The 101,496-nt window shown below is 38.9% G+C and overlaps 3 protein-coding genes across 17 annotated transcripts; 2 read left to right on the top strand and 1 right to left on the bottom strand.

The window, feature by feature from the left end:
* Positions 1-5,593: 5,593 nt before the first annotated feature.
* Positions 5,594-65,498, bottom strand: LOC134203570 (G-box-binding factor-like). Of its 15 annotated transcripts, none has more exons than XM_062678423.1 (8): positions 65,276-65,498; positions 64,916-65,147; positions 19,957-20,450; positions 19,558-19,809; positions 18,938-19,493; positions 12,700-12,833; positions 12,367-12,506; positions 5,594-11,970 (listed from the first exon to the last, which is right to left on the bottom strand). In XM_062678423.1, the coding sequence occupies exons 3-8, from the start codon at positions 20,240-20,242 to the stop codon at positions 11,821-11,823; spliced, it is 1,518 nt and encodes a 505-aa protein (XP_062534407.1). In that variant the 5' UTR covers positions 20,243-20,450; positions 64,916-65,147; positions 65,276-65,498; the 3' UTR covers positions 5,594-11,820. The 15 variants fall into 15 exon arrangements, with proteins under 15 accessions (XP_062534407.1, XP_062534408.1, XP_062534417.1 ...); XM_062678424.1 differs by having other exon boundaries at positions 19,957-20,426; positions 64,943-65,147; XM_062678433.1 differs by having other exon boundaries at positions 19,957-20,362; positions 64,943-65,147.
* On the top strand, positions 30,131-30,969 carry LOC134203572 (glutathione S-transferase D2-like). Its single transcript, XM_062678437.1, has 2 exons — positions 30,131-30,309; positions 30,371-30,969. The coding sequence occupies exons 1-2, from the start codon at positions 30,175-30,177 to the stop codon at positions 30,878-30,880; spliced, it is 645 nt and encodes a 214-aa protein (XP_062534421.1). The 5' UTR covers positions 30,131-30,174; the 3' UTR covers positions 30,881-30,969.
* On the top strand, positions 43,196-43,923 carry LOC134203566 (glutathione S-transferase 2-like). The gene is made up of 2 exons (XM_062678418.1): positions 43,196-43,343; positions 43,405-43,923. The coding sequence occupies exons 1-2, from the start codon at positions 43,209-43,211 to the stop codon at positions 43,921-43,923; spliced, it is 654 nt and encodes a 217-aa protein (XP_062534402.1). The 5' UTR covers positions 43,196-43,208.
* Positions 65,499-101,496: the final 35,998 nt, after the last annotated feature.

The raw sequence follows: 101,496 nt of genomic DNA, 5'->3' as shown, positions 1-101,496 counted from the left end.
CATCAAAATGTCAAATTTTAACTAAAAGTTAAACGAATCGGTGGAATGGTTCGCAGCCTTAGTTTGGATCTCTTCACGCAAAATCGATCAAGTGCTTTTTTAAGTTTACTTTGCCAAATAAACGGCACCGAAGTTTCGCAAGGTGAATTCCTGGCGACCAGGAGGAAGCGGGCTGTAATTGGTAAATTACCAACCGGTAAATTGCTTAATGAACACTAAGCTGCGAGGCGGCTCTGTCCCAGTGTGGGGATGTAATGCCAATAAGAAGAAGAAGAAGACCAACCGGTAATCACTACAGCGCCGTGAATATCAGCATTCGGACAGAGCATCATCCATCCCCGTACGACGACGTACCAAATTTTTGACACCAAATTTTCGATTCATGATTTAGCGATTCGATTTGCTGGTTGAAATCAGCTGGTTGAAACATATTGTTCTGCTGGAATTCAGCATTTCTGCCATTTCTGCTCGATGTGTACTGAAATTCAGCATACACATCTACTGAAAACCAGTAAGCAAAATAATATCAACTGTTAAGCCCCAAACGCAATACAACGGAACGGCGACGGAAACGGAAAATTTAACAGTTGCCCATATATTTTCTGTCAAATTTGCCGTTTCCGTCGCCGTTCCGTTGTATTTCGTTTGAGGCTTTAATCAGTATTTTGTGCCACATTTTACTGAATACCAGCAAACAATTCCAAAAAACCCCTGAAACAGTAAATTTTAATTGCTGAACGCATAACAGCATTTTTTTCTTTTGCTGAGAACCAGCAAATCATAACTAACAAATAGATATTTAGGCAAGTATTTGTTTCACTTGGACTGCCATTTTTCTTCTTTCCGAATGGAAGTCAGCGACAAAGTGCTTTTCCTGTTGTGCAAAAATCTCTGTAAGTAAAATCAAATTTGTTGCTTTAAGCTATTCGATTTCAATTTCAAACAAATATATTTTGTTTCAGTCGAACAATGCCGCTGACAACCAAAAATTCGATGTAGTCCATGGCTACATGAGCTGGATATTTATCTCCAACAAATAGAGATTAAAAACATTCGTCGATGAATAAATGTTTGAAAAATAAAGAAAAGAAACATAACATGTGCAAAAAAAAATGTAAAAATAATGTGTACGTTTTGATATTGAATCTCAGTCCCTTTACTTAATCTATACTTTAATAACATAAAATCGCAATATTTATGAATTTAAAATATACTGGAAATACAGCAAAACGCATCCATTAGCCAATAGACTAACGCAAAATGAACTCCCCCAAGAAATTATGACGTTTGAGCGGGTCGCATAATGAACGCAAAATGAACTTTTGTTCAAGAAGACGACCCGCTCAAATGTCAATCAAAATCCATCGGGTGAGTGAATTTGATGAACTCCTGCACAGGTCTATTGCTGATAACCAGCAAACAATATTTTGATTTTGCTGAAGGTTCAGTAAATTAACTGTCACTTTGCCCAGATCGGATTTTGCTGGATTATACTAAAGACACACTGATGGTACAAGTACCACGGTTATATACCCTAGTACATATTGTACCATGGTTTTCCACGTTGTACCAGCATGGTACAAGGTGACACACTAGTGGTACAACTTGTACCATGGTACGAATACCACCAGTGTGTCATTAGTATTATCAGTATCTATTTTTGCTGAAAAGCACAAAAAAAAATCAGCAAAATTTTGCTGGTTTTCAGCGAAAGAAATTTGGTGTGTACATGAGGCACAACAACTATATACAACTATAGATAGTAGAATCTATAGATGAGCGAAAGCATGGCTGAGTCGATTTTTTTGCCCGTGCACACGCGCATATGACGTCACAGCCCTTAACGTTTCCATTGAAATCGTGACGTCATGCTCATTTGGAGACACGTTTGACAGTTCGTTTGGAGACAGAGGATTTATCTTCGCTCATCTATATATTCCACTATCTATAATTTGAACAACATTTTCGATAAAGCTATTTTAATTGTTTTTAGATTCTTTACACAGAAAGAAAAAACATTAATAAAATTTAAAAAAAAACCATTGGTAATTTTAAAAAGTTGCGTTGGTTCTTTTTCGTAGAGAGTTGCATAAGTTCAAAATAAAAGTACGCCAACTTTTGCAACGATCATTGTTCAAAAGTGGTATGTCGCTCTAAAATTAAAAGTTTGAACATTCAAATCTAAATTGTAAAACTGTCAAATGAAAATGTTCACACCTTGAAAAATATAGTGAATTATTTTCATTCAGAAGCCTCATTTTTTAATTGAAGGAACCTCCCCGCTCCCCTCGTACCCTTTATCTTCCCATTTTAATTAATTGCATATTATTCGGCAACTCGGCCGTACGAAAACCATTTTTTTGTTAAATATCTTGGCTGTGCATATGCACAGCATATGTTTCGAAATGGACAAATTGATATGAAATTTGCGAAAAAGAATCCACGTGTCTTGGAGGGACTCGAACCCTCAACCTCCTACTCTCTAGATAGGCGTGATAACCCCTACACAAAAGACCACTTAAAGGTCACGTTTGCGGAAAAGCCATCAGAATCCGAGTACCAACCTCCACCGCGGTTAGCTCTCTTTTTTGCAAATTGAATATCTTTCGGATGCTTGATTTGCCCAATCTCCACATGTGCTTTACTGTTGTATATCCACAGTCAAGCGAGTGCACATTGTTTATTAAACGAGAGGATCGCACTCCATGCTCCCCAGTAACGGACTGGGCGGGACGGTATAGAATGCGAATTCAATCGCACTCTGCTGTGCCAAAAGCTTGCTTGGCTAAAGCATTTGATGAGTTTGATTGCCTTTACGTAAGCGGTCGCGTGTACTCAGACGACTAATGACGGTGATGAATTTTGCGCCGTGTTCGACTCCCATGCAAAAAATATTGTCCCACCAAAATATGTTCCAACCAGTTTCTCCATATATGAATGACGTCTCCACTGCAAGAAAGAGCTGTTTGGGGTGTGAGATAAGGTGCAAGAATGATGTTTTGGATTGTGCTTTCGCTAATTTCTATATAGAATTGGACGTGTGAGCATTTGTTTTGGTACTTTGAAAAATTTGCACGGTAGTCTATTCTTCGGTGAGAAAAGCAATATGAACAGTATATCTACATTCCTCCAGTTGCGCAAAGAGGATCTTCTTACACTTATTCTGAATAATCTTCTTGTTATTGTGTTTGCAACTTTCATTTTCGTTCAACCCTTAAAGTGACTTCATGGGAGTGTTCACTGCAAAAGCTTTTTAATTCGATAACCAAGTCACCCACAGAGTGCAAACACGTGAGTTTCTTGTTGCTACTTTATTGGGGGGGTGTATTGAAGTTTTTGAAGCTGTTCCTAGAACAAATCTAATACATTTCAATTCGTGCGTTTTAATTCGCCATAAAAATCATTAGGCGATAACAACACTTCCGCCTTACCAACAAGCATTTGTTTACTTTGCTCGATAGGTAGACGGTTTGACAGTTCAATAGGTAGATTTGGCTTCACTCTTTGCGTAACTCTATATATAATAGACTCTCGGGGAAACGACCCCGATGCACGATGGTCAGTCAGCTGAAACGTTTTTATGTAGAGTAACGGAGCTATCGGGGCCCTCTTTAGCCGTGCGGTAATACGCGCGGCTACAAAGCAAGACCATGCTGAGAGTGGCTGGGTTCGATCCCAGGTGCCAGTGTAGGCAATTTTTGGATTCGGATTGGGCATAAAAGTATCATCGTGTTAGTCTCATGATATACGAATGCAAAAATGGTAACTTAAGTTAAGACAATTGTCTTAGAAACCTCGCAGTTAATAACTGTAGACGTGCTTAATGCACACTAAGCTGCGGGGCGGCTCTGTCCCAGTGTGGAGATGTAATGCCAATAAGAAGAAGAAGAACGGAGCTATCAGTTGGAACTCGAAGCGGCAATCTACCGTGGCGCTTTCAACAACTGAGACAGAGTACATGGCTCTGTCAACCGCAAGTCAGGAGGCCATGTGGTGGAGAGGATTATACATGAGCTTCACGGGACAAACGATGCTCTGGTGATCCACTGTGACAACAAAAGCGCTATCAACTTGGCGGAGCGTGAAGTTGGCTACTCGACACGTAGCAAACATATTGACATCAGGCACCACTATGTCCGTGAACAAGTTGAAGCTAAAACCATCAAGCTGAAATACGCGTAGCATCCAATCTTCAAGCGGCGGACATCTTGACGAAATCCTTACTTGGTCCGAAGTATAATGAAGATAGGAACAAACTTGGGGTTCATAACAAATGTGCGCTTAAGGAAAGATGTTAGCATAGTAAGTGTTTGCAAATATACTCTATTACCAATATAGTCCACTCTGGCTGATTTGAAGAGACAACGCAGTAGCGCCGCGGTGCCACAAAAGGCAAGCAATGTAGTGAAGAGACATTCCGAAGGGGTGCTTAAACGTATTATTCAATACGCAACCTAACATTTCGAAATAATGTGCTAGAAATCATCCCATGACCCCATTTTGATATCCGAGTTTAAAAATAAAATTTAAAAAAATGTAACTCAAATTTCCAAAAATTGTGAGATTAGTGTAATTTTTACAGTTAACGCACCCCTTGGCTATCGTTTTCAGGCATTTAATGTAACTAATTTAGTTACCTTTTGTGACGCAAGATGGTGTGAATGTGTTGTCTCTTGCCTGATATATGGGGATTTACGAAGTGGACTATATTGTTAATATACTATATTTGGTGTTTGTTAGTATAGTAGGCATTGAATATTTTAAGTTAATAAAATCACTTTCTGTTTGCTCCACTAACAATAGAGGTAATAAACTACGATTGTCGCTGCGGTTCCCTTTGTTATCGTTCGCAAACATGTCGGATATCTATCTGTCAAAACGTAGAGGAGGATCGTCGCTGACGACAGCGACAATCTTCCTCTATAGTTTATTACCTCTATTCCACTAACTGACCAGTGACCAGTCGAGTTTTCATTTGCTCTGCTTATCAATTCTGCGACTTCCGAGGCGATTTCAATATGCAGATTATATAAATATTACAAAAGATAGAAAAGTTTTTGCTTCGGGCAAAAAGTAAAAATATATTTACACTAGCCGGTTGATCTGCAACGCATTTTGGACGTCAAATGATACTTTATTTTCAGTTATGCGCAGGTAAAAAAAAATTCAATGGCATCATTCGTTTAAATTTTTCTTGCCGGCGCACAGTAGGACCAATCTTCCAAAAGACGGTCAAAAGCCACTTTTTCAAAGTGATCCAAATTATGAACTAGATTCCCGGATTATTAGTAGAATACTTGACGATGATGAAAACACAGATTTGTGTCGGATGGATCTCATGTTTACAGTCAATACAAGTTGAGCATGTTGTTGATTTTCAGTTCTGTTGAATCTTGTATAAAACATGAAAACATGAAACACTTTGAACACATGACCATATGACCTGTCTTCTCTCTCTTTTTTTATAATTTTATAATTTGATGGTGGATTGTTTAACCATGTTTTGCAGAAAAAAAGGCACAACCACCGCTAGGTTTATTGATCTGGGTGATGGATTTTCGGAACGTTGAAGTGGAAAACTGTAGTGAACAATATTTTACTTGATATTTATTCCATCTGTCTTCAGTATTTTTCTGCTTTCACAAGCTCAGAACAAGCCTTGCTCTGGTTTCCTGTATACTATCGTGACTGCATATGCAATGATCCCAACATTAGTCCCTTCAAAGCTTTTTTAAAACTTCTATGTCAAACATTCCATGTTACTATTGCCAGCAAATTAAAACCACTCAAAACCTGCTTCTCTTTAATAGTTTCCGATTAGTTTTTTTTCTCCAATTAGTATCTTTCGCTTACCTCTCATCATTTTTAATGATATCTGCTTTTAACCTAAACTAGATTGCACGCTTATTTATCTAAAGGTAGGTATATCACCCTTCGCAATGAACTAATATGATTGAAACGGGAGAATAAGTTACTTAATTTTATTTCCCGCATTATTTATATGCAATTTTTGCCAATTCTACTACACGAACAATGTAAATATCTCACTAGTGAAAGTATCGCTAGAATTTTGCCGAGTTATGGACTAAGGATTTGTACAATGCGATGAAGTGCGCCATAGCTTACTTCATGAAATAAAACTGTGATTTTCATCAGCATCGCACATTGTTCTACCACCGAAGAAAAGAAAAACACCACATGTGAGCATTCACGGCTAATTAAAACTTTCGAGAATTATAATTAAGAGTTTTGAAACGTGTCTTCGGATGATTTTGATCTACACTGCGCTATAGTCGTTTACTATTTATGTTTTAATATATTCGAATTCGATATAACACCAACCCAAGTCGTGTCACACATTTTCAAAATACTGCATGGGATTTAAATAATACGACGTTTATATTACGGATTCAATAACATAAGATAACTACTAAGATAACCGAATGTTAATAATAAGAGACAGAATATTTGTTTTGACGATGAATGTAGCTCACGACGTTTGCGTGGAGAAAGCATGAGTCCAGAGATGCCAGTGAAAGATGCGACTAATTAGTTAATTACCGAGCCAACTGATTAGCTGAAACGATGGTTCGAGCACTTCGAGCAACTTTTCAAGTTTCGATTCCCGACTAAACACCAACATCTCGGCAAGAGCCGCCAATGATGCGACGTAGTTCCGAAACCCCATAACCAGGGTTCTTATATCAGGGTTCACTCACTTCGACAGTAGATGGGAGAGACTAGCGCGGGGGTGAAAAATTCATTTTCGGTGCAAAACATAAACAAACTCGGTGGCTGCCCCATATATAAATCCAAGATGGCTGAATCATGAAATTGGCATACTGCTACACCTGTTTGTATTCACCTTGCCCATAACTGGAGGAGATTGAAGCAGCCATTCGAAGCATGGAATCCAAAAAGGTCTTTGCAAGGTTGCTGTCCGGAATTCTTGCTACATGCCCTGCCCATTGTACCCTTCCGGCTTTAGCTACCTTCTGGATGCTGTGTTCGCCATTGAGCTGGGCGAGTTCGTGGGTTATCCTTGGGCCGCCACACACCGCCAAATATGGTCCTAAGCACCCGTCTTCCGAATACTCCGAGAGATTGCAATTCCTCCTCGAGTATGTCCGTAGAGGACTACCGGTCGTATGTCCGTCACATTTGGTGCGAGTGTGAATATTTTTCGACCGCAGTATCTTCTAGAGCCCGTAGTACCACCTCTAAAGTCGATTCCACCTACAAGCATGTACCGATGCCTATATGTTTTATAATTCGAGCCTGATGGCTTCACTACTGGATTTAACATGCTGAGTTCTATTAACGATGCCATTAAAAACCGATATCAATAGAAATTCAAAGGCATAAATGGAGGTGAATCGGCCACACATTACGAAAGACAGAAGGCGAAGTCTGTAAGCATGTGTTGGACTGGAATCCGGCGGAACATGACACCGCCTCTGCTGCCGAAGCTACGAAGTCTCTACAAATGAATAAAGGAAGTCGGTAGGAACGTGACCTGGGCCCAGATGAATGCTAAAGCAGCCTATAAATAATGTGCTCGGGGCACATGAGTGAGTGTCGCCGCACTCTAGGACGAACCCGGTATTAACACGCCGAATACCGAGTTCGGTCAGATTTGGAAGAAACTTGAAATTTAAATAGCTATTTATGTCTCAGCAGCCCGTTGACCGATTTTCAAAATTCTTTCATGTAGTTTCATAGTACTGACGTTTTGTGTTTCTAGGGGTGCTCAATCCCTACATGCCTTTGGAAGGGTTTACTACAGTCGCCTCTCCACATCTTGATATTGAAGGGACCATCGAGATAGGGAGAGATCGAGGCATGGAAGGAAAATTTAAATGGGTACTAGATCCAAAAAAGCTAGTTGCTATGAAAAACGACAACAAAACAAATGTCGTTTCCTGTTGTTGATGTGTTTGTTATTGTTCAAAGATGGTCTAGTAGCCTGAAAATCTGACTATATTCGACATAAGGAGAGTATATCCTGAACAAAATATGATCAGAACCCATCGAGATAGAGGGATATCGAGATAGGGAGGTTATCGAGATGTAGAAAGCCCAATGTATGTAAATTGAAGGGACTGAGAAAACCATCGACATATGGAGAGATATCGAGATATAGAACATCGAGATGTAGAGAGTCGACTGTATGTTGGAAAACAATCTTGAATCGGATTTTTCATAAATGTGTCCAAAAAATAATCCTGAGGACATAGATAACGTAATATGAACAATATTCCTACAGAAATTCCAGGTTCTCCAAATCGTTCTGGAGCTCAGATCAGTTGACCTACCAGGTCAACTACGTTCTGTATCACAACGACGTTAATCCGTCAAGCCCACACATGTCCATAGAGCCTTTGTGTACCAGGTGTTTCAAGTTCTCCAAACTATTCCGGAGTTCAGATCAATTGGTCACCAGGTCAACTACGTTCTGTATCACAACGACGTCAACCCATCAAGCCCACACATGTCCATAGGGCCTTTGTGTATAACTTGCAATTCAATCATGCCTCTACCAGGTGTTCTAAGTCCTTCAAAATGTTTCGGAGCTCAGATCAATTAGTCTACCAGGTCAACTAAGTTCTGTAACACACCGACGTTCGTTTCGGAGTTGAGATCAATTGGTCTACCAGATCAACTACGATCTGTACAAAAACGACGTCGATGTATCAAGTCCACACATGTCCATAGAGCTTTTGGGTATAGCTCACAATTCAATCAAGCCTGTACCAGGTTTTTAAGTTCTCCAAACTCTTCCGGAGTTCAGATAATTGGTTTACCAGGTCAACTACGTTCTGTATCACCACGACGTAAACCCATCGAGCCCACAAATGTTTTTAGAGCCTATACCTGTACCAGGTGTTCTAAGTCTTTCAAACTGTTCCGCAGTTCAGATCAATTGGTCTACCAGGTCAACTACGTTCTGTATCACACCGACGTCAACCCATCAAGCCCAGACATGTCCATAGAGCCTATGGGTATAACTTGCAATTCAGTCATGCCTAAACCAGGTGTTCTAAGTTCTTCAAACTGTTTCGGAGTTCATATCCATTAGTCTACCAGGTCAACTACGTTCGAGATCATACCGATGTCCGTTTCGGAGTTCAGATCAATTGGTCTACCAGATCAACTGCGCTCTGTACAAAATGACGTCAACCTATCAAGTCCACACATGTCCAAATAACCTATAGGTATAACTTGCAATTCATTCATGCTTGTAGCAAGTATTTCAAGTTCTCCCAAGTCTTCCGGAGTTCAGATCAATTGATCTATCAGGTCAACTACCTTCCGATATAGCGATTTAAATTTTAAGTTTCCTCCAATCTGAGTGATCAGCTGCATCAATCAATCCACCACATTATCCAGCAAATATGGGAGGATGAAGAACTGCCTGCCGTCTGGTTGGATGGCCTCATATGCCCAATCTATAAGAAAGGGTCCAGACTAGAGTGTGCCAATTACAGAGGGATCACCCTTCTGAACTCAGAGTACAAAATCCTGTTTAACATACTGAGATCGCTTGAGGAGTCCTTCGTCGGCGAATACCAGGCAAGTTTTCGTGAGGGCCAATCAACAATGGATCAGATGTTTAGCCAACCGATGATCCCTAATAAATTCCGGGAGTACAACTTGCAGACTCACCATCTGTTAATTGATATCAAAGCAGCGTACGATTCGGTGAAAAGAAATGAGCTGTGGCAGATACTGTCCGAACATGGTTTTCCGGCAAAACTGATAAGACTGATACGTGCAACGCTGGAATGCTCGAAATTAAGTATCCGGATTGCAGACGAAGTGTCAACCTCGTTTGCGACTTTAGACTAGTTGAAGCAGGTTGATGCACTTTCGAATTTATTGTTCAACATTGAACTCGAGAACGCTATTAGAATATCTGGCGTGCAGAGGAACGGCACTATCATCACACGGTCGCATATGCTCCCGGGCTTTGCGGAAGACATCGACCTTATTGGAAACGATCGCAGAGCAGTAGTGGAGGCTTCTGTCCCACTGAAGAGGGAGACGGCGATGATAGGCTTAACCATTAACTTTGCCATGTCACGCTTGTGACATGTGACAATGACGTTTCCCGTGAAGTGAAAAATTGCTGCTGCAAATAGGGCCTTTTACGTATTACGTAACCAGATTAGGTCCCGCAACATGCAGACGGAATCGAAATTTGCTCTATACAAAACTCTAATTATACCAGTGGCCCTTTAGCGAATAGCGGAAACAATATTCAACAGATAATCAGATAGGGGCCGGCGACTTCGTGGAACTGCACGCTGGCTGTACGCGGTGGAATCGGGCCTGAGCGTTCGGAGAAACTGGAGGAACATCGCTCAAGACCTACGATTATGGAGCTCTACAATACGCCAGGCATAGGTGTATCGACGCTGTAGCCAACCAGGTATCCAGGTATCCAAATATTATCTCGGTATTTGTAGTGTTAAGAAAGTGGAAAAAGCTAGAAGTGTTCGATATAGCTCCGGATGATACAAAAAGGCATGTAGCGCAGCGAGCTAAACATAAAACCGTTTTTCAATAAAAATAAAGGTTAGAAATATCATTGCAGTTGTCATGACTTCAATCACAATTAATTCACATGCAGAATTTAAAGAATATCTGGCACTAACTTGATGAATGTAGTTAGTAATATTTTACAAAAATCTTTTTTTTTTCTCAATGGGAATTCTATCAGTCTTTGTAAACGTTATTAGGTTCAATAGTCGAAATATGACAATTTCTTGTATAAATAACAACATTTACACTCTCTCTGTTTTCTGTTTTATATGATATCGTTTAGGTATTCTTACGAAAAGGTTATTTCTTTGGTTACAAATATAGGAAGTTTCTGTTTAAAAGTTCAATATCTTGAATTCAATGAGAAGAGCTCGAATTCTGTCTCGGGGAACAAACGCCAACAATGATTAATTTTCCTAAATGATTTACATATTTATTGACAATTTGTCTGATGATAAATATGTCCACTTAACGCTTACCCTTATTTATTATATCGATAGCAACACAAACTATCAAAATGTGCCTTCATGATTAGTCGTGGCTACAGATAGTGGAAAAAAGAGCGGACGTATGGCTAACTAGGAAAAATGACGGTTTCAGCAGGTTTTGTTCTAGTCTACCAATGTTACGTGAATATAAAACTGAAATATGTATTCTGAAGCGTAGCTGCAGCATTCTTTGATATACAGAGAATCTCCTGACAAAATTTGAAAACAGTAAGTTTTAGAAACCGCTGCTAACAATATGTAATAGAATAAAACCTGAAAAGCCCTTATTATTCTGAATAAGAGTGAATGTGTGGTTGATCGGTGATGAGTTTCATAAAAAGCAGTTGTCTTCGGTAATCTATGAATTCCACCCTCTATAGCCGTATCCACTTATTTTTTATACGTATAAAAAGGAACACAAACTGTTGCGATGAATATTCATGACGTTAACGCTAAAGGGTTTAACAGTCCCTTAATTTTTTAAATCGATTAACCGTTTCTTCTCTTGCTAAAAAGCTGTAGATGATGCATATTCATAAGAAAGGAAAAATCTTCTCGCATATTCAAAATGTGAATTTCATATTCCGTCAGTTAAGTTTTTTTTTCAAAAGCCATATGACTAGAATCGATTGATTACCTAGAAATCGTATTTGTTTATTTCATCACGTTTGGAGTCCTAACGGGACCCCTGCTTGATTGGAACGCGATTCTTTATGAAACAGACAGATGATCTCCGTTCTAATTTTAAGATTCGTCGTCACTGTCCTTCCGGGCATCGTAATCACGTTTATAGAGCCGTCCGTTCATCGTACACTACGACCGCATCCTGATCGGACAGAGGAAGTGCCGAAAGGTTTTGCGATCGCGATCGGCACAAGGCAATGATAGCCGCTTCATCGTTGCGCATTCGATTGCGGCGCTTTTTGCTGAAATTCACCTGCAAAAAAGACAATGTGAAATAGAAATTCTATAATAAAAAAAAACCCTCCAGGTTTAGAAATGAGCTTGGTTTTATTTTTTCCGAAAGACTTCTAACAATCTCTCTTTTTAAACGCTTTTCCGTTTATAGGGTACAAATGAAATTATTGCGAATATGTAGGTAACTGCATTTTAATCTGCAATATCCTTTTCTACTTTTCAAAAATATTGGGCCTTTTTATACGAGTAGAGTAACGTTCGGTCAGTCGATTTCGGTTATTCTCAGATGCATTAACCATGTCACTACTCGTAGAATATGCCAATTTGTATCAAAATCATAAGTTTATACAAAAAAGTTACGGAAAAGGTTTTTTTAAATTGCTTGTCTATCCTTCGACAAAGGAGGTCCCCTTACCTTAGCATACAGTTCGTCCAGGTCATCCGCGTTGGATAACGGCCTCTGCTTGTTTTTGCCCCACGACGGTAGGGATCGTGTTCTGTAGGATGTGCTGCCACAGTCCTCGTCGGTTCCATCACCGCTAGCATCATTTATTCCTAGATCAAAAGTGGCATGCGAAAAAAAGAAGCAGACAGAATTAGGTACAAACTCGAAAAATTAACTTGCTTTCAATTAAATATTAGTTTTCAAACATTAATAAACCTGGTGCAGCCGTAGATTGATGAGCACCGTGTTTGAGATTCTGATGAAATAACAGGACGAGTCAGTAAATAGTTTATCATTACTTACCCCCACTGGAGGCATACAGTGGATTAATGGCCCACATGGATTTGTGATGCACCAATTGTCCCTGCTGGTGTTGTTGTTGCTGTTGGTGATGGTGCGGCTGATGATGATAGTGGTGTTGTTGGGTTTGATGCTCTCTGCAAAAATAACGAACGAACAATGCACTTCATTAAAATGCGGATGGACAATTAATATTTAATGGGAACACATATGACACAATGTAAAATAAATCTTGCATGGATCTCTCTTTACTAGCCACGCAAAAATGCTGCTTAAATTGCCTATGCAACCATTATTTAATATACCACAGGAACAGACCGTGAGATGAGGAGGAAAACCATCGACGAAAAATCTCTGACACCATGCTGTCGTTGCATAAAACTTGAATGAATCATCTATGAATTGACATGTGAAGCATTGAAAAATTTTTGTTCGCCTAAAAGACAAATTTTGAAACGGAGGCATTCCACGGGGGCATGTCAGTCGATCCTGAGCGACCATTTCGAAAATATTTGAAACTCTGCACAGTTTTTCAATTTCATCTAAATCGTCATTTTTCGATATCAAATCTTCATATTGAGTCACGACTAACTTTTCAAAAGGGTGTATGTGAAAATGGTTCAAAAATATTTAAAAAGCTGCACAGCAAAAACGGAATGTTCGATTGTTATGATTTTTTCAGCAAAGTTAGACAACTAAATGGTGATTCTTAAGAAAATGTGCACAGTAAAAAAAATTTTTTTGCCTTTAAAAATATCATTTTTGTCACAAAAACTCAAATATCTCAAAACCCTATCTTTTTCGAACTTAATTTTTTAGGGAAAACGGTCCATTATATTAGCTATCTACCATAAAAATTTGGTGATGGTAAACTAATAAACAAAAAGTTATGACATTTCAAACATTTCACAATTTTCACATTTAGTAAAAAAAATTTTTCTGTGTAAGTTATTTCGAGAATTGCAGTTTGATGCAGATTTTATTGTTAAGGGACGTGATTTAAACAAGTTGTTTTCATGATATTTTGATTTAATTATTCATAGCATCTATAAGAAACTTAGACACGATCCAGTGTTGTGATCAAAAGTATTGATAGTGTCATAATTTTCATTGCACGTGACTGGCGAAAAATTCTTTTAATAGTGTTGAAACCTGTTGATAATAACGTTGATAGAAACATATCAGAAATGTTATTTTTAAGACAAAAGCTGCAAAATCAAAGATTTATATACACGTGTACGTCTATAGTTTACCTGCAAAAAATATACCTCTTAGAGAATAGACTTTATGATCGGGAGGAAACGGGTATCTTCAACAACAACAAATGCATGATAGGTACATACCATGACAATGCTCACGAAAAGCAAAAACATTACTACTACTAAGGTTGTTAAAGATCTTATAGTAATTTTTTCTTCAGTCAAGCAAATGACACCAAACTAGTCAGTAAAAACTTAAAAGTGATTTTGTTTATTGAAATATTACGAACAACATGAGTAGCCGCTTTCTCAACTGTTGTAGGCCGTTTGATGGAAAAAAGTGTTCAAAAGAGTTACGAAATCTCACCGAAAGCACCATAGATAAACTGAAAGCGACTGGTTATGCTCCAATGTCCACATTGAATACAAATTTACGCATTTGCACGTCCTGCCGTCTAAACGTTGACAAAAGAGCAATCTGTATATCATCGGTTGAGCAGAGCGCAGGAAGTTCGAAAACGACAGCAACTGAGGAATTGCCAGATGTATCGACAACAACTGAGGAATTACCAGAAGTATTAAGTGCTGAGAGCCTTGCCACCGTACCATCAGCGAAATCTGTTTCAACAAATCAATCGGAAGATGAGTGTATCCAAAAGGTCAACATCGAACGCTTTAACAAGGGCATAGCTGGGATAAAAGTGACTCCGATTAAATGGAGTAAGATGGACTACGTTTATTACCCGGAGAAAAATACCGTGAAATAAACGAAGCTGTACGAAGAAACCTCTTCAAATTAGGACCTGATGATGTGGAAAATACAGACTACGATGAGGTAATTATAAATATGAAGGAAAGGTTCTCGAATGCAGCCACGACAAGGAAAGAAAAATTATTGATTTTGTCGATGCTGCCAAGTTCGTGGTCTATTCAGGATGCCATTGATGAGTTCAAAACCAATAGAAATACAGTAAAAGAGGCAAAACAATTGAAGAATAACTGTCTTTCAACCAAAAATACTAGGTCTAGTACTGCATTAACAGATGAGACAAAAGAAATAGTAGTTCAATATTTTGAAGATGATGAAGTAAGTCGAGCTATGCCTGGTCAAAAAGATTATGTATCAGTAAAAAAAGATGGAAAGCGTCAAGCAATCCAAAAACGATTAATGATGACGACTTTGAAAGAAGCGTACACACGCTTCAAGGAAATTCACGATAATATTAAAATAGGTTTTTCCTCATTTGCAAGCCTTCAGCCAAGGCAATGTAAGCTTCTTTCCAATTCAGGAACACATAATGTGTGTGTGTGCACAACCCATGAGAATATTAATCTTATTTTACATAGTTTGAAAAGAATCAATTTAACAAAGGATATTAAAATGTTAACTGGTAGTCTTTTGTGTGAAAATACAACATCAAATTGCTATCTACGATCTTGTTCGGATTGTCCAGATTCTTCATCATTGGAAAATACTTTATTCGCTGAGTTTGAAGAAATATATTGATCAGTTATCATTTGAGCAATGGGTGACCACGGATAGGTGTGACATAGAAACTATTGTAAAACCTGTAGATGAGTTTGTGTCATATTTTTGCTTGAAATTAGAAAGTTTAATCCCTCACGATTTCATTAAAACAGAACAATCCAGCTTTTTAAAAAATACGAAAAATACATTACAAAATGGTGAACTAAATTAATGATTTCGTGTGTGTTACTTCTACGTGAAGTTAAACGATTTACAATGATATGGAAATGCTAATATCATCTTCCAAACTTGGACGTACATGTTCATTAGACCTGTTCACCATTTTCAAAAGTATTCCAGATTCAAAGTGCCACCCCTCTATTTCAATTAGTATCTTAAATGGAGTCCCCTGACCAATTTTCAGCCAAATCCATGAAGATTTGGAGGTGCATCAAACGAGATTTGTGATTTTTTAGACTTTTTCGTAGAAATGTCGTCTCAATGCATCAATTTAACTCCACATAATAAAAGGATTAATCGTTGATAGCTTCTTTAGACTATTATCTACCACTTTGTCATTGATACTAGGATGTTTAAATGGCTTATTCTATGACTTTTTATTAGATTTAGCTGAAAAAAATGCCTGAAAACCAGAAAAATAATTTTAGGTGCTTCTGGGGGTAGTATAAATTTTTAATATGTGCCCAATTCAATTTTTCCTTTCATTTCCTTCGAGTGTTGCGGAAGTTTCGTCCATACATCACTTTATTCTGAAAAATAAACTTCGCCATGTAATAATGCAGTTTTCATGAAATACTCAACATTTGAATAGGGTAGTCAAGCAAGACCATTCCCCCCATGCTAAAACAAAGTTGACCATGATTTATGAGCAATGTCATCCAGTATTTTCGACCCATTGGTATGGATCTAGAGTGGGCTATGTGGTAGTGTCAGGGCCTGCAGATCAACAGGTCCACGGTTCGAGGCGCCGAGTAGATAAAGATTTTTTCTTGTCAAGTCTTATGGAAATGCCATGTTTTCAATGACCTTTTGGGGTCGTTAACTACATTTGAATGTTATTGATCCTATACCCTCCTCCTAGTTATTGCATCACTCATGCCACTGACTAATTTCAAACAACTTTCACTGATTGAGATTATAATAAGTATATGTCCATCATTGCAGTCATCAATTGTGAAGTAATGGTTTGTTAATGGGAGGGATCGATCAGGTTTTGTTCGATGTTCGTTGTGCCATGAGTGTGGTACAATAACTAAGGAGAGGATAACTAGTAAATCAAGATGTTTTTTAAACTTGATAAGATTTTTTTATCACGTTCAATTTAAAGTATGTTTCCGACCGCGACAACAGATTATCGACAAAATGGAATTGAATACATGGCTTGATAAATAAAATATTTTCAACTGCTAGGCGCCTCGAACCGTGGACCTCTTGATCTGCAGGCCCTGACACTACCACATAGCCCACTCTAGATCCATATCAGTGGGTCGAAAATACTGGATGACATTGCTCATAAATCATGGTCAACTTTGTTTTAGCATGGGGGAATGGTCTTGCTTGACTACCCTATTCAAATGTTGAGTATTTCATGAAAACTGCATTATTACATGGCGAAGTTTATTTTTCAGAATAAAGTGATGTATGGACGAAACTTCCGCAACACTCGAAGGAAATGAAAGGAAAAATTGAATTGGGCACATATTGAAAATTTATACTACCCCCAGAAGCACCTAAAATTATTTTTCTGGTTTTCAGGCATTTTTTCAGCTAAATCTAATAAAAAGTCATAGAATAAGCCATTTAAACATCCTAGTATCAATGACAAAGTGGTAGATAATAGTCTAAAGAAGCTATCAACGACTAATCCTTTTATTATGTGGAGTTAAATTGATGCATTAAGACGACATTTCTACGAAAAAGTCTAAAAAATCACAAATCTCGTTTGATGCACCTCCAAATTTACATGGATTTGGCTGAAAATTGGTCAGGAGACTCCATTTAAGATACTCATTGAAATAGAGGGGTGGCACTTTGAATCTGGAATACTTTTGAAAATGGTGAACAGGTCTAATGTTCATGATAGCATTAGAGGCGAAAGTATAGAATTGATAGTTCCGTTAGGATACGGCAGGCATGAAGAATGTTTTTATAGAAGTCGATTTGAAAGCGAGCGGAGGGCAATATTTGTGATGGCATATATCACACGACCTTCCTTCTGCCAAGCTCCCGTATGAAGGGGAGGAGGAAGAATATCAGTGTGGAAGCTGATATATCTCCACTGGCAAAAGGAAGGTGGTTTGACTTGCTCATATGCCATCGCGTGCGGAAGGATTTGCTATCGACGAGTACTGTCTCCAAATTTCTAATATGACATCAGCATTTAGTCGAATAGGATTTTTATTGCACAGTTCTGTTTTCTCATTGCGTCCGTCTCGTCGCAACCAACTTGGCTGCCTCGGAGAGAACAAAGCAGAGAAAGGCACTGCTGCTGTACCGTCGACCAATAACAGCTGAATTGATAAATTGTGCATGGTTTTACTAAAAGAAAAAGTTCCGAATGAATTTCTGGATGAATTAACGAAACCTTTCCAGAAGGTTTTCCGAAGGAGTTCCTGGAGGAAACTTAAAAAGTAATAAATGAAGAAATTTTCTAAATCATTCCTGGAGTGGAAAACAATTCTGAAGAATATTTAGAAGAACGAGACGAGCAAGCCTTGGGCTGAAAGTCTCCCTAATAAATATATAAAAAAAAAATATTTAGAAGAAATTTTCTAATAAATTGCTGGTGAAATTTTAGAAATTCTCGAAGAAAAATCTACATGGAAAAACCTGAAAATTTTTCAGATAGATTAGACAAACGAATTTATACAGGAATTTACGACGGAATTCTCAATAGAATTCCCGGAGAAATACCAATAGGATTTTGTAAAGAAATTCCTAGAATTTCTTCTAAAATGCTCTCGAAAATAACTTCAAAAATTCCTTCGGAAATTTCTACAGGATTAATAAAAATTCTAAGAAAATTAGTTATTTTTCTCAAGATCAAAATTATCAAAATTAAGCGCATAGAATTAAATTTCAGAGAAAAAATTTCGATTTGATGGGTCACGTGGTCCATTGTGCCCCAGCTCAACTCCGCCAGTGGTGATGGTATTTGAGAGACGCGGGACGCTAAATCGGGCAAAATCAAAGTATGAATAAAATCCGTAACCAGTATCAGAAATGAAAATGAGTTGTTGGAGAAGCCAATCCGGAGCGGAGATGGCGAGGTTCGACTCGATCTGGTCTATTAGGTTTTTGGGTGGGAAAACCTGTGTAGCTTTCAATTAATAATTAAGGAAATAAAATAATACTTAATTGAAGAGCATGCCAAAGTTGGATGTATATCAATTGAAGAAGAAGCAGAATGAGTTGCTGGCAAATTAGACAAACTATTCATGACTAAATGGTGTAATCTGAATAGGCCATCTGATTTTGATTTCATTGAGAATAGGCAAGTGTGGTTTCAAACTTATCACCTGCAGGCTTACATCGTGAAATTTACATGATTTACCTCTGTTGCTGTTGTTGAAGGGCTTGCTGTTGTGATGGATGAATGTATTGCGTTATTTGCTGATGCTGTTGTTGTTGTTGCTGCTGATGTTGTTGCTGCTGTTGATTGTAATACTGCTGTAAAGTCTGCTGTTGATGAGGGTACTGACCACTTTGTTGATGCTGCTGATGTTGCAGTTGAGCATAATGAGAATGATACTGTTGTTGTTGCTGCTGCTGCTGTTGTTGTTGATGATGAATGCATTGATGGTGATGTTGAAACTGTGGTTGCTGTTGAGGATGATATGCATGCGAATACTGCTGCGGTGAACTGCCGTATTTGCCGTGGTGTCCGGCGCTGTTACCGACACTGCCTCCAGCAGGATGACATGGTATCCCGGTTGATGTTACTGCCGCGCAGTTTTGCTGGTGAAGATTGCTGCTGTTGCTACCGCTGTTGTTGCTTGTCGGGGGAGGTGGTGCGCTATACTGTGGTGGGCATATCCCGATGGACAATGGCATCACTAGCTGGTTCGAATCACTGGTGTGCGACTTGGGCACGACCGAGTTGTGAGATACTGCAGAACAAAGACAAGACGATAAAGATTAGGAACTGCTTCACCTATTGTTTCATTTGCTTACCGTTGCTTCCCGTGTAATAGCTGGAGCTGAGCAATTTTCGAGATCGTGGTTGTAGCCAGCAACAGAAGAAAAGTGTCGCGAGGATAACGATCAGTATGACAATGGTCCCGATCAGGATACCCCAGATCAGCGTCGGTAGGCCCCAGATTGACTTTGCCGCGGTGGCCTCAATCGGATACATCCGGGCGGTTAGCGTCACCGACTGCTGGTACAGACCATTGGAACTGTTGAACAACAGGACGTCCTCTGGCCCTGTTTAAGTTATAATAAGCGAAAATCAAAGTCAATTAGAATCAAACTGGCTCGGAAGGAAATGAAATATTATTTTAAAGCAATTGCATATTTCGAAGTTGTTGGAAGATCAATGACTTTCCTTTGCCAATGCGGCAATCGATTTACCTGGAAGCACAACGAAATCTTCGGTACTAACAGAGGGCCCGACGGTGCTAGTGGTAACCAATGTGGGTGTCTGGCTTGGTGACGCAATGGAAACGAAGGACGAAGTCACATTGAGTACGTCAAAGGGCGGATAAAACATAGACGAAACTGATGGTGGTTGTGCCGGCACAGGAAGGGACAATTCTGCAGTCACTGTAAACGGAGACGTGTGCATCTTGTCGAACATGTTCAATGCATTTACGCTGGCTACGTGGCCAGACGCTGGCATCACGGAGGGATTCTCCATTTGATTTGTGAATGGAGGGTGGTTCACATCAGTGGGTGGTGCGTCGTCACGCCGAGCCGAGAGCTATTGGCGGAAATGGATTCGATTGCGATAGGCGACACTTGTTGCTGCGCTTAACAGCTATGTGTAACATTCGTTGAATCACCGAGAATTTACGTAATTAGTAAAACAAAGTAGGGGATACCTGGTAAATACAGTAGTTGCGTGACTAAAGTATGGATTTGCAAACTATTATTAAATCATTACACTTGTGGGGTAGTCGATGTTAATTTAAAACTGTGTGTCGTGGTGTGGTAATAAAGCAGATTCAAGTGCTATTTATATTTTATTCGTGATTCAAACTTGATACAATTCACACGCATGTTATTTTGTATGCATTGCCGACTAATGCCTAATGTATGTGGTATAAAGAATGTGAAAATACTAGCATTCACAGAAGATGGACTTACTGGACGCTGTTTTAGATGATATTGAAATAAAAACAGATTAATCCACCTAACGGTTATGTTGCGTTTATTGTGCGTTTTAAAAATAAGTTTTGCGTTTTAAAGTATATAACATCTGGACATATACAGATTCTGCCAGATTTTAATTAAAAAACTGTAAGCTATTTATACATATACTGTAAGATTTTAATATAATGATTGTATGGACATTTTAATTATTTTTTTATTCTTTACTATAGTGATTTTTTGAGTGTGAGAAGTTCATAACCTACTTTTTAAAATTTTGCCGAAGTTACAAGGTTTACATGCAGAACTGTATTGAAATGTACCCTTCCTTCGCTGGTTGGGTGTAGTTTGATCAGGTCAATTTTCAATAGGAAACTATGGGACAGGATTCCTCGTCGAATACAATCTGTTGCAAGCAAATCGGTCAAGGATAAGTGCCTAAAAACTAAATGAGATTTGTTTGCGCACACACACGCACACGAGCCTTCTATAAAAAGTGTATTTTTAGAGCGAACATTTAGCCTTTCGGTACTTGCAGTGTACGAGAAAGGCAAACATCTAATTATTTAGGGATAATAGAGTTAATCACCCTACATAAAGACGTGCATCATCTACAGGGCTAGACAGAAAGGTTGAGATAGGTAAAATTTTGTCGAATTTCATATGAGCATAACTTTGCATAGACTAATACGATTTTGTTAAAAACGGATCTAATGGACGCAGAAACTCATCTAGTTTCTTTTTGTTCTCATTCTAAATCTCAGATCGGTTCACGACCACCGGAGATATTTAGGGTTTTCCGAAGGTATTTTTCATATAAATCATATAAATTTCAGCCATCTTTGGATCTCTTCATAGATACTGACTTTACCTCTAACCAATGTGATTCTTTCGATGCTTCTGTTTATAATTTTAATAAAGTCAATTAGGAAGTTTTTGCGCAACGTTTTTCCGAAATAAATTGGAGTAACACTATTGAATCAAATAATATTACTGAATCAGTAGCCATGTTTGAGGATAAGTTGAAGGCCATAATTCGTGAATTAGTTCCTGAATGCAAACCCCAGAGGTCTCCTCTCTGGTCAACCCCTAAATTGAATTCTTTTAATAATTGTGCCACTCGCAAACGCTTCTTCGCTGCAAGTGATAAATAATATAGACAAGAAAACAATCGTCTTTTTAAAGCCTATGTACTGCGTTCTGAAGAAAATCTACGACGAAACCCCAAAGGCTTTTGGAACTATGTGAACAGTAAACGTAAGGAGCGTGGTCTTCCGTCCCAAATGTTTCTTGAAGAACAATCATCTAGCAATTCACTTAAGGCTTGTAATCTCTTCGCTATTCGATTTGCAAGTGTCTTCAACTGTGATCAGCTCACCCCATTGGAAATCAATGAAGCAACTCGTGATGTTCCCATTGATATTACCTGCTTAAATTCACTATCAATACTGATGACATCGAAAAAAAAATGAAAACTAGCACTTCTCCTGGCCCTGGCGGCATTCCAACATGTATTCACAAAAGATGCATTAACCAATTGATTGTTCCCTTGCAACACATTTTCAATCTGTCATTGTCTTCCGGTAAATTCCCAGACCAATGGAAAGGATCCCTCATGTTTCTCGTTCATAAAAAAGGCGACAAACGTGACGTTTCCAATTATCGAGGAATAACGTCGCTGTGTTCTACTTCAAAATTGCTTGAACTGATTGTAAGTAAATTAATCCTGCAAAACTTCAAATCCTACATTAGCACTGATCAGCATGGTTTTTTTCCCTGGTAGATCCGTCTCCACTAACCTCGTAGATTTTACCTCATATGTCCTACGGAATATGGAAAAAGGTATTCAAATCGATACTATGTACATTGATCTAAAAGCCGCTTTTTATAGCCTAAAAAATGACATAATTATGGCAAAACTAGAAAAGCTTGGAATTCACGGTCATCTCTTAAGCTGGTTTAATTCTTATTTACGTGAAGAACACTAAAAGTCAAGATCGGATCTACTACATCCTCCTCTTTTGGTAGTACCTCCAGTGTTCCTCAAGGCAGTAATCGTGGGCCTCTGCTTTTTTAATATTCTTCAATGATGCAGTCAAGGAATTACCTCATCGATGTAGGCTTTTGTACGCAGACGATTTGAAGATATTTTTCCCAATAAATAAACCTCAAGATGCTGCAAAATTCCAATGTTTAATTGATTGTTTTCATAACTGGTGTGAGAGAAACAGGATGCGTTTAAGCTTAAATAAATGCATAGTGATTTCATTTTCTCGTAAAAAATTAACCGTCTTACATGATTACTCGTTATCTGATCTCGGAGTTATATTAGATTATAAATTGAACTTTAATGAACATATGACTTCTATTATCAGCAAGGCAAATCGACAATTCGGATTCATTTCCAGAGTTTGTCAATCTTTTTGGAACCCTTACTGTCTGCGTTCTTTGTACTGTTATTTAGTCCATTCTATTCTTGAATTTTCGTCTGTTGTTTGATCCCCGTTCTTGGGCAAGGGCTTGACGATCCCTCCCCAGACCATCCGCGAGTTGCGGCGCCTGCCTAGGTTGTGGTGGGGTTCGACAGTGGGCTCTGCTGAACTTCTATGTATACGCAAGCAGGCTCCGCCAAAGCGAGCGTGTGCCGCTCAAAGCGCTCAAGCCCAAGTCCTGGTGTTAGGTGGGATGCTAAACAGACCTGACACGACGGCCCTCCGACGAGACAGGAGGTTTACGCAGGCCCAATAAGCCGCCTTTAAAAACAATCATTACGAACGACATAGAAGGCGACGAATAAAGGATCACGATTGGAAGCTTGGAACATGGAACTGCAAGTCGCTAGGTTTCGCAGGTTGCGACAGGATAATCTACGATGAATTACTTCCCCGCAACTTCAACGTCGTAGCGCTACAGGAAATCTGCTGGACAGGACAGAATGTGTGGAAAAGCGGGCATCAAGCGGCAACCTTCTACCAAAGCTATTGCACCACCAACGAGCTGGGAACCAGCTTCATAGTGCTGGGATAGATGCGCCAACGCGTGATTGGGTGGCAGACAATCAACGCAAGGATGGGCAAGCTGAGGATAAAAGGCCGTTTCATCAACTATAGCATCATCAACGCGCATTGCCCACACGAAGGGAGATCCGACGACGAGAAAGAAGCGTTCTATGCACAGCTGGAGCAGACATACGATGAATGCCCACTGCGGGACGTCAAAATCGTCATCGGTGACATGAACGCTCAGGTAGGAAGGGAGGGAATGTATAGACCGGTCATCTAACCGGATAGTCTGCACACCGTATCGAATGACAACGGCCAACGATGCATAAACTTTGCAGCCTCCCGCGGAATGGTAGTCCGAAGAACTTTCTTCCCCCGCAAGAATATCCACAAGGCCACATGGAAATCACTTAATCAAGTAAAGGAAAATCAAATCGACCACGTTCTAATCGACGGTAAATTCTTCTCCGACATCACGAACGTACGCACTTACCGCAGTGCGAATATTGAATCCGACCACTACCTCGTTGCAGTATGTCTGCGCTCAAAACTCTCGACGGTGATCAACACGCGTCGGAGTCGTCCACCGCGGCTAAACATTGGGCGGCTGCAAGACGGTAGACTAGCCCAAGACTACGCGCAGCAGCTGGAAGTGGCACTCCCAACGGAAGAGCAGCTAGGCGCAGCATCTCTTGAAGATGGCTGGAGAGATATTCGATCCGCCATTGGAAGCACCGCAACCGCTGCACTAGGCACGGTGGCTCCGGATCAGAGAAACGACTGGTATGACGGCGAATGTGAGCAGTTAGTTGAGGAGAAGAATGCAGCATGGGCGAGATTGCTGCGAACGAGGCACGATACAAACGGGCGCGGAACAGACAAAATTCGATTTTCCGGAGGAAAAAGCGCCAGCAAGAAGATCGAGACCGTGAAGAGACGGAGGAACTGTACCGCGCTAATAACGCACGAAAGTTCTATGAGAAGTTGAACCGTTCACGTAAGGGCCACGTGCCACAGCCCGATATGTGTAAGGACATAAACGGGAACTTTCTTACTAACGAGCGTGAGGTGATCCAAAGGTGGCGGCAGTACTACGAAGAGCACTTGAATGGCAGGCAACGGTGGCGGTATGGCAATGAACCTAGGAGCACGCACGCAGGACATGCGACTTCCGGCTCCGAATCTCCAGGAAATCCAGAAGGAGATCGGCCAGCTGAAAAACAACAAAGCCCCTGGAGTTGACCAACTACCAGGAGAGCTGTTTAAACACGGTGGTGAGGCACTGGCTAGAGCGCTGCACTGGGTAATCACCACTGGGAGGATGAGGTTGTGCCATAGGAGTGGATGGAAGGTGTCGTGTGTCCTATCTACAAAAAGGACGATAAGCTGGATTGTAGCAACTACCGCGCAATCACATTGCTGAACGCCGCCTGCAAGGTACTCTCCCAAATTTTATTCCGCCGACTAACGCCAATTGCAAGAGAGTTCGTGGGGCAATACCAGGCGGGATTTATGGGTGAACGCTCTACCACAGATCAGGTGTTCGCCGTACGCCAGGTATTGCAGATATGCCGCGAATACAACGTGTCCACAATCGATCGGGACCAGCTATGGCAGCTAATGCACGAAAAAGTATTTCCTGATAAACTGATTCGGTTGATCAAGGCGACGATGGATCGGGTGATATGCGTAGTTAGAGTTTCAGGGGAATTTTCGAGTCCCTTCGGAACGCGCAGAGGGTTACGGCAAGGTAATGGTCTTTCGTGTCTGCTATTCAACATCGCTTTGGAAGGGGTAATACGAAAGGCAGGGATCGACACGAGTGGTACGTCCGTCCAGTTATTTGGTTTCACGATTTGGTCCATTAGGTCCAGTTATTTGGTTTGGGCACGTAACCTTGAGAAGATGGAGGAAGCCTACATCAGACTGAAAAGCGAAGCTGAACGGATTGGACTAGTCATCAACACGTTGAAGACGAAGTACATGATAGGAAGAGGCCGAAGAGAGGTCAATGTAAGCCACTCATCACGAGTTTCTATCGGTGGTGACAAAATCCAGGTGGTAGAAGAATTTGTGTACTTACGGTGACTGTCGAAAATTATACCAGCAGAGAGAAATTTGGAGACGCATGGTGGCTGGAAATCGTACGTACTTTGGACTCCGCAAGACGCTCCGATCGAATAGAGTTCGCCGCCGTACCAAACTGGCAATCTACCAAACGCTCATTAGACTGGTAGTCCTCTACGGACACGAGACCTGGACGATGCTCGTGGAGGACCAACGCGCACTTAGAGTTTTCGAAAGGAAAGTGCTGCGTACCATCTATGGTGGGGTGCAGATGGCGGACGGTACGTGGAGGAGGCGAATGAACCACGAGCAGCATGAGCTGCTGGGAGAACCATCCATCGTTCACACCGCGAAAATCAGACGACTGCGGTGGGCCGGGCACGTAGTCAGAATGTCGGACAGTAAACCGGTGAAAATGGTTCTTGACGTCGATCCGATAGGCACAAGAAGGCGCGGTGCGCAGCGGGCAAGATGAATCGATCAGGTGGAAGATGACTAGCGGACCCTCCGTAGACTGCGTGATTGGCGACGTGTTGTTGTTGTCGGCCTCAGGGTGAATTGCTACGATACGAGCCAAGAGCCATCGAGTTACCGACGATGATTACCATTAGATCTGGTAGCAAGTCTGAATTCTTCAAGAAGCCTTTAGTGTCTTGCTGTAGTTCTTGGAGATACTCCTTCTGCCAATGCTTCCAAAATTGGTCGATGTGGGCTTGAAGTTTCCAGTAGTGGTCTAGTTGGCTGGTCGGAATTGTTCGTAGGTCTGGGTCGGGCAAGGCTAGTAGAGAGGTACCGATGAGAAAGTATACCGTGAAGCTAGGTCATTTGGATCCTCGTTTGATGGAAGCAGCGGCCGTGAATTCATATTGGCCTCGATTTGCGCCAGGATGGTACTCATGTCCTCGTAAGATAGGCGCGACGCTACAATCTGGCGGTTAGCGACGTCAATCGTCTAGACGCATGTGCTGTGGAGTGTGGGTTCGATTCCCAAGCCAAGAAAGCCAAGTAGCCAAGAAAGCAGAGGTAGACGATTCACTGAGCAATTCCAAGTGGCGAAACGCACGAAGACACACAAATATGCTTTTGTGGGTGCCGCACGCTTATGGATCGCTTTTACTTTTAGGTAGAATGGAGCAGCGTAGTCAACTCCCACAATGCTGAACGGTCGACTGGGAATCACTCTGGCTGTGGGAAATTGATCTATTTGTTGCTGAACAGGTAGAGGGTTAATTCGACAGCATCGGAGCATGTTCGCACGACACTTCGAACTAATCTACGTCCATCGATCGGCCAAAAATCTTCACGTATCGCTCGTCCGCCGCCATGCAGTAGTTTACGGTGATAGTACTCGGCAACGAGTCGCGTGAAGGGATGCGATTTAGGTAGCAGAGCAGGATGTTTGCTTTGATAAGGTAGCAGAGATAGACTGAGCCGACCTCCCACTCTCAACACTCCTTCTGGGTCAATAAACGGACATAATTTACGAAGGGGAGAACGCTTTACGACTCCTTGACCATTCTGCAAAGCTATTTTACGTCGTTTGCGAATGAATCGTTTTGCGTCAGGTGGGTGAGTGTTTCTTTGGCCTTCTCTATATGTCTGGGACATAGACTGGTTGGAGTAGATTTGGCGGAGTACGACTTTTGGTGTGACAGTTTGCAACAAAATGTTGACAATATGCAACTACATTAAGAAGACAAGTATAGGACGACCAGCGCAGGAACGACGGATTGAATGATGATGCTGTTGATGTCACTGCTGCGGTAACGGATTGCAATTTTAGCTCCTCTTCGGGTACAGTTGATTGTACTGATACTGGCCAGTCTTGCGCTCGATGAGATAACCAATCGGGTCCGCTGCGCCAAAGCTTGCTCTCTATAAATTCCTTTACACTTGTACCACGTGATACCAAATCAGCGGGATTTTCGCAGCCAGCGACATGATTCCAATTACATCCAATTGAATCTCGGAGACGCGGTTTGCGATGTATGTTTTCCAGGTGTTTGGAGGAGAACGTATCCACTGCAGCGTTATATCCGAATCCGACCAAAATAACTCAGCGGAAACATTGATGTTTATTACCTTATTGATTCGTTCGTATAGATGTGCACCCAAAACAGCAGCCCAGAGTTCGAGCCGTGGAAGGCTGACTCGTTTCAAAGGTGCTACGCGCGACCCATACCTTCAGCGTATCGTCGTGCAGCATTGTACAGAGTAGATGCTCAAGAATGGTGCTCCACGAATCAGTTGGTTCTCCAAGCTGCCTCAAGAATTTCACGTGTATTTCAATCTGGTCAACCAAACCATGCAGGGTAGACGCAGACTCCTTCTTCATTCGCTGAACGTCGAATAGTGCCTTATGCTTCTTCATAAGATACTCATTGGAATACCGACCTTTGAGTGCATCCCACGCCAAGTTGTAGTTTGCCGAGCTTATCGCTATAGCTTCGATGGACTGAGCAGCTTCCCCCTTGACAGCCGCCCTCAAGTAGTGAAACTTTTGAATATCCGGTACATCAGCATTCGAATGGATCAAAGCGACGAAAGTATCGTGAAAGGTGAGCCATTGCTGGTAATCGCCGTCGAATTCCGGAAGCGAGGTAGTCGGAAGCTTGATCCCAGAGAGAGTGGAGTTGGTTGGAGCAGAACCGGAATTGCGCGCGTTAAGAGAAGTGGGAGGTATTTTTGATAGCAAATCTGCTTTTATTGCAAAAAGTCGAGTTTCATAATCGGCACGAACCGCGGCATGTGCTACTCTTGTACCGGTTCTATGCTGGCCCAGATGTTGACCACATGACTCAATCGAAGCGATACTTGCCCTTGGCCTCTTGCAGCGTCTTAGCTCTCGATGAATGCCTCTGCTCGACCTAGCGAAGTGAGCAGCGTGGTCTTTGTGGCGACGAGAATATCAGTTCAGCAATCATAGTCACAACAAACGGCTTTCGTAGATGGTAAATCTGTCCAAAAAATAGATCACGGTAGACCGGACCACTGGAAGTTTAGCAACTTGGAAAGGTACTCACCTTATCCAAGGCAAATCGTGCCTTGAATTATTTAAACAGCCAACAGGAACAGCCTCAAGCGTTGCAAATCTCGATTTTTGGCCGGAGAAACAGAACACGAATTTCATCGATGGTGGATCTTATCCAAGGCAAATTGTACCTTGAAATATTGAAACACCCAACAGGAACAGCATCAAATGATGATGATTGGGTTTTATTGCCGCAGGAATGCTTCACCACTATGAAGTGTTCCACTTAAGCCACACCCGATAGCAAAACTGCTTGACCGAATCCACCTAGGTGCTGCAGGAGTAGTAGCTGGCTACGAAAGGTTGCAAAAAAGCCAGTAAACTCTTCGTCTTTTGGCGAATCAAAACAGAACTGACCTAGGCAATAACTTTCGTTTTCTACTGGACTGCAGCTGATCTCCTAGAGGTCAGAGGTCTCCTAGAGATCATCGATCAGGTGCAGCGCCACCGAAGGATACATGTTTTTGTGAGCAGTAGCGCTATTTGAATCGGTAATATCCAGACCTGCAGTGAATTTCTAGCAATACATTTGCAATCATGATATGACTGATCATTGTGATAATCTTCTATTGCAACGATTAGCTCCTTGTACCCTTAGTATAAATTAGGTCAAGTTAGGTTAGTTAAGGTTTAGTTAATATCAAGATATGCTATGGATAAGAACAAACATGGCACATAACATTGATCACTTCTTACAAATAGCATAACTTGATCTCCATATTATATTTAGTGCAAAATATTGATATTGTCGTCTGATCGGTTTTGAGTAATACTATAACCTTTACAAACTTTGTAATTTGTATACTAGAAAGTCAAAATCAAAAATACAGTTGCTCGTGAACTGACACGTACGAAACCGATGCTCTCTACATATTATGAAATAGGCAGATCAAGAACAGCCCATTTTGATTGTCATCGTGATACGGTATTATCACTTCAAAAATGGAAAAAATGAAAATTTGTCATTTCTAAGGTATAGCCACAGACAAACAGACATAACAGCTACAAAATGTGGCTGAATAATTTACTACTCAGTTAATACTACTATCATCTGATATGCATGTATGCAATGAAAATCTGGGCGAACTTGTCACCAAAAGAACCTACTGTAAATATCAAACATGTAGGAATACGATGCGCGCTGCTCTAATTAAATTAATTAGCTATAAATTTTATTGAAAACAAACATTGAATTGGTGGTCGATAGGAAATATCTATGGAGTTACGTCTGTTTGGCTGTGGTATAGTGCGTATCTTATCAGCAAAAATAGTCACCCCACTGCCAGGGTATATAAACAAAACGAAGATTATATTATCCGAAACATACACCCAGCGTTGCAACTTCAGTTCAGTTGTTCTGTTCAACGGTCATCACTCACAATGGATCTGTACTATGCTGCACATTCACCTCCTTGTTGGTCGGTCATACTACTAGCCCGACAGTTGGACTTCAATCTCAACTTGAAACCAATCGATACTACTGCCGGGGAGCACAAAACAGAGCATTTTCTTAAGGTAATTAAGATCAAATCTAATAATACGAACCATAATCACGATTATTTGTCGCGCTTCTCAGATCAATCCGACCCATACGATTCCTACGCTGGCAGTAGACGATGAGTATGCCTTAAGCGAATCCCGAGCCATTTTAGTCTATCTGATTGAATCGCAAACCGATGGTAACCACCCGCTGTATCCGAAGGACGCCAAGACGCGTGGTCTCATCCACAACCGTTTAGATTTCGATTTGGGAACCTTCTACAAACGAGCCTTCGACTACTTCATGCCCCTGTTCAGGACTGGTTCGTTGGGTCCCGAAGAAAACAGCGCCAAGTTGGATGAAGCCTTTGGTTTCTTGGAAGCTTTCCTAGGTAAAACCCGGTATGTGGCCGCCGATCACCTTACGATTGCGGACATTTCGCTGGTAGCTACTGTGAGTACGTTGGACATATGCTATTTCGACCGTTCAAAGTTTGATAAGGTGGCCGCTTGGCATGACGCTTGCAAGAAAGAGCTCGTTGGATACGAAGATGTCGTCGGAAAAAGTTTCGCGGGGTGGAGGAAGATTTTGAAGAAACCAGAATAAAATGCGAAAAAAGATTAGGTACCTATTGTAGCAGATAAGTTTAAAGATTTTAAATATCGAAATTCAAGTCAATAAATTTCTAAATTTTAAACAAATATGTTTTATTGTACTTCCCTCATTGATGAGTCAAACCGTACCCAGTGATGCATTCGCCAAATAATTCCACAGCAGCTGAGCTATTATTATGTATTCCCAGGTATTTTCTATTTGAGACTTGATTTGAATCGATTCTGGCTTCTGCGATCACTGAGCTTGCGATTGATAATGAACATTTGAAATGGAGGATGAAATTAAAAAAAAAAGCACGGGAAAGCATACGGATTTTATTTTAAACTCTTCTCAAAAAAAATGTAGAAGTAATTTAAATAAAAACGGTTAGCAGTAAGGGGTTGGACTTTTCGGCTCTGCTGCGAGGGCATGAAAGTGATGCCTGCAAACAAGGACCATCATCAATCCGTCGTGGAGTTCCTCGAGGTCCACAAGTATGAGTACTACACTCATGACCACCCCGGCACAAAGCCGCTCAAGGCTTTTCTGCGAGGGCTCTACGACATGAAGGAAGTAGATTTAATTGCGGAACTCGAGAGCTGCGGCCGTGCACTAGATCGTTCGTCACGACAAGACGAGGAGATATCGTGACCAGCTTTACCTGGTCCACCTGGAGCATGGCTCCACCACGTGGAAGGACCTGAAGCTGGTCGGCGTTATAAATTACACCGTCGTTGATTCGGAGCGATATCGGCCAGTGCACCGCGACGTCATGCAGTGTACCAACAGCTTCAACTTCGGGCACGGCACCATAAGCTGCCGTATGAAGCTGCGCTACAACAAATATGGCGAACCTCATCCGACCGAAGAGTGCGACAAGATGGAGGTGGCTGATCCCAAAATCGCCAACTGTGGCGGCAAATATCGGACTACAACCAAGGACTGTCCAAAGTGGACGGCGTTTTTGGAAATTCGGAAGAAGGCCTCCACCAGGACCCTGCCGCAAAAGAACCGCGTTCCTGCTCTCAACGAGGCGAACTATCTGGCCATCCTGGCTCCCCGACGAGCGATACCAATAATTCCACCTTTGCAACCTCACAAACGGCTGGCGGCCGCTGCAGCATCGATTCAAGCTCCAACACCACACGCTCCATCTGCCAGCGAATGGGCCCCACTTCATCCCCCTGGATTCCGTCGTCAGGACAATCAGCCCCTCCCGGCCGAGGGCGACCCACCGCTCTACACATCGGAGCAGCTAGTTCCGATTTTTACCCAACTGGCAACGCGACTACGCGGGTGCAAAACACGCTTCGACCAGATCTTCACCCTGGGCATAGTCGTCATTGAAAATGGCTAGTAGGGTGGAACACTTACTCACTTAAGAGCAAAATCATTGTGCTGGCTGGTTTCCTCGGCGAGAGAGATATCGACGTGACCTTCATCACGGAAACGCACCTGAAGCCCGAGGTGAGTGTACATATTCCGGACTTCCGTATGGTGAGACTCGATCGGTCCAACTTCCGTCGGAGTAATAACCCTCGTCGTGGCCTACTGCCTAACTCAAGCCAACGAGATCGATGGTACTTCGGCTGCCCTTCGGAGGGACATTGTCAAACTTACGCGGCGGAAAGATCAGTACATCATTGCCGGTGACCTGAACGCGAAGTATCAAGCCTGGGGCAACAGTTGCGGCATTCGAAACGGTGCCATCTGGAGCAACGACATGGAGGAAGGTCACTTTACGATCCTGAGTCCGGATTCCCCCACTCGGTTGAGTTGGTCCGGGGTCCACGCAACGTTAGACTTGTACATAACCAACATAGACGATCACATCTTACAACCGATCGTGTACCAGAAGCTCAGCTCAGATCACTTTCCGGTAGTGGTCGAAATCGATGCGTCGATCAACCGTCATCAACTCTCTAGACTCTCACTACCATCGAGTGAACTGTTAGTGGTTCCAGCAATGCGTTGACATCGACCGCCACTGCGCCATCGAAGAGGCAATCTCCAACGGCTCGTCAGGTAAGCAACCAGTACTGGTAGTTTTCATGATCGTCATGTGAAAGTGAAAACAGTTGCATTTTCATTTTCAAAAGACCAAATGAAAATGTAGCGGGTTCCCGGTCACCTGTCACATTACAAGCAGTCATAATGGGAATGTTGCTTTGATTTGAAATCCAAATTTCTAAATAGTTTTGATAGATCTGTGCAAATGACGATGACTAGTCGATAAAATGATTTCGAGTTATAACTAACATTATTGAAGGAAAAACAGCTAGTTTACAATAGTTTGATGCGCTTTCATGAAATAAAAAGCCGTGAAAATTTAGCGAAATTCCGTTCATTGTTTTTATTTTCTTTGAAAGCAAGAGAGAATAGAATGTAAATATCGTGTGACCTCTCCCAATGAAAATGTAAATCTCAGTACTGTAAGCAACACCCTAACCATTGACCAAAGATCTCATCCGTCTTCGCAGACAGTACCAACGTACTGATGGGCTGCCTGTACTCAAAACCCGTTACAATTGCTTGACAAAAGAAATCCAGGCAAGTATGGTGGACCTCAGAAATAGTGTTTTTTTTTGTCAATAAGATCCGCGCTCTCTCAGACTGTGCTAATCCGTTCTGGAAGTTGACCAATATTCTAAAATCCAAGCCTCGACCCATTCCAGCTTTGATCCCATTAGACAGCAATGGCTCTAAGGATCGCTTGATAACTCTTGCAGAGAAGGTCGCCGAAATAGGTCGTCAATTTGTCAGCTCGCACAATCTTGGACTGAACATCACCAGTCCACACGAAGCAGCCGTTAACGAGTACCTATGCTAACAACATCCATCTTATTTCCAACGACTTCTCGGAGGAGTTGGAGATCTCAGCTGGCGAATTGGCGGCCTATATCAAATCACCGAAAAACATGAAGGCCCCAGGCTTCGACAGCATCCTGAATCTCGAGCTCAAACATATGAGTGCTCCCTTCTTCGAGCATCTTTCGCTGATCTTTAATCAGTGTCTCCGACTCAGCTACTTTCCATAGTCCTGGAAGTCAGTGAAAGTCATCCCCATCCATAAGCCTGGGAAGGATCCTTCCTCCCCCAAAAGTTATCGTCCCATCAGTCTTCTCTCAGGGTTATCCAAGCTATTCGAAAAAGCTATTCTTCACAGGTGACTTGAGTCTGCCGAAAATCGCAACATCTTCCTCGAGGAGTAGTTTGGTGCGGTCGAACAACCGTACACTAACTGAACCGAGTTAAAAACGTCCTCAGACGGAACAAGTTTGCCTCAAAAACATTGGCAAGGACATTCCGGGTCTCTATCAGCGGAGAGAGCTCCAATGCGCCCAACATCGTTGCAGGCGTCCCCCAGGGCAGTATCATCGGGCACCTGCTCTTCAATCTGTTCACCTCCGACATGCCAGAACCTCCAGAAGGTGGCATTCTGTCTCTGTTCGCAGATGACACCTCCACCGTCTACAATGGTAGAGTGATCAGAGCGCTAGTGGCAAAACTCCAACGAGGCCGCGATGCCCTGACCAGCTGAAAGGTCTGTATCAACGTGGCGAAGACCCAGGTCATCATTTTCCCCCACTCTAAATCATCTAAACTTGTTCCGCCTGGGGACTGTAAAATCATCCTCAATGGCACGACTGTGGAATGGGCTATTGTGGCCGATTATCTTGGCTTGACCCTAGATAGCAAGCTTATTTTCCGGCAACAGGTTGACAAGACAGCGACAAAGTGTAAATCTTAATATCTACAAGCGAATCATCCTCCCTGTGATCAATTACAGCATGCCGGTCTGGGAGAGAGAGTTCAAAATAAGTTCCTGAGGATGATCCTCAACACTCCTCCCAGGGCACGAACTTCTGAGGTCCACCGTCTGGCTGGCATCGAAACACTACACGAGCGCTTTGGTGAGGGTAAAGATCGGTTTGGGATCCGTTGCTTGCACTCGAATCAGGCAGCCATTAGGGCGTTTATACCCAATTAGAATATCAAATTGTAATGTAAATATGTAGATAGGCTATCATATTATTAGTTTTTAAGTTAAGTTAGAAGTCAAACCAATGCCTTTTCGGCTGATTTGTAGTATATTGCAATGCAATTGTTTAAACTAGAATATGAAATTTAATTTAAGAATTTAAGAATTTAAGAATATTAAAATTTTAAGAGCTACTAAGCTGAAGGACCCTAGGGTCAAACTGACTTGTCAAGTAACTTGTAAAATAATATGTTATAGGGTAAAACGACCTATTATGGAGGGTTTAAAAGCACCGTGTCAAAACAAAATTGATTTAATTTTTTTTCATAAATTACCTGTTGATCGTTTTCCACATTGTAGTAGTTGAATAGGATGCTCGTTAACTATAGTTTCGTAAATATAACGCCAATTGTGTTGAACTTATGTTTTTTGTTTTTATCACAATAAAAACAAACTACCGCTATCATAGGACGCAGTTGCCTAGCGTTGCGATATTTGTTGAAGGTCAGTCCTATTGTTGCGGTATTGCATGTAATTCTTATAAGGAGCGATACCGCAACAATAGGACCTTAGCACTACCGCAATAATAGGCCCAAAGGATTCAATTTTTCAACGAAAAAGTTGATTTTTCATCATTTTGAACGGAATATTGTCAACCAAAAGCTGTTCTAGTCGTTAATTCGAAGAGTTTTAGCGTACCCACAATTCCCAAGTAGCATTTCAAGTTTTATTCCGCTCTAGGAATGGTTTTCAAGATCGAATAACAAGAACTTACAATAAAACTCAATACTACAGGTCAACCTTTTGATGACCACTATAAGAGTAAGATATGACCAAATGGCCCTCTTTAGCCCAAGTAACATTTTGAATTCTATTTAGATTTATTCAAGTTTTATTGCAGTTTTATTAAGGCTTCACATAAACTGTAGAGTTTTATCATAGTTGTCGTCTAGTCCAAGTAACCTCAACGCTAAATTCTCTTATAATAGTTTTATGATATGTTATAGGTCCATCTTAAGCTGTTTATTTTAATAAATTATCCAGCAAGAGCATCCCAATTGAAACGAAATAGTTTGGGAAAGTTGTATGATACTCTCCATTAAGAAAGAACGATCTTGAGAATTGCATTATAAAACTTCCTTAAAACTATGTGGTTTTGATTGGGAGAAAGTGCTCTTGTTGAAGAATACATCAAAATAAACAAACATAATGTCAAATTTGGGCCCTCCTCAGCCGTGCGGTAAGACGCTCGGCTACAAAGCAAGACCATGCTGAGGGTGGCTGGGTTCGATTCCTGGTGCCGGTCTAGACAATTTTCGGCTTGGAAATTGTTTCGACTTCCCTGGGCATAAAAGTATCATCGTGTCCCAAGTAACATTTTGAGTTTTATCATACTCTATTAGCAGTTTTGGAGAGCAAATTTTCAAGACTAATAATAAAACTAAAATCTACATGACAACCTCTTGATGACCACTACAAGATTATGTTATGACTAAGTGGACCACTCCTGAGATCGTCTTCAAAACAAGTTCAAGGTTTCTCATAAGAGTTCCATAAAACCACTGTCAAAAAAGTGAATTTCTTTTCCGTGTAGCTTTTTGTTATTGTTTTGAAGAAAAGGATAATCGTAGAAATGGAAGAATGAAATAAAAAAACAACATCACGGACATGGATGAAAAATAATGTTCAATTATTGGAAATTGGGTGCCCAGAATTCGTTCGGGTGCTTGCAAATTTTTCTGCGCGTTTGAATTTCTGGTGAAAACAGGTAAGAAAATCAGTTTGATCAAGTGCGCCGTCGTAATAGTGTGATTTACGGCCAATTAATTAGTGTAAATAATAAATCGATATGCTGCCATTTTTTCTGGTGGCATTCCGATTTGCAAGGAAACATATCTCTTGCTTCAAATTTTGAAAATCATCTTGAAATGCAGCGATTATTACTAATGACAATGCATTTTGTAAAAGATTTACGCCGATACAAAATTATTTTTTTCTACCAGCATGGCTGCTACTACACTGTGGGCAATTTTGACGGCCAAAATAACATTTTGCATAACTTTCAAATACAATAAGTATTTTGCTGGAAGTTGCTGCAATCTGTTCCTTACGATCAGTTCTTCTTCACGATGCTTCTATATTCAATTGGAACTTGGCTGGTTTTTCAACTTTGTGGTCAATTATCATATCCACAGTAATGCATATTTCATACTATTGAAAGCTTTTGTATATCGAATCTTGGTCATTACACCATTCGCATTTATACCATTTTAATTTACCAGTATTAAAAGGATATAGTTTGCTTGATTTTTATTGTCTGTTTCATTTTCAGAAGTGGAATTTGACCAATAAACAACAAAATTTGAAATATGTGAATGCCCAGTTCGGAAAATTTAGGTGTTTATTGTTTTCTTTGTTCAAATATTTGGGGAACATGGAAAGAAACATCTGTTTTTAGCCATTTGGTTGACCATAGTTCACGAAGTTCAATATAAACATTGTGTTCTTGTACAATACCATTATAAACCTATTTAAAACTTATAAACCTATTTAAAACTACTACTACAAACCTAAAACTTTAGGTTTTGCGTAAGACATGGCTTAGACCAATATATTCGGCTTTATGACAGTTTCAAAATTGGTTTTATTGGAGTCCTCAAGATAATCATTAGGGATCTAATAAGCTCATAAAGCCTTTGACATTTGTGGTTTTATTAAATGTTTTATTACGATTTTGAAGATAGCTACATGTCTACCAATAGGACTAATCTCGCGGCATTGAGCAAACCAGTGATAAAGCCGTTAAAAAACTTAAATAAATCTATGAAGTCTTGAAATTGTTACTCATGCCTCATGATATACGAATGCAAAAGTGATAACTTGGCTTAGAAACCTCGCAGTTAATAACTGTGGAAGTGCTTAATGAACACCAAGCTGCGAGGCGGCTCTGTCCCAATGTGGGGATGTAATGCCAATAAGAAGAAGAAGAAGAAGAAGAAGAATGTCAAATTGGACGCAAATAAGTGTATAAATTAAAAACGAGTGGATCAAAGGCAATCATAATGTAAATTTATTCCTTATATGGAAACTCCATTTGCGCAAGCTACTGTTTTTTCTTTCTATCGGATCAAATTTATCACTAGCTGCATCAGCTGTCTTGATCTTCCAATACCAGGCAGAGTTCATATCCTCCCATTTATCATATGATCGATCAATTTTCCTCAAAATACATTTACTCGATTTTTTGGGCATTCATAACCATAACCAACTGGGTACAACACACAGGCAAATTTCTCCAGTTTTCAACGGACGGTTGAGCTACGGAACAAATACTGGCAAGTTAAGTATTTATTAGATAGATTTTTGAAATCTTTAACATATTGTTCCAAAATCGCGACCAAAAATTTTTCTTTTTTGCAATCATGCGTGCCCACTACTGAAAAACATCACAAACATGGAAAACAAAACATTTTGCGCTCGAGTTATTTGTTTTCGATAGTTATTGATATAGATAGATATTAGGAACCAACCCGAGGAGCAGTAACCCTATTGAGTTTTAATTTAATTCAGCATTTTGTGCAGATAATCAGTTCAGTAAATATTTATCGGCGAACTCTTTTCAAATGAACGACTTGTTTCCAATGGATAAGTAAACAACATGTTATAATTTTAGCACCAGTACTAGTTAGTTTTATTCAAGACAAACTAAGCTTCGTCAAGATTGCGATAAATTTAGCTCAATTTATCATGTTCCTGCATAAAGCTAACAGGTTTTGTATAAGATAAAGTGGTTTTAATCCAATCCTATGATGGTTTTCGATAAAACAATTGCAATCATGGCGGATTATTGTTTGCGTCAAATTTCTTGATGGAAGCCATTTCTATATGAACGCTAAAAACTATTTGTTTTCATTTTCAATGCATGAAGATGTAGAAAAAAAGTAGAGCAAACATTATTTTTTTTAGATGCGTAGAATTTTTTAAATAAAAATGGTTTTTTAAAATAATACTATGATACTATATCTTGCAATATAAATAAGGCGCATACATTATTTGTTACATTTATTCAGAAAAACATCGACAAAGTGGTTGTGGCATGTGGAATTACACGATCACAATGCAATTAAGTTTCAATTTTTCAACGTATTCATCATCATTTTCATCATTATGAGATGCTGTTCGATTTGGTTCAGATAAAGTTCAATATAAACAAGTATACACATCAGCGGATCTAGATAACGAAAACACATGCTGTCAAATTCCTTAGTATTCCTAATAGGGTTTTATGCTGATATTTCATGCCATTATAAGCTCACTTTGATAAAACTAACAAGTTTTAAGCGAACCTTGGAGAATGTTCTTGAAACCCTTCTCAAGAGTGGGCCTCTTTCGTATTATAGTGGTTTTATGGATGTCTTGGAGCAAGCTTGTAGAATAATTGGTTTTAAATGTGGTTTTAGGGTACAAGTCTACTAGAAGTGTGCTTCTAGTGCATCATAAAATTAATTAAGTAGATTACCACTATAAACCTATTATAAGAGTATATAAAAATCCGTTGCAAGCCGCCCGCAAAAAAGGGAATTTGGCTGCGGCAGCCGTCAAAAATGTTGCTTTGAAAAAGAGAAACAAAACTTTGCAAACAAATAATAACAAACTAAATTGTTGATGAAAATCATGATGAGGATGACTACAAAATAATACTTTTTTTCAGGTTTGTTTTCCAATGAACTTTCACGAAAATGAGGTGCGCGTTCGATTTCATGATGAAAGCTAGTTCAAAAATGAGATTGGACACTACGCGCCCGCAAAATAATATAATTCTGGGCAATAAATACAAAATTTTTATAACATCAATTTCGTGAATCTTCACTAAATATATTGATATTATACCCAAATATATTTTTAGCTAAAACAATTACCAAAAAAGTGTCTTTCGCGGTGATAACACCGTCTAATAATGAATTTCAGTAATAAATTTCACTGACCTGAAGATGGTTATCCATTTCCAATATGGCCATCATAGATTGCGGTCAGAAAAATGTTGCTCTTATCAAACACTGTTATAAACCCTTTGCAATGTAAATATTCTTATTGGGGTTATTCATTTGACCATATTACGCTTTGATCGAGCTTTGAAAATAGGACTTTATTACCTTCTACGTATAATCGTATAATTCTAATACCAATCGGCATTTGACGTTTGAAGCTTTTTCAGCAGATTTATTAGAGGTTTATTGATAGCAATAAGATCACCAATAAATCTGAGCAACTAGCCATGGTGCCTGCTGTCATAAATCTGCTATAAGAATTGAATAAATCCAACAAGCTTGGAAATTGTTACTTGGGTTGTTTCTTATGCTATTATATCCAGAATGGACTACTATAACACTACCGCAACATTAGGACATACCACAACGATAGGACGTTTTACCCTAACACAAAAATTTGGAAAATAAAAATAGGTTTTACTACTATTTTACTATAGGATTTAATGAATAAATAACTTAAGGTAACTTTTTGGAATAAGGCCTTTCCTAGCCTTGCGGTAAGATGCGCGGCTACAAAATGAAATCATGCTAAATCAAATGTCTATTCCTGGGCCCTGTAGCATAATCAGACTAATAATATTAGCTACAAGTTACAAGTTACAAGTCAACAAATTACAAGTACTTGTAATTTGCGTCGCATAATAATGTTTCGCCAACTAATAATATTAGTACTTGTATTATTAGTATGGTTGAAATTACAAGTCCGTCAGGTTCATTTACCTGTCAAAATTCATCCGACAGTTCACTGTCAATGCGGAGGTAAACGATTTGTTTACGTTTGTTTGCAAATTTGTGGATAGAATATATATTTTGACTGCGATAGATATGCACGTAACACTCTCTGTAAATTTATTGATTCCGTGGTTTAAGCCGGCTTCGTGGTATTGGCATTTTTAACGAGCCAATGTAATGCACACTGGAGTCATTTTTACGTGGTCTTTGGGATTGACTTAAGTTTTAATTAAGGCGATTTGTAAGTTACGCGAACGTATGCTCCATGACAAATCGAATCCCGCTAGACTTGTTTGTTGTGGGTTTTTGAAGAGGGTTTAATTTACGTGTATTGTGAGACTTACGCGGGTTTAGGGTTTGCTTCTAATTCGATTATGAAATTTGGACGATTTCTTTTTTAGTTCAAACTACAAACTGATGAAAATATCGTAATAAATTCTACTCAGAATTTAGGTAGTTTTTCCGTTTTTTTTTGTTTCCCATGATTGTTGTTAAACATAAAGCAATATGCATGGTCTTAAATGAGATTGTTTAGTATTATAATACAATAATACTACAATAAAACAATAATATAAAGCCTGTCCACGATAAATTTCGGACAGTTAGATAATATCCAATTGGTTTGTCATCATTTCATCAACTTTAATAAGAGCTAAGGCATGCTGAAAGCAGCTGTAAAGCGAAAAGATTGAGCTGTCATGTAAATAGATCGTCTCAATGGTTGGTAAAACTGTTTGAAAATCGCGATTAAAGATGGGTGTCCGAAATCTAACGTGGACAGGCTTTAAATTTCAGTAAATTAATATATTCTCAATTTTGAGATGAATAAAGTCAACTTTGGCTAAACTAAACTCAGCTTTGGTTAATATCTTTGAGTGGATTAAGTTAAACTACTGTGTTAGGAAACTCATTTCATTCAAAATTGGGTTTTTGGTCCAAAGTACGGATTTGAGCTAAAACAACCCACTTTTGAGTAGTTTTGTTTTATAATTCTCAGTGTTATATCGGAACGAGAAATTTATTCTTATTGCACAGTATTTCATTATATGATAATTTGAAGCAACTAGAATAATAGTTTCTTTCTCTGTTAAGTCGTTAAAAACAATAAAACGATACATAATTACTTTGCACGGCTAAAATAATAAAATAAAAGCTACTTGTAAATTAAATTACAGCACCATTCATACTTGTAAAAGAAACTACAAGCCAACGCTAATAATTTGTACTTGTATTTTCTTTATGCAACAGTTACTTGTAAATTCCACTAATATTATTAGTGCGGTTTACTTGTAATATTAGTCTTGTAAATTCATACTTGTAGATTCATTATGCAACAGAAAAATACAAGTTACAAGCTACTCTACTAATATTATTAGTAAAATTTCGATTATGCTACAGGCCCCTGGTCTGATCCAAGAAATTTTCGGGTTGGTAATTTTCTCGACTTAACATCGCATGAATGTGTCATCATGTTAGCCTCATTATATATGATTATTTATAAATGTTTTTTTTTTAATCAGAATTTCGCGTGGAATTTCTTCGGAATAGCTACGCAAAATTCCTCGGATTTTATACGGAGAATACTTCGCAACATTTTTGGAAATTCTACGAAATTTCTAAGTAAAATTCCTAGCCATTTCCACTGGAAAATCTACGAATTTAGACGGGAAATTTTTAGGAATAATGAATGATGATGGCGATTGTGAGAGGATCTTTATTCGCAATTTCCACGAAAATCCAGCGTTGTGCTTTAGTTCAAAGTAGACTCCTATAAAATTCAACTGAAAAATAAAAGTTAATGTCGCGGACGGCGCACGTCGATGGTAGTAAATTGACGCTGGCCGTTGAAAAAAATGAACTTGTAGGATAATTTGCGTAACCGTGAGGTAAAATGACGATAAAAGGTTACAAACTACATAAAAAAGCTTAAAAACAAATTCAATTTTTATAAAAAACCAAAATATAGAAACCTTTTATTGGTGTCAGCTGTTTCGATGTTGCAATAAAGTTAAAACTTTTAACTAAAATGCAATGACTCCCTTTACACAACTGGCACATTTGTAACCGATTCCCTCTATATATTATGAAATAGTCAGAAACCTGGCAGATCAACAAGAACAGCTCATTTTGATTGTCATCCTGGTTCGAAGTAATATCACTCCTAAAATGGAAAATTTCAATTTTATCATTCACAGACAAACAGACGCGACAGCTACAACATTTTTACTGAACACTTTACTACTCAGTTAGCCTACTCTTATCTAGCGTACATGTATGCAATGGAAGAGTTAGTGGATAACCTTTGTAATAAAGAATAATGAAAAAAATTGAACACGACGAAATACATGCACGCTTCTTTTTGTGAAATTAGATATCATTATAATTTAAAACGACCATTGAACTCGATAGGATAAACTATAGGGTTGCGTCTGTCTGGCTGTGGAATATTCCTTATCTTATCGGCAATTAAGGTTACCTCACTGCCAAGGTATATAAACAAAACGAAAATGGTATCCGAAACATACACACTGAGTTGCAAGTGCTATTCTGTTCTTGGTCCAAAAGGTCATCATACGCAATGGATCTTTACTATACTGCACTTTCACCTCCTTGTTGGTCGGTCATATTACTAAGCCGACAGTTAAATTTTCCCCTCAACTTAAAATCAATCGATACTACTGCCGGGGAGCACAAAACAGAGCATTTTCTTAAGGTAATCATAATCGAATCTAGCAATATTAACCATAATCACGTTTATTTGTAACGTTTCCTAGATCAATCCGACTCATACGCTTCCTGCGTTGGCAGTAGATGAATATGCCATAAGCGAATCCCGTGCTATTATGATCTACCTGATAGAATCACAAACCGATGGCAACCATCCGCTGTATCCGAAGGACGTCAAGACGCGTGGTCTCATCCACAACCGTTTGGATTTTGATTTGGGAACGTTTTACAAACGAGCCATCGACTACTGCATGCCCCTGTTCAGGATTGGTTCGTTGGGTCCCGAAGAAAACGCCGCCAAATTGGACGAAGCCCTAGGATTCTTGGAAGCTTTCCTAAGTAAAACCCAGTATGTGGCCGCCAATCACCTTACGATTGCGGACATTTCACTGGTAGCTACCGTAACTACGTTGGACATATGCTATTTCGACCGGTCAAAGTATAATAAGGTGGCTGCTTGGTACGACACTTGCAAGAAGGAGTTGATTGGATACGAAGATGTCATCGCTGACAGTGCTGCGGGGTGGAGGAAGCTTTTTAAGAAGCCAGAATCAGAAGCAAAGTAGCTAACTTATTATTCAAGTCAATAAATTTGATGTGGACGCTTTTATCCAGCTTTTAACCTTCTGTCTGTGCTCAAAAAAACTTACGTTGTCTGTGCTCTGGGGTCAAATTGACCCCAAATTGAAATTGCTATAACTTTTTTAATGTTTGGCCAATTTTGGATTTTTTGGGCTGTTTCGAAAGATAATTTAATCATCTTTCAGGTCGTTGCCAAATATTGACTATAGGCGGGTACATCGCGGGGAGGGGTTTTAGTGAACAAGGGTACAAAAACAGTGATTTTTCATGTTTATTTTACTTATATCCGAAAATCCTAGCCATTTTGAACTGCAACTATTTTAAAAAGGCTATGCAGGAAGGCATGTGCTTTGGCATGAGGCGTTGATAAGTTTAGAACTCGGCCGCCAGGTTTTGGTATATTTGAATTCATTATTTTAGACTACTCAAGATATTCCGATATATAGAATTCTCCTCAGTGTAAATATTCTTATCGCACAAATTAAAAAATGGGAAGAAGTGCTCATTATATTAAGCACCGCTTTGTAGTACTAGACATCCTGAACAATGTTGCCGAATGCAACTTGGGTGTAGGTATGAGGGATCTCAAGCTAAAGCAATATTGCATATATGCAAGAATATTGCAAGTACACTAGCGCCGCCTATTTGTAAATTTCCTTATTATTTATTTCGTCACATGACAGTCTATTCCCACCAGACGAACTTTGTTACAGACGTCATCTTTACAAATTTCAAAATTGTGCGATAAGAATATTTACAATGAAGAAAATTCCATATATCGGAGTTACTTGAGTAGTCTAAAATAATGAATTCAAATATACCGCCACCTAGCGACCAAGCGCTAAACTAATCAATGCCTCATGCCAAAGCAGACGCCTTCCTGCATAACCTTTTTGAAAAGGTGCAGTTCAAAATGGGTAGGATTTTCAAATATAAGTGAAATAAGCATGAAAAATCACTGTTTTGTACCCTTTTTTACGAAAACCCCTCCCCGCGATGAACCCGCCCACCTATAGTCAATCTTTGGTAACGACCTGAAAGATGATTAAATTATCTTTCGAAACAGCCCAAGAAATCCAAAATTGGCCAAACATTAAAAAAGTTATAGCAATTTCAATTTGGGGTCAATTTGACCCCAGAGCACAGACAACGTAAGTTTTTTGAAAAAAGGACACTGTAGCGCATATTTTCAAGATTTTTCAAACGAATTTGCACCTAGGAGACAGATCTCGGCGAGTTTTACCAAACTACCAAAAATTAGGAGAATCGGTTGGAAACTAAAAAAATGGCAGCCACTCAAAGTGGCCTGGGGTCATATTGACCCCAGAGCACAGACAAAAGGTTAACAAGGCAATACTGCAATTTTTCCATTGATGAGTCAAACCGTACTCAGCGATGCATTCGCTAAAGCAATTAAGCGTTCGTTACTATTTGAAGCGATTCTGATTCCTGTGTTCACTGATCAACAGTTTGTGATTGACCGTGAAAAAAATAGATGAATCACCCTTACCACACGCCAAATAAATTTTTGTGAGGAGCGTATTAATTGTGGCTTTGAATTTTCAAATAACCATTCCATGCTACAATCATATTTTATAATTGATTTAAACAAATGTACTTGTAGTTCACATAAGCTGAAATGGTTAGAGCACGGTGAGGATCTGTCAATATCGGTATAGTAAAGGAATCGTCGATTTTAAATTCGACTTCACACTTTTGAAAAAAGTTTCTAGATTTCAATTTCATTTCAGGCACGATATAATTAAGTTTAGTGTCTCGATACTTTGTGGAAACATGGGGCGGTTGGTTGTGACCAACGAGACACGCACAGGCAATTGAAACGTGACTGATTTTTTTCATCGTTTATCGCCATCGACAGACGCCAACGTCACGTCGTTTTCTCACTTTGGAACGGGATGCCAGTTTTAGCAACCGACCGGCCGGGTGCCGGGTGCGCCCGTTTGCTGCTATAGACGAGAAGAGAAACTAATATTTTGTGCTCTAATAAGGTGCCCCCATGGTCAATGCGAAGACCTCTTGTTAATTCCTCAAGGAGTGAATTCTTTCAAAGGTTCGGTAAATTTTTCGTGAAATTCATTCTGGAATAAACTCCTGGAATTCCTCCTAGGATTGCTTCTGTAAATGTGTTTAAAACTTCTACAGAAAATTGCATGATTTAATTGCAATCTGGCCAAAGACGAGTGTTGAACCTAGGTCCTCCATCAAGCTTCGTGCTTCTTGACTGACACTAGACATCTGGACTATTTATCAGATGAGAGAAGTCCTCAAAAACTTTCATAATTCTCGTTAAAAAGCAATGCGCGAAGTTAGGGGAATTGGGACCATGCTCCTTTGTGTCCTTCTCATCAAACTGAATGAAATCGGAAAGATTGTTCCTGGAGGAATCAATGAGAGTCGTTCTCAAGCTTTTTCTTGAGAGGTAACCCTTTCGAACTTTTACGTTCATTGAGGTACCCCCTTATTATTTCGCTGGTTATGAAATGGAAACGGACCTAAAGACTAACGAAATATATGGCTCTTCTAAATGTTTTCTGAAATCTTCGTTATTCTATGCAATTTTGCAATTCAAATTAAGGTTCTAGTTCCTGGGCATTACAAAATATTGTGTTGCACTTTTCGCTAGATCTGTGGTAGTAAAGCAACGGATTTAGAAAAATGGCTTTTTTGTGATATCCTCATATTTCATTACCGAAAATGATATCTATCTATCTAATGATGATGGAAATATTGACATACTATATGAAAGACATCGAATCGAACTGGGAATGGGAATCGAACCTAGGAAGAGGAATCGAACCCATGACCCATGAACCCATGGTGATCTATCGAATAATCCACGACTTCCGTAATTCTCCCAGCAACGATACCAACGCAACTGTACTATGTACAAGTATTTGTAACTTGTTATTTATGCGCGTCAATGACCTGTTGCGTTAATTTCAGCTTCTACAGCAAAGGTATCAACTCAATTAGTTAGACTTGCAGAATTGATTCCTAATAAATTTGAATGGACAATTTTGGAAGAACTTTATCGGAGATCACCGAAAAGAATTTTATAGAATCTCAGAATTTTCTATGAAATTTTCAAAAACGTTCTCCGTGGATCTTCTAAAGGAAGAATTTCCTTGTAATTTTCAAAAAAATAGTTTTTCTTCTAAGCTTCTTCTTGGTGTTATCTGAACGTCAGCTCGGCATCGAGAACAACTTCAAGATTTTGATCAGAATATGCATTGTTCAGCGGTTCATCACCGATTACGTAGTTGTGATCACATAACTTTTAACGTGTTCAAGTGTTCCGTAGTAAGTTTTGATCGAAATAAATGCCCGCTTAGGGGAACTTAGGGGAGGTAGGGGTAAAATGGACAGTAGAGATGTCCTACACAGTTGGCAACAAATTTGCTCTTTTATTTTTCACAATTTATAACAATCAAATAAAATTCATTTAGTAGGGTTTTGGTCACCGTGAATTTTTATATCTTTGGGTTGTTGATTTTTTTCGGTGAAAAACGACACACACTTCCGTTTTTAACGTTTGGCTTTATTCAGCCATCATCAGATATTGAAAAAAACGTTTACATCCCACCAGTGTGAGTTATTAGACCACACTGGTGGGATGTAAACGTTTTTTTTTCAATATCTGATGATGGCTGAATGGAGTAAGCCGAAACGTTATTAAAAAACGGGAATTGTGTGTGTCGTTTTTCACCGAAAAAAATCAACAACCCAAAGATATATACAAATAAAATTCGTTCAGTGAGTGCAACTAATAGATGGATATTTGAGTTTTCGAAATGTCAATTCAATCTAACAAAATGGTTCACACCAAATACACGCGGGCGCATGCACAGTAAATACACCGGCGTGTATTACCCGCCGGTGTATTTGTTGTGCGCGCGCTTGCGTGGCTTTGGCGTGTATTATTTTGACAAATCAAAGTGACATTTTGAAAACTCAAATATCCATCCATTAGTTGCACTCACTGAATGAATTTTATTTGATTGTTAAAAATTGTGAAAAATAAAGAAGGAGATTTTTTGCCAACTGTGTAGGACATCTCTGATGGACAGGGTGGGCAAAACGGACAGGAGTCTCGTTTAAGCTAAATCGTTACAAATATGGCACTTCATCCAGTGGATCTTATTGCTTGTTTCAAATTATGAGTGTAACATGTTTTACTACATTCAAATAATGAAAACTATTCTGTTTATTAAAGATTTTATGTAAACTATGGCTGAAATTCCATGGTGCACAATGGTCGGATTCGTCAAATTGCACGACATAAATCGATAACTCGAAAAGCATCAATGCTAGAGTTTTGACGTCTTCATTAGAAATGATGTGCAAGAAAAGATCTATTTTTGGTGTAAGTTGCCATAAGGGTGGCCCTTTTTTGAAGTTTTTTTGGAAATTTATTTTTTTAATCTTTTGAGTTAGAAGATCATATTACTCTACAAAGTTGTAGAGAATTTAATTCTAAGAATTTTCTTTCTTTTCTTGATCGAGAAATTCTCCACCGGTCCACTGGGTGTTATGTGTCCTGTCCATTGTCTAGGTGTTAAGTGTTCAGTCTGTTCTACCTCTGGTCGAAGACAGTGTCCTGTGAAGCGTTGCTAAGACAGTTTTTGAAAATATTTTGTATTGATGAAAGTGGAAGCTTAAAACCATTTTTTTTCGGCACCACCCCATTGAAATTTAGTAATTTTGTCAGAAAACATTACCTATATGAGATAAAATAAATGTTTATTAAGTAAAAATGCTTAGAATTAAATTCTCTACAACTTTTTGGAATAATCTTCGAACTCAAAAGATTAGAAAAATACATTTCCAAAAAAAAATCAAAAAAGGGCCACCATCTTTTCTTGCAGATCATTTCTTCTGAAGACGTGAAAACTCTAGCACAATTGGTTTTCGAGTTATCAATTTACGTCGTGAAACTTGACGAATCCGACCATTGTGCATGGTGGGGTAAAACGGACACGGTCTGGTTTGGGTAATATGGACCATATGAAGTACATACATTTTTTTCAACAAAATTATATTTTAAAAAGTTTGTATTGTTTACCTCTGAAAAAACCAAGCAATCATTAGGAATTTCAAATTTCCGAGTTTTGTTCAGACAAATGGCATTTTTAAGTGATTTTTATTGATGTAACATGCTTTTTTTAGTTAAATCATTGTAAGTTACCAATATAATAATTATTATCTAATATTTTGTATTTCCAGACACTCCTTTTAGAGATGCTTAGCCTATGCATACAATTCATCAACTAAATTCACTGTTTTAAGCTTAATTTCTTAACATGTCCATTTTACCCACACACTTTTCAAACGAGATTTTTTCATCCTGATTTAATTGTCAAAAAAAAATCACAAAATCCGATTGTTTTCCACTAAATTGAAAACAAATACTTCGAGGACATGATTAGGTTGATACCGGGGCTTGGAACATTATGTAAATCGTGGTTTATTCGGTAGACCATTTAATTCAAATTCCATGACAACTCGGAGATCCTAGAACATCATAGTTTATTATCATACATGTTTCCTGTTTAGTTTACATTCAATTCAACAAGTTCACAGAAGATAACATGCTTTTGAATATGTTCTGTAGTTTTCAGAATCCGTTGCTTTACTCCCACAGCTCTACCGAAACACCCCTAGGGCCTCGACACAATAGTTTGTAGGGGAGGTGGTTCGTTGTGGGCACCGTTCGGTTGTGGGCACCCCCACGTATCTTTTGACAGAAAGCAGATACTGTTATTCTGACATCTGTTATTCATTTGCAAGCGAAACACGATGTCTTGTGCAGAACACCAAACTAGATAGACACCTCTAATTTGAACTATGAACAAGTAATTTTTTTCTACATGAGAATCAACACGAAAATTTTATGTGACTTTTTTCAAAGTGTCATAAAATGGTGTGATTGAATTGAAAAAGTGAGTTCTAAGAGTGAAATCAGTAGTGATTCAGTTCCATTCTAAATTTTCGACCACTATTCTAGTTTGAATCTGGAGACAAGTAGACCAAACTCGCTGGTTTCCCCAGCAGTGCACAGTGTTTTATTTCGTCATTTTCACGATCGAAATACAAAAACTCGAAAAGTGTTGATTTTGGATATAGGGTTTGTTTACAGAAGTTTCAAGATATTTAAGAGCGCATCTTTCGATAAAAACAGTTTGAAGATTAATCCCCCTAAAAGTTACTTAAAAAAAGTATTTTTCCACCAGAATGAGATAGATACGTAGTGTCTTCGGCAAAGTTGTAGCAAATGTTAATACGAGCATTTTTGCTGAACATCTCGAGTTTCTATCTCTTATATATAACAAACTTAAGACGTTTTATGTAAAAACGCCATAAAAATCTAATTTTTCATTCTAACTCTTTCCAATGATTTTTCCCATTTTTCATCTCTTCTACAAATTTGTTAAACAAGCAAAATTACATGTTTTTGCTGAACATTGTAATACTCCATCTCACATACAACAAAAGTTATCTTTAAATTATACAAATTCTTAGAGGTATTTCCACTTGTGATTACTCCCTTAATTGCAAAAAGTCGCAAATTTCTTCACAATATGCTGAAAATCGCTTATTTCATTTTTCTACTGACATTGAAAACATTTGTCGACAAGAGTCTTCTCGAATGCTGTGATAAAAACTGATAAACCTATGAAAAAGCATAATTTTTGAATAACTTTTGTTTTATAAGAGATGGGAAGTTACAATATTCAGCAAAAACATGTAATTTTGCTGGTTTGACAACTTTGTAGAAGAGGTGGAAAATGTAAAAAATCATTAGAGTTAGTTTAAGTTAAGAGAATGATTTTAAGAGGATTTCCACATAAACCATGTTATGTTTGTTAAATCAAAAATACAGAAATTCAGCTTCATCGCGCATTTGTTTTTAATAGCATTTTTTGTAACGTGAAATGCAAAGTTTTTTTTAAATATGTAATACCAAAGGAAAAGTTGTTTCCAAATTCAACTGGATTTGTATTCGTTGTTCTCTTTGTCATCGCTTTCACACTTTCACTAATATAGTTTAGTATCTTCTGTAAGCAACTTCCTTCGACTTCTTGGACAACTTCGGGCTTTTGATACAACGGGATCCAACAATCTCAGCAATCAATGCGTCAGTTCCTCGTTTGTCCTAAAATTTACCTGCAGCAGATGTTTCTGCTGTTTTAATCAAATTGAAACGCTTCGACATGTGTGCTGTGTACATTTATTGTATTTTCGACATCACACGAATACTTACAGAAATTTGAATTCTTTGAATTATATTTTTTATGAATTCTCATATAAATATAATAATATGTAGGTATATATATGAGTTTCTATATTTTTGATATAACAAACTTAACATGGTTCATGTGTAAATCCCCTTAACATCATTCTCTTAGCTTAAACTAGAGTTAACAATTTTTCACATTTTCCGTCTCTTCTACAAAGTTGTCAAACCTGCAAAATAACATGTTTTTGCTGAACATTATAACTTTCTATCTCTTATAAAACAAAAGTTATTCAAATATTATGATTTTACATAGGTTTACAAGTTTTTAACACAGCATTCGAGAAGACTCTTGTCGACAAATGTTTTCAATGTCAGTAGAAAAATGAAATAAGCGATTTTCAGCATATTGTGAAGAAATTTGCGACTTTTTGCAATTAAGGGAGTAATCACAAGTGGAAATTTTACGATTCGTATTTCACGATTCGTATTTCACGACTAACATTGTTATCAGCCGTTAGTAAGGATCCAAGCTAGACGAATTCTTCGACCACCTCGGAGGTATCCCCGTCTATCGTAACACTGCTTCCCAGGCGGGCCCTGTCGCGCTCGGTTCCTCCCACAAGCATGTACTTTGTCTTTGACGTATTCACCACCAGTCCAACTTTTGTTGCTTCACGTTTCAGGCGGGTGTACAGTTCTGCCACCTTTGCAAATATTCGGCCGACAATGACCATGTCATCCGCGAAGCAAATAAATTGACTGGATCTACAATGATATGGAAATGCTAATATCATCTTCCAAACTTGGACGTACATGTTCATGATAGCATTAGAGGTGAAAGTATAGAATTGATAGTTCCGTTAGGATACGGCAGGCATGAAGAATGTTTTTATAGAAGTCGATTTGAAAGCGAGCGGAGGGCAATATTTGTGATGGCACATATCGCACGACCTTCCTTCTGCCAAGCTCCCGTATGAAGGGGGAGGGAAGAATATCAGTGTGGAATCTGAATCTGGAATCTGATTAGATCTGTTGAAAATCGTACCACGGCTGTTACATCCGGCTCTCCGCATGACACTTTCTAGCGCAATGTTGAACAACAGGCACGAAAGTCTTAGTCTCCGGCGCGATCCGAACGAACTGAAGTGTTCGCCCGAAATGTTCACACAGTTTTATACACCATCCACCGTTGCTTTGATCAGCCGTCTGTGGTTTATTATGAATCATTTCTGAGTACCAGTCATGAATTTTGTAAGCCTCTTGGACAAGAAATTACGGGTTCCTTTCACAATTTTTGCCTTCCCTTGACTGATTCATATTTGCGAAACAAATTAATAAATTGATTTTTTTTTAGATTTTTTCACATTTCCTATTTTATCACCCCAAAATAAACCAGGGGTGATAAAATCGGGATTTTACTGTATTATGTGATAATTTGGGCTTTTAATTGGTATTGAGATTTTTACATATCTTGAACTGATTGTAGAATCTGAGCATAAATCCAAAAATTCATACCACGAGAACTATTTTAAATCAATTTATAAAAAACTTAAAAATTTCGCGTATTGAACATCCCTAACTCGATTTTACTATGGGCAGAATTGTCAACCAGTAGGTTACCTGTCAAACAATCATATCTCTAAAAATCAATTGAAATGCACAAGTGTGAAAAAAACGGTGAAACAGAAGATGGTGTTCTTTTGAATGATTTGTGCCTCTTTCATATACTAAGTATTCGTCAATTCATTCATCAACAAATTTTTCAAAATAAAACAAAAACAATTTGTGAAATATTTACATTGGCGTAAATAAGGGGGGGCTAGGGGGGGCTTAGCCCTCCCTAGAAAAAAATTAGCCCCCCCTAGGATTTGATAAGTTAGTTAGCAGTGATATCAGTTTTCAACATATAGCATAATGAATTACCGAAAAAGTTTGAAGACTAAAGAGTTATCTCTCATAATCACTCTATCATACTTAATGAAATGAGTAGAAGAAAAAATAACTTGTTTTTGAATTCTGAGAAAGATTCCCATCAGCATCCGAGAAGGATTCTCATCAGAATCCGAGAAGAATTTTCACTTCAATCTCTAAAGAATTCTTTTCGGATTCATCGAAGTATTCCAATCGTAATCCAGAATAATTCCTACTGGATTCTTTCCAGTATTGTTAAGCAATACTCTTGGGAATCTGTGAAAAATACCCTTCAAAATCAATGGAGGATTTGCTTTAGAATCTCTCGTTGATTTGCTCCGGAATATCTCCAGATTCGTTTTAAGATTGGTTTAGGAATTGCTTGACAAATCAGAATCCTTCGGCGATTTGCTTCGTAATCCTTTGAAGATTTAACTCGGAGTCTCTCGACGTTTTGCAAATGATCTGCGTTGGGATCTCTAGACGATAAGGAATCCGGCTGACGATTAGCTTCGGAATCCCGCGAAGAATGCTTCAGAATCATTCGAAGTTTCGTTTCGGAATACATCGAACGCTTGAAGGTGCAAATCATACATATGCGTCTTCAACCATGGAACATTGGTCATGAAATACCTGGAACCATCATATTGGAATTCCTGGAGGGTTTTCGACGAAATCCCTGGAATATTCCCGTCGAAATTCCTGGAGGGTGAAGGATCCCTGGTACATTCTCGTCGAAATCCTTGAAATTTTTCCGTTGGAATTCCTGAAACATTTCCTCCGAAATCTGTGGTGGATTCTCTTCATGATCCCTTGAGGCTCACATCGGTATTCTCGAAGGATTTATGTCGAAATATCTAGAGATTCCCGTCGGAGTCCCTGGAACATTCCAGTCAGGATCACTAAAGGATTCTCATCAGAATTCTTGGAAGATTCTCGGCGGAATCCATGGAAATTTGCACTATTTTTTTTTTCATTTGAGATAGATAGAATATTTATGAAGCACGCAAATATATCCACTGCCTGACGCTAGTCGAGCGCAATTAAACATAGACTGTGAGTTGTTGCTCACACGTGCACACTAGGGCAGTTCACATTTCAAAAATGTTCTAAAATTTTAACTCCCATATGTCTATTAGCATCATTCTGATAATATAGGAGCCCTGGCAGAATTTCAGGCAATTCGGTGGCCATTTAGGGGGGGCGCGAAGTCAATTTATGTTTATATGGAAATTTGTATGGGAAAAACTTAAGGTAGTTACTAGAGGTAGTTACGCCAATGAATATTTATTACATATATGATTTTAAATATCAAATTTAATAACTTTTAAGTTTAAACTATTGATAAGAATTAGCACATTTTTTAAATAACATGGATAATTATAAAATAATTATGGAATGGATTTTATTGAAATATTTATGAAGTTGTTGATGGATAAAATGTAAGTAAAAGTATTTGATTGATCCTTTAAATATTTGGTTTTGATCCACAGGTAAATTCATAAAATGTGTGAGGTACTTGAGCATCATAGAAATCCATTACATACTTCAACAAACTTATGTCACGCAGAAAACTGAGGTTCATTATTGCTCTACTTACGATGTCACAGAAAACCCCATGCTTCATCAGTCACGTGTCTCTCTAACCCAAAGAACAAGGTAAAGCGGCGTGGATTAACAAAAACAAACGACTACCTACTGTTTGCCCGCACTGCATGGATATCTCTCAAAGTATGGTATGGTGCCGATTATACACTCCACTATTTACAGGAATATATACCTATACCATCTTCAGACGAAGTAAAACCTAAAGAACACAAAAGCAGAACGTATGCAGAAAGGATGATTATACAGATTGTGCGGGAAAACTAGGCTGTCAAACAGAAACAGAACGGTAACCGACCGCCACCATTGCCAATCACTTCCGGAAGTCCACAAGGGAATATTTTCTTCAAGTAGTAACAAGATTAGCTCGCTCGTCGATAGCGTCGCGTGCTTGGGTACCTAATAGCGTGGATTCGATGTCATGTAGATAGAATCATTCCTATTGGCGAGGTTGCATGAAGAAGAAGAAGTAGAAGGATGATATTTGAAAAAAAAAATGCACGGGGAAGCATACGGGAAATCATTTGAAACACTCCTCAAAAATTCTAGTAGCAATTTAATTAAAAACGGTTAGCAGCACAGGGTTGGACCTTCTACTGCATAATAAACGCAATTTTTCGATTTCAAATTTTATTTTGTGATATCACACTTGCTACACAGTATAAGAAATATCCAACACCGTACTGCTTTCCGTTTTTAATTAGGGTGGGTGTACCAATTGTCGCCATACATAAGAACAACTATTTTTCAAACAATAAGTAAAAAGCCTGTGGGTGGACTTTATATATCAAGCGAAAGGTTTTACTTCCTGCTCCTTAGAACAGCTGTGAAAACCAAAATAAAATTTGTTATAATCATCAAAATTGATTAATCCATAATAGGAACGCATGCACCAGTTGTGGCACTATTCTTTATTTTGGTAGGGACCACTAGTGCGACATCTGGTGCAAAGGACGTCAAAAATTAAGCAAAATTAATTTTCACAATTATGCTTTGCTCGTTTTGGAGGAGATCAAAGGTTTTATCGTATCATATGAATATGCTTTATCGATATGAACTTGGTTTGCGGTGATTTGATTGGACATTTGGCATATAAAGCACTAGTGCAACAACTGGTGCTATAACCACAACTGGTACATCTAGCCTACATTACATCTAGAACTTTTGAGAAGAGTTAAAAAAATCCCGTGTGCTTCCCCGTGCAATTTTTTTTTCAAAAAATCATCATTCAACTTCTTCTTCTGCAATCGCCAATAGATGGATCACCATAGAAATACGAGCGGTCAAAAATATGACACATGAGCGATTTCGTGCCAACTAGACCACCCTTTGGCAGCCCTCTTTCACACTTCAATGGGACTGTAAGTCAGCTATCGGACAGCGTTCGGTTAGGTCATCTACTCTGAAAGCGCCATCGAGCCACACAGGATACGAAAACCAGCATTGCACAGTGTTGCTTTTTGTCGATTTCGTGCGCTTTTTTAATAGCATCGTTTCTGTTGATTTTTTCGCTGTAGTTTGTTTGGAGGAAACGTTAGATATCATAAAGGGCTTTTTTTGAGAAAATCTGTGAAATGATTAATCCACCTAAAAGTGAGATAAAAATTTTACTTTTTCACCTAAACCGTATATGCGCCTAGTGTCTTCGAGAAAGTTGTAGCGGATGGTATTTTAGGCCACTTTGCCAAACATCATGTATCTGTGACTTATACTTTACTAGATATGTGACATTTACCGTGGAAGGCCCCTAAAATGTCTACACATACACACATACACTCATACACACATACAGACATCAGCTCAGTTTATCGAATTTCTATATAAAACTATGGGCTTATGGGCCATCATCAAATATTGGTTTTTAGTGCGATCCTATAGCCTATACATAATCTTAGTGTACGAGTAAGGCCAAAAACAAGAAAATTTAAAATCTATATAACTCGTTTGTAATTTCGTGTAAACACAAGCTTCAATCGCTAGGCAAGAGTCAACATACAGCAGCTTCAGAGAACTAAAAAGTTGTCTGCGCCATTTTGCGCCGGACCAAGTTATACGATTCTCAAATACCCCTAGAAAAACATATTTTCTCAAATAACTCATCAATTTTAAAAGATAGAGCTTCGCAATGTTCTACAAAACGTGTATTTTTATTAGCCAAACAACTTTATAGAAGGGTGTAAAAGTGCCTGAAACATATAAAAAGTTATGCTCAAAAACTGATTTTAGGGGCCTTCCACGGTAAATGTCACATATCTAGTAAAGTATAAGTCACAGATACATGATTTTTGGCAAAGTGGCCTAAAATACCATCCGCTACAACTTTCTCGAAGACACTAGGCGCATATACGGTTTAGGTGAAAAAGTAAAATTTTTATCTCACTTTTAGGTGGATTAATCATTTCACAGATTTTCTCAAAAAAAGCCCTTTATGATATCTAACGTTTCCTCCAAACAAACTACAGCGAAAAAATCAACAGAAACGATGCTATTAAAAAAGCGCACGAAATCGACAAAAAGCAACACTGTGCATTGACAGGCGTAGAAATCCTTCAATTACATTAACTGTAGAAATGGGAATTATTTTTATTACCATTCAAGGGTCTCAGATTTCCATGAAACTATTTCCACGAGCAGGGTTTTTGCATGTAGGTACTAGGAACAAAACCAAGGTAGGTAGGAACAAAACCAAGGTAGGTAGGAACAAAACCAAAATTTAAAAAAAAATCTATTTGATTTATTTTCCCGGAAAACTCCAGTAGAAATTATTAGTTTTCCTCAGATAACACAAAAAATAAACATAAACTAGGTATTGTTTAACGAAATTTTCATCGGAAAATTTATATAGAATGGCCAGAAAACTACAGGAAAAAATTCAAAACTATATTTTTGGGAAGAAAATTTTATAAACTTTAATCCTGAAAAATTAGGATGTAATTTTTATTCGTTCTTGAGTTAAGGCTAATTTTGGTCAACATTATCTAATTTTCCTGATATCCATTTCACGCATCTGTTTTTTTTTAATCGAACGAAACGAACGAACAGGAAAGGGAAAAAAGGGAAAGCTTCCTGTCCCACTCATTGGCGTGACTAGCCTCGATGCCTGGGAGGGGGGGCTATACTGCCGTTCTACCCATAATTGTCCCATGCTACCTTTGATGAAAAAAATCAAACTCGAGTCAGTTTGTCACTAATTTTAGAATCGGTTATCAACATTTTTGGAATGTAATGAGCGTAGGCAACACTTTTTCAGAACATAATACAGATCACTACTTATGTAAACGATTTTCAATCTTCATTACCAAACGACAACTTTGTTACTATTGGTACTTCGCGTACCTGAAAGAATAAAATAGATCCCATTTCGCGGCCCCAGCAACTCCTATCCCTACCTCCTCGTGGCACTGGCCGGGATACGAGCAACTTTAGGGAAGATCGGGTAACCAACCCCGGTGGGAACTATGGTCGTATGCTGACAGGGAAGGGGGAATTTGCTTCTCTCTGGAGGTGCAAATCTGATCGAGCGTCTGTCCTCCATGTTAGGAGCGGCTCACAACAGCGTCCGTTCCCCATGTTAGGGACGTCATCGTCCGAGTCTTAACAAAACTGTGCACATCATGCTGCATCGTGTCTGTATCGAGAAGGCAGTCCCTTCAACGCGATGTAGGTAGCGCAACCTACCGAAGATTCTACAGTTACCAAGAAAGGCAAAAGTAGAGCAAACGGATTAATTCAACAGCAACAGACACGAAAAACATCAAGTTTTTGTAAAAACATCAAGATTTTGTACCAAATTACTTTGGCTGCACTGGCGACCACCTCGTCAGAGCAACCGACTCAAAAACAACAAGGCAGTCTCAATTGAGTTGTCACATCCTATCCTAGGGTCGCATATGCTCCTGAGTTTTACGGACGACATCGACCTTATTGGAATCGATCGCAGAGCAGTAGTGGAGGCTTTTGTCCCACTGAAGAGGGAGACGGTAAGGATAGGCTTAACCATTCACTCTACCAAGACAAAGTACATGGTGGCAGGTAGAGATAGGGGAAGACCTAGTGGTGTTGGTGCAGAGATAGTGCTTGATGGGGATGTGTTTGAAGTTGTTGAAGAATTTGTTTATCTTGGAACGCATGTGATATGTGACAATGACGTTTCCCATGAAGTGAACAGACGTATTGCTGCTGAGAATAGGGCCTTTTACGTATTACGTAACCAGCTTAGGTACCGCAACATGAAGACGGAAACGAAATTTGCTCTATACAAAACTCTGATTCTACCAGTGGCCCTTTATGGACATGAAGCATGGACGTTAAAAGATGCGGACCAAAGAGATTTCGGAGTTTTCGAGCGAAAAGTGCTGCGTACAATACTCGAAGGGAAACTAGAAAATTGTGTGTGGCGCAGACGCATGAATCATGAGCTGTATCAAATATACAAAGAAGAAAATATTGTGAATTGTATAAAATACGACAGACTTCAGTTGGCTGGTCACTTAGTGCGAATGTCGGAAGAAAGAGTAGCGAAAACAATATTCAACAGAGAACGTGGAAGGGCACGAACGCGGTGGAATCGGACCTGGGGACCCTGAACGTTCGGGGAAACTGGAGGAACATCGCCCAAGACCGACGATTATGGAGTTCTACAATACGCCAGGTATAGGTGTATCGACGCTGTAGTCAACCAGGTATCATGCAACATAAGACAACAATGCGTAGAACGGCAGTATAGCCCTTCATCTATTTTCTCTATTTTGAGTTTCTTTATAAACATTCTCGATCAATTAACCATCTAAGTTAATTAGTTATCTTAGTGATAATGTGATAAACACGTCCCAACCATCTACGGCAATTGCGGATCAATAACACTCATCCATATTCTCTTTTCTCAAGCAAATCATCGAAGCATTTCGAAGAAAATCGTCGAGGGACTCCGAACTAAACCTTCTAGGAATTCCGAAGCAAACCGTCGATGTATTTCAAAGCAAATCGTCAAATGCTTTCGAAGCAATTCGTCGAGGGATTCCAAAGAAAATCAATGAGGGATTCCGAGGCAAAACGTCGAGAGATTTCGAATTAAATCTTCAAAGAAATCAAAGAATTCCGAAGTAAATCTCCGAACAATTTCGAAGCAAACCTTTGAACGATTCCGGAGGAATTCCGAAGCAAATCATCGATGGATTATGAAGGATATCATGCACAGATTCTAAAGTTTATCCCCTCAGACTCCTAAGGGTATCCCTCAACGATACTGGGAGGAATCTGATGCGAATTCTCCAGGATTCCAGTTGAAATTCCTCGATGATTCTAAAAGGAATTTCTTAGAGATTCAAATGAGAATTATTCTCTATTGTGATGGGAATTCCTCTCGGATTCTGATGAACATCCTTTTCGAATTCTAATGGGAATCTTTCTCTGCACTAAGAGACAAGCTCCTTTGCCTTTCACTCAACCCCTTTATAATAAAGTGGGCGATAACTTTTTTATCTTCAAACTTTTTCAGTAATTCATTACGCTATTTGTTGAAAATTGATATCATTGCTAACTGACTTTTCAAATCTAAGCGGGACTAATTTTTTTCTAGGGTGAGCTAAGCCCACCTAGTCCCCATATTTACGCCAATGATCCCACTGTTTCCATCTGAAAATTGGCCAAAATACGTTTCTTAAACGCAAAAACGCGTAAAAATGTCTCCCCATTTTTTCAGGCAATCATTTTCGCCCGATTTGCTCATAACGGGCAATCCAACAAAATACAATGGGTTCAATGGCAAAGTCATAGCTTTCGTTTAAAGATAAAATCATGCAAATTGGTTTACAGACGGCTGAGATATTTATGTGACATTATTTTGTTAGTTTTCTGAAAATACACTTCATGTTCGTATTTCTCACATATCTCTGGAACCAAATGTTCGATTGCAAAAAAAATTAAACTCGTACAATGACAAAGTCATAGCTTTCGTTTAGTGTTAAAATCGTGCAAATCGGTCCACGGACGGCTGAGATCTTGATGTGAGATTTTTGTAACGCACACACATACGCACACACGCACACACGCACACACACACACACACACACACACACGCACACACACACACACACACACACACATACATACATGTGTTCAGTTCGTCGAGCTGAGTTGATTGGTATATACGACTTGGGTCTCCGAGCCTCAGATAAAAAGTCGGTTTTTCAAGCGATCTTTATACCCTTCTTAGGATGTAAGAAGGGTAAAAAGTGTCGTCGCTTCAGTTTGCGAAATGACCATTTTTACGGGAATTCCGGATTTTCCAGGGGACCGCTCAAAGGGCACAATGGTCCGTTTGTGGATCAAAGAATCAAGTGCATGTTCAGGGTTTGGCAACAAATGGTTTAAAAAAACTGACGCTGACGAATTAACTATTTTTACGGATGTTCCGGATCTTCCAGTGGAAATAATGATCCGTATGTGGGTCAAAGCGATCCGTACGTGGGTCCTTCAAAAATGCCGTGAATACCAGGTCCCAACGCACCATCTGTTCGTTGATTTCAAGGTGGCATACGACAGTATAGACCGCGTAGAGCTATGAAAAATTACGGACGGGAACAGCTTCCCTGGGAAGCATACCAGACTGATCAAAGCAACGGTGGATGGTGGGCAAAACTGTGTGAAGATTTCGGGCGAACACTCCAGTTCGTTCGAATCGCGCCGGGGACTAAGACAAGGTGATGAACTTTCGTGCCTGTTGTTCAACATTACGCTAGAAGGTGTCATGCGGAGAGCCGGGTGTAACAGCCGGGGTACGATTTTCAACAGATCCAGTCAATTTATTTGCTTCGCGGATGACATGGACATTGTCGGCCGAACATTTGCAAAGGTGGCAGAACTGTATACCCGCCAAAAGTTGGACTGGTGGTGAATGCGTCAAAGACAAAGTACATGCTTGTGGGCGGAACCGAGCGTGACAGCGGGAAGCAGTGTTACGATAGACGGGGATACCTTCAAGGTGGTCGAGGAATTCGTCTACCACGGATCCTTGCTAACGGCTGATAACAATGTTAGTCGTGAAATACGAAGGCGCATCATCTGTGGGTCTACTACGGGCTCCAGAAGAAACTGCGGTCAAAAAAATTCGCCACCACACCAAATGTGTCATGTACAAGACGCTAATAAGACCGGTTGTCCTCTACGGACATGAAACATGGACAATGCTCGAGGAGGACTTGCAAGCACTCGGAGTATTCGAGAGACGGTTGCTTAGGACCAACTTTGGCGGTGTGCAAGAAGACGGTGTGTGGCGGCGAAGAATGAACCACGAGCTCGCCCAACTCTACGGCGAACCCAGTATCCAGAAGGTAGCTAAAGCCGGAAGGATACGATGGGCAGGACATGTTGCAAGAATGTCGGACAGCAACCCTGCAAAGATGGTGTTCGCTTCCTATCCGGCAGATACGAGACAAGGGCCCGCCACTCGTTACGAAAGCAACGCACAACTTTCATTTTTATTATTTCAGCTTTGCTGCGTGGCAAAGTTTTCTAAATGAGAAAAACACATAAGAGAGGTCTTAATTATACTTTGAAGGGATAGACTCTACTGTTTTCATCAATTTATATATTATATAATGTATTCGAATGACCGCAAATATATAATTATATACCTATTCGAGTGCAATTTGAAAAAAGTTTTTAATAGTTCCCGAGAAAGGCACCACCAACGCTAGGTGGATTAATCTGTGTTTTTAAATAATGTTCTTCGTTGAAAAAGTCAAGAGGCAATATATGGATTTCTTAAGAATAAGGATCGATAGGAACCGTACATAACTTTGAATTATCTACTTAGGGTCTGTCTCATTTGGATAATTAAACTTAAAAGTGATAGTTTGAAAATAAGAAAATTACCCGGTCATAAGAGTGGATGGTGCTACCCAGCAATTCCAATAAGACATCGATGTAAAATGATTCGATATCTGTCAAAAGTAAACTTGCTCTGCGAGCAAGGTTATTCGATAATTATGTCACTTTTAAATTTAATTTCAGTTTAATTCTCCAAATGAGACAGACTTTTAGGTGCCCGCCAGAGTAAACGCGACGAGCGATGCGACGCGACGCGACTCATGCAATAGAATAACAATCATTATCAACAGGCTGTCAAATTGCACTGTCGCGTCGCGTCACATCGCACGTCGCGTTTACTCTGGCTTCGCCCTTAGTGATGACACTTTAGGACAATTCTCACGGAATCCAAATTTAAAAGTATTCGTGTTATCAAGAGCACGCCACTCATTACGGAAGCAACGCACAACTGTTATTTTTTTTATTTCACACATGCTGCCTCGCAGCAAAGCTGAAATAATAAAAATGGCAGTTGTGCGTTGCTTTCGTAACGAGTGACGGGCCCTTGAAAATGCGAGTACTTTTAAGGGGCTGTCCACAAAGTACGTCACACCTCTAGGGGGGAGGGGCGGTTAAAACTTGCCAATTTTTGCGTGACGTACTTTATGGATCTTCCCTAAGGCTTCGGTCCGCTTCGCGAATTTAAATCAAATTAAACTTAAAAGTGGCAGTTCGGAAATTATAACATCCCCCGGTCATAAGAATGGCTGGTGCTATCAAGAAAGACCAACAAAACATCTACACCCAACCATAGAATACAACATTTTATTACAACCCAACAAACAATTTAAGCTGAACAAGCTAGTTTTTTAGCTGAAGAAGCTTATTTACCACGAAATAAGCTCTTCTTCAGCTTCCAATGTTTGTTGGGAATCTTGCATTAGCTTCGCGTACAGTTTTCCATGATTTGCGACATATGCACAGATTGCATTAAGTAAACGGCAGGCCCTTGCATTAGGTCCCCGGTTACGAGAAAATAAGAACTGGTTATGTGTTTGCGTCTACATTGAATCTATTTTTACACTCCCCCATCGAGGAATGAAATGCTGCATACTTCGACAACCTCAGTCACCTTACAAAAAAATCAAAACTATTAAACTGTCATCGTTAAGTTTAATTTGATTTTAAATCTCGAATCGGACCAAAGCCCTAATTTTAATTTTATTTTAATAACGGAGATCCTTCGTAGCTTAGTTGGTTAAAGAACCGGTCTAGCGTATTGAGGGTCGTGGGTTCGAGTACCATCGAAGGATACGATACCCCCAATACACTTTTCAAATCATAATCTTCCACTTAATGTTCATATTTATATCTGAGTTTTCAGAACATTGTAAATTAATGTCCGAGTCGGGTGGGGTCTAATATCCGGAAAATAGACAATTAACTTTGATTGGACTGTTTTCCACGATTTTTAGCTAGGCCAATTAACTTTTGCTCTACCATTTTTCCCAGAGACCCATAGTGTAATATACCAATCGACTCAGCTCGACGAATTGAGATGATGTCTGTCTGTGCGTATGTGTATGCGTGTGTGTATGTATGTGCGCAAAATAAAACTCACTCATCTTTTAGCCACTTATCTTGATCCAATTTGTTTGCAATAAGTTGCATTCGACGGGGAATCCTGTCCCATTGCTTCCTATTGAAAATTGGCTAGATCAGACTATGGGATCAAAAGTCATGGCCAAAATACGATTTATATACAAAAAAAACACGCTAATAAATTCTCACTCAATTTTTTTTAGTATATCTAATGTACGAAAAAGGCACAAACACAGCTAGGTGGATTAATCAATGTTTTCTGTGATGGTATGGCTTCATCAAGGTTTTACTATGGCACGCCGCTCTATCATATACGATTCTCCCATGAGATTCAAGTTGGCTGCAAAACTACAATCCATCATTTCCATAGGCATAGAGCGCGAAAAATTATGAACAACTACCCATTTGAGAATTTAACAACGTCAGATCAAGTCAATCACATTCAATAGTAGTGAGGATATGTTAAAATGTTTTCAAGTTGCTAACTACGAGCCAAATGTGTGATGCGGCTGCTGTTACACTTAATTGCTGTTAATGAAAAACTTCCAACCAAAACCTCAAGGTCAGTTTCCTCTTTTGTGGACTACCTAACACATGATCTATTTTACGATTTCCGAATAACTTTCAGCCACGCGTGACTGACGATTCGCTTACACGTGATTGCACCTTTCATGTCGGCTAGTGTTTACCACATCAATAAAAAATCGATTGCAAATTTATGGCCACTGATGATTAATAGCTTTTCTCATTTAATTCAGGCCCAACACGTTGACACAGACCGTTGCATCTACCTAACAATGAGCATTGTGGATATATACTTCATGGTTAGTTGAAATTACTCGCATCTCGCATCTTCTAAATGATATGCACAAACAAGCGAAGCACTGCACTGACACACTGTTTGCCTGTAGGTTTAGATCGATGTTTCCTCTGAAGAGCTTGGTCGGAACTCAGAATATGACGCTTTCAACAATATGTGTCACAGTTAATCGCCGGGAAACAAGCAATGTGGTTGCCATCGCACTACGAGAACGAACATTAGATATCACATCCCAACAAAAACACCACAGGCCGATCGCACTTCAAGGGCCTATAATTCATCGTTCGCAGTAAGCACTAAATCTTCGTGACGAAGCTGCAATTTTTCGTACTTCCGTGGGAGGATGAATTTACATTCGTTGTAACTACTGGGCAGCAAACAAACAAGCTTAGTTAACGTTTGGTGGAACCCTACAGGGACAGCATCCGGAAAAGCGCGCCGTAAACTGCGGATGGAAAAACAGCTGCCCGAATCGAACTGTTCGCACCAATGCAAAATAATCTATATACGGGTTGCTTTGAATCACGCGACAGTACGAGCACCCGTTCCGACCGACGCCGTTCTATCAACTGAGAACGTCGCCGTCTCTCGATGCAAGGGACGAAGCAACGGCAAACGATATCGCATCGCAGAGTTACTTTCTTTGCTTTGCCGCCACAGGGAAGCCCGATAGATGCACGGACGGGCGAAGAGATGATTCATGCCAGCTAGGAGGACAGCTGTAGAAACTATCATTGCCGGCGCGCTTTGGTTCCCGTATTCCGGGCATTACTAATCGACCGTCGTCGACTCGGAAAATTCTGCCAACAGCGTGTGAGCGAACTCGCGCGGTGTACTAAGCGAGGCAATGCGTTGCACCTAGGAGACACCACCAAAAGGCAAACAGGAATAGGGATTTCTATGATACACCACAGACAAACAGACGTAACACTGAAGAATTTGCCATCGACCATGACTTTAACGGCCGTTTTAAATTCAATTGACTGCGGGTTTAACATTCAGAAGCACGTGAAACGTACAGTTGCAGATTTGGCATTGAGTTTGCATCGTGGAAAAAGCATGCAAGATGGCTGGGTGATGAAATTTCTAAGACAATGTTCTAACTGTTACGTATGTTTGTCTGTGGTGAAACAATGAATATAGTATTATTTGATTGGCTACGTAGGAATATTGACCGGTGGGTAACTGTTTACATACTATAAGCACAACACAGTACAACTTTATTGGTCTAGACGAGAGGTGGCAGAAACGACTTGATGCATTGAAAAGGCAATGTTGTGGCTTTTTTATAGTTGAATAGATTTAGTAAGTTTAATGTTTATTGATCTAAACATCACTAATTGTCCTCGTCGTGCATTCTCGTCGGTTCAACATGTAAATCATGATTAGTTAAATTTTTGCAGCTAAGTGGCGGAGCCATGAAGCAAGAAGGTTTTATTTAAAATATTGATTGATGTTTGAATTCCGAAACTGAATTAAAGGAACGGAAGCGGTAGGAAGATTTGTTTTAAACTCAACTACAGTGGAGCTTTAGCAGCTTCATGATACAAAAGAACGAGAAAGTGGATCTTCAGGGGAACTGAAATGAGAGAAAGTGAAACACATTCACTATTTCAACTCGAACATTCGCTCTTTCCTGTGTTGGCTGGATGTTACACTTCCGTAGTCTAGATGTTCCCAACATTTGTATTGAGTGTGTCATCGTCCTACCACCATACAGTAATAGGCACTCATTTAGATACACCTGATTAATGTATTTTGAAATTTTTTCCAAGTTTTGACAAAATAAATTTAATGTCAGGAGGAACAGGAGGAACAGTCATCATCAAAATCTTGCATGAGGATACGACGGGGCGGGGTGGGGGTGCTGTAGTGGACAATCTAACTGGACTAATTTGTCAAGAAATTATTTTGGGAGAATTTTCAATGCAAAATTGTCGAAGAACTTGTACCATTCTTATAATTTGGCTTTGATTGAAATCAGAGCGAAAAATCAGAAGGGTTATGTACAAGACACAATCGCCCAACGTAAACTACGTAAAGCAGTTTTGTTCATTGAGGATTGTAGTGCCATCATGCATGAATATTTTTAGGAAATTCATTTGATTACTTATGTCACTGGTTTCAAACAAAACTAACGTATATTAAGATATGAAAATTGTTGGATACGACAATTGTTTAAAAAAGTTACTATGAAAACCCAAATTTATTCCTCAGTGGTAATGATGCCTTTCTTGGATCCGAATTGCCTACATTTGGGTTTTGAAGCATTTGATGAAATATTTCAATAGAAAAAGCCCTAGGGGAGCATCCTCTTTTCCGTTTGCAACATTTATTATTCAGAAACATTCCAATCATAGGCATATCTTGTTTTTCGTGCATCACTAGAAATCATAAAATGACTATCATGTACCAAAACCCAATTAATTTGGTTGTGATGCACGCGAGTAGTAAACGTTGCGGACGGGAAAAGAGGGTGTGTGTGTTATTACAATCTAACTCCCACTGTCTGGCAGTGTCACTAGTGTTAGTAAAATCTCAAAATCTCAAATCTCATCGGCGATTCAAACCATGCGTGAGTAAAATCCCATCAGAATCATGGCCCAGAGATTTGCTCATGATTCGAATCGCAATTTGCATCATTGCATGATATTTACGTGTTCTTCATTGTTGAATGCATTGAATTATCTGTTTTTCGTCTAAAACAATGGCCAATAATTGCATATATAAACAAAACATACGCCACGATTGCGTTTTGACGCTTTTTAGAACGAAATCATTTTTCGGTGAGTGAGCGAAGCGGTGCGATTCTGGCCGTGAAACTCAAGCGCGATGCTCCCCCTACAGAATCGCTCGTGAAGAGAAGTTAGCTCGTGCATGAAACCTCAATGATTCAGATTTGAGTATGATTCTACCAACACTGAGTGTCACTATGGATAAAATATTCGTGCAACCATTTTAATATTATCATTGCAAGACTTTTGAATCAGGGACAGTGTTAGTAAAATCACTCATAAATCTCAATCAACGAGCCCTCCCGTGCGAACGAAACCGTCTGCGATTTTAAAAGAATGCATCACGCATCATGCTTGAACGCGTCATTTCACTCATTTGCCAAAAAATCATTTTGTTTTAAAAACGCATTTGAAATAAACTTGGGGGGAATTGGAAGAGTGTTTAATATTTTATGCGACAAACGTCAATACACTGTTTTTAACGAAGGAGAACAAAAGGAAACCTACGATGATTCAAATGGATGATTCAACTCATCCATGAGTTTTTAGGTGCTGAGTTGGGTGCGTTTCAACTCACGCTTGATTTGAATCATCCATGAGTTTTGAGATTTTTAGTTTTTACAGGGAGCAAGAAGGTGATAGCTCTTTTGTAACTCATATAGCCCGTTTCAAGAACGTATGCGTTCCGAGGCTTTTGTCGTGTACAATAAGTACCGCATGATTGCACCCACGTATTATAAAAATATCTTAAGTGCATTCACACTTCCTGAATTAAAGTTAAATCCATCTGATTCAGGCGCGTCCAATTAAATGGACAAAATATTATAAGGCCGATAAAAATATTTTTATTAAATATGTCTCCCCCTTGGATTGTTTTGCTCAAAAATAACAATTTGAGGGGCATTAAAAAAAATTTCCGGTAAAACAAATCCGAGGAGTTTTTTTTTATTTTTTTTCCATTTTAATATTTATTTTTTACTAGCAGACCCGACGAAGTTTGTTTCGTCTAAAATTGATTTCAAATTGATTCTCTGATTAGCTCTCGAGTTATGCAGACATTTTTGGTTCATTTGTATGGGAGCCCCCCTTTCCAGAAGGGGGAGGCGTTGCAAACCACCACAGAAACATATCTTCCCTTCCAAAACCTCCACACGCCAAATTTGTTCGAGTTATGATGAAATTGTTGTTTCATTTGTATAGGAGCCAGGTTTCAAAGAGGAGAGGGGTCTCGAACCATCTTAAGAACCTTCCCCGGCCCCAAAAACCTCTGCATTCAAATTTTCACGCCGCTCGATTCAGTAGAAGAAGAAGAATATTACCCCCTCCCTCTTGACTTTGCGGAGACCAGTAGACCTTGACCTTGCGTAGACCATAATTTTTAATAAATATGGGTAACGGCCTTATTAGTTTTCAGTTTGCAAAAAAAATGTTCAACATTTTTCCAAAGTCATTTTTCAATATAAACATGTTTGTGCAATTACATTGCGATGATTGCATTACTAGCAAGGGCATTGGCATTGATAACAATTGATCGTCTCATGCCTGCACAAACATGCCCCTATCTGCATCACTTCTTATACACCATGCACTACATTACGCATTTTTGTTACCTTTGTTTCGACCGCGGTCACTGGTCCGGCTCCATTGTTCTACTTTTTGTGCGAAACACCGCACAAAAAGCAGAGTCCAAAAGCCAACCGCACTGAACGGCGACGGCCGAAACGAGACTCTTGCGGACAAGAAAAGAGGGTGCTGCCAAAATGATCCGATACCCTATTTTAACGTTCATAAATTAAAGTTTCAATATTATGCATCCCATGATAAACACTCGGATCATGATCATCTCAATCAGCCTCCGTTGAATCGCGCCGGAGTGCGCCCATTTACTTTACACACGGCGGCTATTCAGCTATGGCAACTCCATTCGACGGCTTATAAAATCCTAACAGCCCAGACTCGCACCCTGTGGAAAAGCTTATGAGCGCGCTGCTGCGCAATCTTTGCTTGCGCGTTACCACCGCGAAGATCTGAGCGTTTGAGAAGAGCGCGACAATATAATTGGCAAATTGGTAGAGAATTTCCGAGTCGATTGATATATAAATCTCAAAAATCCATCGGAAGATAAAGGCGTTATTCAAGTTCAAAATCTTACATGATTTCGTGACGGTCTCGAATTTGGAAATTTTCATTTGTCCCCCTGTATCCGAGTCTTCCCCTTAGACGTAGTTTACGTCAAAATCTTATTAAATGACATTCTTACATGACGTATCTTGACATTTTGGTAATTTTGCTCCCAAGATCGAAAGATAAAAGGTCGAAAAGACAAAACATCAAAAGGAACAGACGGTTGAAAGGGCAAATGGCCGAAACGGACAAATGTTCGAAAAGGACAATTGGTAAAAGAAGAAGGAAGAATAAATAAGGAAGAAGGAAGAAAGAATAAGGAAAACAAGAAGAAAGAAAGCCAAAGTAATGTTTTTCTTAAGGAAGCAGGAAGAAGCAACAAAGAAGATGGAAGCCGGAAGAAGGAATGAGGAAGAAGAACGGAGGAAGAAAGAAGTAATAAGGGAGAATTAAAAAGAAAGACGAAGAAATGGGAAATATGGATTAAGAAGAAACAAGAAAGGAGGAAGGAGAAAAAATATGAAGAAGGAAGAAGAAGAAAGAAGGAAGAATGTTTCGAACTTTTGTCCCTTTTGACCTTTTTTCTTTCGACCTTTTGTCCCTTCATCTTTTTGTCCCTCATCCGCGTATAACACGCTGCAATACCGGAGTTCCATCACTGCTAGAGATCCAAACGACTAGAGATTTCCAGTCGACTGGATGCAGAGTATATAATGGGTTTAATGGCGGCCCACAACAGCGTCTGTTCCCCATGTTAAGGTCGGCTGATCATCGTCCGAGTGCCAGCGAGAAGGCAGCCCCTTCAACGCGATGTAGGTAGCGCAACCCTGGTAAGGTAGTCTACCGAAGATTCTACAGCTACCAAGAAAGGCAAAAGTAGAGCAAACGGATTGATTCAACGGCAACAGATCCGGCAACGAATAAAGGACAATGATTGGAAAGTCGGATCTTGGAACGTGAGAACTTTGAATGAACCCGCACGTGTTGGGCTCCTGGCTCGTGAGCTGCAAAAGGTCGGCGTGAGTTTGGCAGCAATCCAGGAAATACGGTGGCCTACAACTGGAGAACGTGAATTCCGGGCGGTGGATTCCATAGCGAACACTTCATTCAAGTACCACATCTACTATAGCGGTGGTGACAGAGCGAACGAGGAGTTGGCTTCATGGTGATCGGGAAGCACAGGAAGCGTGTTATCCGGTGGAAGCCGATAAGCGATCGCATTTGCGTGTTTAGAATGAAGGTTTGCCCCTTTGCTTCTTCAACTATAGGCATAAGGCATAAGATTGCGCCAGTGCCCACCATGTGCAATGATCGAGAGGGGAATTTGCTGGCAGACAAGACTATGGTGGCAGCCAGGTGGAAGGAGCACTTCAAGCTGTGGAACCACCAACGCTGGACGAGGTTAAGAAGGCTCTAAACGAGCTGAAAAACAGTAAAGCTGCTGGGAAGGACGAGATCCCGGTCGAGCTTCTCAAACACGGAAGTGAGCAGCTGCATCAATCAATCCACCACATTATCCAGAAAATATGGGAGGATGAAAAACTGCCTGCCGGCTGGTTGGATGGCCTCATATGCCCAATCTATAAGAAAGGGCACAGACTAGAGTGTGCCAATTACAGAGGGATCACCCTTCTGAACTCGGTGTACAAAATCCTGTCGCGTATCCTGTTTAACAAACTGAGACCGCTTGAGGAGTCCTTCTTCAGCGAGGGCAGGTTTTCATAAGGGCCGATCAACGACGGATCAGATGTTGATAAATTCCGGGAGTACAACTTCCAGACTCATCATCTTTTCATCGATTTCAAAGCAGCGTACGATTCAGTGAAAAGAAATGATCTGTGGCAGATAATGTCCGAACATGGTTTTCCGACGAAACAGATTAGACTGATACGTGCAACGCTGGATGGCTCGAAATCAAGTATTCGAATTGCAGACACTTCACACTTCAACCTCGTTTGTGGCCTTAGATGGATTGAAGCAGGGTGATGCACTTTCGACTTGTTCATCATTGCACTCGAAGGCGCTATTAGGAGATCTGGCGTGCAGAGGAACGGCACTATCATCACACGGTCGCATATGCTCCTTGGTTTTGCGGACGACATCGACCTTATTGGAATCGATCGCAGAGCAGTAGTGGAGGCTTTTGTCTCACTGCAAAGTGGGGGGCCCTCATACAAATTCCGGACAAAACCTGAGATTACGTTCAAAACTTCACCACAGAGTAATTTCGAAACGTTGAATTCATTTTGAGGTTAAAATGATTATCCGACATACTTTATGTTATCCAAGGGCTTCCGCAAGCCCTAGGATCTGTAACAAAGACAGCGTCCTCATTCTAACATTGCATCAGTCAATTTCCCGCTTTGGTGCAGCTATGCACAATTCATCACACTAACCACCGGAAAGTAGACAAAAAAACCCAGATTAATCCACCTAGCGGTGATGGCGCCTTTCTCGCGCAAAAAGGTAATAAATGTAGCCTTTACGCTTACACCTCGATGATGTACAAGAAAGGCAAAACAGTTACACCGTCTAATGTTATGATAGAAAAATTTACACTAGTAGACGACAGATGGCGCTGCCAAAAGTTTCTCGAATTTCTTATGTTCGAATTTTGACTTTCGGACAATTTCATAGTACTATGAAACTGAACGAAGAGCCTACTTACGCCTAAATGCGTGCAACACGAGCATCTTTATAGTACGATGAAACTCTTAATGGGAGCAAGCCACGGATAAACTTCAAAAATATTCGTAGATGCAAGGCATTTTTCATAACACATTATTGTTCTATGTGACTATGTCTCATCACTATTTTAATATTATCTTTTTTATGCGATTCGCAATTGTTATGAAATTCAATAGTGATCAACAGCGTTTTAGTCTCTGTCGGATGCAACTTGTTGCAAGAAAATCGGTTAAGAGTTACTATGTGAAAAATTGGCTAATGTTTTTTATAGCATTTTGTGCACACACATACACACACACATACACACACATACACACACATACACACACACGGACAGACAGACATTTGTTCAGCTCGTCGAGCTGAATCGATTGGTATATAATACTATAGGTCTCCGGAACTCTTATCAAAAGTTTGTTTTCGGAGTGAAATGATAGCCTTTCGGTACAACTTTGTTGTACGAGAAAGGCAAAAAGATTTTAATACATAATACCAGATCTTTTCGAATCTTTCCCAAAAAAGTTTAGCCAAATTTCATTTTCCCATACATATTTGTTCTGGAGATACTTTACGGAATGAACTTCAACAAGACACCAAAATTAATTTTACAAGCTGCAATCAAAATATTTTGGAACTAGCTCTTTCAATATTAGGGTGCCAATGAAAATGACATAATCGAATTTAACAAATCGACATTGCTCACAAGTTTCATTACTTCAAAATATGACCCCATGCAAAATTTGAGCTCAATCAAAAGATATTTTAGTTACTAGATAAATATTGTCGCTTCGGTTTCCTTTGTTCTGCTGTCCGGAACATGTTGGGTACCAAGCTGTCAAATCGAATGGAATTTCCTTCTTTGACATTTAGCTCCCCTATCCTCGCCAGCAAAAGATGTTCCGGACAGCGACGACTGCGACAATCTTTATTTGGTAACTAAAATATATTTTGCTCAATCAGACATAATTTAAGGGTGCCTAAAATTCATCAGAGTTTTTAAATTTTTACCCATGGAAATTACCCCAAGGGAGGACCAAAGGAAAAGCCAAAAATCGAATTGTTTTTGATGTCAAATGACTTAAAAATGCATGAATCGTGATGTTGCCTAAAAAAATTTTTGTTTGAAAAAAAAAAACGATTTTTTCTCTTAGAACATTTTTTCGGGACTCCGGAGGTGGATCGTAGTAGACGAAGGTCGGAAAGTAGACTTTTTTTCTGACAGTGAATTTTTTTTCTTCTCGATAATGAAGAATAGTTGTAGGGGAGGAGGTTCGGTTGTGGGCACCCTTTTGTGTTTGGTCCATAACTTTGGCCCTGGTTGATCTTATGTCGACATTTGCATAGTAATCGAAAGCTAAACTTATAACCTTACTACTAGCAAAGAAATTAATATGATTTCATCGATTTAGAAAAAAATATTGACAATTTAGAAAATTTGACATTTTTGGACATTTTCATTTCGTGGTTCGGTTGTGGGCACCCTCGAAAACTTAGCTAAGATAAAGAAGCATGAATAAAAACCACCCAGAATTAAAGACAAGGAATACTTTATTCATTCTAAAAGCCAGGAGACGCTAAAAAAACTCAAATCAATTCACCTAGCAGTGATGATGCCTTCCTCGGTGCATTAAGGAGGATGTTGAAAAAAATCACATAAGAAAGGTCTAAAATAGCACTTTAGGTAAATGGGTTTTAATTTTTCATTGATTTACGTTTTATTGGTATGCATCACAGTCGAAAAAATCCTGATTAATCACCCTAGCGGCAATAGTGCCTTTCTCGTTCATTTCAAAAACTAATATTTTGGCCATAAATTTTGATCCCATAGTCCGATCTGACCAATTTTCAATAGGAAACAATGGGAAAGCATTCCCCGTCGAATGCAACTTGTTGCAAGCAAATCGGTCAACGCTTTGTTCCAAAAAGTGTGTGTATAATGACTAAACATGCCCAAAGAACAAAAATATTAAATAAACTCATTATTTCGAACAATTATGTCAAACTAATTATAAAAACTGCCTTAAAACGTTATTAAAATAAGTTAAGGAACAAGTAAAACGATATTGAATGATTTATTAATAAAATGAGGGTGCCCATAACCGAACCAATAAAGGTGCCCACAACCGAATTTCGCAGCCTTTTTGGAACGAGAAGAAAACAAAATTCGCGCTAAAATTTTGATGGCAATCGACATTGGGCCTCAAATAGATTAAATTTACTGTGTAAATACGCATTAGAACTCACTTTTTGAATTAAATCCTTTAATTTATGACACTTTGAAAAAGGCCAAAAAAACTTTCGTGTTGTTTTTCTTGTACGAAAAATTTATTTGTTTCTAGTTCAATGTAGAGATGCCCATCCGGTTTGATATTGAGCACAAAACATCATGCTATTATAGCAAACAAATGACGGTTGTCAGAATGACAGAATCTCTTATCTGTCAAAAGATACATAGGGGTGCCCTTAATCGAACGGTGCCCTCAACCGAACCTCCTCCCCTATACTTTGAGGTTTTTTTTTACCAAAAGTAATAATAAACGTTCTACGGGAAGCTTGCTGCAGATGGTCGATCAAGAAAAGGATATCAAACTTATTTAGTTAAAATCCAAAGCTTTTATAGCAGGGACCATCCACATGATGCAATTTTAGTCATGCCTACAGTGGACTAGACATGAAGAATGCCGGACATTTAAATGTTTAACGGGGCAGCTTTGCAATCCGATGGGAGTTTTTTTTTAGTCTTTATTAAGGTGTTTTTTTAATCTACAGACTAAGTTCAACACCGATCCGATGGGAGTAATAGGCCTGATGCACGACGGGATGACGGTAACGATGACGTTCCTTCCTTAAATAAATTAAATTTGGTAACTCTACCCAAGCCGCACACCTCTCTTAAATCAGAGTCTGTGACTGCTACATGAATGCATCAAGTTAGTAGTTAGAAGTTGCTGCAACCGAATATTTTGCATAGGGGCATATTTTAGGGCTTAGGAAATGTTTGCATAACGTCCGATTTTTAAATTCGTTGACAAATTGTTTTCGCCATAAGATTTTTTTTCAAAGTCCCAAAACAGTTTATTTTTTTTTAATAATTCTCAAAGCTTCATGCATTTTGAGTCCTTGGGCATCAAAAAACAAAAAAAATTATTTACCTCTTGTGAAAAAAAAATAAATTTTTGATATTTTTATTAATTTTGACCACCCCTAAGTATTGTCCCAAAAATGTTCTAAGAGAAAAAAACGATTTTAAAAAAATATTTTTTTTAGGTAACATCAGATATTGACGTTTCATGCATTTTTAAGTCATTTGGCATCAAAAACAAAAATTCGGTTTTCGACTTTTCCTTTGGTCTTTTGGAAAAATTTTCATGGCTAAAACTTTGCTGAATTTTAGGCACCCCTAAATCATGTCCGATTGAGCTCAAATTATACATCGGGTCATATTTTGGGGTAATGAAATTTGTGAGCAATGTCGTTTTTTGAAATTCGATGACAATTTTTTTTTCATACATTCCATGGGCACCCTATTCAATATATATGTTAAATTAAAAAAATATGGGCTTCACGAAAATCACGAAACAAATTTTGAGGTTTTGTCCGGCTTTCCGCCACTGTGCACTGAAAAGGAAGACGGTGAGGTGGGCTTAACTTTTAACTCTATCAAAACAAAGTACATGGTGGCAGGTAGATATAGAGGAAGGCCTAGTGGTGTTGGTGCTGAGGTAGTCGTTGATGGGGATGTGTTTGAAGGTGATTTTTTTACCTTGGAACTTGTGACATATGACAATGTCGTTTCCCGTGAAGAAGGAAGCAGGAAGAAGGAACAAGGAAGATGGAAGAAGGAATAAGGAAGAAGGAAGAAGCAAAAAGGAAGCCAGCAGAAAGAAGAAGGAAGAAGGAAGAAAGAAGAAGGAAGAAGGAAGAGAGAAGAATGAAGAAGAAATAAGGAAGAAGGATGAAGGAAGATAAAGGAAGAAGGAAGAAGGAAGAAGAAAGAAGAAAGGAGAGAGAAGAAATAAGGAAGAAGGATGAAGGAAGATAAAGATTGAGGAAGAAAGAAAGACGAAAAAAGGAAGAAGGGCTAAGGAAGAAAGAAGATGGAAAAGAAAAAAGGTAAAAAGAAAAAAAAAGAAGAAGGAAATAGGAAGAAAGAAAAAGAAAGAAGAAGGAAATAGGAAGAAAGAAAAAGAAAGAAGGGAGTAGGAATAAGGAGAAAGTAAGAAGGAAGAAGAAAGAAGGAAGATGAAAGAAGGAGAAAGGATGAAGGAAGAAGGAAGATGGAAGATGGAAAATTGAGGAAGGAAGAGGTAAGATGGAAGATGGAAGAAGGAAGATGGAAGAGGGAAGCTGGAAGAGGGAAGATGGAAGATGGAAGAAGGAGGAAGGATTAAGGATGAGGGAAGAAGAAAAGGAAGAAGGGAAAAAGGAAATTTGGTCGAACGGATCATACGGCCGAAATTTTTCTTTGCTGAACTGGTCATATGACCAAATATATGGACTCCCTTGGCTTTTTCGGCCAAAGAACCAGTTCTGCCAAATAACACTTTTGGTCAGATGGGATTTGGCCAAAACAACTTTCATCCTTGTGGTCTTGACTTTCGGTCAAAAGGCTCTTTTTTTCGTTTGGCCAAAAGTCACTCTGTGAAAAGTCATTTGTTCGAATGTCACCTGGCCGAATGTCACGTTTAGCCGAAAGTCATCTAGCTGAATTCCGTTTGTCTGAAACGGTTATTAAATCGAATATGATTTGGCCAAAAACGTTTTTTAGCCGAATAGGTCAGTTGCTGAGCGAGCCGAACGGCCAAACAAGTCGACACGTTCGGCCAAATAGCTCTTTCTACTAAACGACTATTTGGCCAAACGGCATTTTTGGATAAATTACCTATTTGACCAAAGTATTTTTTCCAGCGAAATGACCAATTCGGTCAAACGACACTTTCGGCCTTATAATCATTTCAACCAAATAACATTTTTGGCCAAATGGCCTATTCTGCCAAACGGCATTTTCGGCCAAATGACCTATTCGGTCAGATAACTTTTTTGACCGAACCACCTGTTAGCTAACTGTCGGCCTTGAGTTATTTGGTCTAAACTTTCGGCAAAACGACCCTTCCCCGTTCAAAAACAACGAGAAAATATTTGGATTTCAACGAAAAATCCTTGGGAATTTCCACGAAAACTCATTCTGAAATTCCATTGGAAATTCGTTATGTACAAGAAGTTGTTCGAAATTTGAATGGACTTTTTATTTATTTGTATGAGAAATTCTTCGGAATTTCCCCGAGAATTCTTTCTTCGTTTTTACAGAAAGCTTTTCGAAATTTCAGTGTGAAATTGTACGGAAATTCCAAGCTTCCCAGTTGATTGATATGGAAATGTCTGAAATCTGTCGTAAGAAAATGATACGAATAAAACGGAATGCAGCAAAACGACTGTCTACCACTGTAATGGATACCAGAATTTGTTCGTGAGGTATGGCACAGAGCAGGCTACACGGGAAAACGATGATGAGGGTTTCTTTGATGCCTTTTTCACGCGACTCGGCAAACTTTGCATGACCAACGACAACGAAATTAGGTCTCAACTATTTAGCAATTCCGGAAACATTTTTTTATGGTGCTAAGCGCCAATGGCGAAAAGAATTACAGCTTGGCATCTTTCTACTGACAGTATACTGACCTTCGTACGTGACAAGCTCGGATGTTTGAGTAAACCATTTTAAAGCATTTTGTTAAGAATTTAGGTGAAATGAATGCTTCATTCCTATTGCAATTTAACTTCTAAATATAACCTAAATATTCGATAAATAAATTGAACCCTACATACGGAGAGATATATTTCATTCGCCGAAATAAGAATCCTTTTCTAGAGAAAGTAGCTTTCCTGATAATAGCTTCGTCACATCCCAGCAGGCGATGATGGCTAATAAACTTCTCATACGACCAACAAAGCAAAGCATGGCATCCTACCTACCTTTATGATGGAGTCCTGCATTATGTAAGTATATCAAGTATGTCACAAAATGAGTAGCAGAGATGAGTTCGAACCAGCGGGTGAATGGATAATCCCGCTGTGTGTTACCGAAGGATACTGTTATAATTACAAAATGAAGACGAGTAAGCAGTCCCCTATCCGAGTTAGTTTGATAATGACGTTGAAATCGAACATGTCGTTGGCAATGACGATGGAATTTCTAGAGAACAGTAACTTGAAAGTGAATATTACCAAAGGGTGCATCAGTTTCACATCCATTTTATTCGCCGTTGAAAGCAGCAGCAACGTTGTAATGGGAATGAAATGTATGCTGAATCAAAAGGTATTCCCCGAATAGCAAACGTTTTTTTTCCCGGATATCATTCAAGTAGGATGACAAGTTTACATACGGGAGAATGTCACATTGTTTTATGAACCATCTGATTCTTCCATAATATCATTACCAGCCAGTGGGGGTGGTGTGATTGATATAAACCAACTTTAAATTTTGTATAAGTCTTCACACTTCACGAAGCCGCATTTCTTCTTAAAGCATGGTGTTATCCGCTATGTGAACAGTTTTGGTGACTTCGATAACAGCACTTGATGTGCATGAGAGGTAAAACACCAAAAAATAATACCAAATATTAATATACAAAATACTTCAGGCATAACATGGTCTGTTATTACAATACCAAACGCATAACAAATTATTATTCGTTTGGTATTAAAATACCAAAGCATTTTATGCCTGAAGTATTTTGCATACTTATTTTTGGAATGATGTGCTAAATAATATAATACAACTAGTTCTTAAACATTGAAAATGAGGAACAAACTTAACCAAACTATACATACGTGATGTTAAGATAAGTTGGCAGGTTCAGTGAAACTGGCAACACTGACTGTCATGCTGAGGGATTTAGATTGGATTGTAGTTGCAGTGGATACAGTGGTTTGTGAATTGAATTAAAACAAGATTGTAAATTTCGTTTTATAGATATACTAGGTTTAATAATTATCAATAAGATATAAATTTCAGCTTTGAAGCTGTGGGTAATGGACACTGCTGTCGGAAGAGTTTTCATAAAGCCAAGAAAAACCGTCGCAACACATGATACGTTTTTTTTACTTTCCTATTAAAATAACTGCTTACTGATGGCATCTTTCTCGGACATTATAGAGGGTGATACGATAAAAAACTAGGATTTTTTTTGCATTCATTCCCTGTATAAACATTGTTTCAATTTCCACTGTAGAATAAATGTGCTATTTGTAAAATTTTGATATGAACAGCGGAAGTGAATCCCGAGAAGGTAATCGAAACCACGTGTAACTGACATTTCTATGATTCAGCGAAATGCTGTACCGCCTCTTGACATCAAAATGTCTCGTCCTGTTCATAATCAAGGTAGAATTGGTTTTACTTTTCCACCCATCCTATCACTCGTGATGGCAAAGTTGAAAGATTATTATTTGGGCACTTGTTCGAACAGCAGCTTCATGCAAGACACGTCATGGTGACACGTTTTGGCTGCCTCATATCCTTCCATATTTTCGTGTGATGGCAAATTGACAAGAGAATTATTTCCGGGCCTTGCAAAATTGCTCTGCTGAATGGGCAGTACATCAATATCGCTCACTCTTTGCTTTCTGTACAAAGTGGCATAATCCTCTGCAAGCTTAGGGTAAGGTGGGATATATGATTTGAAATATAATAATAAACTATTCAGTTAAAATTTAGATGATTATTAATCGAACCAGATTATCAATGCAAATTGAAGATAGGGAGTGAATGAATTTCATATCGCACTATTGACCCCCATACTACCCTAATAGTAGGACTCCAGCTGGGAGTCGCTGCCTTGTTGCTTAGCCTTCATAATGCTTTCATTTTGCAGGCATGGGTAATATACAGGTGACAAACGAACGGATCACCATATGTGTAAAATATCAGTTTCTGTTGAATTGACTTCACGATTTGTCGGTAATCCTAAGAAATCAAATCCATAGTAGGGATGCTCGCTGATATTTTCTATTTCTCTCTTTCTATTTATTTCTATTTCTTACATTAAATAAGTCAATAACTAGGTATCAAGTTGACATATTGAAACACTTCAGATTGAAACAAGAGAAGAATTACATTAAGTTTATAGAGCTGAGCAGAATAGATACGTTTGCTACGTGTTGACAGTTTGCTTAAGAAAATGGATTGTGAGTGCTTCGACTATGCGTCCGATTTGGAAATCTTGGTAGGCGCTAAGTTGCGAAGGCCGAAGGTGGTGCTTCGTAGCTGAGTTGGTTTAAAAAGCACCAGTCTAGCGTACTGAGGGTCGTGAGTTCGAGTCCCATCGAAGGAAAATGGTTACGTTCAATACATTTTTCGAATCAAAATCTTCCACATTTTGTAAATATTCACATCAGAGTTTTCAGAACATTGTAAATTTATTTATGTTTAACGGTAGACTGATTGATTGGCGGCGAGTTCAAGCTACTCGTTTAATTCCATCGTTTTGATATATTACAATTGTGTACTTTCATACGCCTCCTGAAGGATGGTTTTAGATTTAAAATAAAGATCATACAGGCAACGCGCCTCTGGAGTCCTCAAAATGTAGTGACTTACCCTAAATAACGCCAATAAGTGCTTGGAACGTTTTCATTCCAAACCATGGTACATGACCAACGTCTAGGCAAATCGCCCTCTTCTCGATTGGTTGATGGGAATCCGAAAAATGCTGTTTCCATTTCCACTCAATGTAACACCGACGCGGAAAACCCAAACGTACACGGCACAGCAGTTTCGAATCGAAGTTGACCCTCTATTCGTTCTGGTTGGTGATCCGTTCGTTCGGTCGCCAGTCGATAGCCGAACTGGCTTCATCACATAATGTTATCCTTTGGGATTTAGCAAAAATAAATCCTCAATAAATTTGTGCTCTCATGGACCTGATGACAACCACACAGAAAGGAGACCCAATTGCAGTGATGAACGAGGCTAGAGCTTCCTCATATATGTATAGAGGCCCAAACGTAAAACTCAAGTGGAGAACCTTTGGCGGAATTATTTTCTAAAGTTCATAAAGAGTGTTAACACAAAGGATAAGCTTTCCGATTTATTGCGGAATCACAGAGGAGGGATGGCGCTTCGAAGTGGTAGCCAATCATAAACATTGTCACGAAATACTGAAGGGACATATTTTTGTGCTACCTTTTTTGTGTGCTGGAAGCAATATTCAGATTACCAACGTCAATATGAGTGGAACGCATGCAATTTTTTTATCTACTTTCGAAATCGACCAAATGAATGAAGTTTTCGCTATGCTGTAATTTGTACCACGCTTTGCCAATAAAACGGGACAAGAAGAAAAACGCGAATTATGTTGCAAATTATTTACGACCACAGAGTGGATGCCGTCTAGCAATGCAACACTGTACAGAGATGCATCTGTCGGGCTGTCTCTTCGTGCCCAACACGTTTGACTTTCTTCCGGCATGAAATGCATGACAACAACACACCGCCAGAAAGAAAGTATGACGGGTATACATATTCTTGACAGTTTTTATTTCTCTGGCAACTTTCCTTGTTCACCGTTAATAGTGTGGTTCGACTTGTTATGTGCCCAGCCCAGTGAAAGATCCGCGTAATGTCCTGAGTAGTTACAATACAAAATTTTTAATTTTATTCAAGTTGATTTTCGGTTCAGGGCTGGTAGCGATAAATGCCGTTCAAAATAGTGACTTAGTGACCAACGATGACGAAAAAAGTGATCAAATAGTGACTTTCAGATGCAGAAAAAGTGACCAAATAGTGACTTTTGTATGAAGTATTGAACAGGTGGTGAGCTGAGTTGCATTTGCATTGTCACTGTATAACTCGTAGTAGATTGGAAACTAATGTTTAGCTTCCAATCTACTACGAGTTACACAGTGACAATGCAAATGCAACTCAGCTCATTAGTGATAAGTATCATATTTTTTTCAAATCCTTATCTAGAATGATATCAGAAATCAAAAAAAAGCACGGTGGGCCTGGCCGTTTTAATATTTGTGTCATATTTATGAAACGCTGCAAATATTAATGCTGATAAGAAAGTGCTCGGAAACAAAACCGACATTTCCAGGATGCTTCTCAATACTGGCTGTGCATATGCTAAACCAAGACAAGATAACAAATTTAAATACATACAGTGCCCATTTACCATTTGCCATTCGAGCCCCTGATCTCGGTTGCCCGTGAACCGATGTTATCAAAAAAAATTACCAGGACTCAGATATAACATGAACTTTACCATACCTAAGTTTCGACCGGTGCCAAATCTGCGCCGCCTGAAATCCAATTCGCGCCAACTACGCGAAAAATATCAATTTTTGTTACCACAATTTACTGAACGTTTTCTCTTCCAGTGCGCTTCATATAATAAAACTGATTTCTTACATTTTTTTTAAAATCTTTGTTAAGGAGACTTTCAATACTAGGCTGGCTTGTCTTCAATTTTTTACATGATTTTACCACAAAAAGAGCAAAGAAAATATCAATAAGTATCATATCCCTTCTAGATGGTCCTGTTCACCTACGTTCCGAAACTATGGTTGCAGCTTTGTTGTAATTGTTGATAATTAGACAAACTTACGTGAAAATTAGGTAATTAAATAATTTAAATTCGTTTTTCGAAAAAAAAGTTCTGTATACAAATTATTTGAATTCATATAAAAATATGATAAATATTTGGATTTATATCCAGAGAGAAATAATTCAGAACCTAACAAAGTTGCTCAAGTTTCGTAATATGTGATCCAAGATCTTGAATTTGATGCAGAAATAGCTTTGGAAAACTCTGAAGATTTTTTTTAGAAATTTCAACAGAAGTTAATTGTTTGTGGAAATCTCAAGGATTTTTTTCCCAGAAATTATGTGGAAACACTTCAATTCTTATGAAATCATTCTCCAGCAGTTAGAACGGAAATTTTAACAGAAATCCGATGGCGAATATCAGCACAAAAGCTTCCGGAAATTCTTTCTTATCATAAATTCAAGGCGGAATATTTTACAGACATGCCTGTTGTCTTTCAGAAATTTCCGCGAGAATGGCAACGTTAATTCTTGTACAAACTTCGCCGAGAAATGAGAATCCATGAAAAAAAATCGTACTAAGCTAATTCCTGACAAAAAAATCGAAAAATGATGGTATGTATCATGCCGTGTGGTTCGTCGCAGATATATCTCCGAATTATGTCAAAATTGACGTGACAAAAAATGGATATTTAGAAACGATGAAAAATGACCACAAGTGAAGTTCTTACCCTTATAATGCTTGTTAAATGAGTGCTCAAGAGTATAATGCATTCAATAATGGGTTGAAAATATCCAAATAATTAGGTAAGCATAGACTTCAAACGTGGAGTCGCTTCTCAATAACAGCTTTATAGGTGCAATTTCTCAAATTTATATATTTTGCTAACAGATTTGCATTTGATCTAGTTGATGATGACGATAGGTACAAATTTTTATTTTGAAGTTTTTTTGCAAACGGCGGTGCGAAAATAGTGACTTTAGTGACCATTTTCCGAAAAATAGTGACTGTAGTGACTTTTGGATGCAAATAGTGACTTTTTAGTGACTTGGTTCAAAATAGTGACCAAGTCACTAACAAGTGACTCGCTACCAGCCCTGCGGTTGTATCCTCGTTTTGAATTTTTTTAAGACTGGACTTGTAAAGATGACTTTTTCTACTTCTTCTTCTCAATCCAGCTTTTTAAGAAGATGTTGCTATAAATTTTGAATCACCCCTATGTGACATTTGTGTTGTACACTATAATATTTGCAATTGAATCATAGTATGCTGTAATTAATTGGAAAATGTGTTGTTTACTTGACAACGTCAGAAAATTTCATCGTCGTCTGTGGAATTCTGTTTTATTTTTGTTTTATCCAGCTTTCCACATTCGCCATAATGGCGGATGCTATAATAATTTTGACATTAACTGCTTCCCGACACTGAACTGGAATTTTAGTCTAAGAAACCATTGATGCTTGCCGTTACCAACAACAGCCAATATGTTGTTTGTTTATTATCAATGAGAAAAAAAATGGTGACGAATATCTTTTGAAAAATTCTATTCATGTTTTTAATACAATTTATAATACCAATTTTTTGAAGCGGGCATGACTACCAAGGCTACTGCTTCTGCCTCATACGCAGGAGGTCGTGGGTTCAATCCCAGGTCCGTTCCATTCTCCTACTTTGTATCTTTCTCTTTATTTCTCATGTTCTAGCAATCGCTAGAACTGGAAATGGACTTCCATACCGTTTCCATTACTATTCCTATACCTTCAACTTGAGTATTCTAACAGTAATCTGCTAGAATTGGAAGTGAGCTATAGAGCTCGTTTCCTACATCCAATTAGAAATTCCATCAGTTACCTTCTCCTATCTATCACATTGGCAGCTCGTTAACCAAGACGAACCTCTGCCTCTCCAACCTAACCCAGAAATTCCAACAAATTCCGCATGAACTCGTGGCAAGTGCAGAGGTATACTCGGCTTGCAGTGGGCGAGTGATTGCATCATAATTTCCTCCCCTTCCCTACATTGAGTTGCATTCTGACGTGGCAGGCGCCAGTATGACCTAACAAATGAGATCACCAGTACTTGTACATTGAAGATGTGTGCTAGTCCCAAGCAAACATCTGTTGGTTCCCTGTGCAAGAACAGCTGATCTGGTCATAATGGAGTAGCAACTACGAGCAGTCAATCAAGCTCAAGCTCAAAGCTCAATACAATTTATATTACTAATTTTTGTTTTGTTCTAGATATTGACTTATGAGGCTCACAAATTAATAGAGTGAACATTCAAATGACTCCCGCTAGTACAACAAACCATTGGGGATGACCATTGATGCTTCAGTAACACTAATTTCCAATGTTAAAGTGGACGTTTTTTCTATCTTCAAAAAGATATACCTACATTCCATTCCGTAATATTTAAATTAAAATTGTACCTTTTGACTGAAAAATCACTCCAATTGATTGAGATAATTAAAAAAGAACGAGCCGTACCAGCTGTACCAGCTGCATATGTGATATTTTTGATTCTACAATAAATTTAGACGAATTTAAACGATTTTTAGATGCCATTTAGGGTTATACTGAACTTTAAAAAGGCCCAGATTTCGGTGTTCTGAGCCATGAACATTAAATTTGACCTACATCGGAGGTCTTCTGCTCTCCGCGGTTTGAGCTACGACCGAGATTTCGTAGATAAGGCCCTCACAAGTTAAAACACGCAGATTCATTTAATTTCTTGTCAGACATCGAATTGGTATTTTTTAGAATGTATGGTCTTATTATTTTATGATGAATCAACTAAAAAAATATGTTATCAGAAATGCAAATGTAGGCAAATGTATCCGGATTTGCTAAATCTTTTTTTTTTTTCAAGACAAACCCGAATTTAAAAATTAAAAGGCAGAAGATAGCATCCAAATGCTTCCCAAACGCATATGGAATCCTTCATTCAGACGAGTACTTTACGCCTAACACAGTTCAGCGGAACGACGACGGGAAGCGGCAAGATTTGACAGAAAGTATCCAGCTTTCCATTTCGCCATAATGGCGGCTGCTATAAATAAATGTGACAGTAACTGCTTCCGACGCTAAACTGTATGCGACGCTGGTTGTTGTCTTAGTAACCATTTTCACATTTTCACATTGTTTATTTATTGTTTTCAGAAAAGGCCAAACACGAGGAAAATGGAGAAAAAATTGTTGCAACTAGTTGTAAACTAATTATTGTTGTTTCAAATCTAATTCGTATTTTTATTTTAGGTAGAAGTAATTCTCTTGACGTCGATATTAACTTTAAGAAGATTCCAAACCTAGGCATGTCTATATGCAGAGCAGAACTCTCATGCAAACATCAACTCCGTCGAGATGTTCTACTGCATATTCAGATGCGAGAAGCTGTAATGTGTTCCGATTTAAATCAGATGTGTGAATAATTGCAGATGTTAATCCATATCAAGAAACAGCTATAATGCATAGATCCATGAAACAAAAGCTGCCGTTGTTTCATTTATTTCGTTGCGTAGGGCATGGTGTACCTATGTGCTGATTCAAGCTTAATAGCCATCACCCACCCATCATCAGCAAAATTCGATATTTGAGGTGTTGTTAAAGTATGAAGGTGCAGGATTTTTTAAAAATTAAACGCAGATGTTCGTGCTAGATCCAAAATTTAATAACCTTTAGCTTAAGATTATCTTTTCTTGGGTTAATTGATTTCCGCAAGGTCAACGATTGCTCATTCACCATCAGGACCTTTGCCAAATCATAGATCGATGTTATCGTATGAGTACATCCTTCAAATTTAACTTTTTCACCGATCCCAGTTGTGCAAATCGCGGAGTTGATTTGCTAAACTATCGGCCGAATTGACGTAGGGCCCTTTGAGTGCCATAATAAACAAACGGTTCTCTCTAATCTCTCAGCTCCAGAAGTACAAAAATCGTAAGCTCAGAACTAAGTAAAAGAATTTAAAAAGTCGAGCAATGATTCGTCTACTGGAGTGTTCATAGTATTTGTTTTATCATCTACTTACGCGTTGTATGAACTTGAAAACATGAATTCAAACGTATGGCTATCGATTGCATTGGCTCGACAACTGATGATGGGCCAATAATACAATGAACTTATAACAGTTCAGGGCGAATATTCGTGGCATCCAAAACTTAGCCGAGTGCAGTAGTTTTTCTAATTTAAACCAACATATCTTAGAACTTTTTTATTCAAAAGCTAATAATTGAATATAATAATATTTGAATGTCAGTACTACGGTACCACGCTGCATTTTTTTTTCATTAAATTTAACTCCACATCAACAGGTGAGTTGATAGTGTATGGGACGATAGCTTGAACCTAAAAGAAAAATGCGTAAGTATTATAAAATCGTTCGAAAGCTTGATATTATAATTTTCCCCATTTTCTTCGCGTCTCGCCTTTTCTGAGAACAATAAATAAACAATGTGAAAATGGTTCCTAAGATACATGGAGCGTCGATTACAGTTTAGCGTCGGAAGCAGTTACTGTCACATTTATTTATAGCAGTCGCCATTATGGCTAGCGTGGAAAGCTGGATATAGGCTAATCGAAAATTTGAATAAATAATAAGACATTTTACAAAACCAATTCGATGTCTAACAAGAAAGGCCTGGCCTGGATGTTTGAAACAGTGGCGTAGCCACGGGGGTGGTTTTGGACATCCCCCAGAGACAACATTTTTAGAAGCATATTTTTTTTTCGAAAAACAAAAATATTCAGAAAACCCTCCCCTCCCCAGATTAATTTTCTGGCTACGCCACTGGTTTGAATTGTTACATTGCTCAAGATTGCATAGTTCTGGTTTTGAGACAAGAACAAAACAAACGGATATCTGTTTTTAATGCTTTAAACATTTCTTGTTCTCACATGGGAGGTAAATTTATAAATTATTTAGGTAGCATTGTGAAGCTTCATGTACGAAATCCTGACCATAGCCCAAGCCACGAAGAGCAAAAGACCTACGATGTTATTACCACACGAGCAGTGGAAGGCATACCAATATCTGCATCTTTTCATGTCCCATATTAAAGTGTGACATCAGTTAGTGTTATAAGGGAATTCATATTTAGAAGAAAATAAAATAAGTAGAATTGCAGTAATTAATATTTTTCGAATGAGCATATTTTGCTTGTTGACAATAAACAAACAAAGCATTGGCTGTTATTGGTAACGGCTAATATCAATGTTTGCTAAGACTAAAATTTCAGTTCAGTGTCGGGAATAGCATCCGCCATTATGGCGAACGTGGAAAGCTGGATACTTTAAAATACTTTATTTATGTCTCTGCTATCGTTTAAGTTGTGAAAATGTTTCCGCAGTTGTTTTAGAGATGCCCAGGGCCCATTCTGTCAATTTTGGTGGTTAGACCCTAAATTGCGATGCGTTACTCAACCTGCCATGACAATTTTTCTCGTTTATGCTGACCTGAGAAACGCTTCTTTGGATCGTTGCGACTTTGTCACAGATGCATTGTCTTGTGTGCTATTCTTTTAGCATAGGTTGGTAATTCTGCATGCCGTGTAGAGATATATCATTATGCATCGCGGCCTGAGGTACATAAACGAAGGATTGTCCCTATTGATTGTTTGTGACAGTCGACTGCAGTCGAAGATTTTTTTACGAGTAGTTTCTACAATTTTCTTTTTCTTTTATTGTGCATTTAAAATTTCATTTAACCGTTGTTCAGTCCACAACAAAGCGATATTAAAGACTTCAGAAATAAGATACTTGTTCTTGCTCATCCGCATCGTCTACGCTAAACTCACACTGTGCTGGTTATCCGTACAGGAATTTCTTGGGAAGAACGACCATTGATGTTGATGTCCCAAAACAAATAACAACAGCCCGTGATTTAGTTTCAAGAACAGTATAAGCAAATGTTTGAGCAACTATTCATCCTTGACCGGAGACTAGAACATGGATGAGACAAAACCGGAAGCATTAAGCCGAAACTGGGAATAGAAAAGATAGAATGTTATGTTGTTGGATGCGTGTTCCGCAGTTCGGCAGTTCGATTCTCGTTGGTGCAATGAAGAATCGGAACATCATCGAAGTGCATGTGGCACTCTCATGCAAAAGCATGCGAGCAGTTTTAGCCCCTTTCGTCATCTGGAGTAACCTCCTCAGGATTTTGTTATAGTCCGCTAGTATGCACTATGCATTCTTGAGTGATTGCGCATTTAGGAAGAGTCTTTTCTACATTGCCTCGGTAATGGTGATTAAGAGGATTCCTCACAAGTAAATATGAGCAACTGAATTGAATTAAACATAGTATATGTGGAAATAGCTGAAGGACACCTGAAATAAAGAACAATTATTATGCATATTATCAATTCAACCTACCGTATTATTGAAACTAGATAAAAACTCAATGACAATGACAGATGTGTAAACAACGAATGTTAAGGCTACTAAGATGCATATATAGAAAAGTTGTACACAGTATCTGTCACTTTGAATCACCCCTCTTTAAATTTATGGCTAGCGTAAAAAGATGGATATTCTTCTTCCTTTATGATGAGCAATTGAAATTCTCTATGAAACAAACTATATATCTACAAATTGAAATTGAAATAAGGTACCCCGGGGCAAGTGAAAATACGGGGTAAGTGGGTACTATGGCTGCCGATTAATCGGTGAACGTTTTTAATGGTAACAATGTTCTAGAAAGATGAAGCAAAATTATCAACGAATTCGCCTGACACAAACAAAATTGGAATCAAAACCATTTGCGGCACCATGCTAATGGTATAGTTTAATCATGGCTGTAAACTACCTGCAAAATCTATTACTTTTGTTTTAATTCAATGAATGTCCAATTAAATAGTCGTTTCTAAGTTCATCATTGATGTGGAAAGTAAATATTTTGCGAGATATTTTGAGCAATTGAATAATTGTGTGACATTGAAAACGATTTAAAAGTTTTGATTAAAGCCAAAATCTGCAATTTTCACTTGTCCTTAAGTTATAAGATACATGGGGCAAGTGGGACATATTTGAAAAACATTCTCGATAGAGCCATTTTACCTGTTTTTAGATTGTTTTCTAGTGAAAAATAACTTCGACACTCGTCATATGGATCTGGATCAAATGTTTATTTTACTTTCTGGAAATTATATTCCTCGTGGAAAAGAGCAATGGTTATAACTATTCGAAATTTTCTGTAAACGATCTATTTATTCTACAATAGATCAACGGGTTTTTTCTTGTGTTTTGTTATTTTTAAACATCGCATCATATTAACAGATTTTCAGATAAATGAAGTGTTTAAGACATAAATTGGTCAGTTCGTTCTATTACAAATTTACAACACTGCGCATCGCCTGAATAAAAACGTTCCTTTTGAAGTTCTAATTTATTTAATAATTTGTGTTCTAAACACATTTGGTAGGAAAGTAAGTTAATGGAAAGCCAGACAATAGCCAATTGAACAGTAAACCGGCTGTTATCTTGTTTTTACATTTGCTAACATTGTAATCCCTTTCTTTTAACAAAAACAAAAGTTCGACAAGCAATAAACCTCCATCCATGATTTGAAATATTACGACTCAGAAGTTACATGAATATTATATCTACATTCTTCAAATTAGTTTCGTTCGACAGTATAAAGCAGTCCCATTTGCCCCGTTTGAAGGGGTAAGTGGTTCCCACAGGTAAATTTATTTATGTCACTACCAATATTTTTGTAACTGAATAAATGGCTTACAACACGTCTACACTTCAACAACGGAAGCATATAATGATGTATCCGTGGTTAATGTCCTGAAATACCCTGGTTTCTAAGTATGCGTTAACGATTTTGCTGAACTAGCGTTTTTTTAGGTCCCACTTGCCCCGAGGTACCTTAATTTCTTTTGGTACATGCGGTTGGTGGTGACCTCTTAGTTGTAAGGGCCTGTAATTAAGGTCATACTAATCTGCCGTAATCTGGAAAAGTGACGTAACAGTCATTTTACAACATGCATGTTTTCCATTTTTCTGTTAAAGCTTGATGAGTAGTACTCGTTAACACCATATATACGCGTATACGTCACTTCTTCAGATTACGGCTGTAATGTGACCAGACGTCCATTTTTCAACTTTGTTTTAAAAATTCATTTCAATTTACATTGCCTTACAAATATTTTTATATTTTTTTTGGGCCAAAATCTATGCGAAATGCACTTTTGGAAGATTCATTGTCAAGCCAGTGACGCAATCCAGATAGGCGTCCCGCGTTTCGCAGGACGATTGCTGGTCACATTAGGTCACACCAATCTCCCCACTCCAGATGTGAAATTGATAGTAAGCGAAGAGTTGGAAAGAAATTGGTTTGGATAAATGTTCGTATTACAAAAGTAAGGCCCGTAGTCACGATTGCTGCGAACTATCGAAATATATTTTTGCTGCTGGAAGTTACGATTAAAGGTTCCCCCGAACATGAGCAACGCAACAATCACGACGCGATCCTATGGCTTGGCGACTGCGCTTCTGTCAGTTGGTATGGAAGCATAAATGGAACATTACCTGCAGCGACTCAACGATAAAATCGTGACAACTGATTGTCTGAACTAACGACGAAATCTAGTGGTGCCTCATAGAATAGCAATAGCTATGCCACCGGTGTTCCAAAATTAGTGGCTTTAATCTCATTATCTCTCGAAAACTAACATTTACTGATGTACAAATAATTAAATGATTTACAAACAATTATGAGTTTTGATGTATGTAATTAATATTAACCCTTATGCGGCCGACCGGGTACCCGTGTTCCTTTTTCAACTTCAAGTGGTGATATTTCAATGTCTTTTTATAGCTGGAAGCTGAAACTCGGTGACATTTAAAAACTGAGCATCTAACATCTAAGCATCTGTGAGAAAATCACGTTGATACAGTGAGGGGGGACGTGGGGAGGTGCATCTGATTTTTACCACGTGGGTGGCCGACAGGGTAACCGTGTTTCCATAAATTGATATTTCCATAACTTTAACAATCTTCAGCCGATTTCTATAATTTTGACAGTTTTGGAAACAGAAACTCACATCAACTCAAATCCGTGGAAAAAGATCTTAAGGTCTGCTTGCGTAACCAAAGGTCTAACGTGCAAATTCAAAAACGGTACATGCTCTTTATGGTGCTAACCATATAATGCGTTCACAGTATATGTTCTGGGTCGTCCAATAAATCTCTGGAGTAAGGCCTTAACACGCGAGTTAACGGCCGAAGCCACCTGTTCAACGACACATGACGACAACGAAGAATGCTGACCATCATAATACATTTGGTTGGCAACGAAGACATCAACACGGGGGCATCGAACGAACGAGCCACCTGATCGACGACCTCAATGACGACGATGAAGAATGCTGACCATCACCATTACCTTTGGTCGGCAACGAAATACATCAGAAACGGGGACAATATGGATTGCTGACGAAGACCGGACGACGGACGATGGAGCGGATGGCGACACCGAGGAGGACGGCGTGAACAGTGGTGCAGTGGAGAAGTGCAATTCGACAATTATGATTTTATTGAGTTGTGATTAAACCATTGATGAAAATTAAAAGTCAGTTTATGTTAGACTAGCAAGTAGAGTAGTTGTTTTTTTTTAAAGGCTATCACGTCCGTGAATAGTTAACTCGCGTAACCAAAAGTCTATCTACTTGTTTCAAAAGTGTTACATTCTCTTTGTTATTCTTCAAATAGAACGTCATAACTACATATGTTCTGTGCTATCCAAGAAATCTATCGAATAAGTCCTCGGTCATACAAGAAATCCCTAGAGAAAGGCCTTAGGGTATATACGCGTAACGCGAAATCTCTGGAGTAAGACCTCGGTCATACAAGCAACCCCTGGAGTAACGCCTTGTGGTCTGCCTGCGTTTCTCAAGGTATATCGTCCAAACTCAAATACAGTACATGCCCTTTATGGTACTTAGAATAGAATGCGTCCATATGATATGTTCCGGAAAGTCTATCAACTTGTTTCAAAATTGGCACATGCCCTTTCTGGTCCTTAGAATAGAATGTGATCACTCGATATGTTCTGCATTATTCAAGAAATTTCAGAAGTAAAGCTTTAGAGTCATAAGACCTTAGAGTGGCACATGCTCTATGCGGTCCTTAGAATAGAATGTGATGACTGCATATGGTCTACGTTATCCAAGAAATTTCAGAAGTAAGGCGTTAGAGTCGTTAGAGTCGTAACCAAAGGTCCATCGACTAGGTACAAAAGTTGTACAAGCAATTTGTGGTCCTTTGAATAAAATGTGATCACAAAATTTGTGCTGCATTATTCATGAAATATCTGGAGAAAGACCTCAGTCATACAAAAATCCGTGGAGTAAAATATTGTGGTCTGCTGGCGTAACCAAAGGTCTATCGTCCAAATTCAAATACGGCACATGCTCTTAACGGTACTTAGCATAGAATGGATTCATAGTATATGTTTCTGATCATCCAAGAAATCTCTGGAGTAAGCCCTCATGGTCTTAACGTCACGCGTAACGAGAGGTCTGTGGACTTTTTTTTTTTAAATTGGTACATGCTCTTTGTGATCCTTAGAATAGAATGTGATCACTACATAATGCCCTGTGTTATCCAAGTAACCTCTGAAGTTAGGCATTGAAGTCTACACGTGTAACCAAAGATCTATAAAATAGGTTCGAAAGTGGCACATTGTTACACATGTTCCGCGATATCCAAGAAATCCCTAAAGAAAGGCCTTATGGCCTAGTTTCTGAAGTGGTACATAAATTTTGTGGTCCTTAAAATAGATTTTGATCTCAGCATATACAGGGGTTAGGCAAAATGATTGAGATAGGCAAAATTTGGCTCAAATTCAAATCCTTATCACTTTTTGAAAAATTGATGAAATTGGACCAAACCGGAAGCATTCGACGGCAAATTTAGTCAAGATTTAGGAACATGCATGGTCACGAATACTGGTCACCGGACACCGGAGATGTTCCGGATTTTCGGAGGCCATGTCAAAAACACATTTTTTCTGTCGCTCGTATTTGTGTGTGGTTTGAAGTTACATCGATGAACACTAATTTCCTAGAAACTAGATCTCATTGAAAATTGAATGCGGGTGGTTGCGCTAAAATCCGTTTAAAAACATCCGAGATATGGCCATTTTAGTAAACCTGTTTCCGGATACTATGGTCAATTATGTATATCCTTCCAATCACGTATATATTATCCGGTACCATATCAATATTGGTATCAAACTTCAAGATTTTTCATGAAGATGCTTCAGGAAGCATATTCAGGACGATCAGTTACCTTGACCGCTCTGTAGTAGGTTCCAGGTGCCCCAGGGGAAGTGGCCAATTTGAAAAACGTTCAGAACCCTTTCAATATAGGTATCAAACTTCAAGATTTTTCATGGAGATGCTTCAGGAAGCATATTCAGGACGATCAGTTACTCTGACCACCCTGTAGTAGGTTCCAGGTGCCCCGGGGGGAATGGCCAATTTAAAAAAACATTCAGAACCCTATCAATATGGGCATCAAACTTCAAGATTTTTCATGGAGATGCTTCAGGAAGCATATTCAGGACGATCAGTTACTCTGACCACCCTGTAGTAGGTTCCAGGTGCCCCGGGGGAAGTGGCCAATTTGGAAAACGTTCAGAACCCTATCAATATGTGCATCAAACTTCAAGATTTTTCATGGAGATGCTTCAGGAAGCATATTCAGGACGATCAGTTGCCCTAACCACTCTGTAGTAGGTTCCAGGTGCCCCGGGGGGAATGGACAATTTGAAAAACTTTTAGAACCCTATCAATATGGGCATCAAACTTCAAGATTTTTCATGGAGATGCTTCAGGAAGCATATCCAGGACGATCAGTTACTCTGACCACTCTGTAGTAGGTTCCAGGTGCCCCGGGGGAAGTGGCCAATTTGAAAAACGTTCAGAACTATATCAATATGGGTATCAAACCTCAAGATTTATCGAGGTATGTTCCGCATTATCCAAGTAATCTCTCGAGTAAAGCGTTATGGTCTACACGCGTACCCAAAGGTCTATTGACCTGTTGTATTTACTATTCCCCAGGACCCACCACTTGCTTTTCAGTATGTTACAGCAGCTGTGGTGTGACTAACTACATATGTGTTATGTCATATGTGGAACTGTTTTGTAACACAGAATGCGCTAGTTCTTGCGGCTTCAATGAAAATAAAAACAACAGCGAATCAACAATTTTCTTGAAGAATCTGAACTGAAGATCTACCAGCTTGCTTCAAATATGGAAGATTTTCGTTGTGGTACTTGGAACAAATGTGTTCAAGGAATATTTTCTGATTCGTCCAATAAATGGGAAGGTCACATTCTGTTCTAACGTGTGTAGATCCTAGGGCCTTACTCCAGAGATTTCTTGGATAGCACAGAACATATGTAGAGATCAGCATTTATTCTAAAGACCACAAAGAGCATTTATCACTTTTGAAAACTGTCGATAGACCTCTGGTTACGCGTGTAGACTCTAAGGCCTTACTTCTGAGATTTCTTGGATAACGCAGAACACATGTTGTGATCACATTTTATTCTAAGGACCACGAACAGTGGTTACGCATTTATACCCTTATGCCTTTCTCCAGGGATTTCTTGTATGATTGAGACCTTGTCAGAGAGATTTCTTGGATTGCGCAGAACATATGGTCGGGGCTCAGTCAAAACGCACCAAGCGCCAACGAAAAATTACCGATTTTTCTGCACAAACTTTCGTTTAGTAGATTTAATTGATCGTAAATCGTATCGGATATCCCTCAACCCCATAACTGAGGATATCCTTCTGCAAATGTACGTTTAAATCGATATGAAACTATTTTCGTTGTCCTTCTACGAACAAAATATCACAAGTCAGTCGAAAAGCCGCTTGGTGCGGTTTGGCTGAACCCCGACCATATGTAGTGATCACATTTCATTCCAAAGATCTCAAGGAGTATATGCCACTTTTGAAACCAGTCGATAGATCAATGGTTACGGTTATAGATCTTAAGGCCTTGCTTCAGAGATTTCTTAAACAACGCAGTTGTGAGTTTGTGTTGTGATCGTAATATTTTCCAAGGACCATAAAGGGCATTTACCACTTTTGAACCCAGTTGACAGACCTTCGGTTACGCGTGTAGACCCTATAGCCTTGCTCCAAGGATTTCTTGTATGACTGAGGACTGAGAGAGATTTCTTGGATAGCGCATAACATATGTAGTGATCACATTCGATTTCAATGAGCACAAAGAGCATGTATCAATTTTGAAACAAGTCGATAGACCCATGGTTACGAGTGTAGACCTTAATGCCTTACTCCAGAGATGTCTTGGATAACCCGGAACATGTTCTGTGAGCGCATTCTATGCTAAGTATCACAAAGAGCATGTACCGTACTTGAATTTGGATAATATGCCTTTGGTTACGCGAGTAGATCCTAAAGCTTTTCTCCAGAGATTTCTTGGATGACTTAAAGCTATGTCTATTTAGAATCCGGAATCATTTATTGTATTGCAGCGGGACGGAAAGTGACCGCTGCAAGAATTATTTTAAAGCGGTTTGTCTACCTAGGCGTCCACTTGCTGTGGTATAAATTTCACGAAGTTTCGTGCAGCGTGTCAAAAATTATTCCAGATGGAAGCCGAAAGGAGAGAAAAAGTCTGCACACCCACGTTGATAATCCTGCTCATCGACGATGGAACCTACGTCAAAATGGATTTCGGACAGCTTCCTAGCCAAAAATTCTACATGGTGACGGCACGAGGAGTAGTTCCTGCGAAGTTTAAATTTGATTTTTGGACAAACTTGCAAAAAAACGGATGATTTTTGCAAGGGATATGCAACTGTGGGGCAAAGACCTAAGTGTTTGTGACGAATAAGACGATGGACTCGAAGCTGTACAAGGAGGAATGTTTCAAAAACCGCGGTCGACCTTCCATAAAGCACATAAAGGTCCCGTGAAGTTTTGGCTAGATTTGGCGAGTTGCCACTACAGCCGGGAAGTCATGCAGTGGTACCGCGATAATAACGAAGATTTCATTGATAAAAACATAAATCCACGAAACTGCCCTCAAGAGGAATAAAGAAGAAGGTGCGAATTTTCACTAGAAACAAGTAGAAATTATTTGTATCAATATTTTTTCCTTAAAGTTCAGTGAATTACCCTTGTTTTAATGTATTAACCTTCTTTGTACGTCAATCCGTTACCGAGATACAGTTCAGTTAATTTAATTATTCCGGATTCTAAATGGACATAGCTTTAGACCTCACTCCAGGTATTTTTTGCATGACCCGAACTGTGAACTCCTTCAATTCTAAGAAGCGCAAAGAGCATGTAGCATATTTGAAACTGGTTGAATGGCCTTTAGCTACGCGTGTAGACTCTTAGGCCTTACTTCAAGAATTTCTTGTATAACCATGAACAAAAGCAGTAAACTTTGAGAGCGGACAGAAAATAGTTGAAGTTATGAAAATATCAATTTATGTGAACACGGGTACCCTGTCGGCCATCCAAGTGTTTTTTTTTGTTGGCCGCATTTAAACGAAGTAGGGGGAATGACGCCTTTGGCAGGTTTTGTTCTATTATTGTCAGGGGGTTTTTTATAACTGATTATGCTCAAATTTGGCCTAAACATTCTTTGCATATCAAAGAATATTGTGGCCAAATTTCATAAAATTCGGTCGACAAAAACCCCTGCCAATAATAGAACAAAACCTGCCAAAACCGTCTTTTCCCCTATATGAACAAATGGTGGACCAAATCTTCGTTAAGGAGTTAGGATCAGTTGGATATTATACCGATCGTTCAAAGCTAAACAATCAAGTTGAGGCAAGCGTGACTGCGCCTGAGCTAATTTTTTCGATTTCCATAGGCAATTCAGGAATGCTTGAATTTATGCTCTTGCAATCTAAAAAGAGCAAGTGGTGTAGCCTACGGAAACATCCTTCGGTTGCAGTAAAATTGCAATAGTGTTGCAAAAAACTACAGCAGAAAAAATAAAATAAAATAAAAATATAAAAACTGGATTCGATTTATGGATCTTGTGATTGGTAGCCCTTCGCTCTACCACAGCACCATTCAACACTTCGAAGAGATTGCATATTGACTAACTATAGAAACCATACGATAATGAAGTTTTATACCTGTTACTTGATTGCACACCATCACCAGCATAAATTGTGAGTTGTCAAAACGTTGAACGATGGTAAATCAAAGATGAAGATATACTCAACTTATCTGTGACTTAATTTAAACAAACAATTCAATTTTGAGGCAACTGAGGGTCGTGGGCTCGAGTCCCATCGAAGGGAAAGTGGTTACATATGAGTTTTCAGAACATTGTAAATTAATGTCGAATTCGGGTAGTTTAATACCCGGAATATATGCAATAACCTTGATTGAAATAAACTAGTGTTTGTCGTCATGAAGCAGCAGGAAATGTTGTTAAAGTTTACCGGGATATCAGAACATGTTAACGAGATCTCGTCAATAAAACTGAGTTTTACTGAGTTTGGGTACAACATAACGCTAATTTGCCAGCGATATAAAATGAACTCTACCTTTTACTCAATGTGTTCTTGATGTAAATCTTGGGCTCAGTTATTCCATAATTATTTCCAAATTTCTATTCTGCATATTACTTGATATGAAGTAACAAAGCGAAGGCTAGCGATTTGCGGTAAAAGAGTGACACTATATGATATACATAGTTTGTTACCAGGGTGCTGTCAGCGCGATATGTTTTTCATGTGAACTTCCCCATGCCAAGATTCTCGTGCATCGGGAACATCACCGTAAGACCACAAGCGGAGATTGGTGGTAGAATTTACCTACTATTATACACTTGGGTTAGATTGTTGCTTCCCATGTAGTGCCATGTCGTTTCGTTGGAAATACCATCTAGTCATTCCTTTTGGTGATGCCGCAGACCATTAATTACTGCTTATGTGGCACACATGAGACATTTGCATATTACGTAACAGTCCAAGAAGTACTGCTATTTGTGTTTGAAAGTAGAATGATGTATTATAAAATTTTAAAGATATCAATGTACAGTGCTTTCCAAGGTATTTTTTTTTCTAAAATAGGCTGCATTTTTAGTAGAATCGCGTACAGCATTTTCGATTGAAAGCCTTTTGGTGAATAACAGTCTATCTTTGGAACTCATGTCCTATATAAGGTTCATAACTTCTTAAGAAGTATAAGGTATTGATGGATGTGAATCCTTTAGAAAGAAGAATGCGTTTGCCCGGAATGAGGCAGTGGTTAATGTGATTCCTTCTTTATAAAGAATGCATCTGCCCAATAATGCAATAGTCCTTTCTTTAGAAATAAGTGCTTTTTCAGAATATTGAAACAGTGAATGTTGTTCATTGCTTTACAAAGTATATATTAGACCTCTTCATGTTTTCAAAAAGTATCAAAAATTCAACCGGTCAGCCCAGAATCACAATTCTTATGCTAAACTAAGTCTCCTGTCAAATTTTCAGCTAATTCGAATAAAATTTCGAGGTGGCTTAAGTCGATTTAGTGTTTTTGGGCTATTTTCAATTTTAGAAAAAATCTAACATGAGATATAAACGTCGAAAACTATCGCAACAACCTCTATACGGAAGCTTTGGGTGTGCTCTACAAGTCTTGTGAACATTGCGATTCGTTCCGTTCACGTTTTATCCATGTTAAAGTGATATTCAAGCTTTTAAGTGCATAAAAATATTGTTTCCCCCAAAAGTCGTTGTTCTACAAAATTCTTGAATGTACGACAAATGAGTGCTAATTTATTATATTATTGTTCCTCTTTTTTCCCTGAAAATTTAAGTAATAAAATTGTCACTGTGCAATTTAACGTTAAATTCTTAAAAATCAGAAGCTGAACATTTGTCATAAATGTGCACGTTAGGATTTCTTCAAACAAGTTGTTCGAACAAAACATAAACCAAATCATATGATATTTGATGCTTACAACAAACGACTTCCAAATTTTGTTAATTTCACCATATGTCTGCATGCTTTTAACATTGAGTGCATCGTAGTAACAAGTGAAATCGATGCTTCTTTGTTTGAACAACTTGTTTAAAGAAATCTCAGCGTGCAAATTTATGACAAATGTTTAGCTTCCGATTTTTAAGAATTTAACGATAAATCGCACATTGACAATTATGTTACTCAAATTTTCAGGGAAAAAAGAGGAATATTAATATAATAAATTAGCAATCATTTGTCATAAATTCAAGAATTTTGTAGAATAACGACTTTTGGGGGAAACATTATTTTTATGCACTTAAAAGCTTGAAAATCACTTTAATATGGATAAAACGTGAACGGAACGAATCGCAATGTTCACAAGACTTGTAGAGCACACCCAAAGCTTCCGTATAGAGGTTGTTGCGATAGTTTTCGACGTTTATATCTCTTGTTAGATTTTTTCCAAAATAGAAATTAGCCCAAAAACACTAAATCGACTTGAGCCACCTCGAAATTTTATCCGAATTAGCTGAAAATTTGACAGGAGACTTATTTTAGCATAAGAATTGTGATTCTGGGTTGACCGGTTGAATTTTTGATACTTTTTGAAAACATGAAGAGGTCTAGTATATATATATATGTATATATAAGTATATAAAATGGTTGGGATTCTGCCAAATCACACCAAGCGCTTAAAAAAAGTTTCCATTTTTCTTTGACTTTCAACGCCATAATTGAGGATACCCTACAACAAATGTACGCATGAATCGACATAAAATACTTTCCGTTTTCCTCTTGCGTAAAAAATCACAAGATAGTCAAAAAGCCGCTTGATGCGTTTTGGCTGAACCTCGACCGGATGTGATGCCTTCTTCAGAAGAAGGCATTTTCACGAAGTTAACAATTGTAAACCCCCTTTTTAGAAGTAGGCGTTCCCGAGCAGGAAAAACCTGTCATTTCCAACAACCCTTCCCTTCATCACATTTCTTGTAATAAACCTTTAATATTTTTTTTATAGTTTGTCATGCTGCTCAGACCGCCCCCCCCCGTCACAGTAAGGATGTGGCGTATTTTGTGAATGGCCACCTTACATAAATTACATAAATTTTACGAGCATTTATCGTAAAAACAATCACCAGTTTTCAAAAAAATTATTTAGCTCTATTTTAGTGGAATGTTTTCACTGTCATAAGACGAGCTTAGTGCAATTCCATTTAATTCCACCACCTCGTATTACTTTTACATATATGTATTTTGACCTCAACCTCAACTCGACGTCTTCAGTGTCTCGTACTTGACCCGAACTGTGAAAAATTCCACTAAAAAAGAGTTAAATAATTTTCTTGAAAACTGGTTGTTTTTACGAGAAATGCTCCTTTTTTAATAAAGTTTATCTCGATTCAAGTACACTGTCGACACTGAAGACGACCTTACAGTTGAGGTCGAAATACGTATATGTTAAAGTAATACGAGGTGGTGAAATTCAA

Source organism: Armigeres subalbatus, unplaced genomic scaffold (genome assembly GCF_024139115.2).
Source record: "Armigeres subalbatus isolate Guangzhou_Male unplaced genomic scaffold, GZ_Asu_2 Contig1974, whole genome shotgun sequence".
NCBI classification, from domain to species: Eukaryota; Metazoa; Arthropoda; class Insecta; order Diptera; family Culicidae; genus Armigeres; species Armigeres subalbatus.
Note: the sequence above shows the minus strand (reverse complement) of the source record. Positions and strands in the feature narration are given on the sequence as shown.

Bases quoted from the DNA above. Each gene is read 5' to 3' on its own strand.
- LOC134203566 (XM_062678418.1), top strand. From the start codon at position 43,209: ATGGATCTTTACTATACTGCACTTTCACCTCCTTGTTGGTCGGTCATA. The intron at 43,344-43,404 runs GTAATCATAATC...AACGTTTCCTAG, and splicing joins AAACAGAGCATTTTCTTAAG to ATCAATCCGACTCATACGCT.
- LOC134203570 (XM_062678423.1), bottom strand. From the start codon at position 20,242: ATGGAGAATCCCTCCGTGATGCCAGCGTCTGGCCACGTAGCCAGCGTA. The intron at 19,494-19,557 runs GTAAGCAAATGA...TTTGTTCTGCAG, and splicing joins CTATTACACGGGAAGCAACG to TATCTCACAACTCGGTCGTG. The intron at 12,834-18,937 runs GTAAATCATGTA...TTATTTTTGCAG, and splicing joins CTTCAACAACAGCAACAGAG to AGAGCATCAAACCCAACAAC.
- LOC134203572 (XM_062678437.1), top strand. From the start codon at position 30,175: ATGGATCTGTACTATGCTGCACATTCACCTCCTTGTTGGTCGGTCATA. The intron at 30,310-30,370 runs GTAATTAAGATC...CGCGCTTCTCAG, and splicing joins AAACAGAGCATTTTCTTAAG to ATCAATCCGACCCATACGAT.